Source organism: Ipomoea nil, unplaced genomic scaffold (assembly GCF_001879475.1).
Source record: "Ipomoea nil cultivar Tokyo-kokei standard unplaced genomic scaffold, Asagao_1.1 scaffold0925, whole genome shotgun sequence".
Lineage (NCBI taxonomy): Eukaryota > Viridiplantae > Streptophyta > Magnoliopsida > Solanales > Convolvulaceae > Ipomoea > Ipomoea nil.
The window spans coordinates 353,010-497,188 of record NW_017617353.1 but is presented as its reverse complement, the minus strand read 5'-3'; the positions used below and the strand labels follow the sequence as shown (position 1 = coordinate 497,188).

At 38.2% G+C, this 144,179-nt stretch overlaps 5 protein-coding genes and 1 long non-coding RNA gene across 10 annotated transcripts; 3 read left to right on the top strand and 3 right to left on the bottom strand.

Moving 5' to 3' along the window:
• Positions 1-4,265: 4,265 nt before the first annotated feature.
• LOC109179474 lies at positions 4,266-5,093 on the bottom strand. The gene has a single exon (XM_019328961.1). The coding sequence runs from the start codon at positions 5,091-5,093 to the stop codon at positions 4,266-4,268; it is 828 nt and encodes a 275-aa protein (XP_019184506.1).
• A 50,745-nt stretch (positions 5,094-55,838) lies between these two features.
• LOC109179485 (lipase-like PAD4) lies at positions 55,839-64,278 on the top strand. Its single transcript, XM_019328980.1, has 4 exons — positions 55,839-56,097; positions 56,208-56,535; positions 62,462-63,115; positions 63,391-64,278. Exons 1-4 carry the CDS (start codon positions 56,078-56,080, stop codon positions 64,177-64,179), a joined length of 1,791 nt encoding a protein of 596 aa, XP_019184525.1. The 5' UTR covers positions 55,839-56,077; the 3' UTR covers positions 64,180-64,278.
• Positions 64,279-64,946: 668 nt separating this feature from the next.
• Positions 64,947-67,346, bottom strand: LOC109179486 (amino-acid permease BAT1 homolog). Of its 2 annotated transcripts, XM_019328981.1 has the most exons (7): positions 67,113-67,345; positions 66,826-67,008; positions 66,579-66,698; positions 66,217-66,408; positions 65,828-66,133; positions 65,557-65,739; positions 64,947-65,478 (listed from the first exon to the last, which is right to left on the bottom strand). In XM_019328981.1, exons 1-7 carry the CDS (start codon positions 67,185-67,187, stop codon positions 64,993-64,995), a joined length of 1,545 nt encoding a protein of 514 aa, XP_019184526.1. In that variant the 5' UTR covers positions 67,188-67,345; the 3' UTR covers positions 64,947-64,992. The 2 variants fall into 2 exon arrangements, with proteins under 2 accessions (XP_019184526.1, XP_019184527.1); XM_019328982.1 differs by lacking the exon at positions 66,826-67,008 and having other exon boundaries at positions 67,113-67,346.
• Positions 67,347-100,511: 33,165 nt separating this feature from the next.
• LOC109179490 (NAC domain-containing protein 2-like) lies at positions 100,512-102,960 on the top strand. The gene is made up of 3 exons (XM_019328992.1): positions 100,512-101,116; positions 101,210-101,484; positions 102,483-102,960. The coding sequence occupies exons 1-3, from the start codon at positions 100,927-100,929 to the stop codon at positions 102,843-102,845; spliced, it is 828 nt and encodes a 275-aa protein (XP_019184537.1). The 5' UTR covers positions 100,512-100,926; the 3' UTR covers positions 102,846-102,960.
• A 122-nt stretch (positions 102,961-103,082) lies between these two features.
• On the bottom strand, positions 103,083-106,816 carry LOC109179489 (aspartic proteinase Asp1-like). Of its 4 annotated transcripts, none has more exons than XM_019328989.1 (10): positions 106,333-106,816; positions 105,877-105,994; positions 105,568-105,788; positions 105,143-105,364; positions 104,891-105,029; positions 104,607-104,807; positions 104,453-104,525; positions 104,267-104,372; positions 103,791-103,966; positions 103,083-103,203 (listed from the first exon to the last, which is right to left on the bottom strand). In XM_019328989.1, the coding sequence occupies exons 1-9, from the start codon at positions 106,515-106,517 to the stop codon at positions 103,927-103,929; spliced, it is 1,305 nt and encodes a 434-aa protein (XP_019184534.1). In that variant the 5' UTR covers positions 106,518-106,816; the 3' UTR covers positions 103,083-103,203; positions 103,791-103,926. The 4 variants fall into 4 exon arrangements, with proteins under 4 accessions (XP_019184534.1, XP_019184533.1, XP_019184536.1 ...); XM_019328988.1 differs by having other exon boundaries at positions 103,083-103,200; XM_019328991.1 differs by lacking the exons at positions 103,083-103,203; positions 103,791-103,966 and adding an exon at positions 104,073-104,213 and having other exon boundaries at positions 104,247-104,372; positions 106,333-106,813.
• Positions 105,377-123,019, top strand: LOC109179491. The gene is made up of 3 exons (XR_002053909.1): positions 105,377-105,391; positions 107,406-107,407; positions 122,915-123,019. It is a non-coding gene; the product is annotated as an uncharacterized LOC109179491 (long non-coding RNA).
• The last annotated feature ends 21,160 nt before the right edge of the window (positions 123,020-144,179 follow it).

Here is a 144,179-nt window from a genome sequence, read left to right as displayed (position 1 = left end):
CTCTGGCTTTTTCTTGGAAATGACTAAGGGTCTGGGCCCTTGTTTCCTTTGTCTTTTCTCGACGAGTCCCTCAGTCGAGGCGACTCCTCTGGCTTTTTCTTGGAAACGACTAAGGGTCTGGGCCCTTGTTTCCTTTCTCTTTTCTTGACGCTACTACTAGGAGGCAAAGGATGATAGTGCTTTTATTCGAGGTTTAAACTCCGAGTGAGTACATAGGCTGACCTTTTTAAGGATTCGACCTTACTGATAGAATTTCTTTAAGTGGATTACATTCCAGATCCGGTCGACGAGCTTCCCTTCCAGCGTCTCCAGCTTATATGTGCTGGCCTGAACCACTGCGGCAATGCGATAAGGTCCTTCTCACCTTCCATAGGCTGGCTTGCCTGCCGGTCTCGTAGCACGAGGTCGCCGACCTGAAAGGTCCGCGGGCGAATCCTCCGATCCCGATATCTTTTTATGGCCTGTTGATATTCCACCATTCGAGCATATGCGGCCTCTCTCCGTTCCTCCAAGAAGTTTTTCTCAATCCTGAGGCTTTCTTCGTTCCCTTCATCCGAATAGTTGCGAACTCGGTGGGTGGGCTCAACGACTTCTATTGGAACTTTTGCTTCAAAGCCATACGCTAGGGAAAACGGGTTTTCGCCAGTCGCCCATCTTTGTGTGGTACGATAGGCCCACAATACTCGGTCGAGCTCGTCCGCCCAATTTCCTCCGACGTCTTCTAGCTTCTTCCGAATTCCGTCTATAATCGTTCAATTCACGTTCTCGACTTGCCCGTTAGCTTGAGGATAGGCGATGGACACCTTGGTGTGATGTATATTATGTCGTCGACAGAAGTCGGCGAAGGGCTGGTAGTCGAACTGTCGGCCGTTGTCGCTAACTATATGCTCAGGTAGTCCAAAGCTACAGATCACCTTCTTCCACAGGAAACGTCGACACTGGTATTCGGTAATGGTGGCCAACGGTTCGGCCTCGACCCATTTAGTGAAATAGTCGATGGCTACGACACAGAATTTTAATCGTCCGGGGACGACTGGCAGTGGGCCCAGCAAGTCGATTCCCCATTTTGCGAACGGGATGGCCGTGGTGACTGGCGTGTAGAAAGTGGCGGGCCGAGTATCTTTTCGAGCGAATGCCTGGCAAACCACACACTTGGTTATCCATTCGATGCAGTCTCTCATCATAGTGGGCCAATAGTATCTTTGGACGACTAACTTCCGGGCGAGAGTGTGGGCACCTTGATGGGCAGCACAGATCCCGCGGTGGGCCTCGTCCATTATCTTCTCCGCCTCGGGCCTGAGTAGACATCTAAGAAGGGGGCCTCAGAACGACCGTTTGTATAATTGTCCGTCGACGGTCTCAAATGACGGGGCTTTGCGGCGGATCCTTGCGGCGGCTCTCGGATCTTATGGTAATTCCCCCTTTTCTTTGTATCGCCGGATGTCTTCGATTCAGAACATCTCAGGATTCTTCTCCAGATCCCATTCCTTAACCGCCACCTGCTGTACTTCTAAGGTCGTTTCTTCTATGCTGGGTCGAACTAGCTCTTCGTTTTGGCAGATCCTGACGAGATGGTCCGGAACACCTTCTAGGGCGATTTTGGATAATATGTCGGCTTCTGTATTATCCGCTCGTTAAATATACTCCATCTCGTACGTTTCGAATCCTTTTAGCAATTTCGGCGCTTTTCCTTTGTACTGGGCCATCCGAGCGTTTTTAGCTTCGCACGTCCCGGATATCTGACCGACTACTAGTCGAGAGTCGGTCTTGATCCGCAGGCGTCTTATGCCCAGTGTCTCGGCGAGTCGTAGGCCACCTAGCACGACTTCATACTCGGCCTCGTTGTTAGTCGTTGGGAACAGGTAACTTAAGGCGTAGTAAAGTCAGAATCCCTCCGGTGTAATTAACATGACTCCGCCGCCGCAATGTTGGCGACTAGCTGCTCCGTCTGCAAGCATCTCCCACCATTCGCTCAGACTATCTTCCGAGGTATCCCCTTCGTCACCTTCCCTGGCGGTGCACTCGACCAGAAATTCGGCTAAGGCATGTCCCTTAATCGATGGGCGGGGCTGGTACTCGATTTCGTACTGAGTTAACTCTACGGCCCATTTCACAAGTCGGCCCGATGACATAGGATTGCGCAATACGCTTCCTAGGGGTTGATTAGTCAACACCCGAACGGTATGGGCTTGAAAGTAAGGTGCCAACTTGCGCACGGTGATTACCAGGGCATAGACGATCTTTTCTAGGGGCGTGTACCGTGCCTCGGCGGTTTTCAGAGAGCGGGTCACATAATACACCGGGTGCTGGGCACGCTCCTCTTCTCGGACAAGTACTGAGCTCACCGCCCTAGTGGAGGCTGCCAAGTATAAGAATAACGGTTCTCAGACCTGAGGGGTGGATAGCACCGGCGGGGTAGAGAGATATTTCTTTAACTCTTCGAATGACTGCTGGTATTCGACCGTCCACACAAAGCCTTCTTTCTTTTTCATGGCTTCAAAGAACGGTACGGTCTTATCCGCCGCTTTACTCAGGAAGCGGCTGAGGGCAGCCAGTCGACCAGTCAACCATTGCAAATCCTTAACGGTGCTGGGAGGCTACATGTCTATGATGGCTTGCACTTTCTCTGGGTTAGGCTCGATGCCCCTCTTGGTCACCATATATCCTAAGAATTTTCCACCTTGCACTGCGAAGGCACACTTTTTTGGGTTAAGTCGGAGATTGTACTTAAGCATTACCCGGAAGCAATCGGCCAAATCCCCTGCATGGCAGGTTTCTTCTCGACTTTTAACCAGCATGTCGTCCACGTAGGCCGCCATGGATTTTCCCAATAGATCTTGGAACAGTCGGGAGACCATCCAGGTGTATGTAGCCCCTGCGTTTTTTAGCCCGAAGGGCATGACCCGGTAACAGTGCACTCCATCCGGCGTTAGAAACGCGGTCTTCTCCTCATCTGCTTGATTCATGAAGATCTAATGGTATCCTCGAAAAGCATCCATAAAACTCAGCAAGGCCGACCCCGCCGTCTCATCGACCAATTGATCGATCCGGGGTAAGGGAAACGGATCCTTCGGACAGGCCTTGTTGAGGTCAGTGTAATCCACGCACATTCGCCAGACCGGGGGTTTAGGTACAAGTACCACGTTCGCCAACCATTCTGGGTATTTGACTTCTCGGATATGTCTTGCGGCCAGCAGTGTGTTTACTTCTTTTTTCACAAATTCTCTCCTGTTGTTAGCCAAGTAACGTTTCTTCTGTATGACCGGCCAGTGGTCTGGATCTACGGCGAGTCGGTGAACAATGATAGACCGGTCGACTCCCGGCATATCCTCTGGCCCCCAAGCGAAGACCAACCGATTCTTTTGAAGTACTTTTATGATTTCCTCGCGTGTCTCCTCCAGGAGTCCGACGCCAATCCGAACCCGCCTTTCCGGCTGCCCGGGGTCGATCTCAATTTCTTCCAGCTCGGGGCGGGGTATCATTGCCTTCTTCAAAGGTCTTTCTGTGATCTCATGGACTTGCATTTCGCGCTTGCCCATGCCCCTGCATGCCTGCAGGTAGCAATCGCGGGCGACCCTCCTGTCGCAGCGTACCGTGCCTATCTCGCTTGGTGTGCGGAACTTTAAGCAGAGGTGCTCGATCGAGATCAATGCTCCCAGATCCTCTAGCCCCGGCCGTCCGAGTATGGCGTTATGTGAGCAGGTCAAATCGATCACAATGAACTTCATATCCAACTTCTGTACGTCGGGATAACTGCCGATTTCTACCGGTAGAGTGATGGATCCTTCTGCCTCCACCGAATCGCTCGTGAAGCTGGCGAGTGGTGTTTTGACCGGGTTCAATTGCTCTCAGCTTAGTCCCATCTTGGTGAAGGTTTCAAGGTATAGCACGTTGACACTACTCCGGTATCCACCAGGATCCGTCGGACGACCACCCCATTCACATCCATCGCGATGACTAGGGCGTCACGATGCGGCATCTCTCCTGTAGGCAGATCTTTGTCGGTGAACGTGATGGGCTCTCGGCAAATCTTCTTTGAACCTTCCTCTCGCCCGTACATTGTCCCTACATACAACTGTCGGGCCCAAGCTTTTCTAGTATTTGCCGAGTCGCCTCCTTCTGGTCCGCCGATTATTATGTTAATGACCGGCTTCTGTCGCCACTGGGCCTCGTCTTCCTCGGTCGCAGGCTGTTTGCCGCGACTATTTTCCACTGCTGCTGCATGGTCACCGTCCTCCCGGGCCGCTGACCTTCTCCCCCACTGGTTAGGAGGCGGGGTCCCTTGCTGGCTCTTCGTTCGCCACGCGCTCCTCAATTGGGGGAGGCGGAGGAGGTGCGGCTGCTTGTATCTCGTGCACCGGATGTTGAGGAGTCGGCCTATAGGGATGGATGACGGGCCTGTCGTAGGGGCGCCTGACTTCAGGTTGCCTAGGCGCTTCCGGGCGTCTTTCCTTAGTCTCTACGCGGGTTCTCTTTCCGCTGGCGGAACCTCCGACCTCGCGCTGTCGCTTGTGTTTCATTGCCTGCTCCGTGTTAGCTCTTTCATTGGCCATATGTATGGCTTCTGCGTAGGTGGCTGGTCGGTTGTCACGTAGGTCGCGATATAATTGCCCGGACCGTAAAGATTCGATGAAGAAGGTGAGGGCGGTCTGGTCCTCGACCTCCTCGATAGACTGGATTTCCTTTTTCCACCGGGCCAAGTAGGTTTTAAGGGATTCGCCCTCCTCTTGATGAACGTCCCCCAGATGGGTCAAATCCTTTTGTGGCTTGATGTTGGCCACGTAGTGACTCATGAAGCGATCGGCCAGCTCTTCAAAGTTGCGTATCGATCCCGGGGGCAGAGCTACCAACCATCTCTGCGCCGGTCGTTTTAGTGTCGGTAAAAAAGCGCGACACATGATAGGGTCCTGGACCCCTAGTACCTGCATCTTAGCCTGATAACTCAAAAGGTGCTCTCGCGGATCGCCGGATCCGTTAAAGGTGGCCTGTTCCGGGAACTTGAAGTCGCCGGGTACTTTGTAAGACATGATCTCGGAGAAAAAAGGCAAAGCTGTGAGCAACGTTCGCCCAGGGGATTTGGTCCTTCCTTCCATTTGCTCCTTCAGATTTCGCACCTCTCGGGCCAGTTGAGCCACATCCTCGTCATTTTGCTTGTGATTCCCGGTGGATTCCGTGCTTTCGCCGGCCTCTGATTCGGCCGGTTGGTCATTGTTACGTCTAGGCCGCTCGGACCGTCGCGCTCGAGTCCTAGTTCTTCTAGTATGAGCTCTTTCTCGGATAGCCTCTCGATTTTGTGGTCCCACCGGTACGCGACTGGGCTCTCTCTCTCCCAGTCGCTCTCTCGCGGATTGTCGCGCAGTATCCGGACCGAGCCTGGAGTAGACCGATCGTACTGGCACACTTTCCGCTCATCGATCTCCCTGCCTGCCTTTCCTGGATCTTTGGGGCGGTTGCTGATTGCGGGGCGGCGGTCGCGAGGCCGACCGTTCCCCCATTCCCCGATTTTCTGCGGCGATAGCCCGCCCGAGGGCTCGGATTTGTTCGGGAGTGAATGCCATCAGGGCTGTTGGCCGGTTCAAGGGTGCCGACTCATTCTCTTGGCTTTGGGCGTTTCGTTGATTCAATTTCTCTCTCAAGTCGATTTCGGGAGCATTATTGCGGTTATTCGCCTGGCTCCTTCCCTCCGACATGCTGCGAAGCTCTTATCTCTCTGCAATGTCTTTGCTTGTCTCGTGCACTCGCCTGCTCAGAAAAGCACGCGGCTCGTGGGTTCGATCCCCACGGACAGCGCCAGTGTTGGTTTTAGGATTTCTGGGCCCAGGGAGGTCCAACACAACCTTAGTTGGTGGATACACCTTTCAACAAAGCTGCTAAAAATAGAATAAAAATAAGTAGTTGTAGTGAACATGTTTCTTTATTCTCTTGGCATGGACTCGCCCCGTTTACAAGGGTGGAGGGGCCTTTATATAGTAGACTCATCCCTCCTCCGAGTTGATGTACATTGAAGACTGCTTTTAAGTCTAATTATACCTCGGGGCCGTTGGATGCCCGTTACCGGGTCGGCCAACGGCTCCTTGGGCTTCTCTAACGGTTCGCTTGGCCGAGCCCTTTGAATGTCGTAATGAATGCTTCCCAACGGCTCTAAGCCGAGTATCCTCCTTAGCCGGGGCCTGGGTCGACTCCTGGACTCGGCCCAGGCCTACACCGGGCCTTACCACTGACCCATACCCTCACTTTCTGGGCCGCTATCTACCCATTCTGGGCCTTCTTCCGTTCTGAGCGTCTTTTCTTGGGCCGGGGTCCTCACCCCATCAATTATAACAGTCGTATATATCTAATTTTTTTTTTTTAAAAAAATAACAAAATATATTAGAAGACGGTTAATTAAAAAATCGTCGTATATTAAGTCACGTAGTATACCATCTTATCTTACTCTATGTATAATATAGAGTTAATTCCGCCAGATGTCCCTCGTTTTTTGTGCCAATTTTAAATTTCGTTCTAGACTATTGTTTTTGACATTTAACATCCACACTATTATTTTTTGGACACTTTTAGTCCTTCTCATGACTTTCTCTATTTTTAATAAGGGCATTTTTGTCTCTTCATATATTTCTTTTGTTATTTTTAAGGTTTCAACCGGTTTAATTGGTTTAGGACTTTAGGTAACCGCTGATTTTTAGTAATCATATTTTTCAACCGGTTTTAGTAAAGTCCTAACCCAATTACACTGGTTGAAACCGGAAAAATTACAAAAGAAAATATGAAGAGACAAAAATGTCCTTACTAAAAATAGAAAAAATCATGAGAAGGACTAAAAGTGTCCAAAAAATAATAGTCTGGGATGTTAAATGAAAAAAAACGATAGTCTGGGATGTTAAATGAAAAAAACGATAGTCTGAGACTAAATTTGGAATTGCCACTGATAGATACCCCGATTAGCCGCCTGGACGGGAAGATCAAGTAAGGCAGCCGGGTCAAAGCATGGCTCAATAATTTGCGTAAAGGGGATCTTCGGGACCCTTCTCGGTCATCCTATAAGACGTTTGACGACAACAGTTGCTCATCCTTCGGCAATCGAAATCTCAGCAGCCGGAGAGTCCCCATGCGAGGCTCGGTTGGGCGACCAGCCTCAGTAGTCGGCGTGTCTCCGGTTGAATACCCCAGTGAATTTATGTGGACGACCAGGCTACGCGGGTGGTGTGTCCCCGACCAAGCACCGTCCTAAACCCAGGCTGAGACCAGGCTACGAAGGCGAAGTATCCTCGCCTGGGGGCGATGGCCCCCGAAGAGGCTTCATGGCAGCCAGGCATTCCTAACTGAGCGCGTACCCGGAAACTAACATCAGCGGATCCTACAGAAGCAGTCTCTGTTCATTTAAGTAGCTTCCTTAATTAGTCTAGACAGTTTATGTTAATAAGTAGATGGCTGCATCAGCCTTACGTCAGCCCTACCTGTCTCTAGGCTTGACCTTACGTCAACCCTACTTACCATATACGAGCCTCGAGCTCATATATAAATATCCCCCTGGGATCACCATGTATCGGATCAGCACTTTTAAGGGCGAACCTCTAGAGAAATGATATTGCATTATTCTCTCTCTCTTTTAGATACTTTATCTCTTGTTTTCATCATCTCGCAAGCACATCTTTCGTTAGTGTTGGCCTGCCGAACGGCCATCGAGGTTGTGAAAATCAACATTGGCATCATCCGTGGGGATCGATACAAAAGGTCCCGTTTCTAAGCCCTACTGATGGCACGTACAAGACGTAGCAATCACAACACCGGTCCCAACTGTAACAACCCAAAAATTTAATTTTCTAAATTCTGTTTTAAGAATTTCAAAATAGCCATTTTTTCAGTCTCACAAAATTTTTGCGATAAACACGATGTTTGAATAAATTATTTTGAGTGACTTTTAAATAAATTCAACACCGAAAACTATCTGTTTCTAAAAATCCTAAGTTTCTGGGTACATTACGTGCCAAGTTTTGAACTGAAAATTTATTTTGAGTGAAACCGGGAGAAATCTGAGAAGCCTAAATCAAGTGTTTATCTAGAAATCATTTTTAGGAAATTCATTTTTAACCCCAAACTATTTTAAATCTTGATTCTAGACCTTGGTTCATGAAGCATGGTGGACCACAAGCATACAAACACCTCGTATGATTCAACCTTTTAGCCAAGCTTTTACATTTCTACCCTCCACCAATCATTGTGTATCTTCCTAGGGTTTTGAACCCATATAAAAGGAATAGTAAGCCTTTGTTTTCTCCTGATTCCACTCTTGGCTTCCCCAAGCCTTGAGCTCTGCAAGAACAAAGGGAAATCACAGTAAGTTTCATAGCTCATCTTAGCATTTCATTTCTTCTAGCATTCCTTCCTAGCTTTCATCTTTGAGAACTTAGTCTTAAGGTTGTTGTATGGTTTGTTTGAGATGTTTAGGAGGTGAAGGATGGTGTAGCTAGCTTGGGAAGAAGGTGAAATCCCAACAAAAGGAGGAATATACAAAGGTATAACCCCATGGACTCCCATAAGTTTATTTTGGATTCTGTGAAGTCCATTTAGTGGTTGAAATGCTTAGAAATGCTAGATTTTGGTTGTGTTTGAGCTAGTAAGTGATCTATTGTTGATCTATGATGTGTTGTTGATGATTTGGGAGTGTTTGATTGCCTGAAATTGCATTACAGGTGAAGAAGAATCTCACTGGTGCACAAGACAGTGTGCACCAGATGAGATACGGGACGAGACAACGGCCCTAGGCAGGGACCGTTGGCAAGCCCCGTGGAGGAGCGGCCCTAGGGCACGGCTCAGGGCTAGAGCCGTGGCCCTAGGCCGCTGCTGGGCGGATCCAGGCAGCGGGGCTCCTCAAGCCTCGCCACAAGCCCCATTAGGCAATAACTGTGCAGTGGTCGGGCCCTTGTGACTCAGCTACATGTCGTTTCAGACAGGGACTCGCGGGCCTTGAGGCTCGGACACTCGGGATCTTCACGACGCACGAGTAGAATTTGATTTCATTGAATTTGGAGTAGAAATGAGTAAATTACAAAAGAATTTGTGATGTTTTAAGCTATAGAAGTTGTCTCGAACATTTACAGTGAATGAAAATGTAAAGTGTTTGGTCTTGGCTATTTGTTTGAGAAGCATGACAATTATATGATTGTTAGATTAAGAAGTATGATCAATATTTGATAAGTTATGCTAGAAAATCATGCCTAAATGTCTATTGTGACTTGATGAGACTTCCTGCCAAGTTTTAGAAAGATTGGAAGTGTACAGAGCATGGATTCTTGAATGCTAGATTACAGTAAATGAGATTATATTGAGTATTTTGAATTCAAGTGCATGTCCAATGTTTGCTAAGTGTTTGTTAAGAAGAATTGCTAAGTAATATGATTTAAGCATGACTTGGTGTTTGTTTGAGAATTCACAGTGAAATGAAAGTAAAGTATTTCTTATAGCAAAGTTCATATTTGAGCATATCATGTTTTTAAAGTGCATAAGGGGCCAGTGTGAGCCTAAGTATTATTTCAAAAACATATATCAACTTTGGAAAAATCATTATCTAGTTGCATTGAGAAGTTGCATGATATTTGATTTCCAATTTGTGAGAAAATAGAAGTTGTTGAGAAGTTATGTGCATAAGTTTGCATAAGTAAAGTTGTTGCATGAGTATGAAATGCATGAGTTATATCTATATGTATCTAGTGTGAGTAATCCGAGGTTTTGGAGGCCCGTTAGGACTATGTCATTTCGGAAGAAAAGAGAAAGAAAGAAAGTAAAGAAAGAAACGGACATTGCGATCCGATATGAAGTAACGATGTCGATTTTCCCGAGTTACTAGGTTGGAAACTGCCCGCCAGGCTTGGAATCCTGGTCAGGGGGTGTGCACACTGAGAGTTCGATACCTGATTCCATAGAGTTTGAGTAAATAACCAAGAGAGTGTTTCTGTGGGTGAGATGAGTATTAGACCGGCTAGATGCCGAGCCCAGATAGGTCCATTCACATTATGGTGAAGTTCCTACCTCGCCCACGAGTATAAGTAAAGAGAGAAAGCGAGTCATTGCGACTCTAAAGAAAGCGAGTCATTGCAACTCTAAAAAAAGCGAGTCAATGTGACTCTAGAGAAAGTAAAGAAAAGCGAGTCATTGTGATTCTAAGCAACCTCCGCTGAAAAAGTGTTCCTTGTTACCAAAGACAGAGTGTATATGTATATCTATCTATACTTATACTAAAGCATCATGTTCATCTAATTGCATGATTAAATGATTTGCACATGTTGCATGAAAGTAAGATACGAAGCATGACATATTATATTGTCTTTCATTCTTATATGATAGCATGAGATTACTTATTGAGTTTACGATCGCATGAGATTGCTTATTGATTATATGATAGCACGAGATTGCTTATTGGGTTTATGATAGCATGAGATTGCTTATTGATTATATGATAGATTGCTTATTGAGTTTATGATAGCATGAGATTGCTTATTGATTATATGATAGCACGAGATTACTTATTGAGTTATATGATAGCATGCGATTGCTTATTGAGTTTATGATAGCATGAGATTGTTTAATGATTATATGATAGCATGAGATTGCTTATTGAGTTATATGATAGCATGAGATTGCTTATTGAGTTTATGGTAGCATGAGATTGCATATTGATTATGTGATAGCATGAGATTGCTTATTGAGTTATATGTTAGCATGAGATTGCTTGTTAAAGTATATAAGTATATTATTAACCACCAGTTTGAGAATGTTTAGTGTGTATCGCCATGATAAGTTGAGTATGTAAAAGCATGAGCTTGTTGATGAGTCAATTGATTGTAGGAATTTGGGGAAAAATATTTTGGGTTGTCACACTTCCAGAGCACATTATTGTGTCTTTCAGTGCACATTGTTATAGATCTTATGTGGCGATTTTTTTTTTAAGGAGGAGTTGATCTATGGCTGAGATTCCACTAAAACCAACCATTCATTGTTTTCATTAAAAAAAAAAATTATCTTCTTTAGTATTGTGAGTTCAAGTCTCAGTCGAGGCGTTATTGGCTCTTCGTGCTTCAGTAGGTTGAGAAAGTAGTTATGAACATATACTACATTGTAATAGAGTCAGTAGGATTCACAAAAAAAAAAAAAAGAAAAAAAAAGGACAATACTCTAATGTTAGAACATTTAAAAAAAATCATCAATTGTGTTTCAAAAAAAATAAAAAATATCTGCACATGCGAATTTCAAAAAAAGAAATTAACTTTATACTTAAAACGCGTGTTATAAGTACATTCAACGCCTAAGTAAAAGGCGTTATAGTTAGTATCAGTACAGTACTGATACTAACTATAATGCCTTTTCCTTTGGCATTACATACTACTTTCTCCCACTAGACAATCAATTATTTATTTCGCGTATTCATCAAAAGATAGACATTGGTTCTAACTTCTTACTAATCTACACATTTCTTTTCATCATGAATATATTTGTACACTTTTTGAAGGTCTCATGCGTCAACCGACAACGTTAAAATATGAAATGTTATTTCACACATACAATAAACGAAAGGAAATTATTGTATGCAGTTATAGAGCATACATCACTAGATCAATATATTTGTTTTGCACCTCCATCATGGATAAAATATATGAAAATGCTAGGACAAAATGTGTCAGATCCAATGACTTTTCAAAATTTTCAAGATGCTGAGCGATACACCGATGACATCCTACAACACAGCCTACAAACACGTCTCCTTCCATCACGCAAGTCATTTGATATTTTAGCATTTTATATTTTGGGTATTATTTTTAATGTCTATGTATAACTATTTTTTTTCTATGTTGTAGCTTGCAATGATAAAAAAACATTTGTCGGATATTACTAGATGTACTATTGTATGATTTTTTTTATGTAATTTAATTTAGTTGTTTTTTCCCTCCCTCGATTCGAAGTATCAGCGATGGACAGCAGTGGGGAACCACAGGTCTGTTACGGGAGGGGCTATATGTGCACCATTTTGATAATTGAGGGGCAACATTTACATCACTCCCTCGAAGACATGCTAAGAGCCTGCATGATAGACTTCCAGGGAACATGGGAAGAACACCTAGGCCTTATCGAATTCTCTTACAATAATAGCTATCACGCAAGCATCCACATGGCTCCCTACGAAGCACTATATGGTCAAAAATGTAGGACACCCATATGTTGGGAAGACATGGTCAACCCAGTAACCTTGGGACCACAATACCTACAGGACAGCATAACTAAAGTCAAACGCATACAAGAGAGAATGAAGGCCGCCCAGGACCGCTAGAAATCCTACGCCAACCTGGGGAGAAAGCAGGCTGAATTCTCCACAGGATAGAAGGTCTGGCTAAAGATCTCACCCACTCGAGGGGTGATGAGGTTCGGAAAGAAGGGGAAACTCAGTCCCCGATTCATTGGCCCCTACGAAATCTTAGAAAAGGTCAGGAACCTGGCCTACCGCCTCGCCCTACCCGCCTCGCTGGAACGGGTGCACAACGTATTCCACATATCACAGCTAAAGAAATACGTGCACGATGCAAGTCACGTGTTACAACCCGAGGCCGTAAGCCTGGACGACACACTAACTTACAAAGAGAAACCCGTAAGGATCTTGGACACTAAGACAAGGGCCACTCGCCAACGAACCATGGAAATGGTAAAAATCCTCTGGTCCAACCACGGAACTGGAGAGGCAACATGGGAACTTAAAGACGCCATGAGGGAACGCTACCCCGAACTTTTCACAAAAGGTAACCGAGGCGAAACCGTAAGATAAGAGAGAAGATCGATCCAGCAAACCTAAGCTTCGCGGACGAAGCTTTCCGTTAAGGGGGGGGGGGGGGAGGGTTTAACACCCCGTGTTACGGCCTCTAACCCAAATTAATTATTTAATTACTTACCCTTAAAAGAGAATTAAATTCCCTTAATTAATTAGGAAGGGTCCACCATAAACCATGGACCCTTATCCCTAAACTAAACCCTTAGTCCTATAAGAAATAGAATTAGTAAACACATACCATTCAGACCCTAATTAGGACTCTTATATATATATATATATATATATATATATATATATATATATATATATATATATATATATATATATATATATATATATATATATATATATATATAAGGACATAGGAGGCACCTAGAATTCGCACCACAATAGCTTTCAGCACAAGAATTCCCAAGAATTCCCATAGGAGAAATCAAGAAGAGGAAATCTTAAATAAAGACCCTTTATAGCCAAAGATTCTAACTAAGGCTAAGAGGTAACCCATGTCTCAACAAAACCTATTTTCCTTGCTATAATCTTCTTCTTTGGCTCCTTATTCTATGCTTGTGTCTTGATAAATCTTTTATGATGATTATGATATGATCTTGATGTTGATGAGATGATCTTATGTGTTGATCTTGATAATCTTGATGATTATAAGAGGGTCTTGATAATTGTGTGTTGTTCTTGATAAATCTTGATGTTCTTGATTTTAAAGATAAAGATATGATTTTGTGATTTAAATATGATTAGAGCCCTAGGTTAAATCGTGAATTTCGTATTGTGATATTCTTGGTATATTTGGGTGGGATTTTGCATGATCGGGTGTTAATTATTTTTAGAAGTCATGTTAGGATGTATTTAAATGTGATTCTTGGTTTTGATCCGTTATTTGACTACGTGGTGTCGTCGTTTGTGTTTAAAGGTGTCTAAACATGGCTTCGGGTTCCACGAAAGATCCCGTGACCAAAGTATTGCAAAAGAGTCAGTGGGGGGTAGGGGAACCTGCCACCTACCCGTTGCCCCTAAGGGTGTCGCCGGCAGCGGGCAGCCGGCGGGCAGGCGACTCCCCGCCGGGCACCCGCTGCCCAGCATCTCGCCGTCGGTGGGCAGCCGGCGGATGGTCCTCCACCCGCCGGCCACCCGCTGGAAATTTCCAAGTGGGAAGGTGGTTTTTCCCGTTTGATGTTTCCCCGACCCTCGTGGTGTCCCAACGGACTCCGTTTATCATGCCTGAGTCTAGTTTTATGTTTCGGGTACCGTTCGTAGGATAAAAGAGTCTTGTGTATTGCATGCTAGTTGAATTGGTATCCCGTTGGCCTAGGTGAAAGAAGTATGAACCCCTTAGGAATATTCCTAGTATGTGAATGACCACGCATAAATTTATTATACGTTTTCTCCCCCTTCCCAATGTGCTCATGTGGGTTGCATGTGTTATGTGTGCATGATACCCCAATTTGGTTGCGATCAAATTGGATATACGGGCAGTTGGATGGGTTGAGAACCATACCAACTGTTAACCAGGCCGGTTGCGATCGGTCAGGTATATAAATATTATATAGGGCTGCGGTCCACCGTTTGGTTGCGATCACACGTTTTACATGAGCTGCGGTTCATAATCTGGTTGCGATCAGAAATACACTTTTGGGTTGTGGTCCACTGTTTGGTTGCGATCAAACATTATGATGAGCTGCGGTTCATCGGTCGGTTGCGATCGACCCCTTGTGCTGCGGTACAGGCAGGGTGCTTCGGGGCCATGCCAGAGCTATATGCACTGGCGCTTCGTGTATGGGCGCGTGAAGGGTCCTGCGGCACCACCAAAGTGTGTTTATGTGATTGAGATAATGATTGAATAATGATATGAATGACGTGAAATAATCTTGTGACCTTAGGATACATGCTAATATCTTTATATGCGTGATTATAACTGTTGAATGTGCTTGTCTCTACTTAGCTTGTTGAGTCTATTCTCGATTTTTAAAGCTAGAGTGTCCTAAGTATATATCTTCCGGCTTCAAAATGGTTTTCTTATATATATATATATATATATATATATATATATATATATATATATATATATATATATATATATATATATATATATATATATAAAATAATAATAATAATAATAATAATAATAATAATAATAATAATAATAATAATAATAATAATGCTCATATGTGGTCATGTTGTTAGGTGTGGTCGTGTGGTGAAATTTTAGAATACACCAATAGTGTTAACAACATGCACCAACAGTGTAAGAGAAACACACAAAACATAAGGCCACCACAAAAACACGCCTAGACAGGGCCAGACTAGAGTGTGACAAGGTATCAGTATCACCTGTAGCCCAAACTGGAGTGTGACCACCAGTGAGCATCTTGGCAACCAAATCCCAGTCAGAAATTTCTTCTTCTTCCACCGGCTTCAATCCATAGTACTGTCCGAACACATACCACTGTCCCCTAATGAAAATCTGCTGGCACCGCGTACCAGTAAGGTTCTCAATCTCTTCATTTAGATTGCAGTAGAACTCGTAGGTCAGCAGCTTTGAGAAAGGACAAATTGATGTTACAGTCTTCAGCAGGCCAACTTCACTCAACAGAGGCAAAATATCACAAACTGAATTCAATTGATCCTCATCAACTGATCTCTGGACTATTAGCTCTCGTCTCACCATTGTAGTCCACTTGCCTTGAGCAGTTGCAGAGACAAACTGTGGCTTGTAAATGGAGGCATCAAGACTGTCAGAAACAGTCTGCACATCAGGAGTGACACTCCTTCCTCTTGACCTTGTTGTAGCGTTCATCTTTCTGGTTGTTGTGGACGGAACAACTGTAGGAGTCTTATTCTTCACTAACGATCTCAGGGTTTTAAAGACATGCCTGACTGGTGGATCACTTCCAGCCTTCTCAGAATCAGCTGATATTCTTCTTTTCTCTGGTTGAGCAGATTCGATATTATCATCACCAGTTTCCACAGCAATTTTCTCTGAGACTCCTTTTCGTTTGGACTTTCGCTTTTCTCTGACAGGAGAATTTTTGGTAGGACTCGGAGAAACAGAGTTGCTTGTCTCAGATACACGAGCAGATGAAGATGCAAGAATCTTGGTGACCTCTCCGATTCTGAAGGTAGTGGAATCTGGATGTGCTGTCTCTTCCACTGTAAGGGACCCAATGGGATCAGAGGATTGGGCTTGTGGACCATAAACTTCAGCCAGAATTTTTTCATCATCACGAAGGTAATCCTGCAAAGTGATGAATATGATCAAGACTCTCAGCCAAGCTGGAGGATGTATAGACAGGAATGCCATCATTCGATTCAGTAGGACGAGGACTTAGAGATTGTTCAGCTATAATCTCAGCAGACAGCTTGTGTGGAACATCAACTGGGCAATCCTCAACAGAGGGCTTATCAACAGCAAATACAGGACTAACAGAAAGTGCCGACCGATAAACATCAACAGAATAAATAACCAGACTCAAATTATCAACCTTATCAGATTTTTGAACATTTTCCTTAGACTCAATCTCAAGAATAGTTTTTGCAGACTCATTTTTTTCAGTGGACAGCTGGGGTGGATCATCAGACATAGAAGGCTTAACAGACAGTAAAGTGTTTGCATTATCAGATTTTGCAACAGGTAGCGCAGACTTAACATCACCAGATAAAAACTCAGAAGGCTTATCAAGAGAAATTTCAATAGGAGTATCAGAAGTATTAGACCAGTTTTGTAGAATTTCAAGTCGATGTTTAGCTTCTTCCTAGGCTGCTTGAAGATAGAGAAGGTGTGCTTCTGCCCTTCGACGAGAAATTTCCTCTGATTCCAGAGCTCTTTGGGCAAAATATTTGAGGAATGCCCCGGCACGGTTTCCATCTTCTGGTTCGTCAATAGAGACAGGGGTAACATCATCACCTGCTTTTGAAGCCATCACCAAGAGATCGCTTGTATCATCATCCGACCAGTCCTCATAGAACTCAGGGTAGTCAGAAATCATCGTGACTATGATCTCATCGCGAATAGTAGAGCCAGGTTCAGTTTCTTCTTCATTGCGAGTTAGAGGAGAGTTTTGACATGCTTCTTAGCATTCTCTGGTGAGTGATTTTTGCTTCCCAATTTGATAATAATATTCCTCACTGCATCGGCCATATCTGTGAGATTTTGGGGAGAGAATGGAAAAACTCTAGGCGGAGAAAAAATAGAAGATTAACAGAGTGTAACACCCCGTGTTACGGCCCCTAAGACCAATTAATTACTTAATCTATAACCCATAAGAAAGAATAATTTATTATGATTAAGTTGGGAAAAAGGCCCACCATAGTCCGTGGACCCCCATCCCTAAAGCCCAATACCTAATCCTAGAAGGATTAAACCCCATAGCATATAAATAGAGAACTTAGAAGGCATTTAGAAGCCCCACACGCCTAGACGCCCCACCACCCCAGGAGAGCTCCAAGAATTCCCTTAGAAGAAATCAAGAAAGCAAGAAAGCTTAAAGAAAGATCCTTCATAGCCAAGGAATTAATTAAGGCTAAGAGGTAACCCATGTCTCAACAAAACCTATTTTCATAGCTACGATTTCCCCTTAGGGTTTCCCCCATATGATTGTAAATGGCGAATTACTATGATTATTGTTGATGTTGATTTAATGATTCCATGGGGAATCTTGATAATCTTGATATTGGGAGTTTCTTGATTATGATGTTCTTGATGATTAATTGGGATTCTTGATGATTATGTGTTGTTTTTGATGATTATGATGTTCTTGATGATTAATTGGTATCCTTGATGATTATGTGTTGTTCCTACCGAATCTTGCAATTAGAAGACGAATCGTATTCTTGTTGATATAAAAGTGATTAGAACCCTAGGTTGTACCGTATACTTTGATTCTTGGATTATCGGGTGGGAAATCGCATGTTTGGGTGTTGATTATGATTAGAAAAGCATGTTAGGTGATGTGCCGTTCGTCTATCGTATTTGATCCGTTAATTGTCTATGTGTTGTCGGTAATTACGTTGAAAAGTGTCTAGGCATGGTTTCGGGTTCCACAACGGTTCCCGGGGCGAAAAGTGATGAAAAGAGTCAGTGGGGGGTAGGTGGGGGTAGGGGACCCGCCACCTACCCGCGGCAATCTCAGGTAGCTCCGGCAGCGGGCAGCTGCCCGCCGGGCACCCGCTGCCCGGAACAGTGACAGCCGGCGGGCAGCCGGCGGGTGGACCCCCACCCACCGGCTACCCGCTGGAAATTACCCCACTTCGGTTCCCCGGCTCCCCCGTTTGATGTTTCCCCGATCCCCGTGGTGTCCCAACTGACCCCGTTTGTCGTGCCTATGTCTAGTTTGATGTTTCGGGTACCGTTCGTAGGTTTATGAGTCTGTTATATCGCATGCTAGATGAATTGGTATCCCGTTGACCTAGGTGAAGGAAGTATGAACCCCTTAGGACTATTCTTAGTATGTGATGGATCACGCATAGGTTTGTTATACGCTTTACCCCCTTCCCAATGTGTAACGTGGGTTGCATGTGCTTGCTATGTGTTATGTATGTGTGCTGCCCCAATTCGGTTGCGATCGGATTGGTTATCCTGAGCTGCGGTTCAGAAGCTGGCTGCGGTCAGATTGGTATTCCTGGCTGCGGTCAGATGACACTCTCTTGGGCTGCGGTCCACCGTTTGGTTGCGATCAGACGTTTCTATACGAGCTGCGGTTCGTCCTTTATCCTGGCTGCGGTCAGACGACACTCTCTCGGGCTGCGGTCCACTGTTTGGTTGCGATCAAACATTATGATGAGCTGCGGTTCATCGGTCGGTTGCGATCGACCTCCCCGTGTTGCGATACGGGGCATGGTGCTGCGGGGCTGTGTCAGAGCTATATGCGCTGACCCTCATGTATGGGCATGCGATCGGTCCCGTGGCGCCAACAATGTGCGTTATGTGTGTGATATGGACGAGTTGTGACTATGAGTGCCTTGGGATGTGACTATGGGTCTCATATTGGGGATTGTTCATGTTGGGTTATGATTACTGCTCATGCCTTGTCCTAATTGCCTTATCTATAATGAACTGCTTTTGACTGTTATAACTGTTGCTGTGTCTGGCATTACCTGCCGAGTCATCCCCGGTTTTAAAGCTAGAGTTCGTATGATATATCTTCATGCTCAAAATGGTTTTCGTATATCTATATATATATTGCTATATGTATTGTATTTCAACGCGTTGGAGTGGGTTACCGGCATCTCTCGCTGAACAGATATATTTGGCTTTCAGGCACAGAGGATTAGAGCACTGGAGCGCGCTAGAACTGGAGCGTAGAAGTAGTGTAGTTTCCCTTTCGGCCTGCGTGCCATGTTATGCATTTATATTTCGGAGGATAGTAGTTAGACGGCCTGTGCACCTGGGTTCTCTAGCCCAGGTGTGGCATAGCACCCCGTACACTTATGTTACGCTTTGGGATTTAATGAGATGTTACCTTTATTATATAAGTTTTAAATGTCTTGAAAATCTGGGGTGTTACAGTTGGTATCAGAGCCTAAGTTTGACCCTAGGATAAGACTCTTAAGAACGGACTTTAGGACACTAAGCTTGAACTCTAGGTACGTTGGAACATAGGATCCAGGAATCTTAGGACGCGCGGTGAGAATGTGAAACCTACACTTAACTTCCCCACACGTTACCCTTCCTCATTCTAAAACCCTTCCCCACTTATCACTTCATAAGAAGTACAGCAGACTCTAATCTAACACTCTTATAAACACTGACCAGAAAGACGATAACATGGCACCGAACAGAAGACAATCAAGGACTCCGGAACCCGCCACCGACGACCCCTTGACCCAAACCCTACAGCAACTAACACAAGTCGCGCAGGCGTTAAGCGACGCGGCCCTTCGCAACGCCAGGCCCCCACCGCCTCCGGTGAATGCAAACTCTGACGTCGCTCGACAAGTCTCGAATCACCGACCACCCACATTCTTCGGAGAGGAGGACCCCGCAGTCCTGGAGGAATGGATTCGGACTCTTGACAAGATTCTAGGGGTAGTAGAATGCCCAGAGGAGCGTCGTGTAGAAATAGCCTCGTTCTACTTCGGACACGAGGCCGACCTCTGGTGGATCCACGAAGGACCCACCCACCGACAAGAACCAGGGTTCAACTGGGAAAGCCTCAAGGCACGATTACGTGAACGGTTCTACCCAACCCACATAAAAGCATCCATGTATGAAGAGTTCCTTCATCTAAAGCAAGGGACGGCCACCGTCGTGGAGTACCATAAGCGAGGTAGAAAGATTCGTATCGGGCCTCAACTTCGAAGCCCGGAAGGCACTAGTAGTAAGTAGGCCCCGGACCCTCAACGAGGCTTACGTCAGTGCCGCGAACCTCTATCGGATCCAACTACTTCAACGCGGAGCTCAGGAACAAATGCGAAGAAGGAACACCGGAAGTGGGGCACCACCGGTGAAAAGAACAAGGAACGACATCGGCACGAGGTCAAACAACCCGACTAACCCAAGACCGCCCCCGGGAAGCAACGAAGCGAACCCAAGAAACTTTCCTTGCCCGAGATGCAACAAAAGTCACAGAGGCAAGGACTGCGCAGGCAACCCCTGGCGATGCTTCAACTGCGGGGAGGAAGGACACAAGGCCTTCCAATGCACTCGGCCCCAAAGACCGCGTCCCACCACCACAGGCCAACACGGGGGTACCGGTCACCAAGGGGGCTACGGCGCTCCCGGAAAAGTATTCGTCATGAGCCAAACGCAAGCCGACCTCGGAAACGAAGAAGACCTAGAAGGGGAAAACCCAATCCCTGAAGACGAGGACCATACGGACCCCGCCGAAGAAAATCCCGAAAGCGAATTCTGTCTAGGATAAGCCATCACCCCCTTGTAACCGCCCCTGTATCGTATAGACCACTTATTTAGTTTAATTACTTCGGGAGCATTATGTCTACTTAGCTTAGCTACTTAGAAAGTATTATGAATAAAGATTCATTTTCGTTCAAATTCCGATTCCACTACGAGAGTAAAACACAAGTTATGCCATCCACCCAACCCTTCCTCACTAAAAGACGAAACAAGGAAAAGGACAAAAATCACCTCATCAAGGAATGCCTAATGTCACCACTAGGGATTGAACCTTAAACCTCCCATTTATAAGTCCAAGTCCCAACTACCAAGCCATGAGTGTTTCTTGAAACCTCAAGGGGACACTCCCTTGTTAAACCCCTCTAAATCCCTAAAACCCACAAAATCCCCAAATCAAAAACTCTTCTTCTTCTTCTTCTTCTTCTTCTTCTTCTTCTTCTTCTTCTTCTTCTTCTCTCTCCCTCCCCACACCCTCTCCTCCTCCCTCTCGCATACCCCACTGCCCCACCACAGCAACCATCTTCCACCGACGCCGCCACCGCCCGGACGCACCCCGGCAGAGTCGCTGCCCTCGCCGCCGTCCAGACCAAGCCGCCGGAGACCACCCGCCATCCGCCCGGAGTCCGCCCAGCCGAGACCCGCTGCCGCCTCCACCCGAACGCCAATCCCACGCCACCTCCTCCTCATCGTAAACCCCGCCTCGCCGCCGCCTCCCTCGCAACCGGAAGACGCCGCCTCGTCGAGGACGCCCGCCGGAAAAACACGCCGGAGCGCTGCCCATCTCGCCGGAAAACCCACCGGAAAAGTACCACCTATCGCGATGCCAAAGAAACCCCTCGGAATCCGCACCCCGGAGTGGAACAATGCCGATTACAGCGTGATCGGAGGTAAAGCACTTGAACCGACCAATTCTCTCCGGAATTGGTTGATATGCTTAAACACCAAGGACTTTTAGATACGTATCTCACCATCAAAGGGGATACGTACCCCGAATTGGTGAAGGAGTTCTATCAACACCTTGTAGCCACCAAACGGGGTGACAAGGTAGAAATCACCACCAAAGTCCACGGCAAGGAAATTGTGCTTTCCGAAGGCCGTTTGGCCAAGCTCTTGAAATTGACCACCACGGGTGTGTCCAACTATGACCGGAAGGGGTGGATTGACACCCAAACTACGGGATACAAGGACTATCTCGGGTACTTACTCGGGAAAGAGGATGGGTTCACCTCGGCCACCCGACCAAACCGGAAATGGCTATCGGCGGAGCAAAAGATATTGGTTATGATTGTAACCGATAGCCTCTTGCCCACCAATAACAAGAGCAAGGATGTGGGAAGCTTGGAGTGCACCTTTGCGTATCTCCTAAAACACAAAACCAAGTTCAACCTGCCGGCACTCATGCTAAAGCATATGGAATTCTGTAAGACGAACAACCGGCTTAGCCTACCCTACGGGATGGTCCTAAGTTGGATCATGGAGAAAAAGGGGGTGGATCTAAGCCACACCGAGGTCAAAACCCCCAATGGTATGGTTTTCAATGCCCAAAACCTTCGCCGCAACGACATCTACTACACCGAGGGAGGACATTACCTCACCCTCGAAGAAATTTGCCAAAAACCCGAGGAAGAACGAAGAGAATTGGTTGACCGGTTGGACATCTCCAACAAGAAGCTCAAGCGAGCCATGCAAGATTGTGGGGGCTCGGAGGGAAATGAGGAGCAGGAGGAGGATGACGGGCCTAACCCGTCAGCGCAACCACAATCAAGAAGGGACCCGAGGGGTCAAAACGAGGACTCAGTCAATGAGCGCATTCTCGCACAGCTCAATCGGCAAAACCAAATCATGGAAGAAGGGTTCTCATCCTTGATCCGCACCACGCGCGCACTCGATCAGAGGGTGGCAGCAATCGAGGCCGCCTTGGGCACTCGTGGGGCGTCCAGTTCCAGCGCAGGAAACCGAGGTACACCCAGAACTTCTCTATCACAACACCACCAAAAGTACAGCCTACCCCGAACCAAGACAAACATAGGGCCACATTCCTACCCAGGAGGCCGAGCTACGAGATGTCTAGGGGTGAAAGGGTGGGCTATGACACCGGGCTTCGGGGACGAAGCCCCTTGTAAGGGGGGGGAGAGTGTAACACCCCGTGTTACGGCCCCTAAGACCAATTAATTACTTAATCTATAACCCATAAGAAAGAATAATTTATTATGATTAAGTTGGGAAAAAGGCCCACCATAGTCCGTGGACCCCCATCCCTAAAGCCCAATACCTAATCCTAGAAGGATTAAACCCCATAGCATATAAATAGAGAACTTAGAAGGCATTTAGAAGCCCCACACGCCTAGACGCCCCACCACCCCAGGAGAGCTCCAAGAATTCCCTTAGAAGAAATCAAGAAAGCAAGAAAGCTTAAAGAAAGATCCTTCATAGCCAAGGAATTAATTAAGGCTAAGAGGTAACCCATGTCTCAACAAAACCTATTTTCATAGCTACGATTTCCCCTTAGGGTTTCCCCCATATGATTGTAAATGGCGAATTACTATGATTATTGTTGATGTTGATTTAATGATTCCATGGGGAATCTTGATAATCTTGATATTGGGAGTTTCTTGATTATGATGTTCTTGATGATTAATTGGGATTCTTGATGATTATGTGTTGTTTTTGATGATTATGATGTTCTTGATGATTAATTGGTATCCTTGATGATTATGTGTTGTTCCTATCGAATCTTGCAATTAGAAGACGAATCGTATTCTTGTTGATATAAAAGTGATTAGAACCCTAGGTTGTACCGTATACTTTGATTCTTGGATTATCGGGTGGGAAATCGCATGTTTGGGTGTTGATTATGATTAGAAAAGCATGTTAGGTGATGTGCCGTTCGTCTATCGTATTTGATCCGTTAATTGTCTATGTGTTGTCGGTAATTACGTTGAAAAGTGTCTAGGCATGGTTTCGGGTTCCACAACGGTTCCCGGGGCGAAAAGTGATGAAAAGAGTCAGTGGGGGGTAGGTGGGGGTAGGGGACCCGCCACCTACCCGCGGCAATCTCAGGTAGCTCCGGCAGCGGGCAGCTGCCCGCCGGGCACCCGCTGCCCGGAACAGTGACAGCCGGCGGGCAGCCGGCGGGTGGACCCCCACCCACCGGCTACCCGCTGGAAATTACCCCACTTCGGTTCCCCGGCTCCCCCGTTTGATGTTTCCCCGATCCCCGTGGTGTCCCAACTGACCCCGTTTGTCGTGCCTATGTCTAGTTTGATGTTTCGGGTACCGTTCGTAGGTTTATGAGTCTGTTATATCGCATGCTAGATGAATTGGTATCCCGTTGACCTAGGTGAAGGAAGTATGAACCCCTTAGGACTATTCTTAGTATGTGATGGATCACGCATAGGTTTGTTATACGCTTTACCCCCTTCCCAATGTGTAACGTGGGTTGCATGTGCTTGCTATGTGTTATGTATGTGTGCTGCCCCAATTCGGTTGCGATCGGATTGGTTATCCTGAGCTGCGGTTCAGAAGCTGGCTGCGGTCAGATTGGTATTCCTGGCTGCGGTCAGATGACACTCTCTTGGGCTGCGGTCCACCGTTTGGTTGCGATCAGACGTTTCTATACGAGCTGCGGTTCGTCCTTTATCCTGGCTGCGGTCAGACGACACTCTCTCGGGCTGCGGTCCACTGTTTGGTTGCGATCAAACATTATGATGAGCTGCGGTTCATCGGTCGGTTGCGATCGACCTCCCCGTGTTGCGATACGGGGCATGGTGCTGCGGGGCTGTGTCAGAGCTATATGCGCTGACCCTCATGTATGGGCATGCGATCGGTCCCGTGGCGCCAACAATGTGCGTTATGTGTGTGATATGGACGAGTTGTGACTATGAGTGCCTTGGGATGTGACTATGGGTCTCATATTAGGGATTGTTTATGATGGGTTATGATTACTGCTCATGCCTTGTCTTAATTGCCTTATCTATAATGAACTGCTTTTGACTGTTATAACTGTTGCTGTGTCTGGCATTACCTGCCGAGTCATCCCCGGTTTTAAAGCTAGAGTTCGTAGGATATACCTTCATGCTCAAAATGGTTTTCGTATATCTATATATATATATTGCTATATGTATTGTATTTCAACGCGTTGGAGTGGGTTACCAGCATCTCTCGCTGAACAGATATATTTGGCTTTCAGGCGCAGAGGATTAGAGCACTGGAGCGCGCTAGAACTGGAGCGTAGAAGTAGTGTAGTTTCCCTTTCGGCCTGCGTGCCATGTTATGCATTTATATTTCGGAGGATAGTAGTTAGACGACCTGTGCACCTGGGTTCTCTAGCCCAGGTGTGGCATAGCACCCCGTACACTTATGTTACGCTTTGGGATTTAATGAGATGTTACCTTTATTATATAAGTTTTAAATGTCTTGAAAATCTGGGGTGTTACACAGAGAACAGAGTAGTGTTGAGGACTCTTCTTCCACTAATATCGATCAGATGAAATATATAATCCCAATGGTGATGAACACTATTCAATGCGGTTGTCAGAATGCATGCAGCTATGATGTGATAGACGCAACGGTATAGCTCCTTTTCAGGGATAAAACGGAAGATTTGAAATTTGAAAGATGCAGTTTAATTTTGGTATACTAGGTTAAGATATTTTCTTAACAACACAGAAGGGAGTTAAAGAAGGAAGTCAAAGATTGTAATTTTGACCCGAGATTGAGAAAATCATACACTCTCCTTCTGATTTACCTTTCTGCCTTAAGAATCAATCCTGCAGATCCCCAGAGCAGATATGAGAATCTCAAACTGATTTGCGTCTAGAGGCTTAGTCAGTATATCTGCCAATTGCTTATCTGTCTGAATATATTCCAACTCTATCTCTTTTGATTCGACCAAATCTCTGATATAGTGATGCCTTATATCAATATGTTTGGTCCTGGAGTGTTGAACTGGATTCTTGGAGATGTTTATTGCACTGATATTGTCACAGTAAAGTGTCATAATCTTTTGAGAGAGACCATAATCCAAGAGCATTTGCTTCATCCAAACTAGTTGAGTGCAACATCCACCAGCTGTTATGTATTCTGCCTCAACTGTACTTAGAGAGATTAATTATGTTTCTTGCTTAGCCATGATACTAAATTCTTACCAACAAAGAAGCATCCACCAGATGTACTTTTTCTGTCGTCAATATTTCCTGCCCAATCACCATCACAGTATGCAATCAGACTCAGTTCACTGTCCTTGGAATACCATATTCCATATTGAATTGTACCCTTGATATATTTCAAGATCCGTTTAGCAGCTATCAAGTGTGACTCTTTGGGAGCAGATTGATATCTTGCACACCGGAAATGGCTATCGGCGGAGCAAAAGATATTGGTTATGATTGTAACCGATAGCCTCTTGCCACCAATAACAAGAGCAAGGATGTGGGAAGCTTGGAGTGCACCTTTGCGTATCTCCTAAAACACAAAACCAAGTTCAACCTGCCGGCACTCATGCTAAAGCATATGGAATTCTGTAAGACGAACAACCGGCTTAGCCTACCCTACGGGATGGTCCTAAGTTGGATCATGAGAAAAAGGGGGTGGATCTAAGCCACACCGAGGTCAAAACCCCAATGGTATGGTTTTCAATGCCCAAAACCTTCGCCGCAACGACATCTACTACACCGAGGGAGGACATTACCTCACCCTCGAAGAAATTTGCCAAAAACCCGAGGAAGAACGAAGAGAATTGGTTGACCGGTTGGACATCTCCAACAAGAAGCTCAAGCGAGCCATGCAAGATTGTGGGGGCTCGGAGGGAAATGAGGAGCAGGAGGATGACGGGCCTAACCCCGTCAGCGCAACCACAATCAAGAAGGGACCCGAGGGGTCAAAACGAGGACTCAGTCAATGAGCGCATTCTCGCACAGCTCAATCGGCAAAACCAAATCATGGAAGAAGGGTTCTCATCCTTGATCCGCACCACGCGCGCACTCGATCAGAGGTGGCAGCAATCGAGGCCGCCTTGGGCACTCGTGGGCGTCCAGTTCCAGCGCAGGAAACCGAGGTACACCCAGAACTTCTCTATCACAACACCACCAAAAGTACAGCCTACCCCGAACCAAGACAAACATAGGCCACATTCCTACCCAGGAGGCCGAGCTACGAGATGTCTAGGGGTGAAAGGGTGGGCTATGACACCGGGCTTCGGGGACGAAGCCCCTTGTAAGGGGGGGAGAGTGTAACACCCCGTGTTACGGCCCCTAAGACCAATTAATTACTTAATCTATAACCCATAAGAAAGAATAATTTATTATGATTAAGTTGGGAAAAAGGCCCACCATAGTCCGTGGACCCCCATCCCTAAAGCCCAATACCTAATCCTAGAAGGATTAAACCCCATAGCATATAAATAGAGAACTTAGAAGGCATTTAGAAGCCCCACACGCCTAGACGCCCCACCACCCCAGGAGAGCTCCAAGAATTCCCTTAGAAGAAATCAAGAAAGCAAGAAAGCTTAAAGAAAGATCCTTCATAGCCAAGGAATTAATTAAGGCTAAGAGGTAACCCATGTCTCAACAAAACCTATTTTCATAGCTACGATTTCCCCTTAGGGTTTCCCCCATATGATTGTAAATGGCGAATTACTATGATTATTGTTGATGTTGATTTAATGATTCCATGGGGAATCTTGATAATCTTGATATTGGGAGTTTCTTGATTATGATGTTCTTGATGATTAATTGGGATTCTTGATGATTATGTGTTGTTTTTGATGATTATGATGTTCTTGATGATTAATTGGTATCCTTGATGATTATGTGTTGTTCCTATCGAATCTTGCAATTAGAAGACGAATCGTATTCTTGTTGATATAAAAGTGATTAGAACCCTAGGTTGTACCGTATACTTTGATTCTTGGATTATCGGGTGGGAAATCGCATGTTTGGGTGTTGATTATGATTAGAAAAGCATGTTAGGTGATGTGCCGTTCGTCTATCGTATTTGATCCGTTAATTGTCTATGTGTTGTCGGTAATTACGTTGAAAAGTGTCTAGGCATGGTTTCGGGTTCCACAACGGTTCCCGGGCGAAAAGTGATGAAAAGAGTCAGTGGGGGGTAGGTGGGGTAGGGGACCCGCCACCCTACCCGCGGCAATCTCAGGTAGCTCCGGCAGCGGGCAGCTGCCCGCCGGGCACCCGCTGCCCGGAACAGTGACAGCCGGCGGGCAGCCGGCGGGTGGACCCCCACCCACCGGCTACCCGCTGGAAATTACCCCACTTCGGTTCCCCGGCTCCCCCGTTTGATGTTTCCCCGATCCCCGTGGTGTCCCAACTGACCCCGTTTGTCGTGCCTATGTCTAGTTTGATGTTTCGGGTACCGTTCGTAGGTTTATGAGTCTGTTATATCGCATGCTAGATGAATTGGTATCCCGTTGACCTAGGTGAAGGAAGTATGAACCCCTTAGGACTATTCTTAGTATGTGATGGATCACGCATAGGTTTGTTATACGCTTTACCCCCTTCCCAATGTGTAACGTGGGTTGCATGTGCTTGCTATGTGTTATGTATGTGTGCTGCCCCAATTCGGTTGCGATCGGATTGGTTATCCTGAGCTGCGGTTCAGAAGCTGGCTGCGGTCAGATTGGTATTCCTGGCTGCGGTCAGATGACACTCTCTTGGGCTGCGTCCACCGTTTGGTTGCGATCAGACGTTTCTATACGAGCTGCGGTTCGTCCTTTATCCTGGCTGCGGTCAGACGACACTCTCTCGGGCTGCGGTCCACTGTTTGGTTGCGATCAAACATTATGATGAGCTGCGGTTCATCGGTCGGTTGCGATCGACCTCCCCGTGTTGCGATACGGGGCATGGTGCTGCGGGGCTGTGTCAGAGCTATATGCGCTGACCCTCATGTATGGGCATGCGATCGGTCCCGTGGCGCCAACAATGTGCGTTATGTGTGTGATATGGACGAGTTGTGACTATGAGTGCCTTGGGATGTGACTATGGGTCTCATATTTAGGGATTGTTTATGATGGGTTATGATTACTGCTCATGCCTTGTCTTAATTGCCTTATCTATAATGAACTGCTTTTGACTGTTATAACTGTTGCTGTGTCTGGCATTACCTGCCGAGTCATCCCCGGTTTTAAAGCTAGAGTTCGTAGGATATACCTTCATGCTCAAAATGGTTTTCGTATATCTATATATATATATTGCTATATGTATTGTATTTCAACGCGTTGGAGTGGGTTACCAGCATCTCTCGCTGAACAGATATATTTGGCTTTCAGGCGCAGAGGATTAGAGCACTGGAGCGCGCTAGAACTGGAGCGTAGAAGTAGTGTAGTTTCCCTTTCGGCCTGCGTGCCATGTTATGCATTTATATTTCGGAGGATAGTAGTTAGACGACCTGTGCACCTGGGTTCTCTAGCCCAGGTGTGGCATAGCACCCCGTACACTTATGTTACGCTTTGGGATTTAATGAGATGTTACCTTTATTATATAAGTTTTAAATGTCTTGAAAATCTGGGGTGTTACACAGAGAACAGAGTAGTGTTGAGGACTCTTCTTCCACTAATATCGATCAGATGAAATATATAATCCCAATGGTGATGAACACTATTCAATGCGGTTGTCAGAATGCATGCAGCTATGATGTGATAGACGCAACGGTATAGCTCCTTTTCAGGATAAAACGGAAGATTTGAAATTTGAAAGATGCAGTTTAATTTTGGTATACTAGGTTAAGATATTTTTCTTAACAACACAGAAGGGAGTTAAAGAAGGAAGTCAAAGATTGTAATTTTGACCCCGAGATTGAGAAAATCATACACTCTCCTTCTGATTTACCTTTCTGCCTTAAGAATCAATCCTGCAGATCCCCAGAGCAGATATGAGAATCTCAAACTGATTTGCGTCTAGAGGCTTAGTCAGTATATCTGCCAATTGCTTATCTGTCTGAATATATTCCAACTCTATCTCTTTTGATTCGACCAAATCTCTGATATAGTGATGCCTTATATCAATATGTTTGGTCCTGGAGTGTTGAACTGGATTCTTGGAGATGTTTATTGCACTGATATTGTCACAGTAAAGTGTCATAATCTTTTGAGAGAGACCATAATCCAAGAGCATTTGCTTCATCCAAACTAGTTGAGTGCAACATCCACCAGCTGTTATGTATTCTGGCCTCAACTGTACTTAGAGAGATTAATTATGTTTCTTGCTTAGCCATGATACTAAATTCTTACCAACAAAGAAGCATCCACCAGATGTACTTTTTCTGTCGTCAATATTTCCTGCCCAATCACCATCACAGTATGCAATCAGACTCAGTTCACTGTCCTTGGAATACCATATTCCATATTGAATTGTACCCTTGATATATTTCAAGATCCGTTTAGCAGCTATCAAGTGTGACTCTTTGGGAGCAGATTGATATCTTGCACACATTCCAACACTGAACATTATGTCTGGTCGACTGGCAGTTAGATAGAGCAAACTTCCAATTAGACTTCGATAGACTGTGGAATCTACTGAAGGACCAGTATCATCTTTAGATATCTTTGTGGAGGTTGAAATAGGAGTCCTGGGTGTCTTACATGATTCCATATCAAACTTCTTGACCAAATTCTTAGCATACTTTTCTTGTGAGATAAAGTATCCTTCAGAACTCTGTTTAACTTGAAGTCCTAGGAAGTAAGTCAGTTGACCAACCATGGACATTTCAAATTCTTCTTTCATGACTTTCACTAAGTCATCAGTATACTTCTGTAGAGTAGATCCAAAAACAATATCATCTACGGAGATCTGAGCAATAGTAACATCACTTCTAGTGGCTTTAACAAACAAAGTTTTGTCCACACTTCCTCGATCATACCCATGATGTAACAGATATTGTGTCAGACGTTCATACCATGCCCTTGGGGCCTGTTTGAGCCCATAGAGAGCTTTTTTGAGCTTGTAGACATGAGTTGGATGAAATGGATCTTCAAATCCTTTAGGTTGTGCCACATAAATATCTTCATGCAGATAACCATTCAAGAATGCTGTCTTAACATCCATCTGAAACAGTGTGAATCCCAGAATACATGCTACTGCTAGTAAGATTCTGATTGACTCCAGTCTTGCAACAGGAGCGAATGTTTCATCATAGTCAACTCCTTCTATTTGAGTATACCCTTGAGCAACTAAGCGAGCCTTGTTTCTTGCAATATTACCAGCTTCATCAGTTTTATTTTTGAAAATCCACTTTGTTCCGATTACGTTAACACTGTCAAGTCTTGGTACCAGATCCCATACATGATTTCATTCGAACTAATGTAGTTCCTCTTGCATGGCCTTAACCCATAAGTCATCCTGCAATGCTTCCTTCACATTTTTTGGCTCTAATTTTGAGGTGTAATAGGAAAAACCGGATATTTCTATCAGATTGCTTCTCATCCAGCTTCTGGTGTTCATTCCATCTGTTGGATCACCAATTATGTTGTCTGATGGATGATTTTTCTTAGTTCTGGTGGGCTTATTCTTTCCATCTCCATCAGAGAGTAATTTTTCCTGTTCAGGACTTTCTTTATCTTCTTCTGACAAGTCATGTGTGTCAATCAGTTTATTTGTGTCGGAGATCTTTGGCAGATTATTGATAAGAGTGTCTGACGTAGACTCAATCAGGAATGTTTCATCTGATTCTTCTGGATTGTCATCAATAACCACGTTTACTGATTCCATGACTGTTTGGGTTCTTTTGTTGTAGACCCTATAAGCTCGACTATTTGGTGAGTATCCAAGAAATACTCCCTCATCACTCTTAGGCTCAAACTTCCCTCTTTGTTCCCGGTCAATCAGAATATAGCATTTGGTTCCAAACACATGAAAGTACTTCAAATTTGGTTTCTTGCCTTTCCAAATCTCATATGGTGTCTGAGACATACTTGGTCTGGAGATAAATTTTATTGATTGTATGGCATGCAGTATGTACTGCTTCTGTCCAGAAACGTTGTGGTAGATGTGAAGCATGTAGCATAACTCTTGTCATTTCTTGCAAGGTTCGATTCTTCCTTTCCACGACTCTGTTCTGTTGTGCTGTTCTTGGAGCAGAGAATTCATGAGCTATTCCATTTTCTGAGCAGAATTCTGAATATAAGGCATTCTCAAACTCCTTTCCATGATCACTTCTCAACCTTTGGATTTTTACAATGGACTCGTTCCTTTCCTTTTGTACCCTTATGCACAAAGTTTTGAAAGCATTAAATGCCTCAGATTTTTCTATTAGAAAGTATACCCAACTGAACCGTGAAAAGTCGTCCACACATACAAAGATGTATTTCTTTCCTCCAATGCTCTCAGTCTGAGTTGGTCCCATAAGGTCTATATGAACCAGTTCTAGACATCTATCAGTAGTAATCATTTTTACAGCTTTGTGGGGTGCCCTGATTTGTTTTCCAATAGCACAAGCACCACACACTCATTCCTGTTCAACTTTAAGTTTAGGTATCCCTCGAACAGCATCTAGTTTGATTACTTTGTCCATATCTCTGAAATTTATGTGTCCAAAACGTCGATGCCAAAGTTTTGGTTCTTCTGCTTTTGACATAAAACAGGTAGCTTCACTTGTTATCACATAGCAATTGTCAGAGGAACGAGTTCCTTCCATCACCACTTGATCAGACTTATTGCGGACTCTACAACAATCTCGGTTGAAACACACATCCCAATTCTGATCACACAGCTGACTGATGCTAATGAGATTTGCCTTCAGGCCACTGACCAAGAGAACGTCATCCAGATGTGGCAGTCCTAGCACATTAAACTTACCTTTACCAACTATCCTTCTCTTTTGTCCATCCCCATACGTCACTGACCCACTGCTGGGTTGAACAGCCATGAGACACTTAGCATTCCCAGTCATATGCCTGGAATAACCACTGTCGAAGTACCATCTTGCTTCAGTCATAGAGGCGGTCAGCACAATTGTGGGATAGCAGATAACTTCTGATTTTCTGACCCAAAATTGCTTTGTGAAAGGAGTAATCAATTTATTATGATAGTTCTCCTTCCTCTGATCTCTATAAAAGAAATAACATTCAGGTCTGGTGTGTCCTTTTGTTATACAGTAGTGGCAAATGGGTACATACTGTCTGACTTTAATATACTGATTTTTAAACCTTGAGTGCTGAGACTGAAATTTGACTTTGCTAGGTTCAGACTCAGTAATCAAAGTGAACCTGTTTCCTTTATGATAAAACTGAGTTGATCTTGATGATTGGCCTTGTTCATGACGAAGAACGGTACCTTCTTTGACAAAAGCAGGAGCTGACATTGAGGACTGTCCTTGTTCAAATCCAAGTCCCTTTTTATCATTAGGATTTTGACCGGAATCCAGAATCCTGTCTAAGGTTGACGTGGTATCCATCATCTTGATAGTTTTCTTCAGATCCTCCAGTTCCTTTATCAATTTTCCCTCTCGAGATCTTATCTGAGTGATAAGGTCTTCTTTTGTAACTAATTCAGTGTTTAGTTCTTTCAGACGATCATCTCTGTGTTTCAGATCATCATTCAGATTATTGTTGATTTTCACTAGTTGTTCCCAACTGCCCACCAATTTAGAAAATTCCATCTCTAGCTAAGCATGTCTTTCTTCAAAATCATCTGATGATATGTAAGATTCACCATCATTTTCATCTTATTCTGAGTGACCCTCCGTTGCTATGAAGAAGGCGACAAAGTTACCCACATTTTCATCAGATGGGTCATCTGTTGCTTCCTCTTCATCATCACTTAGGGTAGACACATACATAGATTTTTTCCTTTTGAGATATGTTGCACATTCAGATTGTATGTGTTCAAACCCTTCACACTCTCGACATTGCACTAACCGATTTAAAGTTTAACTGTATCTGTAGATGCAGTCCTGAATTGACCTGTTCGTCCAGTCTGGGATTGACTGTTCTTTGTGAAAGAGGACGGTTCTGATTTCTGGTATGACGAGTTTCCACTTTTGCACTGAGTCCTGTTAGATTGCCCTTGACTTCTCCGATTGAGTCCTTTTAGTATTTTCTTGAAATTTTTGGTTAGCAAGGCTAGGGCTTCATCATCTATGTCATCAGTGTCAGATTCTCGATCAGCTTCTGCTACAAAAGCCACTGACTTGCCTTTTCTGCTGACTGCAGGGTCGTCATCAGCCAACACTTGAAGTTCATAAGTATGCAGATTACCCATAAGTTCTCCCACACTCTTCTTCTCCCATCCTGCGTTTTCCTGAATAGCAGTCACTTTCATTCGAAATTGTTTGGGCAGAGAGAGAATGATCTTCTTGACAACTCTTTCATCCGAAAAAGGTTCCCCCATGACTGATGCTCGATTCATCAAATTCTGAACACGACTGTGGAAGTTAGAGATAGTTTCTTCTTCACTTATTCTAAGAGCTTCGAATTCTGATAAAATCATCTTAAGCTTTGACTGTTTGACATCACTGGTACCCTCAAATCTTGTTTCAAGGATTTCCCATACACGTTTTGCCTCTTTTATCCTTGTAACCAAGGTAAACACTGATTCATATAGAGACCCTACAATTGAGTTCAGCGCTTTATTATTCAAATCAGAGGACGATATCTCATCTTCAGTCCATGTCTCCATTGGTTTGGCCTCAGCAGCTCCAGCAGCATTCAGAACTGTCGGAAGACTCCATCCAGTGAGGACAGTACGATACACTCTGGTGCCGTGTGCTTGAAGATAAATCTCCATTCTAGCCTTCCAGAAGGAATAATTGTGACTTTCCAATTCTGGTGGTTTCATATTTGCATCCATCCTGAATCAAAACAGACTACCAACCAGAATCCACAAGCAAACAGACAACCAAGTAAACAGCTTCTTAATGAGAGAAAGATGCAAAAGAATTTTTCCCGTAAGGATCAAGTCACTATGTAAACTTAAAAGCTCTGATACCACATGTAATTTTGCATTTCCTCAGTTTAAGACTATTAATAGAGATTATCAACTGATATACTGGACCGACTGACTCAAAGACTTAATTTGTCAGTCATCCAGTTAGAAAGCAGATTAGTTTAAAGCGGAAGACTAATGCAGAATATAAATCAACACATACGATGTTTACCCAGTTCGATACAGTGTGTATCTACATCTGGGGGACGATCATCGAGGCGTCCAATCCACTAAATCATAATCCAATGTACAAAGGTAGAGAAACAATAATCTCACCCAAGTGCCCCACACAAGGTATGTACCCAGTATACAAAGGTTTAGTGGATTGTTGAAGTCGGAGAGCCACGCATGCAGAAATCCAATGAAATCCCTTCGATTGGAGAGCTAACTCTGATTTCAGTCCGCTTCAATGACGTAGTCCCACATTGTTCCCGCAACTGAGTGATCTTCGCGTCCTTTCGTTTAAGCAATGTTAATTCTTCTCAAGTTCTTCATCATAATCACCAAGAACTTAATGTCTTGAGAAGAGACATGATAATCAAAGATGTGTGTTCCTGTATAGCATTGAGTGTTTTTGCTTTCAATCCACTCAACCCTAATTCTTGATCGAATGAGGATACTTATACTACCATGGTAAGAACACTCTCCAAAAATATCTTTGATTGTAGATGGTAGGACGTTTTGTGAAGAATGAAATCTTTAAGATTCGGTCCATACCTTCCACGCTGATCCGCTGATATTTTTTCCAAAACTGTCTACATAAACCGCGTTCAGTATTTTGGAAACATCTTCTTTTCTCAGATCTTTAGTGACAGTGCGTCTATGGTCAATACTGATCGATCAGTCTTCTAAAAGAGCAAACAGACACCAAGCTAAACCCTATCTTAATTTGCCATAATAATATTGCCAATTATATGTTGGGATTTTTGACAAGAAATAAAACACTAACAAATTCAAAACCCACCCATGCCCTATCTATCTTTGTCAATTCATTCACATATGGAAGAAATTCACATCCAGCGGGAGACAAATATAGAGAGGGGTGGGTTTTTAATTTTTTTTTTAATTTAAAATTATTAAAATAAATTAAAGAATAATATTTAAAATTAATTGCCTTAATAATTAAGATAATCATTAGTCATATCAATAGTACTAAAAGTATTACTTTGAATTTTTATAAATAATTTATAATATTTTTAAAGTGAAATAATTAAAAATAATATGTCCACATTACAAAAGATTTTATAGACTTAATAATTAACTATTAATTTTTATTGCCTAACAGAAATTGTCAATTATTAAACATTATTAAAAATAATTATTAAGTATTATTTTTATAATTAAGGTATAATATTATTAAATTGAAATTATTTAAAATATATAGATTCACAATAAGAAAAAACCTTATTAATTTCAAATATTAAAACTATATACTTATATTAAATGTTAAGTTATGAATAATTAAGTTTCAATAAGTTTAGTTATTCCCTAAGTTATATATGGTTAATAATGAATATAATTCCTATATTAGATTATGCTTATATACGGTTTACCCGTATTAACCATCCCTATATTAAATTAATATATAATTCTTTTAATATGGGTGAGCGTGACCCAAAGGACCAGATCCTTACTCTTGACACCGGTGACGTGCTTCAGTCGGCGGTCCTCCACAGAAGCGGTGACCTCGTGCATATTACATGTCAATTATAAAGTTGTAATATGATATTTTAACGGGCGATGGAAGAAGGGAATGAGAGAGTCACCTGCAAGGGAAAAGAGGGATGCAATGTAAAATGAAAACTTATAATTTTTTTAATCATCAACTCATTGTATTTATAGATGAAAAATATGAGAATTATAAATTTGTAAGATTTTTCAAATGGAAAGTGTATTTATTTATTTAAGGTATTTCCCTAATCAATTCATTATATTGATATTCCTAATCAATTCATTATATTAATATTCTTAATTAATCTTATTCCTAATTAATTCATAATATTGATCTTACTAAATTTCCATTTTACATTTACTTACCAAAATAAGTTTTATTAATTATTTGACCAATAAAATATGAAATATTTAATTAATTTGACTACAAAAGTTTGAGCGGAAAAATGAAATAGGAAGATTTTACTTTTATATATACTAGTATTTGCACCCGTGCGATGCACAGAATGGATTTGTTGTAATATACTAAGAATATATGAATCGATATATAATTATTTAAATTAGAACATCAAATATTATATAGTGCAATTAAAGATATGGTTCGGATTGATTATATATTTTGATGTTATCATTGCTTGAATTTGTGCAAATAATCGCTCAAATTAATAGCTAATGTCTAGATGTGCGCATGCGGTGCTATAACTTTGAAGATTTTATTTATCATTGTTTAGTATTTTCATAGATTAGGCAAATGTGCTCGTTCTATAACAACTCAGTTATAGAAATGAATTGCTATCCTTATTCATTTGTATGGAAGATATATTTTTTTGTCTAAATATTTAGCAATTTTTTCATTTAAAAAAAAAACTTAATATCACCGATTATATTTATACATTATTGAAACCTCTTTGTAGACTACATTGGTAGTGGCAACATAATCTTGTTCATCTTCGTCTAGAGCTAACACATTCAATCCATCCGGACGGGTTACTTGGGTGAAAATATATAATCGTAGAATATCACTCAATTAGTTATTCTTTTATATTTTCAGTCAATTAGTAATATCAGATTCATTTTCAGCCAATTATTCTTTTTTATTTTCAGTCAATTAGTCAATTAGAATATCAAATGCAGTGATATTTTTACCTAATTTTCGTTCCATTTTTAATTGATGATGTAGATATTATTATTGAAATATATTTCCGTTCCATTTTTTAATTTACCTTTACTATTGTTTAAAATATGCATTTACTATTGATAATCTAGAATATTATTATTGAAATATTTTCCTCCAGTTTTTAATTTCCATTCCATTTTTAATTAAAATGCAATGATCTGACCATTTAAGTTTTTTTTTTTTTAATTTTAGTCAATTATGGGTCATTTTTTATTTGCAATCAATTATTAATATTCATTTCCTTTTATATTTTCGGTCAATTAGTAATATTAGATTCATTGTCAGTTAATTATTCTTTTTTATTTTCAGTCAATTAGTTAATTAGAATATAGATGCAGTGGTATGTTTACCTAATTTCCGTTCCATTTTAATTTGATGATATAGAATATTATTAATGAAATATTTTCGTTCCATTTTTAATTTACCTTTACTATTTTTTAAAATATGCCTTTACTATTTGATGATGTAAAATATTACTATTGAAATATTTCCTTTCCATTTTTTATTTTCCTTTACTTCTCAAAAAAAAAAAAAAAAAAAAAAAAAAAAAAAAAAAAAGAGACTTTGGACTTCTCAATACTTGCCCACATTGATGAGTCGTTATGTTGTGCACACAGATGCAAAAACGACGTCGTTTTGACGTTGACTTAAAAAATATATATAAATTCAGAATTGCATAACTACACATCCATAATTTCATAACTATACATCCAGAATTGCATAATTATACATCCAAAATTGCATAACTACACATCCATAACTTCATTACTATACATCCAGGATTACATAACTACACATCCATAACTTCATAACTATAAATCCAGAATTGCATAACTTCATAACTATACATTCAGAATTGCATAACTACACATCCATACTTTCATAATTATAAATCCAGAATTGCATAACTATACATCCATAATTTCGTAACTATACATTCAAAAATTATGCACAACATAATGTTGTTGACGGGAATCGAAACTGAATTTTTTTTTTAAGTTGGACACGCGTTTTTAGTCAAAACGACGTCGTCTTTGCATCCGTGTGCACTACGGATGCATAGCATAATTTGCCCACATTGATGGGCAAGCAATTATGTTTGTAAGAGGAGCTCTCTCTTTTCAAACATCAAAAATATTATTTAATAACTTAAGCAATTTGCTTCAAACTGCTAAACAACACATATACATTTTGGGTTAATATTTCTCAAACCCCCTAATAAATTAAAAAAAAAATTTAAAAAAAAAACTAAAATAAGAAGCAACTAAGATAAGGTTTATTAAATAAGAGCCTTTTGATTCGTTGGGCTTCAATAGGTTGAGAAAGTTTATATGAATAGATATTACATGTAATAGGGTCAATCGAATAGTTATGTTGTAAAACCGTGTCCACCTTGCTAGGTGGACACAATTCTATGTTCATAATTACTGAACTATAAGTTCATAATTATAAAGCTATATATTCATAATTTTTGAACTTCATATTCACAATTATTAAATCTCTATATTCATAATTACATAACTATATGTTCATAATTATGTTCACAACAGTATGTTCATAATTATAGAACTATATATTCATAATTTTTGAACTATATATATTCATAATTATGAACAATTTTAAAACCATGTCTACCTTGCAAGGTGGACAGGATTCACAGCATAATTTGCCGGGTCAATGGCATTCAAAAAAAAAAAAAAAAAACATTTGGACTTCTCAATACTTGCCCACATGGATGGGCAAACAATTATGTTTGTAAGAGGAGCATTGCTCCTCTTATATAGAGGACCTCGAGCTCCTCTTTCCAAACATTTTCAATGTGGGATCAAAATGATCCAACATCATTTACAAAAGGGAGCCCGTGGCTCCCTTTTGTCTTCTTCTTTTTTTTTTTTTTTTAATTTTAATTTTATTTTGTATATCGTTTTGTTTGGATTATTATTATTATTATTATTATTATTATTATTATTATTATTATTATTATTGTTGTTATTGTTATTGTTATTGTTGTTATTGTTGTTGTTCTTATTATTGTTATTATTATTGTTATTATTATTGTTATTACTATTACTATTACTATTACTATTACTATTACTATTACTATTATTATTATTATAATAGAGGAGCTCAAGAGTTCTTTTTTGCAAACATTTTCAATGTGGGATCAAAATGATCCTACATCGTTTACAAAGGGGAGCCACCTTTGTCTTTTTCTTAATTTTTTTTTAAGAGTAAATACCCAAAATGGTCCCTCAACTATAGCTAAATTCACAAATTGGTCCTCGACTTTCGATTTCAACCAATTAAGTCCTTAACTTTGTAATTTCAACACGATTTGGTCCGCCATCTATTTGACCGTTTGTTGACCGTGATCGACGATCTCCAGAAGAACCTTCTGCTCTCGTCGGAGCACGTGGAGGCCTCCAGGATGATGTTGCACTGATTCAGAAACACGTCGTCTACTTCGCTCTGGTACGAACTCAACTACATTGAATCCAAAGGGAGGATGAAGAAAGGCAACCGGATTTGGTAGATTGCTTTCGGCAGTGGATTAAAATGTAACAGTGTGGTCTGGAAATGCAACCAGAACCTTAAAAAACCGATGATGGACCATGAAATTACATATATATCCTCAATAATCACAGTCAACAAACGGTCAAATAGACAGAGGACCAAATTGTGTTAAAATTACAAAGTTAAGGACTTAATTGGTTGAAATTAAAAGTCAAGGACCAATTTGTGAATTTAGCTATAGTCGAGGCACCATTTTGGGTATTTACTCTTTTTTTAATTTTAATTTTATTTTGTATATAATTTTGTTTGGGTTATTATTATTGTTGTTGTTGTTATTATTGTTATTGTTATTGTTTTTATTTTAATTTTATTTTATTATTATTACATTATTACATAGAAATTTTATTATACTTGAACAATAATATCATCAATTATGTTATAGAATATAATAACATACATAATATTACCAATTAATATATTTTATTTAATTTTCATTTGACATTTACTTACCAAATAAACTTTAGTACAAAAGTTTGGGCGGGAAAATGAAATAGGATGATTTTGTTTATATATATATATATATATATATATATATATATATATATATATATATATATATATATATATATAGATAGATAGATAGATTAATTATTACCCTAATACCTAATTTATAATTCTAACTTTAAAATTCTTATTATTATTATTAACATTAACATTTGATTTTTTTTTTTTGAAGGTCAACCAATGGGTTGTATTCATAGATAAGCTGAAATAGCATCAGGTGGGATAGTATCCCAATACATAGCTGTGTCATACTGGAAAGCTGTAGAAGCTAAACTATGTGCTAAATAATTCTGCGATCTAAGTATGAAATTAACATGACTATAATTAAAAGTAGATAAATAGTTCCTGCATCCATCAATTGCATAGCCAACATATGATCGTGTCAGCAGTTGTGGTGTGGTTAAGTAACTTTGTAGTATCTGGCAATCTGTAAAAAGCTCTATATTTTGCTCTCCACGCTCGCGTAGCCAAGATAGAGCCTCCTTAAAAGCATATGTCTCGGCCATTAGTGGGGAAAAACAATGTGGCAAGGGTGCGGTGTACGCCGAGGTAAACTGAACACCTGGTCCTATTATTACCACTCCTACCGTTGCTGTGTTGTCCGTATGATGATATCCAGCATCGACATAGCACTTGGACGTTGGTTGCGTTGGAGCGTGATTTAGTGTGGCATGGTGGACAGCATGGTTCACGGCTTCCTGGGCAGCAGTTAGCGCTGGTTGACGCGGGACTTGTCTCCCCTCTCGGCGCATGCACATGACGCCATGCTGAAAAATCGGCCTGGGCCGCGGCGAGCAATCGTCGTGGTCTGGGCAAACATGCTTCCCAAACCGCACCATTCCAAGCCCTCCATAAATGATAAATGATTGCAGCTGCGTAGGCAATACCATCAGAATCTAGAATATTTAACATTGCACTAAACCATTCATAAAAAATATTTCTCACAATATTTGTAGATGGAAGGTTAGATAGTGCCCAAATGGTCTTTGTATAATCACACAAAACCAATGCATGCATAATATCTTCATTTGCAACTCCACACATGGCACACACCGGATCAACCTCTACCCTTTTTAAGCAAGTTTTTGGTAGTAGGAAGAATATCACTCAAAGCTCTCCATAGTAAGGTTTTCCACTTGGGTGGAATTTTTTGCTTCCACAATGTGAGCCACTTCGTAAATCCCCCATTCTCAACATTATGATAATTCCCCAATATACACCTATATCCATGTTTAACCGTGTAGTTGCCCTTGGGGTCCCCATGCCAATTCCACATATCATCATAACTTGGGGAGACTGGTATTTTTAGAATCGTAATCACATCATTGAGTTCAAAAATATCAGTAAGCAAATCACGATCCCAAGTGCATGTGTCCTGGTCAATTAAATTGATTACCCTGGTATTACTCAGTTGGGGTGACATTTCTGTCTGGATCATAGGGTCGTCTTCGTCTTGCAACCATGGGTGTCCCCACACCGAGGTAGAATTTCCATTCCCAATCCGTCTTCTTACCCCACTGCAAATTAAACCTTTTGCCGCCAAAATACTCCGCCAACAGTGGCTTGGGTTGTTCCCGAGAACCGCATCAGTAAAAGGTTGCTTCGGATAATATCTAGCCTTATAAACTTTAGAAACCAAAGAATCTGTGTTGGTAAGTAATCTCCAAGCTTGTTTCTCCAAGAGTGCCACATTAAAAGCTCTTAGGTCCTTAAAACCAATCCACCGTATTTCTTTGGGATACATAACTTATCCCAGGCTTTCCAATGGATTCTCTGATCAGTCCATGAGCTCCACCGATATCTATTCATCAGCCGCTCAATAGCCGTACAAACAGTAATAGGTAATAAGAAAACACTCATTGAGAAAGTAGGCATAGCCTGAGCCACACTTTTCAATAAGACCTCCTTACCCGCCTGTGACAATAGCTTCTTGTTCCAAGACCCTATTCTCTGCCTGATCTTGTCTTCTATATAAGCAAATGTTGCTTTCTTATTTCTTCCAATAAAAGACGACAACCCAAGATATTTCCCATAGTTAGGAGCCTAGGTCACTCCCAATACTTGTGCCACATTTTCCTTGACCTCCTCCGTCGTATTCTTACTAAAACATATGCTGGACTTATGATAATTAACAGCCTGCCCAGACAGACTTTCATATACAGGCAGGCAACCTTTAATTTCATTTGCCTCCTGCACAGTTGCTTTAAAAAACAATAAGCTGTCATCAGCAAAGAAAAGATGGGAGATAGGTGGGGCACCCCTTGCCACTCTGCATCCATGTACTAAACCCCTACTTTGTGCTTGCTGTAATAACAAAGAGAGGCCTTCAGCACAAATAATAAACAGGTATGGAAATAATGGATCACCCTGCCGTAAGCCCCTAGTTGGTATTAGCGAATCACTACGTGACCCATTCACCAGAAAATTATAGGATAACAAAGAGAGGCCTTCAGCACAAATAATAAACAGGTATGGAGATAATGGATCACCCTGCCGTAAGCCCCTAGTTGGTATTAACGAATCACTACGTGACCCATTCACCGGAAAATTATAGGATACTGTCGTAATACACATCATAATAAGATCAATCCACTTATCATTAAATCCCAGGGTCACTATCATACCTTTCAGAAAAGGCCATTCCATCCGATCATAGGCTTTCGCCATATCCAGCTTTAAAGCACTCCAACCAACTGCTCCACACTGTTTCCTGTTCAAATAATGGCCTACCTCTGAGGCAATCAAGATATTATCCGTTATCAACCTGCCTGGTATAAATGCACTTTGGGACTCAGATATACTATCCATTAGGGGTTTCATTCTCTGAGTAATCATTTTGGCCATAATCCTATAAATTACATTACTCAGTGCAATCGGTCTTAAATCAGAGACCTGCTCAGGAATATCTTTCTTAGGAATTAATACGACATCGGTATTATTCTGACCAGGTGGCAACGAGCCTGTATTCAGACAGTTTACAATAAAAGCCGAGATATCACCCCCCACAATATCCCAGAAATTCTGATAAAAACCCGGGTTCATCCCATCTGGCCCTGGTGCCTTATCAGGATACATTTCAAAGAGAGCATCTTTCACCTCACCAACCTCAAAAGGCCGCACTAATAACTCATTCTGTGCCTGAGTTACCCGTGGAGTAACATTGCTATAAATCAGATCACCATTCATGGGATTACCAGTTGTAAAAATGTGCTTAAAATAATCCAGAACTACACCCGCCATATCATCCCCTTCCACCCATTCACCACGATTATCCATAATTTTAATTAAAGTATTTTTTTTCCTTCGGTTCGAGGCATACCTGTGGTAGAATTTCGTGTTGGCATCAGCATCCTTGAGCCAGTGCTGTTTGGCCCTCTGCTTCCAGTATACATCCTCCTGCAACTCCACACGGCATAGGTCCGTCTCCAGGCGGTTATACTCATCTAGGATGCGTGATCAGTACATCCCCTGAGTTGATCTTGTCTTTTCCGGAGCAGCTCAATCTTTTCCCCAAATTTATGGTAACGGTCCCCCCCCCCCCCCATCGGGTTAACCGGTTTCCACAGTGTGCAATACAACTTTGTGCGCCCCCACTCCTTCCTTCCTCCCATGACTCGGCAACTACAGCTCTACAACCCTCATCATAGAGCCATGCCATCTAAAAACAAAATCTTCACCCCCCCCCCCCCCACCTCTCCTGGTCCATAATGCCGAATTCCCATGAAAATAGCCGAATGATCTGATCTTCTTGTCAACAGATTTGTAACCGTGGCCCCATTAACAATATCCCTCCACTGGTTAGTAACTAGTACCTTATCAAGTCTCTCCTGAATCCATCCAGGAGTGCCTTTGCCCGTCTGCCATGTGAACCGATAACCACTCATTGGTAGTTGTGCCAAACCACACTGATCAATAGTCTCTCCAAATCCGCGTAAGAGACTATTCGGGTGTGGATTTCCTCCTTTTTTTCTCATACTGATACAAGAGATCATTAAAGTCGCCAATCACAACCCAGGGTAGCTCAGATCGTGTTGCCAACTGTTTCAATAAATCCCATGATTCAGTTCTCCGCGCTCGTTCTGGATAGCCATAGTAACAAGTCATCCTCCAATTTGGAAAACCACTTATACTAACCTCCACATCAATATGCGTCTTCGAGTAACCCAGTAAACTTGCAGTATTGTTCTTCCTCCAAAGTAATCCTAAACCATCACTACGGCCCGTATTATTAACATAAAAAAGGCCATCGTAACCAATCTTGACACGAACACATTCAGCATGTATTCGTCTCAACTTCGTTTCCATCAAAAATACAAAATAAGGCTTCTTTTTGGACACCATGTCCACAACTGCACGAACTGTCCGTGGATTGCCCAAGCCACGACAGTTCCAACTCAGAGTACTCATTGTTGTGGGCGGGTCTGGGAACCAGGGCCCGCCTGTAGCAAGTTTTTTGAACTGTCAGCCATGTTAACATCCGTACCAGTCAACTGTTCCCCCTACTCTCATTCCCATCATCCTGCCTGCGACGTTTAGCCAACGCCGTTACTCCCTCCTCCTCCTCAGTTTGGTGGTGTACCTGACCATTCATGCCCGGAGTTTCCGGCGCTTCACTCGTAGCCTCACGGCGGACCGGCGGGTCCTCAGATGTAAGTAACCAGGGTTCCCCGATTGGCCGTGGACCTCTTGCCTGACCAGCTCTCATCCATAAACCATAAGGATACTGCTCGGGCGTCAACGTCGAGTTCCTAGCCTTCAAGCAAAACTTTTCCGAATTCCCTAAAAGTCCACAGAAAAAAGCAGAAAGTATGCAACCTTTCATACTTGAAATTCACCCATCCCCATGACTTGTCCCGCCGAATTAATTTCATTCTTCTTTTCAGAGGTTTATCCACGGGCATACAAACCCTAATTCGGTAAAACACTTTGAGAGGCCCCTTGATCTATCTTTCATCCACCTTTAGGAACTTCCCCAAAAAGTTCCCCGTTTGTTCAAGCACCGGTACCGTATTATAACCAACCGGCAGGTTATACACCTGCACCCATAGCTCAACAGTATCAAGCACCATATCTTCCGGCAACTGACCATCCTTCACCTCTTTACATATCAGCGTACAATTCTCAAAGGACCACGGCCCCTCATCCAATACTCTCTGGACATCCGTTCTGTGATGGAACACGAACTGAAAAAGATTCGGTTGAAGCTCCGTGATATGCACACCACTAACCGGTTTCCATGCCGAGGCCATGACTTGTCGCATGTACTCAACCTTAATCAACCGCTGCGTCAAGAACTGCCCTACCAACATCCACGATTCTGCCACAGTCCCTGCCCCATCGTCGACCGCCGGCGCCTAAACACCGGCGTCCTCATCCTCTAGAACTATATCTGCCCATCTGTCCGACAAGCCTGCAATCGTAGCTTTGGTCGCTGCCATATCTGCACTCACGTCGCCCCTGCTGTGCGGCGTTGTTGCTGCGTGAATACCGTGAAGACGAAGAAAACCCTAATTCTGGGAAAAACGTAGAGAGAAACCCTTACGCGAGGGAAAAGAAAAATAAATAACTCATTTTTACATTAACATTTGATTAGTTTTATAAATTCCGTGTAATTTATATATGCAATATGCATAAATTCTAAATTTTCTAGTATAATAATATTCTTCTTCCCATATATATATATATATATATATATATATATATATATATATATATATATATTACATTCCACCAACATTTTATGTATTTCAACGTACGAGTCAGCCATACTAAAGCCAATTCTTACACCATGAACCAGGGTTTACAGTGTACTATAGACCCTGGTGCATGTGTATGTGGTTTATGTTGTAAATTTTTTTTGTCTTGTGTTATAAAATTCTGTACCTTAAGAGTATGAATTCTATACCTGAAACAAATTCGTAATTGTATCTTATGCTATGAGTTTATGTGTCTTGTGGTTTGAAATTTTGTGCCTATAAACACAAATTATATATGTAACTAAATCATATTTTAAAATAAGTAAATATATAACATGTATATGTCTTGTATTTTAATTTTTTTTTTTTTTTGTGATATGAAATTTTGTACCTTACAAGTATGAATTTTGTATTTCGTTTTTCAATTCAGTGTCTATAATATTATGTTAATTTTGTAGACCCTAATCCATGATAAATTGCCGAGAACCACTTTAATTAATAATTATTGTATGTGCACCCGGCAATCCAGCCACTAGCCAGCTGGTCAATTGACTCAAGTCAAGACCAATTGTCTTGGTCAACGAGGCATATACTGCAATTCTGCAAATCACGCCATGCACCATTTCACCGCATATACTATGGATGATTAAAGACCACACAAACGAATACAAAGGTGATATTATATTCTGCTACTAAATTTATTATGAATAATGCTTTTTTTTTTTCTGATAAATCATAACTTGGTTACGTTGCAATTAAATTCTTCATTTTTATTTGAGTGTTTATAAATTGTCTGCTTTCGTTATGAGTTAAAAATAAATAAATTTACTTACTGATCAAATTGAGAAAAATCCAATTACCTCAATTTGGTTTCTTCTTGAGAAATAGATTTCTCGCCTCACCCATTTGGGCACTCGCTCGAATCGGAACTTTTATGCGTTGGTAAGCTTTCGACTCAATCTAATAGTCGGGCGCCAATAAAAGAGAAAGTTTTTACACGGGCTCATCATCTGATGCAGAACCGATGCGAGAGGGAGAAGCAGGGATTGATAGCTTTCAAGAACCAATGGAAAGAGTTGTTCCCTGCATTCGTTCCTTTCCAAAAAGAGTGGATGAGTTTGGGTTGGCATAAAAGATTTGATTGAATGAACGGCACCTTGGTTGTTTGAAAACAAATCCAATGTTGGGCCAAACCTTGCCAGCCGGTAATAGCCAAAGGCAAAGAAGGGGGAGATAGGAAAGAGGAGATTCAGGATAGTCACTCCACTCCGTAGATAATGCACACAAATTCTTCTTTCATTTGAAATTCTTTTCGGGTCGGAAACGCGGGCTGCTAGTGGGGCTGGGAGAAGGGCTTCTTCCGCTTTACAACCGGAATAAGGAACCTTAGAATTAAACTACCTGTCGATGAAAAAATGGGATTTGAGAGGACCACCAGCTAGCGGATCAGAACCGATGAGAGAGAGAGAGAGAGAGAGAGAGAGAGAGAGAGAGAGAGAGAGAGGCGATAAAGTGCAACCATGTTGTTAGGTGTGGTCATATGGTCAATTACATGCCATTAGATTAGATAGATCCAATGAATCACATTAATCAAGATTCTTCCAGTATTTTCGCGCACATTCTCTTACCCAGCGAACTGCAAGGGTAAACTCGTCATAGGGCACCAGAATAAGGGAAATCACATTGTTGTGTGTTTTATTTGTGTAATTGGTGCATTATTAGCCTTACTCTGGTGTATTTGTAGATTTTCATTAGTGTCAAGTTCAGGTGCGGCAACGCCTTCCCGTGTGGTCAGTGCGGTCGCACCAATTGTTATACAAATATACACCATCCATGTTATGAAATGCCAGCAAAAAACATACACAAATTAGGTACGCATCACCAAAAACGCGCTATTAGATATGAATAAATACACCATACAGTGTTCGGGAATACACTATTGGTGTGTTTCACAGTGGTTTGTTTTATTACACTATTGGTGCATGTTGTCAACACTATTGGTGTATTCTGGAACCCGGCCGCTATAAATGGCCACTGTAATTACCATAACACCCCCACTTACCAAAACGCGTGAAAATCCTCAAATCCTCAGAATTAGCCACTGCCGTTAGATTAAACTGATTCAACGACACAGATACGACCACACCGCCATACCTAATGACATGACCTCATATGAGCGCTCTTATATATATATATATATATATATATATATATATATATATATATATATATATATATATATATATTGGTTCCTGTGAGCTCATGTCTTCCCGTGCGGTCAGTGCGGCATACACCATTAGGTATGTATAAATGCATCATACAGTGTTTGAAAATACACCAGAATGAAATGCCAAAAATACACCACACAAAAAAAATACACCGCACATAATGGTATATTTACGAACACTGTGTGGTGCATTTATGCATACCTAATGGTGTATGCCGCATTGATCACAGGGGAAGACCTGACCTAACAGGAACCTGACCCTATATATATATATATATATATATATATATATATATATATATATATATATATATATATATATATATATATATATATCTACTATACTAATAAGAGCCCAAGAGAGTTAGGCCTATAATGGGTAGAAAAAATGGCGGTCAAATTTTTTAATCAAATGAATGGCTCAGATTGATTAGATTTTAATTTTTTCTTAAGATTTACTAATTTATCCTTAATGAATATGATTATCCGTTAACTTTTTCGTTAAATATTATCTTTTCCGTTAATTTCTGTTAGTTCACCGTTAACTTATTCATTGATTTCAATAAGAAAGGTCTTAAGTTCGAAGTTCGAACCCCATCCCAATCAAAGTTGGCATATTTAGTACTCTATTTTACTTTTATTAAATAAAATAATAATTTAGTAGTTACAACAAAAAATAATACATATGCATTTCGATCTTTAATATAGAATTATGTATCTACAATGTTTTTATTCAAAAAAATTATTCATTATCAATAAATTAAATAAGAGAAATAATTTCATTAGTTATATTGTCTTTATTTTTCTCCAATATAAAAATTCTTTACATTCAAATTCATCAATTGATTATATGCACTACATTGTCCCTACAATGTCTTTATTAAAAAAAAATATTCATTATCAATAAATTAATTAAGAGAAATAATTTTATTATATTATATTGTATTTATTTTCTCCAATGTAAAAATCCTTTACATTCAAATTCATCAATTGATTATATTTACTACATTGTCTATTATCTTTTTTGTGCACTATTTTTTTTAATTAAATATCAAAGTTATAATACAAAATAATGTTATATATTTATTTACCAAGTATTTTATTAATACCATGAAAAAATTAAGAAAAACATAATTAATAATCATATTAACTACTTGAGGAATTTGTTGACAAAGAGAGTATTCAAATCACACAACAAATTGAAGTGAGAACTATCTCGTAATGTCCTTGTTTGACAATCAGTAGTTAGCGGTTAGCGTTAGCATATTATATTAGCTGATTTGACCAGCGAATTATATCAACGGTTGGTAAAAAGATATTTGAAAAAATTAGCTTTTTAGATTAACATGTAAAATGACCTAAGGGTATACATATAATAATAATAATAATAATAATAATAATAATAATAATAATAATAATAATAATAATAATAATAATAATAATAATAATAATAATTGTTTTAAAAAATAAAAAAATAAAAAAAATATAATTAAGCCAATCATATTAACTACTTGAGAAATTTATTTACAAAAAGAGTATTCAAATTACACAACAAATTGAAGTGGAAAAACTACCTCGCAATGTCCTTGTTTGACAATCAATAATTAGCTCTTCAATATTAGTATATATTTAAAATTTTATGCCCTAATTTTTATTTGCTCTCCCTTATGTCCCATATTTGGTTTCAACCATACCTATACAATTATTTTATTGACAATTATAATCAATCTTGACTATCTTATCTTGCATTTGTAAATTTAGAATTACCTATTTAAATACGCAAATTCAACATTCAATTATTTATGCATGACCAATTCTAATATAATCCTACCTTGATATACTTTAAAGTACTTATTAAAAAAAACATTGGGCATTATCCCAATCACGCAATGCGCGTAAAAGACTAGTATATATATATTAGGATTAGGAAAATTAACAGGCTTAGTACATTATTCATAGGATAATATAATTAGAAAACTATAATATCACTAAAATAATATAATTATTAACATAATCTCAAGGAGTGTTGCTACCAAGATTTGATCCCACAACAATCAGAATCAGAATAATCAGAATAATAATAGTACAAGGTCTAATCCATCAAACTACAACAACAACAATTATGAAATTACTCACCATTTTTATTTACATATATGATCGCATACGTACATACATTAGGATAATATAATACTCATAAAATAATTCTCAAAATATTTTTTGGGTCAGATAAATATGATAAAATATTTTTAATAGTAGCATAATAAATTTTGAAGGTAGGAGATTCAAAATAATATTAACGAAAATATATATATATATATATATATATATATATATATATATTTTTTTTTTTTTTTTTTTTTTTTTTTTGTAACAAAAAAATGTTGATAAAATTTCCAGGTCTTACAATCTACCCCATAAAGTATGATTCGTTTCCAAAGTTCAAACCACTCCACAGGTAACACTGTGTACACAAGAATGACAAGATGCAACTTAGAGGCTTAACAACAAGTAATACACAGGAATGGAACCTAAAGATTTTCCTACCACTTTCATACGAGTCCTTACTTAGGCTGTTAGGAATCAATTACCAAAGGAGTTAATTACCAAAATGTCTCTTGATTATAGTGAAATTACCAATTTGGTCTTCGACTATTTTTTTGACCAATTAAGTCCTCAACTTTAAAAATTTTAACCAATTTGGTCCTCCATTAGTTTTGTCGTTAGACTTCCGATAACTTGGACCAAATTGGTAATTTTTCTATAGTCAATGGACAATTTCAATAATTAACTTTAGGAGTGGGCAATTCGGTTCGGTTTTCCCGAACTAAATCTTACCAAACATTAAAGTAATTAACCGTACCGAACGATTCGATTAAAAACTGATTGGAAATACTGTTTGATTTTATTTAAAATATAGTAATAATAATAATAATAATAATAATAATAATAATAATAATAATAATAAAAGGAAATAATGTTCGATTGAACGGTAAAGGAGGCATCAAGTGACTTGGATTTACTTTATTATTATTATTATTATTATTATTATTATTATTATTATTATTATATTTTAAATAAAATCAAACGGTATTTCCTTTCGGTTTTTAACCGAATCGTTCCGGTACGGTTAATTACTTCAATGTTCGGTATGGTTTAGTTCGGGAAAATCGAACCAAATTACCACCCTTAAAGTTAATTACTGAAATGGTCCATTGACTATAACAAAATTACCATTTGGTCCCAAATTAACGGAAGTCTAACGGCAAAACTAACGGAAGACCAAATTGGTTAAGATTTTTAAAGTTGAAGACTTAATTGGTCAAAAAAAAAAACAGTTGAGGACCAAATTGGTAATTTCACTATAGTCAAGGGACCATTTTAGTAATTAACTCTTACCAAAATAACCCAACTCTCACCGCTAGGTAAAATAAGCAAGCACATAAACAAATGAGTAGCAATTAAGTCCAAATAAAATCACCAAGTCCAAATATTTTCATCAAACATAAAGCACCACTTCAAAGTAGCAGCGATCAAAGAAGATAAGCATGAAACTAAGCATGCAATGACACACATCCTCACCGCGGTTTTCAAAAGTTTAAATTTCAAATGAATTTTATTTTCTATATCCCAAATTTTATAACCTAGGCTCTTATACCAACTTGTAATAGAGCATAACCAATTCTATTTCATATGTTCAAGACCTTGCAACTTAAGTTGTGATACTAACTTGTAACACCCCCAATTCCAAATCCAAAGAATAATTTTAAAAACTCAATTGTTTAACTGTAAAATCCTTTTAAGATTATGGATGCACAAAAACATGAAGGAAAATGGGTGTTATCACCATGTCTGGATAACCACCTATATCCAAACGCACATGCTAAAGTTAACAAAATAAAAACAACCCAACACTGGTACTAGTACAATAAGGAAAAAACAACAGTCTAAAATAACATATAAATTATCTAATGAAATAAAAACTCCAAAGCACTATACTAGAAGGGGGTGAATCGCTCTCATGCTGCATATGTTATGCAAGTTCACTTGTAACAGAATTTAGGAAGAGGAAAAGCAAGAAATACACAAAATTAACGAAATGCTAAGTAAGCTTTACTTCATCCCGTAAAACATTATTAAAATATATAGCTTGAAAAATCATATTTTCCTTTCAATAATTTAAAAATCTTTTAAGCACATAACTCCTATCTTTAAAGATTTATACTCCCTCGTGTGTATATACATACATACATACATACATACATACATACATATAAAGAGTGGAGATGCAAAGAAAGAGATCAGGAAAAATAATGGAATAGTGTAGAATATAAAGGGTGCAAAACTCTAGTGGCCCGTTTGGTTCACGGAATAGGCCGGGAATGGCATAGCATTCCCAGTAATAGGCCTATTCCGTTATTTGGTAACCATTTCTATTACCAGGAATAATATTCCTGGTAATAGCCTATTACCTCAAATAAGGTAATAGCTATTACTAGGGCCCCCCTGGTATTAGCATATTACTAAACGCTCAGGAATAGATTTTAAAATCTATTTCCTTTTTTACCCCTTTCTTTAACCTAATTTTATTATCCTATATATAAATTTATCCTATTTCACCACCGTCGTCGCCGCCACCACCACCATCGCCGCCGTCGCCACCACCACCATCGCCACAACCGTCGTCGCCTCACCACTGCCACTGCCACCACCACCACTACCACTGCCACCACCGCCGCCGCCGCCGCTGCCACCACCACCACCGCCACCAGAACCACCACCCAGTAGCACCACCACCACCACCACCGCCGCCCCCACCACCACTGCCACAACCATCATCGTCAACCGTCACCGTCACCACCACCACCGTCGCCCCCACCACTGCCACCGCCACCACCACCACTACCACACCAGCACCACCACTACCACCACCGCCACCGCCACCACCACCATCACCACCATCGCCACCACTATCGCCGCCGCCGCCACCACCACCACCACCGCCACAACCGTCGCCATCCCCACCACCACTGCCACAACCGTCATCGTCAACCGTCAACGTCACCACCACCACCGTCGCCCCCACCACTGCCACCGCCACCACCACCACCACCATCGCCACCATCGCCACCATCACATATTTTTATAAGGATATTTATGTCTTTTAAAGCATATTTCATTTCTATTCCTTAAATCAACCAAACACTGTAATATAATTCCTAAAGTCTATTCCTTCCGCGAACCAAACAATAGAATACAATTCCTATTCTATTCCTTGCCTATTCCATTCCTTATGGAATAGCATTCCTATTACCTCAAAATTCATTCCGTGAACCAAACGTGCTGTAGGTGAGAAGCCAATGATTGGTGGAGGTTAAAATGGTAACTTGGCTTGGCTTCTAGCATAGATCAGACAAAGATTTTGTAGAAAGTTAGTGGTTCACCTTGCATCATGGACCATAGTCTAAAAAGATGATTTTGAATATCTTGGGGTCAAAAATAGATTTTTCTAAAAATAGTTTATAGTTAAAACACTTGATTCAGGTTTTCACGGGTTCCTTTCCGATTTCACTCAGATTGACTTTTTGGGTCAAAACTTGGTACATAAATGTACCCAAAACATAGGAATTTTCGAAATGAAATATTCTCGGTGTCGAATTTATTTAAAAACTTGATTTAAAATATTTAATTCAAACACCATTTTCGAAATAAGAAAAACAATTTTGAAAGGGTGAAAATAGCTATTTTGGAATTATAAAATAGAATTTAGGAAAATTAGTTTTGGGTTGTCACACTGTACCCCTGCCGTCGTATTGGCAACCGCATTGCTTCTCGCCCACATCAAACAGGTAACAATACACTTCAATGCATCGCCAAAATTTGTGTTACATATTACCACACACATTAATTACTCCTTTTTAAACATTAAACCGAATACGTGTGAAGGCAAATCAGCTCTGCCCCCAGCATATTCAGTTTATGTACAAAGATGTCGTTCTTTATATACTGATTTCTTCATACCTAGATGAATGAGAAACAATATACAATCATAATATTTTAATTCAACTTCTATCATTTAACAAGAGTAAATACCCAAAATGGTCCCTCGACTATAGCTAAATTCACAAATTGATCATCGACTTTCAATTTCAACCAATTAAGTCCTTAACTTTGTAATTTTGACACGATTTGGTCATCCATCTATTTGACCATTTGTTGATCGTGATCGACGATCGCCAGAAGAACCTTCAGCTCTCGTCGGAGCACTTGGAGGCCTCCAAGATGACGTTGCACTGGTTCGGAAACACGTCGTCTTCTTCGCTCTGGTACGAACTCAACTACATTGAATCCAAAGGGAGGATGAAGAAAGGCGACAAGATTTGGTAGATTGCTTTCGACACTGGATTCAAATGTAACAGTGCGGTCTGGAAATGCAACCAGAACCTTAAAAAACCGACGATGGACCATGAAATTACATATATATCCTCAAAAATTACAGTCAACAAACGGTCAAATAGACAGAGGACCAAATTGTGTTAAAATTACAAAGTTAAGGACTTAATTTGTTGAAATTGAAAGTCGAGGACCAATTTGTGAATTTAGCTATAGTCGAGGGACCATTTTGGGTATTTACTCATTTAACAACTATTTACTTATTAATTTTCTTATTACGTTTCTCTAGAATGCTAGATTGTCTATATTCTTCAGAGATTCAAACGCGTTCTCTGATACGCTGAAAATACTCGTTGGATCTTGAAAGCTAGAGCTCTACTTTGACCCAACTTTTTTCACAGAACAATATGAGGAAATAGCAACGCATTTTAAAATTAATGCAACGGATGATGTTGTTTTATTAAGTATGGATCGGAGGACATTGTATTACTCATAGTTATTGGTCAATGTCATGTTGAAAATATTTATATTTGGTCGATTAAATATTCCATTCATAACAGTATGTATGGTGAACTTAACGCTTTAAATATATGACAATAATGTACACAAATTTTTGTATTTATCTTATTGTAATCTAAATTATAATTTTGTTACATTTTTGTTGTTTTCTATTTATTGTTTATGAAAACAAATAATAAACATATTCATTAACTATACATAATTATTAGTAATCATCACTTTTATTATTAATTTCATAAGGTAAAGTTCCTTTTCCCTTGTTTGTATCCCAATTGAAAATCTCCAGATCCCAAGTTAAATTCCCTCTCGGACAATGATTGGGTACCGAGTGAGGTTAACTTTCCGGGAAACTGTAGGTTTGAAAAGAGAGAATTTTAGAATGTTAAGGACAATTATTTTAAGTAAAGTTGTAGTAGATCCTTGCCATGGATCAACCTTCATACGGACCGCGTATGAAAAGAGACAAATTGAGGAATTAGTGCGTGGGGGGGGGAGAGTCTCCACCAACACGGCAACACGCATGATGAGCGTGTAGTTAACCTTTACCATCGGACTTCCTAAATAATAACAGTACAGAATTCATCCCCAAGCACTGCCAAATTTTCACAATTAAATATTCTTATTATACACTTTTTTCTTCAATTCTTCCTCTCTATTTCTACTGAAACAGGGAGTTTAGAGAGAGAAAGAGAGTGGGTAGAGTTTAAGGATCAATGGAAAGGGAAGCTTCAATGTAAGTTCACCTTTAATTTTCCAACCCAATCTTGACTATTCTTTGAATCTTCAAAAGATATTATTGCTAAAATGGAATCAATTTTTTCTGTTTGATTGAGGGCTGTGCAGGTTTGAGCCTAGTGAGATGTTGTCGTCGTTTCTGGCCTCAACTCCTCTGCTGATGGAGTCGTGGCGGTTCTCCTGCCAGGCCGCGCCCGGTACGACCAGTTTCGTCGCCGACCATATCGGCGACGCCACGTCGTACGTTGCCTTCTCTGGTCTCGGAATCTCTCCGGGAATAATAGGCCGTAGCTGCGGGAATTTGGCGCCACTGGAAACGGTTTCGAACGGAATATTCTCCGGACTGCGGCGCGATCAGGCAGACCCTCCCATGGTTCATGCCGGATTCCTGCACCTCTTTTTATCCGTCTACAACGACCCAAACTTCCAAAGCCAGGTCAATTTTTTTTTTTTTTTTTTTCGTTTCACTGCTTCATTTATATTTTATTGTTATAAGGTTCAAATTAGCCACCAAACGTAACTTGAAAACGTAATTAGGCCATTAAACGAAAAAAAAAAAAAGTACAATTAAGTTACTGAACACTCTAAATGTATATAATTTTACTTGATAGTAGGTTAACTGCTTACGTGAGAGTTAGCATTTTTAATAATTTTAATAATAAATTTTAAAAAAGATAAAGTAAAACAAAACAAAAAAACTACGGGTTGGCCGTCGTTGCCAACTCAACTGTCACGTAAGTAAGTAACCTGCTAAAATTGATGGTAACTTGTTATCTGGTGAAATTGCATACATTTGGAGTGTTCAGTGGAATTGCACGTTTTTGGAGTGTTTAGTGACTTAATTGCACTTTTTTCGTTTAGTGACCTAATTGCATTTTCAGATTATGTTCAGTGGTCAATTTCAACCTTATTCCTATTTTATTCTGTCGACTTTCTAAAAGCTTTTCATTCATTTTGGTTAAAAATAATAATTACACATAAAACTTCATAGCACGCTATCGACGGAATTAATCGATAATTAAATGTTTTTAAGTTTAAAAATGTTAACCGATTCAGATATTTACCAAATTAATTCAGTTAACGAGTAACTGAAATTATTTTGATTAATTTTTCATAATCCTTCGAGGCTTTGAGCCTGGATATTATGTAATGTTGGTACTTGGATTTAATTTTATTTGTGACCAAAGATGGAATTGCCACCCCTAGTTAAATTAATCATTATTACATGGACTATGGTCTACATAACTGTATGGACTATAAATAAAAAGTACATTTTAAATATACTAAAAGTACATTATTTGAGTACTAAAAATATATATTATTTTATATACTGTCAAATAATATATATTCAGTACACAAATAATATACTTTAGTATATTAAACATGTACCTTATAGTCATGGTCCATACAGTTATGTGGACGAAACAACAATTTGCCTAGTTTCCACTCTACTATTGGAACAAGCAGTTGATAAAACTAAAACTTTAGTTGCAGTCTATTGAAAGCAGAAATTCTTTAGTGGTTTTCATTATTTAAATTAATTGGATTGAGATTTTTCATCCATCGTACTCAAACAAAAAAAAAAAAAAAACAAAAAAAAAACAAAAAAAAAAAACAAAAAAAAAAAAAAGATTTTTCATCTATCCATTATTTTCAATAATTTATTTCTAATTCTTGAATAGACATAGGCCCTGTTTGGTAATGGTTGTTAGTCAATAGCTATTAGTTGATTAGGTTAATTAGAGAGTATATCTAGTTGATAACATTAGTTGATTGTATAAAGATGTTTGGTAAATTAGCTGATAGCTATTTGGTATAATTTTTTCTTTAAAAAGTTGCTTTGAACAGATTTTTGAATTTTATCATTTTGGAGTTACAAAAAGCTAATTAACCAAACACTTATTTTGATTTTTTAATTAAGTCAAACAATTAATAGTGGTCAAATAAATCAAAATTGGCCTAACTATTTTACAAAACATGATCATAATCAAAGAATCTATCCAACTCACTGTGTTTCACTTTATATAGTATTATTTTCTCTTAATATTTTTACTCTGGTGAGTATCTAATGTATTGTATCATATAACGTAGTAGTTTGGAGAAACGAACTATGAATGCAACTGTAAGGCTAAAGATTCAAGAACACCATATCAAAAATTTTAATTCTGTGGATGCAATCTGGATCGAATTAGAATTAGTCTCCCATAATGATACCACAAACGAGAACTAATTACCATATGAAGAGAGAGAACCACCTTTCAAATAAAAATTTATATAACTTTAAGGTCCAAACCTATATCCAGAGCAAATTATCGATCACTAATAATAAATGTTTATTTAATATTTTGAATATTGAGTGTTCACTTTTAGGTTTCAAATCAAATGAAGATTTAGTATATTAAAAATGAACATTTATGTCAGTAGTCTACCTTGCAATATGGACAATGGTGCATAGTAAAATGATTGTATAACCATGATTAAAGTTTGTGCATAAAATTGTTGCATATTGGGGATGTTTGGTAAATAGTTAGTTGATTAGGTTAATGAGTTTGATTAGTTGACAGTATTAGCTTATTGTAGAAAGATGTTTGCTAAATTAGTTGTTAGCTAACATGCAAAATGACTTTCTCAAAAAGTTGATTGAACAACTAATAGTGGTCAAATAAGCTAAAATTGACTGATAAGCTAACTATGTTACTAAATATAGCCATTATTTCATGTGGATTTAAAATTTTAAATACTTGTTAGCATTTAAAAAAAAAAAAAAAAAAACTTTTTCACTCGGAGATGCACATCATGCAATGTGAAGTATTAAGGTTTCAAGTACACGACCAATTGATAAGGATTCATGATTCATCAACTCATTTGAATAATGGATATCCTAATAAAAAATGATTTAAAGTGGATTGGCACATGAAATTAAATCCTTAATAAAATTATAGAATTTTTGGCATAATTTATAAATATATTATTTGGACAGATTTATTCAAATTAACCATAATATTTAATAAGCCTTGGGATCCTAAAAGACTACAAATAAATTATACTAGAGGACCCAACATTTTTTTTGAGTTCTACTATATGTACTCTCAAATTATACTTCTTCACTTTTATTTCATGATATGACAAACAAGGATTGAATATTTTTATCGCAAATTATGTCGTGGAAATGTGTTCACCATGCTTGGTGAACACGATCCCAAACGGTATCGTTTTTATCGAAAAAAAAAATAGTTAATGTGTTGTTAACGGCGTTTTGCATTCTATGTTTAAATTATGAATTTACATTTATTAAATTATGAATTTTCTGTTATAAGATTATGAATTTACAGTTATGTAATTATAAATTTTCTGTACATTCATAATTTCATAACAGAAAATTCATAATCTCATAAAATTAAAGAAAAACATTTATTAAATTATGAATTTTCTGTTATGAGATTATGAATTTACAGTTATGTAATTATGAATTTTCTGTACATTCATAATCTCATAACAGAAAATTCATAATTTCATAACTGCACATTCATACATCCATGCCTGCACATTCATAATTTATGAGTGTTGAAAAAACTTGCGCGAAGAGAAAGTGAAATCGCAAAATGTGAATATGAATAAGAAAAGTCGCGCTGTTAATTAAAAAAAAAAAAAGATTGGTGGAAGATAACGATGCCCGTAGGCACTGTTACCGTTTGGGACCGTGTTTACCATGGATGGTGAACACGGTTCTATGGCATAATGATTGTATTTTTATCATGTGGGTCAAAGAAGTGTCTACATCAAGAATTTATGAGAGGGGTAGAAGTTGGGTGTAAAAAATTGTAGTATTTTTTTTAAATTTTTATTCCACTCCTTAATTAAACCTTGGGGTCATAAAGATTCCTATATTTTTTCTTTAATTTGATTTTATTAGGACCGGGTCCACCATAAATCGGATACAGAAATATAGAACGGGGTAGGCAAAGAATAACTTTATTACTCAGAGCACGACCACACATGTGAATTGCGATAACTCACACGCCCCATCCATTAAAATTATGTGGTTTGCCGTGGACAAGTCCGCGCAATAGATTATGATAACTCACACGTCCCATCTGCCAAAAACCATGCGGCTCAATAAAAAGACAAAAAGCCAGCAACAGCCACATAAATTGTAGCTAGGTGACGCTAACAAAATTATCAAACAGGATAACAATCCTTGCGTGGGGTCTCAAAAAAATGAAATTCAAGCTAGTACACCTAAGGCATGGCATCCAATATGTGGTTGAGGGATTTTTTTTTTTTTTTTTTTTCTCGTTTTTTCTCTTTCGACTTTTAACAAATCATAATTAAGAAGTATAAGAATGAAGTACAACTTGTTGGAATATCTATTATTTTAAGGTACCAATCATTTACTAAACAAAAGTTATATGTAAAAATTTGTGTGGGACTGTCTTACAGATCCTTTATAAGTAAAGGACACTTTATTCTTGATCAGTACAATATTACATTTCTATTTTGAGTCGACCTATCTCACGAATAAGGATTCATGAGACAGCCTCAAAGGAGAGTCACTCAAACTTATAACTTATGGGTCATACATGTACGTGTGAGACCGTCTCATGGATCCTTATCCCTGAAACGGGACGGGTCGGGCTAATATGCAAATGTACTACTTATACTACCAAATGTAATACTATACAATCGTTATACCGTGCACCAGGGCGCATATAGCAATGTGCGCCCCGCGCCCCCCAAAACGACGTCGTTTTTGTATTTTGTTATAAAATTATTCGTTTTCAGGTATAAAATTCTGTACATTCGAAACAGGGGATTTTTATCTTTTTAAAAAAGATTATGTGTTTTTAGGTACAAAATTGTGTTTTCTATTATATAATTCTGTACATTCGAAACATGGAAATTTTCAGTTATAAAAATTATTGTTTTCAGGTATAAAATTCTGTGTTTTCTATTATACAATTCTGTACATTCGAAGCATGAATTTATTATTATTATTTTTTAATTAAAAACACTCAAAAAGGTCAAAACGACGTCATTTTGGGCCAGGTCGCACAATGCACTGTGCGCCATGGTGCATGGTATAATTTGCCAATACTATATCAGGAATAAAATATTTGTTACTAAGGGAAAACATAATATTTTTGAGAACAAATGTAATACTTTTATATTTTGATGTAAAAGTATTACTTTTTTCATTAAAAAAGTGTTATATTTCCCCTTATAAGTAATGTTACACTTATAAAGGAAAATGTAATACATACTTTTACATTAAAATATAAAAGTATTACATTTGACCTCAAAAGTATTACATTTTCTCATATAAGTAATAAACATTTTATTCTTGATTTAGTATTACATTTAATAATATAAGTATTACATTTCATATTTATCTGACCCGTCTCACGAATCTCAAACAAATTTTTACTATAACTTATTTGTAACTAAAAATATGTTATAAGTTTTAAAATAAGTTAAATCAAATAGAGTCAAGTCTTCAACAATCTCTAACGGAGGGTGTGAAACGTGGATGGTCTAAAAATGATTTAGATTTTTTCTTTCTTTCCCTAATGTGCCAAAAGAATTCTAAAAAATAAGTGACTATACTAGTAAGTCATTAGTGGGTTGCAATCACTAGTCAAAAGAGGACATTTTTTAAACCAAATTTTCAACTATTTGCCGTATCTAGCATGCTTTATTCACGTGCAGCACAGTTTTAATCAAAATTAAGAAGCATAATCATAAAAATAATAATAATATAAGGTCGAAATCTCAAATCAATTAAAATATATATTCTTGCATACCATAATATAATATAATATAATATAATATAATATAATATAATATAATATAATATTTTTTGAATAATAATATAATATAATATAATATGATGTGAACACCTAAATTCCAAACAAACAAAAAAAGATTTAAAAAATTAAAATTGTGCCTAACTAGAAAGAGACTTTAAAAGAAATTACGTCAGTATAAAGAATAAGATATGTATAATAAATTAAAGCCACAATGTACGACAAAAATGTTTTGGTGTGAATCAATTTTACCAGTTATTATCCAAGGAAGAAAAACAAACAATGTTAGTTGGGTTGATAAGGATGTTTCATTTTAATTAATTGTTACGGGTCTTTGTGAATTTGCATCTGTAAGAATAATTTTTTTTAATGACATTAAATTTGATTCTTGTTGTCAATTCAAGCAATCTTTCTTGATTTGTGATTTGTTAATTTATATAATATAATTTTATGGTCCATTATTATTATTATTATGCATGCTAAAGTATGGTATATATAATGAATGGTAAGCTGTGGATATATTGGATGATATATGTTTTGGTGTTTTGGTTTTATCAGATGATGGAAATTATGAATAAAAGCAAATGCATAGTGTTCACAGGACACTCAGTAGGAGGAGCAATAGCCTCTCTGGCAACCCTTTGGCTTCTATCCTATCTGCACACCATTTCTTCCTCTCCCAATAAATTATCAGTTCTGTGCATCACATTTGGCTCCCCAATGCTGGGAACCCATTCCCTTTGCCAATCCATTCTTCAAGAAAGATGGGGTGGGAATTTCTGCCATGTCGTTTCGCAGCACGATATTGTGCCAACCCTCTTCTTTGCTCCCTCACTCCCTGATTCTCTCCCCCACTTATCTGATGAATATAAAGTTGAAGTATTCAAAGCGGTTTTGGTGAGTCTTGAAAAGCTATCAAAAGGGCATCAATGTGAGAGTGTGTATAGGCCATTTGGGAGCTATTTTTTCTGCAGCTCCATGGGAGCCATCTGTGTAGACAATGGCACAGCCATTGTCAAGCTACTTTACTTGATGCTGAGCAAAAGCTCGCCCGCTTCTAGCTTTGAAGACCATTCCAAGTACAAGGATTATATTGATAAGATCAATTGGCAATTCTTGGAGAGAGGAAACTCTTTGGAAGAAAATTTATCTGAGTCTAGCTTTGAAGCCGGGATCATGTTGGCATTGCAGTCATCTGGAATATCTTCTCATGTAAAAACGATGCTATATATATATATTTTTTGACAGTTTAGCTTAGTTTAATCACTGCTGGAAATTATGGAATTTCCGACCACCTGAAAGTGATCTTAAATCAAGTCGAAAGCAAAAAGTGGTCAGACATAGCTAACAAAGGTTTTTCCAGATATCAAAAGTGGTCGGAACAAGACTTTCAATTTGATTTAAGATCACTTTCAGGTGGTCGGAAATTCCATATATAATTTCCAGCAGTGAATTTACATATTTAATCATCTCTGGTCTGCTTGCAGGAACCTAATTCTGGGGAGGCGAAAGAGTGTTTGAAGATGGCAAAGAAACTGGGGCGTACAAGGAACCTAAACAGTGCAAACCTGGCCATAGGTTTATCCAAAATCAATCCTCTAAGAGCACAAATTGAGTGGTATAAGCAATTGTGTGAGGATTCTGATGATCAGCTGGGGTACTATGATGCCTTCAAGCTCCGCGGTGCCTCTAGAAAGGACTTCAAAGTGAATATGAACAGAATAAAGTTAGGCCAGTTCTGGGATTCTTTGATTGAGAAGCTGGAAACAAACCAACTGCCACATGATTTTAACAACAGGGAGAAATGGGTTAACGGTTCTCATTTCTACAAGCTCCTCGTCGAGCCATTGGAAATCGCAGAGTATTACAAAACCGAGATGCACCTCAAGAAAGGGCATTACCTGGAGAATGGCAGGGAGAGGAGGTTCAAGATTTTCGACAAGTGGTGGAATGACAAGAAGGGTGAGCCTGGGAGAAACACTACTACATCTACAAGAAGCAAGTTTGCAAGTGCCACACAAGATTCGTGCTTCTGGGCTCGGGTAGAGGAAGCTAGAGACAGGCTGAATAAGGTTAGAAGCGAGGCTGATTTAAGCAGACGGTGCATGCTCCTGGATAACATTGACAATTTTGATAAGTATGCAATGAGGATTATCAATGAGAAGGAGGTGTCTAAAGATGTTTTAGCTAGAAACTCAAGCTACAGTTTGTTTGTACGCGAGTGGAGAGAACTCAAATCGCAGCTGCAGCTATTACTTCCTCAATATCTTTCATAGATGTATTGTTATGATTCTAAGAAATTAAACACTGAGGTTCTGTTGCCTGAATAAGTAGGAAAGACTAACATGCCACAGAAGTAGCAGTGATGTATTATTATATTGTTGTGAACATCAATCAATAATATATATATGTAATAGATTATTTTCAAATACAAACCCCCCCTTAAAATACAAACTGTGTGTATGTAAGTATGTTAATGTGTGCACGAGCTAATCCTAGATATTGTTGGCAGTGCGCCCTGCGTGTATGTATGTTAATGTGTGCACGAGCTAATCCTAGATATTGTTGGCAGTGCGCCCTGCGTGTATGTAAGTATGTTAATGTGTGCACGAGCTTTGATGGATGATTGTGATTTTTCCTGCTACGCGCTGTGTGCATGTAAGTATTTTAATGTGTGCACGAGCTTTGATGGATGGTTGTGATTTTTCTTCCTCGCACTGTGTGCATGTAAATATGTTAATATGTGCACGAGCTAATCCTAGATATTGTTGGCAGTGCGCCCTGCGTGTATGTAAGTATGTTAATGTGTGCACGAGCTTTGATGGATGATTGTGATTTTTCCTGCTACGCGCTGTGTGCATGTAAGTATTTTAATGTGTGCACGAGCTTTGATGGATGGTTGTGATTTTTCTTCCTCGCACTGTGTGCATGTAAATATGTTAATGTGTGCACGAGCTAATCCCAGAAATTGTTGACAATGCACACTCTGTGCATGTAAGTATGTAAATGTGTGCACGATATTCAAATACAAACCCCCTTAAAATGAATGCAACCCTATATATAATCCTTCCAACATGTAAATATGTAAATTAAACTTTGGCAACATCAATGTTTCTTACAGGTCCCTTGAACCATTTTCTTGCATCCACAACCCACCAAAGCAAGACCAAACCCAAGCCTATTCCCAGAGCAACTGGAGCATAGTTGAAAGTGTCCCAGGCAATTGGATAGGCTGTTGGCAGAAGGAAGACACAGCAGGTGTAGCAAATCCACAGAAAGGCTACCAAGCAGACAGGCCTTCTTGCCTTCCCCAAATAAAATGGCCCCGGCTTAAAATCCTCCTCGGCCATCACAATGCGGGCGAAGATTGGAACTGCATAGCCCCCGACCCATCCTATTGTACAGATGGATGTTATGGCAGTGAAAACTATACTCCCTTGCAGTATGGGGAGTCCAAGAAGAATGCATATAGCTGCACACAGCCACACTGCGTTTGCAGGAACTTTGCGTTTGGAGTGCACTTTTTGCCAGATGGATGAGAAAGGGATTCCTTGATCTCGCGATAGGGCATAAACCTGAAGATCAGATCGAATTAAAAGATAAATATACTTTAGTTGTGCTGCTAAAACATAAAGTTGACAGGGGAAACCTACAACTCTGGCTGCACTAGTCGTTATTGAGAGCCCACCAAAGAAGAATGAACCCCATATGATAAAGAGTAAAAGAATTGCTCCAGTAGAATTGTGGTATCTCCCGTGGAACGCATCGTACAGAATTTGAGCTGGTACAAATACTCCTGCAGTTTCATTTGATCTATCATACAAGTAACTCGGATCCTGCACCACACAAACCACAATCCAATTCACCAATAATCTAATTTAATCGGAATGATGAGAACAGACTCATCAATCAAATGATACATGCCTGGATGCTGAAAGTTAGAGCCAATATATACGCCCATCCGAAAACTGAGATTATCCCTATGCTACAAAGAATGGCAATAGGACCATTTCTATCTGCACCTTTTGTTTCTTCAGTGAGATGTGCAGCAGCATCATATCCATATAACGAATACTGACTAACCAGAAAGGCGAGTACAGTTGCATAAACTTTGCTGGAGACCCCAGTAGACTCCGATCCCAATTCAAATGCAGTGAACACATATGAAGCTGACTGTGTGGTTGGTGCCACAAGAGGAAGCATAATAACAATAACCAATCCCCCACAAACCTGTCAAATTAAATTGAATTATCTACTTACTATTGAGTCTGAAAACTACGTACACAAGTCGTTAGAAATGTAATTATATATACCTGCCACCATATGGAGATGATATCAATAAAAGCAATAACTTCTAGTGCAAATGTATTAAGAAATGCCCATATAAGTGTAAGAGCAATGTAAATGCACAAGAATAGCCAACGCGGAGCCAAGTATCCTCCATCTTTATTTGTCCCAGTACATAAAAGAATTATGCTTTGCAATGTCTGTGTTCCTGCATAAGCCTAAAAAGCAACCAAAACAGAAAAAGGCATTATATTCAGCATAAACCTTCACATTTAATTGGGAATTATATTGAAGCATGTGTTCAATCTCAACTATCAACTAAAAGCCTAAGCTGATAGTTGGATTGCACATTAATGGTTATATGCTCAACAAAGGGAAGTGTACGTACCTGTGTTCCTATCCCAGCTACTAGCCCTATTGTCTCAAGCCAAGCGCAGCACCACGACGCAAATGGACCCCATTTCTGGCCTGCTAAATGTGCAGCCCAGAAGTAAAGAGAACCTGTTGTCTGTTTTTGGAGGGAGATGGAGTTAACAGAAATGAAGAAATTAAAGTATGATGTGCAGACCAGAAGCATGCTAGCTATCTGAGCTGCAGGGTAAATTAAATAAAAGAAAAGATTGCACTATATGTACCGGAAAAGAGGAGCAAATTTCAGCCATTGCGATTCCGACAAAGCATGTGAAGAATGAAACCACAAGCCAGCCCCAAACAAGAGCTGCAGGCCCTGCGTACATCAAACTGGAACCGTACAATGGAGTGATCCCAGTGAAGAGAGTCATAGTTGAAAATGATATAGCCAGCGTTTTGAACAAAGTCTGCAGCGAAGGGGCCGAATCCAATATTAATTACGTTAATCATATCGCCTCAAAAAAAAAAGAAAAAAAAGAGGGGGGAATTGAAGCTTATTAAGTACGTTTACCATTTCTCTTCTAAGTTCTTGCTTGTAGCCCAGTTCATTGAGCCGCTTCTCTCCTGAATCCGCAGCCATTTCCATTCGTTCTGTTCGCTTCAGCTCCAGAGAGAATTCAACAAGAGATGAACTACTGAAATGAAAGAAAAACAAAAGTGGGGTGCTCAGCTCGATTCCCCGTTACGTTAGGTTGCTTTTGAGAACTGGTAAACGCTCTGATTCTTTTAGTCAAGAGTTGAAAATTAAGTAGGAACAGGCCGGCAAGTGGTGTGGGAAGACTTTGAAATTATTGCCACTTGCTGCATCATGTGTGAACGTAACTTTCATTATATTTTTCACTCAATATCACAAGTAGATTTTTTTTTTTCAAGGTCCAGTCCACATGAGATGATGCAACACGCAAATAGTTTAGCACATCCAAAAAAAAAAAAAAAAGTGAAGGAGTAGAAACTCATTCTTTGATCTGCTTTTAAGATCGATTGATTACACGGGAAATGGAGATGGAGAGCGGAGACAATTCTAACTTTGCATGCTGCACCTCAACTCCATACACACTGCACACAGTTATTTTTGCCTGAATTGGCAGTTCTCAACTGTAGTGTGTTGACTTCCATTATTCATGCTGATTCATTGCATTCAATTTTATTATTCTTTTTTATTTTTTTTTTTACTTTTTTAATGCTACTGACTTTATTACATTGTAGTATCTGTTCACAACCTAATGAAGCACAAAGAGTCAATAACGCATTCACTGAAGTTCGATCCCATGACCTCCCACATATAAAAAAAAAAATCACTACATGCCATCTGAGCACAAACATTAAACTTAATGTAAATATAATATGCAAAAACATGTGCAAGTATTGTTTTTCATATAAAATTTTTATTTTAATTTTATCTCGTCAAATCATCATTGAACTTAAAGTAAATATAATATGCAAAAACTTGTGTGAGACCGTCCCACGTATTATTATTCGTGTGATTAAGATTAAATGTACTCCGTAATACTTATACTAGCAAATGTAATACTAAATTATGAATAAAAAGTTATCACTTATATGGAAAAGATAAAAGGGTCAAATAGGCCCCTAAACTTTACCCCAAAGGTCAATCAGGCCCCTAAACTTTTAAAAAGTTCAATTAAACACTCAAACATGTCAAATCGGGTCAATGAAGCCCAAAAACCGGTAAATGACATGTTATAACAGGTCATTTCAATTCCAGCGATGGATTCCGGCCACCGACGACATTTTCCGGCCACCAGCGACATTTTCCGGTGACCGGCGACATTTTCCGGCCGTCCGGTCGTCTTCGACATTTTCAGTAGGTAGGCGCCCGTCTGCCGCCTTCTCCAGTGGAGAAGATGACCAGATCTGGTCGTCTTCTCCAATGGTGAAACCAATCGATATGAAGCAATGGTCTCCAATATGTGTGGTCCATCATTTATTCCGTTTACTACGGAAAATGAACATGATGAAGAGCCACATACTAGTGCAAAGAACTTCTACGATTTGTAAAATGCTGCCAAACAACCTTTGTCATCGAGCTGTGTTGAAGAAACAGAATTGTCATATATACTCATGATGATGAATATCAAGACAACGTTTAACATACCACAACAAGCAATGGATCAGATATTTGAGTATAATAACTGTATCATGGGCCTTGACAATCGAGTTCCCTTTAAGTATTATGATTCAAAGAAATTGCTTACAAAACTTGGTCTTGGTTATGAGAAGATTGATCGTTGTGTGAACAGTTGTATGTTGTACTATAAGTCCAATATCAATGACAAACACTGTAAGTTCTGTGGGGAGCCTAGGTTTAAACCACAACCATCTGGAAAATAAGTGCCACAAAAGAGGATGCATTACTTGCCTCTCAACCCTAGATTGCAGCGTTTGTATGCTTCACCCAGTTCTGCTTCACACATGCGATGGCATTATGAAAATCGTCGCGAGAATGGTATTATATGTCATCCTTCAGATGGTGAAGCATGGAAACACTTTGATAGTAAACACCCTGATTTCGCATCAGAACCTCGAAATGTCAGACTGGGTTTGTGTGCTGATGGGTTTTCTCCTTTTGGTTCTAATGCAAAACCATATTCTTGTTGGCCAGTTATGGTTGTTCCGTATAATCTTCCACCTTCAATGTGCATGACTACACCATACATATTTTTAACATGTATTATCCTTGGGAAGCATAACCCAAAAACCAACATTGATGTACTTGCATCCTTTAATTGATGAGTTTCAATTGTTATGGGAAACAGGTGTGTTAACTTATGACGTGTCACTCAAACAGAATTTTATGATGCGTGCTGCATTGATGTGGACTATCAATGGTTTCCCTGCATATGGTATGTTATCCGGATGGCAGACATCAGGGAAACTAGCATGTCCATATTGTCTTCAACACTCTAAATCCTTTTATTTGAAGAATGGTCATAAAACATGTTGGTTTGATTGTCATCGCCAATTTCTTCCTATGAGTCACTCATGGAGAAAAATCAAGATGCTTTTGTAAAACGACGGGTAGAAAAATCAATACCGCCACAATTTTTGACAGGTGATGAGTTGTTTAATAGTGTGAAAAAATTTCCAAAGATTACCAATGGCCCAATTGGTCACAATGATGGGTTTGGACAGTCACCCAATTGGAAGAAAAAAAAGTATATTTTGGGATTTGCCTTATTGGAAGGATAACTTGCTCCGTCACAATCTAGATGTGATGCATATAGAGAAGAATGTGTTTGACAATATATTTCACACAATTATGGATGTCATAGGCACACCAAAAAATAAAGACGCACCCACTGCACGACTAGATATGAAAGATGTGTGTAATAGGTCAAAACTAGAGTTGGTGGAACAGAATGGATGTTTTATTATGCCCAAAGCAAGTTACACTTTGCAGAAAAATAATCAGTTGGCTGTTTATGATTGGTTACAGGCTTTGAAACTTCCTGATGGGTTTTCTTCTAATTTAGATACGTGTGTTGATTCTACATCATCTAAATTAATTGAGATGAAAAGTCATGACTGTCATATTTTTATGCAATTTTTGTTGCCAATTGCCTTCATGTTTTTACCAAGTTGTCATTGGAAGCCTTTAGCCGAGTTAAGTGTATTCTTTCGTAATCTTTGCTCAACATCCCTCTGGCTAGACAAAATATGTGAAATGGAAGATTCCATTGTTCTTACCTTGTGTAAGTTAGAACGTATTTTCCCTCCAGCAATGTTTGATTGCATGGAACACTTGCCTATTCATCTTCCATGCGAAGCACGCTTAGGTGGGCCGGTACAGTATCGTTGGATGTATCCATTTATAAGATTCCTTAATCACTTGAAGGCCAAAATGAAGAATAAGAGATATGTTGAGGGGTCAATTGTAGATGCATATATACTTGAGGAAACAACACATTTTGCATCATTTTATTTTGATGATCATGTGCAAAGCATAATGACAAAAATAGGTCGAAATCTAAATGATGGCAGAATTGACCCAAATGTGCCTATTACTTTGTCAATTTTTAATCGCCTAGGCCGACCAATGGGGGCTCGAAAGACAAGATATCTAAGTGCAGAAGAACACTTCATAGCTCATCAATGTCTTACTAAATTGTGAGGAGGTTCAAACTATTTTAAGGTATGTTGCATCTTTGCGACTGAATTTCTTTTACTATTTTTCCCTTTAACTTCTGGAAAGTCACATTTAGGTAATGCTATTTCTGATTGTTGCTTCCAGCACTTTGAATATTATATGTTGTTTGGGCAGTGTGATCTTTTTTTTTCTTTTTTTTTTTCTAGATTATTTGTTGAAGCTTTTAACATGATGGCTGGTTCTTTTTTCTTGAGACTCATTTTAGCAGCAGCTGAATAGCAGTAGTTGTATATTTGTATGCTGGATTCATGAACATGCCCTTCTTAGTTCTGAATTTGATATTCTAGATACTGGTGAATTCCAACACCTAGATTGTGATTCTGCTTCTTAGTTCTTACCTTCTTGATCATGTAAAGATAATGGTTTCTGGAAATTGTGTTTTTTTAGTGGACACAAGGGCACCAGGGCTGGGGTTTAGGATGATCATGTGAACCCTTGAATAGAATCTCTGTTAATTGTCCATAAGGAGTGCATTTAAATAACTTTTTGACTTTCACAGTTGGTATACTTACACTTGTAATAGCTTTGCAAGATATACCCATCATCTGATGATCTTTTCTATCAAAGTAAGCTCTTTGGTTCAGGTCATGACACTACATTTCACCAGTAGTAGCTGATGATCAATAATAATCAGTTTGAATACTGATTTTGTTTCACAATAATAATCAGTTTGAAGCAGATTTTTTTTCTAGATTATTTGTTGAAGCTTTTAATATCATTGTCTGGTTGTAGGATGTATGAGAGAGGTTTACGTCATTATAATCCTAATGTAACTGACGAGCAAGTTGATCATGAAGTTGAAAGAAATTTTGCAAAATGGTTTAAAGATTACGTAAGAATTTATATTAATTTCCATTCTTTATAGTATTCTTTATAGAGAGGTTTATGTCATTATAGTATACTATTACTTACTTGTTTACTAACATTAGGTGTACAATCCATTGAATAATGTGCATAACCAATGTCTGATTGATTTGGAAAATGGTCCTTTAATGGAGGTTAGCATGTACACTGGTATGTCGTTAACGGTTTCAAGTTTCAAACCAAAGTGCAATGTTTTAGAAATTCAATTTCGAACTATGGGGTGTCAATTAAGGGAACAAGTTTGGCACAACTTGAATCATACTTTTTTGGCACATTACAAGAGGTCGTTGAGGTTGAGTACCCTAATATTCCAATTAAAAAGGTTGTCTTATTTAAGTGTGAGTGGTTTGACCCAACACCTAATATTGGGGTACGATTCAATTCTGATCATGGTATCACTGAGGTGCAATGCAATAGAAGGTATAACAAGTTTGATCCTTTTATCATTGCATAAAGTGCATCTCAGGTGTGTTACATTCCATACCCACGAGGTATAAAGGAGAAAGTAAATTGATTGGTGGTATTGAATGTGCGTCCTAGAGGAACTATTGACAAAGCTTATAGTAATAGTGAAACTTATCAGCAAGATGACATGTCTTTGAAGAGATATGGTGAAGTTTCAACTCAAGAAGAAGTGACAAACTTAGTACACGAACCGTTACAAATAGATGAAGTGCAATTACCCCTGGTTAGACAAGAACGGTTGGAAGAAGATAGTGAAGGGTTTCAAGAAGAATATAGTGAAAAAGAGAATGAGCAATTTGAGGATAAAGAGGAAGGGTTTAAAGAAGAATATAGTGAAGAAGAGAATGAGCAATTTGAGGATGAAGATGGTGGATATTCTGATGATGAAAAAAGTAGTGAATAATAATAATTAATGTGTAAGCGCGTAAATAAATAAAATAGAATAATAATAATAATTATTATTATTTAATATTAAAAAAAAAAAAGGCATGTTGGCTACGACTATATAAGGGAAGATATTAATTTTGACATTATGAGAAATGAATCCTCTTCGCATCTGAAGTTAAATCCTCTTCGCATCCCTAAATTCTCTTGGCGGAGTTGCTGTTAAATCCTCTCCGCATCTCAAGCCAAAGCTACAGATCAGAGTCATCGCCATCCTCAACTGAGTCGCACCTCAACCGAGTCATCAACGGAGTCATTTCAAGCTAAAGCTACGGAGTCCCACATCTTCATCCGCATCTCAACCAAAAGGTAATTGCATTTCAAATTTTCAATGCTATATATTAAGTGTACTAAATTTAGTCTCTGTTTAGGGTTTCTGAGTAGATATTAAGAAATATACATTTTTGTTTTTCTATTTTTTTATACAGAGTCTAGACTCTAGATCCATAATTTTCATAGCCTAAGGAAGAAGAGAAATCTAAATTTCATATACTTTAAGCTTTGTAAGCATGGTGAATCTAAATTTTCATAGGGTTTCTGAGTAGATGCACTGGGATAGTGCTTCTGTAAGCTTTCTTATATCTTCCCATGTGTGAGCTGCACTTAGTGTTATCCTTAACCTACAAGTCACAATCTCAAGGTTTTGTTATATTGCAGTGCAGCGCCTACTAATTATTCACTTGAATTCTCATCAACATTTACCAGCTGCATGATATATTGGTGCATTATTCTCATCAAATAAACTATTTTAGTTGTCTCAACCTTGGAGTAACTTTTAAGTTGATCATGATAAGTAGCATCTACTTGGAAACAATGATTTCTAGTAATAGTTTGACTTAATGTTATGATCATAATGCAGTCTCTGTTAAATAAGTAGCTATGCTGATTCTCTATTAGACATCTACAGTTGTCAGGAGTTCATATTGTTTGGAATCTAGACCTCAAGACTTGAGGTTGCATCTAGTACAATGGCAAAACATGGAAAATTTTCAGTTGATGCTAAGGCTCGTACTAAAACAAAACATATGAGAAGAAGAAAGAAGATATCTAAGGTATTATTGTCTCTTAGTTATTTGTTGTTTAAGTTATTGTGCATATTTAACCTTGTTATTAATGAATAGAGTTGGCAGTTAATTAACAGTACTCTTTTTATAATGAATGCAGGGGAGAAAATCTGAAGCTCAAGATTTGGAACATCAAGATTTTGAGGTATGTTTGTTTTGACATTTTAGTGGCATTGACATCTTTTTGCATTCCAAATAATCGTTAGTGGACTGAACTTTTCATTTTTGCTCAGTTTTAACTTTTAGCTATGCAAATTTGCATGAAGCATTGATCATCTGAAGAAGCTTGCTTTATGTGTGCATTCCCTTCTTTATGTAGGCTAAGCTTTTAACTTTTGCTTATGAATGTCTATCATTTGATTAAGCTATTTGGCACACACATAAATTGAAGTAAGCATTACACTAAACGTAGTTGCGGTTGGTAAACCCATCACCCATATGACTTGGAAAACAGTTGTAACACCCCCGATTTCCATACCAAATTAAACCTTAAACATGCAGATAATTCTAACCATAAAAGCATACACAGCGGAAGACTTAAGCATGAAATATATGGAAAACGTAGAGCGTTATGCCACGCTCACTCAACAGTGAACGCACAGGCATAAACATCTGCACCAAAATCCATTATCCCAAAATAAAGTCAGGGACAAAGGACTAAAGTCTAACATCGGCGCACAGGCCAAAACATAACAAAGTTTAAGGGGTCTAATCTAACAGTCTCTAGACCGCGCTCTCGTCTACTCAGCACCTGAAAGAAACACATAAAATATGGGACGACGTCCGGTCAGCGAATGATGCTGGTAACCCACCAATACATGTGAAATATCATAAGTAGATAGTTTATACATATACAAAATCATTTGCGAAAAGGGATATAGTATATATCAATTTCAAAAGCCGAGATAGAGATCAACACAAGACTCTATGCACTCACGGTAACGATAAGGGAGCACATCCCAAGACAACAAGAAGTAATAACGACTCACAAGAACGGCTCAAGGTATAATCTACCATCACACAGTAGATTAACACCCGACATGCATAACACAAGAGAATAAGGACTCAACCATTGGCAACTGATATGAACCTAGTCCAAGGTTCAAATAAAGATGGAGTATTGTCCCAAGAATGCTCTCAAAGTAAAGATAGAGATGGATCGAAATACCTTAAACCTCACGAGAAACCCTTTGTCTCGAATCCTCAAAGACTTGGAAGAATCCCATTATAGCTTCAAGTACCTCGATGATGCAATCTTCAATCAACTAGAGTCGGATCTAGTTTCCTTCGATTCAAAAACGAGTCCACGAACCTAAATCTAAGGTTGAAGAAAGGAAGATTGATTCGAGTCCACGAATCAATTTGCTAGTCGAGTCCATGACTAGCCACTAATTGAGTCCACAATTAGCCATAAGGTTTCTTACACAAGTGTAAAGAAAAACTTAAGAATTTTATTGAATTGAAGCCTGTTTCAAACTGATATGGATGTGCCCTATTTATAGGTATAGGGCAGCATTGTAATCTAAATACAATAGGAAAAAGAGTCCTAAACCTAATCTAGAAAACAAGTAAATAGAGTTTTATTTAGAAAAGGATTTAAGGAATCCTTTCTAAATACAACTAGTGTTTTCTCTTTTATGCCAAACAATTTAAATTAATGATGACCAAAAATAATAGGGCTGATTTGGGCCTAATTTAATCACCAAAATCAGCACTTAAACAATTATAAAAAGCCTTGAAATCTTCTTCATCTTTTGCAAATGGGCTTGACTTGGATTTCCACCATCTTTGAATATCACCAATGAAGAGTTGTCTTAATCGTTTGGACTTGGGCCTTGTGATTGGCCCAATTGGTACTCTTGATGGATCTTCATTATGTTGGGCCGCATCATCCTCACCTTCTTGAAAATGATTCGACCTCGAATCTTGTAAGCATTGTCTTCGATCCATGATATCACTTGAATTGGGCCACTATAATACTTTCCTCTATCGAATGGAATTATTATTGGGCCTTCTTGTTTCTTCCACCAATGATTCTTTAAGGATGTAGTTATGGGCCTTGTGATGAGCCCACTATAGACCCTTATTGGATTCCATGTGTACTGGTTCTTATTATTCTCCCCTTCTTGAAAAGGATTCGTCCTCGAATCCAAATATTCAATGAAAGACAAAGTAGGAAGCTCACTTTCTGTTTTATCACGCTCATGGAACTTTTTCTTGGGATGCTTGACACGAGTCGCTCCAATCATCATCCTACAATCAACAAGTAAGGCAATTAAGTCTAATGACACATCATGAAATTTAAACATTCTGGACGGTAATAATTCATCAAAATGAGACATATTAAATTTAGGCATCTTGTTTGAATTGTCAACAAGCACAAAATCTTTCCTCCTAGAGCTTAAGGGTAAACCAAACACAAAATCCATGGAAATATCAAGTAATGATTTAGATGCATTGTGGTGGTAAGCAGCACAATTATGAACATAAGATTCTACATCTTTTTTCTTCTTTGGCCAATGAAAATATCCATGCAAAACATCATCACTCTTTGGAAAACCATTGCTCAAATCCAAGCAAAAAAAGCCAATCCCATTGACTTTGAACGAAAACCCCTTGAGCAAGTAGTATTTCACATAAGAAGTTTTCAAATGTGCCTTTTAACTTCCTAGTGGTTCCTTATCTCTATCAAATAAAGTTTTAGTAAAATCAAAATTAAGGAATCTTGGATGTATGGAGGCAAACAAATTATTAACACATCTAGCAAGTAGCTCATTAATAGAAACATGACAAACAAATCTAGAGAATTTTAATGCATGCTTTTGAAATAAAAATGAGTAAATAGTTACTCCCCTTCTTTTCTCTCGCTTACTATCCTTTTTTGTTACCAAGCGAGGCTGCACTTTGATAGCTATGACTGGTTCTTTGCACTGTACCACTGATAGCGATTCCTTTGTTTGGCTACGAACTAAGTTAGAGGACTGGAGTGGTGACTCCAATTCTAAACGTGGAGGTTCCAGTTTGCTCTCTTTGATTTCTTCTTTCTTCAAGGCTGGTTTGAGAGCTTGCTTCGATCTCTGTTGAATTTCTTCTACTTGTTTTGGAAGTAGAGGCTTAAGCACATGTATAAATCTATTATAGGTGACATTGCATGTGTTGTTGAGTGCATTATAATAAAAATGTCTATCATGTTGCCATGACCTTCCAAGTGAAACATGTGCAGTACGCATTGGCACAATATCACATAGAACCTCATCATAATACTTGCCAATACAAAAAGGAATAAAAGCTTGTTTAGTCACTCTCACATCCCCTGAATCAATAAGATTATACGGTTGGGGGTGATTGATAAGAGGTAACTTAAGGTAGTCCACCATGGCTGTACTAGCTAAATTCATACATCGATCCGAATTGATAACGATAATGCATCCCTTTCCATGAATGTTTCCCCTAGTATAGAGTGGCGGTTGCACTTGCTTAGGGTGTTGCTCTAGATTAGTCATTCGAGTGCTTAAACCTTTCATGGCAAAGGCTAGAGCATCTATTTTCTGCTCTAACCTCCTACGTGTGTTTGGAACCTCTTCAGTCATCTGTAGATGAGAAACAAAATCTAAAAACAAGAAGATATGTGAGTATTCATGTTAGTGAAACCAAAAAGTTGGCTCGCTCCCTCACTATTCTCAGCTCGCAGGTAAGAGGTGGACTATATAGCTATGGGGGTGCACTACACACTCTTACAAACACACATTCCACTCGTGTATCGCTCAAGGTGGCAGATACTCTCACAAGCCTTTTTCCAAAAAGGAAAATTCTAGTCCGGTACTCAAGTTGATATGGATTCAACCTCAAAGTTTAAGAAAACGTACCTTGGAAGACTTCACAAGACTTTGAGAGTAAGGGTGTATCGCGAGATAGGTAATAAAATTGAGAGCAAGAAGCAAAGAAAAAGGACAATACGAGCAAAGAAACTAAATAAGATTTGAAAGAAAAAGGAAACCAAAGAAGGAAGTATGGCAGAAAGATGTGCAAGACCAATATCAAAAGATAGAGACCAATTAGGAATCTATCAATAACTCCTTCCAACCTTATACTTTTCCCCTTCCTTGTCCCTCCAAAATTCTCCTACCAGCCAAATTCTTTACGCAACCTTATTCATCTTCTTTATTGCTTTCTCTTTTTTCTTTTTTTTTTTCTTTCAACTTTCTTGATTTTTTTTTTGATTTTTTTGATAAATAACCTCCAAATAATTACTGCATATATCACCAAAAATTTCGGACCAAGTGGTTCCACACAAGCACTTCAAAACAGAATCAAGAATTTCAAGAATCACCCAGAAAAACAAAAACGCTGCCCTTATTTTGAAGATCAATATCTCAATGACCGTAAGGAAGTAGCAAGTGTATAATATATCAATAGAACGCCCCAGAAGAGATCTATAACATATCAAAATTTCAGATAAATCTAACCAGTAAATCCTAACCAGTAAATCTCGAGATATAGGTCATTCTTTGAAACTGGTCATAGAACGCAGAAATCTGGACAGGGTGTGATTGCGCGTAAATGCGCTATGGATATAGGTAAGGGTGAGATGGGGGTTGTTTTCTTGACTGAATTTGGGGTAATATGGTGCTTAGGAGGTGTGAGGTATCGTTGATATTGGATGAGAAAAAGGGAAAACTCTTTCGGTATTGTTTTTCAAGAAACTGGAGAACATGTATCAAGATTCAAGAACACAAACAAGAATGCAAAGGAAATTTTTTTTTTAGGGTTTTTTTAAGGAATAAGACACGAATAAAAGTAGTATGTAAGATAAGAACGAGATAAACCTAGAGAAACAAAGAAACCAAATTTCTAATGATAATGAGATAAACCTAGGCTCTGATACCAAATTGATATGAACCTAGTCCAAGGTTCAAATAAAGATGGAGTATTGTCCCAAGAATGCTCTCAAAGTAAAGATAGAGATGGATCGAAATACCTTAAACCTCACGAGAAACCCTTTGTCTCGAATCCTCAAAGACTTGGAAGAATCCCATTATAGCTTCAAGTACCCAGATGATGCAATCTTCAATCAACTAGAGTCGGATCTAGTTTCCTTCGATTCAAGAACGAGTCCACGAACCTAAATCTAAGGTTGAAGAAAGGAAGATTGATTCGAGTCCACGAATCAATTTGCTAGTCGAGTCCACGACTAGCCACTAATTGAGTCCACAATTAGCCATAAGGTTTCTTACACAAGTGTAAAGAAAAACTTAAGAATTTTATTGAATTGAAGTCTGTTTCAAACTGATATGGATGTGCCCTATTTATAGGTATAGGGCAGCATTGTAATCTAAATACAATAGGAAAAAGAGTCCTAAACCTAATCTAGAAAACAAGTAAATAGAGTTTTATTTAGAAAAGGATTTAAGGAATCCTTTCTAAATACAACTAGTGTTTTCTCTTTTATGCCAAACAATTTAAATTAATGATGACCAAAAATAATAGGGCTGATTTGGGTCTAATTTAATCACCAAAATCAGCACTTAAACAATTATAAAAAGCCTTGAAATCTTCTTCATCTTTTGCAAATGGGCTTGACTTGGATTTCCACCATCTTTGAATATCACCAATGAAGAGTTGTCTTAATCGTTTGGACTTGGGCCTTGTGATTGGCCCAATTGGTACTCTTGATGGATCTTCATTATGTTGGGCCGCATCATCCACATTGCCTTTGCGACTACACACGTCACAAATAGAGAATCACACACAACGGCTACACAAGCCTTCGTGATATCACCCATCATGAATTGATATGCCTTCCTTGTGCCCGATTCCAACCTTGTGGCTACCCCCAACCTTATGTCTAGTTCCAACCATTACCTCCAAGACCCTTGTACATCCAAGTCCAACCTTTTCCCTCCTGGGACCTTCGTCCCCCACCAACAACCACCAAGACCACCGATTCATAGTACACGAAGGTACTGATCACACACACGGCAACACATGCCACCCAAGAAATACGTGAACCTTACACAAAGGTCACAAACTCCATAATCGCGTCATGGCCACCACGAGGACCACTGCCGTACCTTGGTGACTAATGTCCCATACCATTAATCGTGCAATCCAGGTATAGCCACACACACTACACCACAACAGGAATCAATCAACAGATCACAACGAAGATATGAAACCATACTCAATCAAAGAATGGATCACAGTCCAACAACAACGATGATTAACACAAGTAATCATCAACCAATAGGAAATGACAAACAACACACACGCTAGCGTTTAAATACCGAACTAGCATGCTTATCAAACGGGTAAACCAAACATAGTTTCGAAGAACACACAAGACCCATCACGGTTCAACGAATCACAATGTTGAACACTTAGCACGATTCAAGACACCAAAACCTACATGGATTCCTACCATATAGTTCTAGACATACGAAACATCAAGAAGACGCTCAAATAGTTCCACAAAAGAACATCGGGAAGTCAAAAGACCAAATACCGAGTCAAAAGAATCACGGGGAACAAATCCCCCAAAAACCACATAACGTTCCCCGCGGGTAGGGCCACGGGTGGACCACCACCCGTGGTTCCACCCGCGGGAACCCTCGTCCCACGAGTGTGTACCCCGTGGGTGGGGCTGCGGGTGGAGCTCTACCCGTCGTTCCGCCCGCGGGTACATACCTGCACAACAAATAATCCCTTCAGGGATTTTCAACACCAAGCTCAAATTCAAGTACAAAACATGTCAAATCTCACCCAATACAACAAAATGACTTGAATCAAAAGAATAGCCAAGCAATGGCATACATGAACCCTAAACACAAGCTCTAGATATGCATTTTCACAAGACAATGCATCAACACTCACATTTCATAGCAAAATCACATGTAGAATCCAATAAATCATCATATAGGTAAGCAAAATAGATTTTGTAGAGCATGGGTTACCTCTTGTAGAAAAAAACCTTCACTTAACACTTCACCAAGCTCCTAATAAGGCTCACCTTCCACACCCACTTCAAGAACACACCAAAAGATCATAAAGATTCTACCTTTAAGGAAAGACACCTTAGAAAACGCTAAAAACACAAGATAAACTTAGATCGTACCCTCTTAGATGCTCAAAGGTAGGCAAGGTGGAATCTTGAAGACAAACTTTGAGGATTTGGTAAAGCCCTAACTTAGCTTGGAAGAAAAGCTATCTAACTTTTAGAGAGAAGGAGGAGCTCAAGTTTGGAAAGTGTAAGGGGAAAGAATGAGGAGTGTCCTCTAGGTTAGCTTGCAATTATAACTTAGGGTGAAATGTCTTTATTACCCTTACTAAAATGAAGAGGTGTAAGGGAACAAGGGAACTACTCATAAAGCTTTAGGTATAACATTTGACTTTGGGTTGACTAGTCAATTACTAGTCCCCGACTATTAAAAATTTAGGAATTTAAGGAATTAAATTATCAATTGGATTAGGATTAATTACCCAATTAATTCCTTAATTGAATTTGGATTACGGGGTGTCACAACAGCTTTTGATAAACATTTTCCTTATGATTAAGCTACTTATTAATCTATCAGTCTATTACCCATTAGGTTAGATAACATTGTTCATCCAATGGGACTACTTGAACTATTCTACATGAGGATCAAAAGGTGATGCCATTTATTTATTTTGTTGCATGATGGAAACATTTAGCTTGGTCTGGTTTAATATTAACCTCTATTACCACAAGAAATTGTTAACATGGATTACGTGTCTCTATTGCAACTATTTGGAAATTATGCAACTGCATCTACTTCAAAAGAACAAAATGTTAAGGTAAGTTGGCTGTGGGAGCTTTAATAGAGGACTTAAATAAATAGTGGCTTTAAAGTTATTTTGGACTACTTTAGGAACATTAAAAGGGGAAAATTTGTCATTGCTATGAACCTTTGCTACTACAACGATCATCTTGCCTACTATTTGGTAAAAGATATGCTTTGTATCTATTTGCAATTATTATTGTGCACTTTAACTCCCTCAAGTAGATAATCATCAAGATTTACTAACAGGAGCCTTATTGTTGAAAGGAAGTATGCTAAGTTATCTCTGTTATGTTTTCACATCTGAGTTTCTAGTGACAGAATTTCAGTTCATTTTAAAATCGCAAAAGAAACTTCCTCTATAATTTAAATCATATTTCCCTGTAAAGTAGACTTTATTTTTAGAGGAAAATGCAGAATTAATTTCAACTGACTTTGTTTTATTTGTGAACATAATATGCCTGATGTCTCAGCATAACAATAAACGCAAGGGTAAAGGAATTGCTCTTCCACAATCTGGAGAACTGATATTGCAACCTCCATCAATGGCTATTTTAGAAGAAGATCATATGCAAATACGAATGATTCCTACGCCACCGAAAATTGTGCGACGAGAGTTACATGATACTGATTCAGAGCGTACAATATCAACTGGTCCAAGCACAAGTAATAGTCATATGGCAGGAGGACCATCAACGAGCAGTTCTGAACTAAGCAGTCGCAATAAGACCTTTATTCATCCTATCGGCAATACAACGTAAGTAGTTTTGAATGCTGGTGTTTTAGTACTTTCAAAATATCATTTGTTTTTATTTGTTTCTAAATTTGTAATGCATTTCAGATTCGAACCTAGTAGTGTGCACACAAATATTATGCCTTGCATTAAGCGGATATTCCCTGAGGCAGTTAAAACTTTTAAAACTGCTCCTCAACATCTTAACTTTGGTTTAATGAATTCAAGGTAAAGCATTATACATTTGGCATAATATTTGAAAAAAAAAAAGGGTTGCTAAAAGGCTATTTTTTTTGTTTTAGAAACGACATGAATGGGATCCTAATGACGAGGATACTATTCGGATGATATTTGAGAAAATGGCTGCTAAATTGCTTGCTGACGCGTTAAGTGATGTGCGCACAAGATTGGCATCAGGAAATGGAGTACCAGGATGGATATATGATCCTGTATTGGCCCAATACCATGTCATATGGAACAGCAATGAATTCAAGAAGATAAGTCAGAAACATAAGCGTAATAGGAACTCAGATTGTGGAGGAGTAGGTCTATCATTACACACTGCAGGTTCTATCCCTATCACCGAACATAGAAGAAGACTAGTAAGTTATATACAATCAATTAATACCTATTTTTGAATAGAAAGAAAATTTATATCGAATTTATATTAAGTATTATTTCTACTATTGTTGAATAGAAAGAAAAGCTTGGAAATGAACCTACTTATACAGAACTATTCAATGCTACGCACACACTTAAACGAGGAGGAGGATATGTATGCCAAAAAGCGCAGCAAGTAATTGTAAGATTCCCTATTCAATGTTGCTTTAATATAGAACTATTCAATGTTATTGTTTTAAATAATTACATATCTTAAATATCAATTATTAGTTGAATAAGAGAACTTTGCTATGAGTTTTTGTTTTGCTATGAGTCTAGAAAGATTTATTATTACAACAGTTCTAACACAAGCCAATTTAGACAGATAAATGTGAGTTTCTGTTTTACTATGAGTTTCTATTTGAGTATAGTTGCTTACCATTTAGTTCTGTGAGTTTCTGTTTTGCTATGAGTTGTTCCTAGGCTATACCTAGATATATATGTCAAAGAAATACCTTCCCAGGCTGAAATAACTGAAATAAGTAAGTGAAAGAGGATAAACGCGAGCATTCCTATACAATTCAGAGAGACCTGATGATGAAACGTGTGTTTTGATCAGTAGAATCATCCAAGAAATCCCCTGTGCTACTGAATCCCCAATAACCATTGCTGCTATTGTAGTATTTTGCAGAACCACCTTCAACTTCTGCATCCCCTACATATTTAACTTCCCGGTTTCCCTCATTGATAGGCACATCACTTCCACCAGAATTTACATGCAAGGAACAACCATCTACACTGTTTGAGTATAGTTGCTTACCATTTAGTTCTGAGCTTCTGTTTGAGTATAGTTGCTTACTATCTACACTGTATGCATAAATATTTGGCTTCAAATCAAGTTGCTTACCATTTAGTTTACAATAAATATTTGGCTTACCATCTATACTGTATACCATCTACACTGTTTGAGTATAGTTGCTTACCATTTAGTTCTGAGTTTCGATTCTTTTGAGTATAGTTGCTTACCATCTTACACTGTATGCATAAATATTTGGCTTCAAATCAAGTTGCTTACCATTTAGTTTACCATAAATATTTGGCTTACCATCTACACTGTATACCATCTACACTGTTTGAGTATAGTTGCTTACCATATATTTAGTTCTGAGTTTCTGTTTGAGCATAGTTGCTTACCAATTTAGGCTTTTTTTTCCTCAGGAAACAGTGACAGACTTGAAGCAAAAACAACCAGAAATGGCATAAACAACAGTGTGGTTAAAGGCCACTGGTGGCGTGAGGAAAGGGGGGTCCATTTCAGGATTTGGGTCGGATACCCAACATTACTTCCCAGAGGCTATGATACACCGGAAATCAAATATTGGGCCATCAACTTCACATGCATCTTGCGTGCCTAGTACCATTGGCGAGAGAAGGGAGTGTCAAGGCCACGCAGATTTAAGACATGCTGGGTGGCTGACCAGGAGAAGGACTAGCTTAGAAATTCACTTGCTAACGAGGCTCGAATTAAGCAATTAGAAGATCAGAATCAAGCAATGCATCAAAAGCAAAAGGATATGGAAGAGCAATACCGTAGTATATGTGAGACTGTCCAAAAAATGGAATCAGCATTTGCCAACTTTAGTGCACAGCTTAGTAGTCCTAACTTGGATGGTATTTACAGTAATGATGATACACAGCCCCCATCCGATCAGTCTGAGGATAATACACTATCCCCCCACTCTGATCAAGATTAGATAGTGTAGTATTTGAATGTTTTTAACATGTATTTTGGATGGTGAAACAATTGCTACAACCTTTTTTTTGAAAGCAAATTGCTACAACCTTATTAGCATGTTTAGCTAATATTTTGACAAATGTATTTTTGATGGTGAAACAATTGCTACACCTTGATTTAAATGATTGACTAATGTTTGATTTCCCTAAATTGTTAATTGTATTGTAGAATTTAATATTGTAGTGCTGAAATTTGAATTTCAATTGTAATAGGTCAAATTCATTTGATATTTGCAGAATTTTAAATTTTATTCTTTTTGTTAGTAAATCTTACCGACCACCCTAGTGGTCGGCTATACAAATTTTAATTTTTTCTTTGTAAATCTTACCGACCACCGGTGGATGGTAATTCTGACCAATTATCAACCACCAGTGATAGGAAATATGCTCCCCTTATCCGACAACCATTAGTTCCGACGTCCTAAAAAAGAAGCCGGTATTTTCGACCACTTTGACTAGTTGTCAGTAATAGCTAGGGCTTTTTTTCTGAATCCACAAAGTGGTCACTAAGTTTGTCGGAAACTACATTTCTGACCGAAAATGCCCCTTTTCCGACCACTTTTTGGTGGTCGGAAAAATGCAAATTTTTCCAGCAGTGAGATATAGATATAGATTTAAGAGTTTAGTAATTATGATTTAACTTTGGGGTTAGTTCTTTGCTGATTTAGTTTTTAATTAGATTTATATGTACTATGTAGTTTTACTAAGTTGCACTCTATATGCTACATAGTATAATAACAGGAAGGAATGGTGAGTGAGAATAGGATGAAAAATAACAAGTGAAGGGATACAATTGTGAGCAGTGATGTAAAACTCGGCCGCCTAGCCGCCTAGGCGCCCGCCTAGGCGCTAGGCGGCCACTTACCTTGGAGTTTTGGCCTATAGGCGGCCAAAACTCGGTCGGCCGCCTAGGCGGCCGCCTAGGCGGCCTGGGCGGCCGCTAGGCGGCCTAGGCGGTCAAACTCGGCCGAGTCGGTCAACTCGGCCAACTCGGCCGAGTCGACCGATTTCGTCCGATTTTGACCGTTTTTGACCAATTTTGACCGATTTTGTCTGATTTTGACTGATTTTGACCGATGTCGTCTTTCATTAATTATTGATTTTAATATTATTATGACATTATGACTTATAAATTATCATTATTTCATTTATTTAGATGTGTTATTTGAGTGAACGTTGAAAACAACCTCATTATAATTGTCGAACTACAAGTCTGTCACTATTTTTTTTAATTTTTTTGGTGCCCGCCTAGCCCCGCCTAGAATCCGCCTAGGCGCCGCCTAGACCGCCTAGGCGCTAGGCGCTGCCCGGCCGCCCGACTAGCGCCTAGCGCCTACTGCAACCTTGATTGTGAGATACTGAAGTCTGATAGTGTGAGAGAAATTGTTGTGCCCTTTTACATGAATGAACTGATATTCTTAAAATTTAATGCAATGGCGTCTTGGACAAGTCGACCCAATTGTCATAGTCAAACTTTTCAAAAGTGTTTTGTCAAGGCTGATATATAGATGTCACAAAGTCGCTAATCGCGGATATACATTGAAATGAGAATATCCAAATATGTCAAACTTTTTTGTTCTAATCCTATTTTTGTTCTGTACCGACTAACAAAATGAATACTAATTTTTAATATTTTTTTTCTCTCCACTGGAAGGGGAATACCCATGAAATTTACTTGTCGTTTAACACCCTTTTGAAGGATAGGAATTGACTTAAGTATTCCTCTCCAAGCAGTGGAACAGTTGCTCTTCGGATGCCAAGTTGAACAATCAGAAGATGAAATGTCATATTTGGCTTTAAAAAGTTTGGTCCAAAGACAATCCTCATCTTGGATGAGTTTCCAGCCAAGCTTAGCTAAGAAAGTTTGATTCATCAGTTGGATGTTACGGATGCCTAAGCCTCCATTCGTTTTACTTCGGGTGACGACATCCCACCTCACCAGGTGGCATTTTCTTTCTCCCTCTTTGCTGCCTCATAAGAAATCTCTGATCAGTCTTTCAATGGAAACAATCACTCCCAACAGCAATAGAGTTGTTTGCATGGTGAAATAAGGTATGGCGGATCGGATAGAACAGATTGCGCCAAGATTTGTCTTCCTGCAATAGATAATGTGCTCAATTTCCACCCCGTTAATCTTGTTTGTTGTCCATTCCATACAACCGCGAGTCTAGAAGTTGTCAAACATTCCATAATGTTTCTTCTCCATGTACTGCTAAACCCAATGTCTTGTAAAGTGTCTTCAATAAAACTCCAGGCTAATCGATCATAAGCTTTTTCAATATCAACTCTCATCAACATCCAACCTGTTTTTCCTTTCTTATTCTTCATAGAATTTAGTATCTCCTGGTAAATAAGGATGTTCTCCGTGATTTGCCTTCTTGGGATGAAACTTGTTTGGTAGTTGCCAACAAGTTTTCTAAAAATGTGTTTGAGCCGTAATGTCATGATCTTTGTTAATAATTTGAAAGACAAGTTACATAGGCCTATGGGGCGAAGCTGTTTGACAGGGTTAGTGATCTTGGGAATTAAAGTAATAAGTGTGTCATTGCATCCAGGTGGGAGATTGCCTTCCTAAAAAAAAAAAGTCTTCGCAAAGCTAGTTAAGCTATTTCCAGCTGTTTCTCATGATTTTTGGAAGAAATCAGCACTAAAATCGTCAGGACCTGGAGCCTTGCAGGGTGCCATTTCAAATAGAGCTCGCTTAACTTCTTCGAACTGAATTGGTCTGTTGATTTTCCTCCCGATCCGAGTCGCTAAGTAATGGAAATCTTCCATGTTGCAGTGAATGTACTATGCTGTTGTTTTCGGCAAATTATTGTATGGACCATGGTCCATACAACTTGTGTGTACCATGAATATAGGGTACATTTTTAATATATTAAAGGTACATTATTTGTGTACTGAATGTACATTATTTGATAGTATGTATAAAATAATGTACCCTCAAATAATGTACTTTTAATATACAAATAATGTACTTTTAGTGTATTAAAAATGTACTTTTTATTTATGGTCCACACAATTGTGTGGACCATGGTCCATGCAATAATGATTGGTTATTTTCAGCAGAGAAAAGATCTATTAAATAGTTGCGAACATGGTGTGACAACCCAAAATATTTTTCCTAAATTTCTATTTTATAAAGTTTAAAAATATAATTTCTACGTTTATTATTCCAAATTGCAATAGTTATGTTGTGCAACCGAATGTAACATGCGCATGGTGCATATGATGCAAAATGACGTCGTTTTGACTAAAAACGCGCGTCTCACTTAAAAAAAAAAAAAAAAAAAAAAATCAGGTTCGATTCTCAGCAATAGCATTATTGTGGATATATAGTTATGAATTTCTGGATATATAGTTATAAATTTGTGGATGTATAGTTATGAATTTATGGATATTTAGTTCATTCATTGTAGATATTTAGTTCATTCATTGTAGATATTTACTTCATTCATTCACTGTGGATATATAGTTATGAATTTCTGGATATATAGTTATGAATTTATGGATATTTAGTTCATTCATTGTGGATATTTAGTTTAATCATTGTGGATATTTAGTTCATTCATTGTGGATTTTTACTTCATTCATTCACTGTGGATATATAGTTATGAATTTGTGGATATATAGTTATGAATTTCTGGATATATAGTTATGAATTTCTGGATATATAAAAATGCTATTACCGGGAATCGAACCTGATTTTTTCTTTAAGTGGGACGCGCATTTTTTTTTAACCAAAACGGCGCCGTTTTACAACCGTATGCATAATTTGCCTCCAAATTGTTGACCCAAAAGTCTATCTTGAGAGAACCTAAAAAGTCATTTTTCAATTATGAAAGCCCAAATATTTTTCTCTAAATTCTAGAATTATTCTTTAGCCCAAATGAATTTTATTCTTTAAGTCTTTCCAATTTTGGAAACCCAAACATAATTATTCTATGATTTAATTCTTGAGTCCAATGATTATGTTAGAGCCCAAAATATTTCTAAGCCCAATATTTCCTTGTCCAATCTATATTTTATCTCTAGCCGAGCCCAATTACCACTTATAATCCAAACCCAATATACTCAGCCCAACCTACCATATAAAGTCTAACCCAAAACCATTTATCAAAACCCTGTCCCCTCTTTTTAGATATTTATAAACGGGTATGTATGTAATCAGTATATGTAAATAGATATATTTGTTTGTGCGTTGGAAAAGAAGCAAAGAAGCAGCAGCTTCAGCCTCCCTACTTTCTTAGCTCATCTCTCTCTTAGCACACCTCTCTCTCTCTGCTCGACATAATGGAGAGAAGAAGCAAAACCCTCCCTGTCTCTCTCGTCCTTCTCTCCAACCTTGAAGCGCCGGTGAGCAGCAGATCGGTTGGTCGGCGGCAAACCAGCGTGACGGTGACAGACAACTTCGAAGCAAAGATGTCCTTAGTAAAAATAAAAAAAGTCATTGAGAATGATTAAAAGTGTCTAAAAAATAATAGTTGGGATGTTAAATGGTAAAAATAATATTCAGAGACTAAATTTAGAATTGTCACAAAAAATAATGAATCTTTGGTAAAATTAATTATAAAATAAATTAAACTATAAGCTCTAAAATAAGTTAGACTAAACATAATATATAAGTAAAATTGACATTACTAGTTATCATTTGTAAAACTAATTCAGATTTCATACAAATTTACCAAGTTTGAAAAAAAAAATGTACTATAAAATTGGTTTATTATTTTTTACTCCACAAGTGATTATCCAACCAGAAACACAAATGTGAATATTGGACATAAATATTCACCTTTTTCCTAAACAATTAAATGTTCAATCGTTATACCCTACACCACGATGCGCGTAGCACTGTGCGCCGCGCGCCTCCCAAAACGACGTCGTTTTGGGATGCGCGGTAGGAAATTGCTGTGATTATGTATATTTGTTCACACAATTATGTATATTTGTTCATACAATTATGTATATTTGTTCATACAGTTATGTACATTTTTTATACAATTATGTACATTCTTTTTATACAATTATGTACATCCGAATCAGAAAATTTGTATGTATTATGTTAAGAGTTGATGTGTATTATGTTAAAAGTTTATGTTTATTATGTATTATGTTAGATTATGTGTATTATCTTTTAAAAAGAGTATGTATATTTTGTTATATAATTATGTACATTCATGTATACAATTATGTGTATTCTAGTATAACATTATGTACATTTTTGAACATGGGTTTTTTTTAAAGAAAAATTAACTGTCATACACTGAGGCGGAAAATTTCAAAAATAAAAATAAAAATTAAAACGACGTCATTTTGCATCTGGGTGCATAGTATAACGCGCGCCGTGGTGTACGATATAAATTGCCTTAAATGTTAGTACGTATGTTCAATTCACTTAGACCGCCTTGCATCCCCTCAAAAAAGCAACGTCACCCGACAGCAATTATTTTGCCCGTAGATTTGGGTTGAATATGATAATAACATACTTTATACTTTTATAGTCTCTTGATTTCTTTAATTATAATGCGTATGACCAATTTTACAATATCAAATAATAAAATTATTATCAATTATTATAAAAAGATAGTGATATTTTTATAAATAATATAATAATTTTAATTTTATTATTTATAAAAATATCATTGCTTCTTTTTTATTTATAATATTCTTAATTTGTAATGAATTTTAAAATTAAACTGAATGTGAAAAGTTTTAAATTTATATCAAAAATAAAAAATATTTAGTATTGATTGATATAGAAGACTCTAAAACACTTTCAATATTTATAATAATTACGGAGTAACATTTTTACTATTTAATGTTGTAACAATTTTTGTAATATTAAAAAAGTGAAATCAATGGGATGATACAATGTGCAGACAGACATGCTGCCGTATGAAAACAATGGCGGTTGCTTTTTTTTTTCATATTTTAATTCATTTGACCAATCGAAAATTCCAACAACAATGCTTTCATTTTCATGCTTAAGCGTGACAATCGCTATGGTAGCGGTGGGGTCATGTCGTGCATGGCCTTTTTGCACATGATGCACATAATTCATTAATCACATATTGATTAAAAAAATAAATATTTATGTCATGTGATAATTATATCTAAAATTTTAAATTTTAATAAAAAATTTATGATTATTGTATTTTATGATAATTATACCTAATTATAATATATAATTCAAAGAATAATTTCAATTTCTTGATTTAACCATTAATTGGTGACTATAATATTTGAACATGTTTTTATATTGTAATTTGCTTTTGAAATGTTTAATGTTGAACTTTTACTTGTATAAAATAGATATTTTCATGCATTATATTTTTTAAAAGTAATGTTATATTGTAATTAAAAAAATTTGTAGGCAAACTCAAGAAACTCATATTAGATTAGTTTTATTTTTTAGTTGAAATTATAATTGTTACAAAATATAAATTTATATTAATTTTTTAAATTGGTGTTTTAGTATAATTTATTTGCATAATTGGGTACAATTGTTGAATGCTTTGTGTTTTTTTTTACTAAATTTTAAAAGTTGAGATATAATTGTCATAAAATGTAAAAGTTTAGAGTTTTTATTTATTTATTTACCTACTAGTCTTTTTTATGCGCGATGCGCAAAAACATATGCCCAATATTTATATTTTTTGAAATAACTAACAAATTCCTACTAATTAAAATCTATATGAAATCAAATTTATTTATTATAATAATCAAATATATAATGTCTACAAATATTATTATCATTAAAGAATATAAGAAAATATATGGCGGATGCAAGTGCATTGTAACAACAATGGAAAAGATAACGAAAGTTATAACGGTAATGATATTTTTGTCAAAAAAATTATATAGTACAATTCTAAAAGTACAATGTACAAAATGATTAGCATTAAAAATATTGACATAAATGAGGGATATAACTTTGATTGAGACTTATTATGTTTTTATTTAGATAAGCCTTAATTAATTAAATGTGTGTGTGTAAGAGAGAGAGACAAGAATAAAGGATAAAGGTAAATTTAGAAAGGATTTCAAAGTATATATGAATGTAAGTATAATGAGTTATTACATTAAAAAAAAAAACACAAAATTAAATTTTAAAATAATTTATAAGTATTTAACAATAAATACAACATAAAATTATTATTATTATTATTATTATTATTATTATTAATTAGTTTTTAAAATTTATTATAACAAATTATATAAATACATTTTTTAAATATACTAACTCTATTACAATTTAATATTTATCATATATCTTTCTCAAGTTATTATATAAAATACATTTTTATTCACATCGAAACGCATTTATCATGGGATTTGTTTTTATAGTAACTGTATATACACGACAAAAGTAATGGAATATGAATCATTGAGGGTGGGTGGGTGGTCCAGGTAGGGAGTCACCTAGTAGCTTCGCTAATCGCAAGGAGGGCGGGCGCAGCCCATTCTTATTCATGGGGAAAAAACTGACGAACCACATTACTCCCTCCTAAACCTATATTTTCCATTGGGCCCCTTGATGTATTACAAAATTGCATCCAAGCCTCTACATTCATCGCTAGTTCCCAAACATCCCAATACTTTTTGAAAAAAGGACAAAATAAATTTCAATTTAAAATCCTTGGAATAAAATAAAAGATCTTCTCCTTTTTTACTTTATTTTTTTTTATAAAAAAAAAATATTATAGTGGTTGAAGAAAGTTCCTAGAAGTTGAGCACATGAAAATTTTCCATGAAAAAAATTGATAGTATTTTTAGATAGGAAATACATGTTTTGATAAAAATAATAAATGTGACGATTATTTCATAAATTTGAAACAGATAAGTAATTAGAATCGAGATTTTTTTTTAATCATCCTTCTTTTAAGCATTAGACACTTTGGTAAGGTGCTTTAAAGATTGAAACCCAAAAAAAAATTTAAACAAACTACTCCGTTGTTTTTTTAGTACTATTCCATATATAATAGAAGTAATTAATATTTTTTAAGAGTACACTTAACATTTTCTCTTTGTAATTCGTGGCGGAGGCAAGTGTATGCCTTGGGGGCCCCGGGCCTCCCCCTCCCCCAAAATTTTTTAATATTATATAGGAATAAGGGTTCAAATTGGCCACTGAACGTAACATGAAAATGTAATTAAGCCACTGAACGAAGAAAAAAAAAAGTGCAATTAGGCCACTGTACACTCCAAATGTATGCAATTTCACCTGATAGCAAGTTATCATCAGTTTTAGCAGGTTACCTGCTTACGTGGCAGCTGAGTTGGCATTTTTAATAATTTTTTAAATAAATTTTAATAATAATTTTTTAAAAAAATTAATTTTTTTAAAAAAAATTTGTAGTAAATTTTTTAATTTTTTTTGTAGTAAATTTTTTTTATATTTTTTAAAATTTTTAGTAAATTTTGTTATTCTTTTAAAATTTATTAAAAATTATTAAAAATGCCAACTCAGCTGCCACGTAAGCAAGTAACCTGATAAAATTGATGGTAACCTGCTATCTGGTGAAATTGCATATATTTGGAGTGTTCAGTGGGCTAATTGCACTTTTTAGAGTGTTCAGTGGTCTAATTGCACTTTTTTTTCGTTCAGTGGCCTAATTGCATTTTCAAATTACGTTCAGTGGCCTAATTGCATTTTCAGGTTACGTTCAGTGGCCAATTTGAGCCTTATTTAATATTAATTCTTTGTAAAAAATATTATATAGAATATTAAAATTTTATTGTTCCTTCCAAATATTTAGCCCCCCTCCCACTTAAATTAATCTTACAGTTATAGACTTCTTCATCTTCTTAACTTCTCAAGTTTTCTCCCATTTCAAATTATGTCTTCCCTATATTGTTGACTCACATTCACATTAAACCTCATTTAACCTACCTATTAGTTTTTCTCTCTAGAACCATACATATACGCGGGCATGCGGCATATGCGTTATAACAAGATAATTTGTTATTATTAAAATCTATGTATATTTTTCAAGTTAATTTTTATTTTTTTGTTTTTGTTTTCTTGTTTTTTTTTTTTATCTTTTTTGTTTCTAACTACTTGTTTGGTTAATTTTTGTTTCATATTCTATTGTTTATTTTAAATAGTTATTTTGTTTGATTATAAATAATATAATTGATATCACGATGCATTTGTTTGGTTAATTATGCATATTTGTGATTATGTGATAAATTTTATATTTAATTTAACATGCACAATAATGTAAAAATTATGTAGTATGTGTATTTGAGAAAACAATTGTTATTATGTTATGTTGTGAAGAAGGTAATTTTTAAGAAATAATCAATATTCTTTTAAAAGATGAATGACATTTTTTCAATCGTACAACGCAATGTGCATTGAAACACATATTACAAAATAATTTAATATAAATTCAATTATAATAATTGATTTATTCTAAACTTTATTAAATTTGTAATGTAATGATTATTTTGAAATATGTTAAACTGCATATCAATGTATTTGATTTAATACTTCAAGTCTTCAACTGTATTTGGCCCCCCCACTATTCAATCTTGACTCCGCCTCTATTTGTAATAAATTATGAAAATATATTTACAATTAATTGGACAAACCATGGCCAAATCAACATTACACGATGGGTCTTAATCATTTTATTATTCTAAACTAAAAATACATATATGAACACTCTAACACCATCAATCCGTTGAAAATTAATATTTAAATGTATAATCTTACTTACAATTTAGTCGTTTAGCTAATATACAACACATATGTTAATTTTATCAATATTTATCTTTATTTTATATGGAAGTAAATGAACTATAAAATAATTTGAATAAAATAAAGTAGCATATGTAATATAAAAAAAATAACTTATAAATTTGAATAAAATAAAGTAGCATATATAATTAAAAAAAAAAAAAAAAAACTTATATTATCTCGAAAGTAAAAAATTCTTCTACAGTACTGTTAAGTTTGAAGCAAACAACTTTAATTGGTTAATTAAGTAGTATTTTTATCTTGGCGGCTTGATTAAGAATAGGGCAAACCTGAATCAATTTTGAAGATGGTAATTGTGAACAACATAGAGGCATGGATAGATGGTTTATAGGTAGATCAGATCAGACATGTATTTTTAATGTAAAAATTGATCTAAAGAAAATGACTAATTAAATTAAAATTATTAGATCTTGACATGAAGTCGTACCAGTTAGGATAAAGACGAAGACAAGAGGAGCCCATTGACTTGTGTGTCTTTGTTTTCATTCGACTTGGTTCCAGATTAAATGAATCCAACAATGCTTCAATGGGAAATTGGGAACTGCAATCAACATTTAAAATATTCATAAATGTTAACATCTTCTTCACAACATATGTATGGGCCATATCAGGCGTGAACTGGTGCCCGAATGCGAAACTATAAGTCCAAAAATGCACCGTGCAAATTACTAAAGTGTAATTTAAAAATTTAGAAAATAGATTTTAAAAAATTTAAGAGTGTAGAGTATAATATTTAAAAATGCATTTCAAAATTCTAAAATGTGAGCATCGAAGTAAAATTCACAAACTCTAGCCGGGCGTTTGGTTAGAGTGAAGGAATTACGTGAGAAAGGAATTGTAATTCCATGGGAGATGAATTACTGGAAACAAAGTGGAAGTTTAAATTCTAATGTTTGGTTTACAGGAATAAAATTACTGAGAATATCAATTTCAATGTTTGATATACATGGAAATTGAATTGAAATGGAATAAGTAGTATAAAGTGCAAAATACTCATTGTTGTTGTCAGGCATCAATTTTAGGTTAAAAAATAGAGGGTAATTTTGTCTCATCAATATCTTTTTTTCTTCCTAAAATTCATGGAATTAAATCCCAAGGGGGGCATGAGATTTTAATTCCATAAAAATGAGAGAATTGTAATTCCGTGGAATTGCAATTCCTTCCAACCAAACTAAGAAATTTAGTGGCCTTTGGAATTAGGTGAAAATTAAGTGGGAATGGAATTTAAATTCCCTCCAACAAAACACTTGTAAGGGGCAGGCTCTGTTTGGCAGAGCTTATTTAGGAGCTTATAGTTTATTTTAAGCTACTAATAAGCTATAAGCTCTGTTTGGTAATGCTCCTAAAATAAGCTCCTAGCTTAAAATAAGAGCTTATTTTGGAACGCTACCTTAGGTAACGTTTCAAAATAAGCTCCTAGCTTCCTAACTTTTTTTTTTCCATCCTTATCCTTATTATTTTAAAGAAATGACATAATTTATCCTTCCGAATTAAAACTCTTTTTTCTTCTCCTTTATCCGCAACTTTCACCATAAATATTATTATTATTATTAGTATTATTATTTATTATTATTATTATTATTATTATTATTATTATTATTATTATTATTATTATTATTATTATTATTATTATTATTATTATTATTATTATTATGAGATTTGCAACAATATTGTTACATCATTATGAGATGCTAGATCATGATTATGCTAATAGATTTATTTTAAAATGTTAATTTTTTTTAAAGACAAAATGTTAAATTTTAATATGTAAACAAACTAATTTAAATTTTATGAAGATGTCATTTTTAGTCTTTTTTACATTTATCAGCTTATCAAAAAGCTAATTTTACCAAACACTTTCAATCATAACAGCTAGCTTAACAGCTCTTCTGTTTTCAGCTCCGAGCTTATAGCTTTTCAACTTTCAGCTCCTTTTCAGCTTTCAGCTTTCAGCTCCTAGCTTATAGCTTTTCAGCTAGGTTTGCCAAATAGAGCCTTAGTTCACGGAATGTTAGATTAGCTTAGAGAATGTAAGATGGCTGAGAATGTTAGATTATTAGGAATGTTAAATTCATGTGTTTGGTTTAAAATTAAGGAATGTTAAAAGTGTACTTTTATAATTTTTTAAGTTAATTTTTGAATTGCACTTTTAACTATCAATGAATACACTTTTGTACTTTTGCGAGTTTGCATGCTTGCACCTAGGTGCACATTCTCACCTGATCCATTATATATATATATATATATATATATATATATATATATATATATAGAGAGAGAGAGAGAGAGAGAGAGAGAATATTATATATATATATATATATATATATATATATATATATATATATATATATATATATATATATAGAGAGAGAGAGAGAGAGAGAGAGAATATTATTATTGTACTTTTAGTATCATAGAACATAAGGTGCTTTGTAGTTTGCGCATTGCAATTTTGTGAGTTCGCACCTAGACACACATTCTACTCACATTCTCATTCAATTTATTATATATTATACAAGGAGCTGGTTCTGGTGTGAAAAATGAGTTGAGATCTGAGCTGTAGATTAGTATTGATCGAATAGACTAAAGTTGAGGGGCACGTCTTTTAAACTATAATGCTAATTAGGGTTTTTTTTTTCCAATTTTCTATAATATCATCAATAACCGTTTTTGTTAGCCAACTTTGACGGTATCTTCTTTGCAGCCATGTTCCCTAATCTCCATTGTTAAATTGTTTATAATTCTTGAATGTTAATCTATTATTGTAAGGTGCAAAACTTTGAAACTTTGAGTTTATTAATTTGCACCATAAGGTGCATAACTTTGCACCTTAAGGTATACACCTTTAACTGTAAGGTGTAAAACTTTAGAACTTTATGGTTGCATAAATTTGCACCTTTAATTTGGGTGCATAAAGTTGGAAATTAATGTGTATAATTTTGTCTCTTAAGGAGCACACTTATAACCAGTAATGTGCATAACATTGAAATTTCAAGTTCATAAATTTGCACCTTTTTTTTTTTTTTTAAACCAACGAAAAACCACATGCATTAATAAACACCAGAATTGTTACATAGGGAACCGATACAAAACGAGGAATACAGTCAAAATACTCCATTCTATCCTCCCCTACACAATTTAGAGCTCTCTTGGCTAAATAATGAGACACCATAACACGTTGGCGACGGACATAGCGAAAGGTTACCATAGGCAACTGACATAAGAGCTCACGAATCTCGTCCACAATTAAGTCAAACAGTGAGATGTTGGCTCCCCCCGCCACCGCCGTCGTGACTAATTGAGCATTAGTTTCAAGGATTACCCTCTCCCATCCCCTATTCTTTATCCAACTAAGAGCCTCCCTTGCTCCCATTGCCTCAGCCTCCTTAACCATATACAGTCCCTGCTTAGCAAACATCACCACCCCCATAACCGACCCATCCCAGTCAAATATACTCCACCCAAAACCCATGCGCCTATTCATAGAGTCCATTGCAACATCTATTGTTATTCGAAGCACTCCAGGGTAATAATGAGCAACCTGTGCCTCTTGGGACTAGGCAAAACGGCGTTCGTAGACTCTCCTCCATATCCCTTATTCTTTCGCCAATTTTGGGCATACAACAACGCATAGCACACTATTGTTTGTGGGTCAGTTTCCTTCTCCTCCATAAATTTGCACCTTAAGGTGCATATATTAACCTTCTTCTCACATGTGAGTGATCAGAGATGGTTTGAAGATGCAAAGATAACAGGCAACAATGAAAAATATGACTTATGAAGACAATTGCGTAGTTTTGCTTTAGAGTTTTTTTCCTTTTGTACTTTTTACCCCTCAGTGCTCGAATTTAAACAAAATAAATTGTCGTTTAAAATTTCTAATCAATGTTTGAGATGCTTCGATGACCATTGGATGGACGTTTGAGATTCAATCCCAATTTTCACCTGGGAGAATAACCTCATCTGATCTCACACACACACACACGTATGCTTAAGTGAGAACAATGCTTATTGTAAAACGTATCACACGCACACGCACACACGCACGCACGCACGTACGCACGCACGTACGTACGTATGCTCAAGTGAGAATAATGCTTATTGTAAAACGTATAGAATAGTCTCACCCGCCCATCTAGGTTGATCAACGGCAATATATATATATATATATATATATATATAGAGAGAGAGAGAGAGAGAGAGAGAGAGAGAGAGAGAGAGCGATCATATGTGGTCATGTCATTAGGTGTGGTCATATCTGTGTCGTTTAATCAGTTTAATCTAACGGCAGTGGCTAATTCTGAGGATTTTCGCGCGTGGGGGTGTTATGGTAATTACAGTGGCCATTTATAGTGGTCGGGTTCCAGAATACACCAACAGTATTGACAACATGCACCAATAGTGTAATAAAACACACCATAGTGAAACACACCAATAGTGTATTCCCGAATACTGTATGGTGTATTTATTCATATCTAATGGCGCGTTTTTTGTGATGCGTACTTAATTTGTGTATGTTTTTTTTTGTGCATATCATAACATGGATTGTGTATATTTGTATAACAATTGGTGCGGCCGCACTGACTACACGAGAAGACGTTGCCGCACCTGAACTTGGCACCAATGGGAATCTACTAATACACCAGAGTAAGGTTAATAATGCACCAATTACACAAATAAAACACACAACAATGTGATTTTCCCTATTCCGGTGCCTTATGACGAGTTTACCATTGCAGTTCGCTGAGTAAGAAATATGCGCGAAAATACTGGAAGAATCTTGATTAATGTGATTCATTGGATCTATCTAATCTAATGTCATGTAATTGACCATATAACCACACCTAACAACATGGCCACATGTGATCACCCCTATATATATATATATATATATATATATATATATATGAAGGCAATATATATTAAAAACATTTCAAAGTTTACAATAATTATGAAAATAGGGTACCATATTTTTTTGGCTTTTATCTTTATTTTTTAACTATTGATCAATTCAGATGGATGTTGTTAATTAGTGAAATATGAACCCGTGGCCATGTTTTTAACCACAAATTTAGAGTTCAACCAACTAAGCTACTCAAATTATTAGTAATTTATACATAAATATAAATTTATATAACATTTAATGCTATATATGCATATATACATATATACATATAAAGGGGTGAGGTGGGGGGAGTGGGGGCAGCTGCCCCACTGCCCTCATACTAGCTTCGTCATTGCACATCAATGGTGGAATATTAACTCTTTAGGCTACAACAAATGAAGAAAGTATATTGAATAAATACTATATTGTAATACAGTTGATAGTACACAAAAAAATAAAATAAAATAATTCAATATAATCAAATGGCAATATCAATATGGCATGGTGCAGCTCACAGCTGTAATTAATATTTTCAATTGTCAAAGATTCATAATTAATTGTTAGTCTCCCACCATTATCTTAAACTGGCTAACGACGTACGATCGAGTTGCTTTAAAATTAATTATATATTTTTGTTAACTAAATATTTAAATTTATAATGAGATTATACATGATTGATGCTTAGCAAGTTGAATACTTTTTAATGAGTTAAAAAAATAGATATATACCAATTTGAATAATGTGTTTTGTTTCAATTAAAATTTTAAATTGATAGTGAAATTGTGTGTCTATTTAATATATCGAGGTAGGATCACATGAGAACAATGCTTTTAGTAAAAAATGTGAAATAATAACAATTGTTCATCTGAATTGATCAATAGTTAAAAAAATAAAGATCAAAAGAAAAAAATATGATACCATTTTCGTAATTATTGTAAACTTTGAAATGTTTTTAATATATATTGCCTTCATATTTTTTGTCATACATAATGCAAGACTATTTAGAAAAAGCCTATAATAAATAATAAAGTAAAATATAATAATAAAAATTACTAAAATAAAAATAATATAATCCGTATAAATTATTCATTTTATTTTAACAAACAAGACTAATATTTTTTAATTTGTATTATTTTATTGACTCTTAGCTTATTAGATTATATATATAATCATACCCTAATTCAATTCTTCAAAAACACAAAAGCCACGTGATTTTCCATCTTAGATATCTATGTTAAAAAATAGTCCGTATTATTTAGTCCGATGTGTGTGTTGGAAGTGACGGCAGACAAAATTAGTACACAGACGAGACGACCATTCGCCATTGGGCATAGCCAAAACCGTCGACTGGCTCACATGAGCGCTGCCCTGCCCTTTTCATGTTTTCAGAGCCGACTTTACGTCGGCCACCAAACCCATCCAAATTGGTGACGGCAGCCGTGACAAAACCACCTCCCGTGCGCGGGCTGTGTACGTGGTCTCCCCTCATTAGTCCGTCGCTGTTTCTACAACCCACTCTTCCTCACGGTCAATGGCGGCGGTCTGACCAACCCCACCACTCCCCAGAAAGCTCGTCTCGACTTTCCAGATTACGCACCGGTGAAATTTACCACGTGTGAAATTGCACTACTGCGCCTGCTCAATCTATCTCATTCTCTTCGCTCGTATAAATATACCCGCTTCCTCGCATCTTCCCCCATTTCTCTCCCGAGTTCCACTGAAGAAAAGAAGAAGAAGAAAGAAAAGATGAAGAGCACCGGCGGAATTCAGGATAGTAAGCAGTCACAGCTGGAGTTACCTCCCGGTTTCCGGTTCCATCCCACCGACGAGGAGCTGGTGGTGCACTATCTCTGCCGGAAATGCGCCGCCCAGTCTATCTCCGTTCCCATTATCGCCGATATTGATCTCTACAAGTTCGACCCCTGGCAGCTTCCCCGTACCCTACTGGCTACTACTATTCAATTTCAGTAATTAATTATTATTATTTTCAAATGTATTTACAGTTTGTGAATTTCAATTTTGAATGCAGAGAAGGCCTTGTACGGTGAAAAAGAGTGGTATTTCTTCACTCCTAGGGACAGGAAGTACCCGAACGGTACACGGCCGAACCGGGCGGCTGGGACCGGGTACTGGAAGGCAACCGGAGCTGATAAACCCGTCGGAAAGCCCAAACCGTTAGGGATAAAGAAGGCGCTGGTTTTCTACGCCGGGAAAGCCCCTACAGGAATCAAGACCAACTGGATTATGCACGAGTACCGCCTCGCCAACGTCGATCGTACCGCCGGCAAGAGAAACAATTTGAGGGTATATATATTCCTTTTTCTTTCCAACACTAATTACTAATTCTATAATGAAACAAATTTACTCTAGTTTATTAGTGAAAAGATTCAAATATTATGACATTTATATAAAATAAATCTTTGAAATCTGATGATTTCAAATGAAAATTCAAACTTCTATACAAAATTTTCAATTTTACTATACGCCTTAAAACTCCATCTAGTTGGATTCAATGCTTCATTAGTAGCTAATGAGAAGATATTGGTACTGTTTGGTAAAATAGTTAGCTTATAGGTCAATTTTGACTTATTTAATCACTATTAGCTGTTTGAGTGTTTGGTTAATTAACTTTTTTAATTCCAAAATGCTAAAATTCAAAAAGCTGTTCAAAATAACTTTTTCAATTAGTTTTTTTAGAAAAGAAATTATACCAAACAGCTATTAACAGAGCTAATTTACCAAACACCTTTTTACAATCAACTAATGTTATTAACTAGTTATACCCACTAATTAATCCAAGCTTAATTAACCCAATCCGCTAACAGCTAACAACCATTTACCAAACATGGCCAATAGATCTACTGTCAACTAATGGGCTAGTCAAAAAGATATATATAGATGTGAATTTGATTTTTGCCAACATGGGTCGAGCAAGTAGGGGTTTTTAGTGTGATTTACTACTAATGTATAGTTTGCAAGTTATTACACAAGAGTGAGACGAAAATATAGATCCAGTCAAATTCTCTTTGGCCAGTGGATAGCCAAACTAGATATTGATTTTTCAATATAACAATCTTTTTACAGGAGTTGTTCAAAATGGAGTTTGAGTTAGAGATAAAAAAAAAACACACACACACACATGCACAATAGAGCAAATATTAGGGCCGCATGGACTGCTCTGTCGGGTTTGGGATTCAACTTTTTGGAAAGAATAGAGCAAATATTAGTAGTTCATGTTTTATATGAGCTTTAATTTAAGTTTAAGAAATGGTGTTTTCTGATTACAAATGTTAATGTTACAGCTTGATGAGTGGGTACTATGTCGGATATACAACAAGAAAGGCAGTGTTGAGAAGTATTACCTGAATGAGAAAGAAGTGAATTTCCCAGAATTGGAAGATGAGAAGCCCAAAATCACTACTACTCGAGCTGCCCTGCCCCCTGTAAACAATCAGAACAACTCGAGCTGCTGCTCGGAACAAGTGCAGTCGTCTGGCTACACGGAGGTAGAAAGCGCCCCCAAATGGGACAATTTCATGGACATTGGCCTTCAAACCACCTTCCCTTTCCCCTCCTCCGATCACTACTTCAATGACTTCAATCCATTTCAACAAGACATGCTCTTCATGCACCAACCCCACAAATCCCCTTTCAATTTGTGTTAGTTAATACACATTATTCAATCCTGGGAACGCATAATACCATGTTCTTTGTAACTATGGTGAAACTAGGATAGATATTATCTGTAATATTCTTTTAGGTAACTTTATTTCTTTCATATATGTTGCACTATGTTATGTGCATGTAAAGAAAAATATAACTGTAAGAGAGACAGAGATTGTGTCAATGTTTAAAGTAGTTGATAAAAGCAAAACATTTGAGGCTACTTCCAGTTTAAGGGGTATCATAACCAAGTTTTGTGAAAATAATTCCATCTCAAAGTAATCACAGACCCTTCAGTTTAAGATCCTAACCCTTCCATCATCAGAACCGCTGGTTATTGTAAACATCCCAATATACCTGCTTCAATTAACCAAAACATGAAGCTAAGGTAAGTAACTCAAGGATACTTTAAACAGTATATACTTCATTTTCTATCTCATGGCTGATGCACAAAAATATTAATTTGAACCAAGATTTGTTTGAATCACTGGTTTAGGCTGATTTTTGACCTATCGGTAGACTTTTCCTCGCAAAAGTCCTAGACCAGTCTCGTCCCCTACGGACTTAATTTTATATTAACAAGCAAAAGGTTTGTTCTGACAAGCAGTAAGGCTACGTTGGAGATTCTCCCACAAGAGTGCTATGTACACACTACATAGATTAACTTATCTAAGGGGAAAGTCCTAACCTAGCTCCGTGCTTGGTAGAGAAATCTGTTCCCATGATTGAAATTCATCATACTTAGAGACCATAACATACATTATAAGACAGACACCCAAATGCAGTAAACAAAAATACAGATGCTAATACTCACCCCCCACCTCAAAATTAGAGATAAGTAAAACAAGGATTCATTCTTTATAACTGTTGAGATTAACAAGAACAAGAAAACAATAATAATGGCAGAAAGGTAAAGAAGACAAGATTTACGTGGTTCGGCAATGTACCTGATCCAAAGGATAGGGTTTCAAACTGATTGAGCAGACTATATATCCAGGAAAAGGTCAGTGAAAGAATAGTCCCCCTTGAATTGCCAGACAGACAGAAAGGCTTGGCGCCGAGTGTGCTGTGGAGGCATGAATGCTAAAGTTCTTGATGTGTAGGTTGATTCTGATAGAGAGGGCTATTGAAAAAAGGGTCAGTCTACCATTCATCAAAATTTCAAGAAAAAGGTATCGAATAGTAATAATTATTAATGGAGCACAACAAACATCATCAAAGGCATAACAAACATAAAACTTGCCACATCTTTTATACCTAAAATGGTATAGTTGGAATACCAAAACAGTTCATAGCTCTCTACAACATACTTTTAAATACAAAAGTCAACTTTGGGCTTAGATCATCTTTATTATATGAGTGAGTATATAGATAACGCTGCACTTGCTAGTTGACAAATAAGAAAGTGTAGTTCTCTATTTACATCTGAATATTGGATGATTTTGGTGGCTGATCACACTTGGCAGGAGTCCATCCAATTGATTTCTTCTCGTTGTCATAAATCACCATTTTATCTTGCATTGATATGTCTACACAACACAACACAACAAACAAATGTAAGGAAAATTTCTTTATACCATCATATCATATTACGTTGGTCCAATCTTACCTCCAATGATGTTAACATCGTGCAGACCTGCTTCTGAACCATTTAGAACCCCCAAACAGACATTACCCTTTGACTACACCAAAATACCATCACCAAATGAGTCATCAAAATACCATGAATCAGAACAAAATAAAGATAATTTTGAAGCACTTACTGAGATGATAAGATATGATTCTGGGGGGATCTCAAACTCAGATCTGCCCTTCCACCCCTTGGCAAAGCTCAGTGCGTAAGGTTTGAAATATTGCTTGACATCCTGTACACTTTTGAAAGCCTTCCTGCCCTTCCAGCACAGTGGGAGAGTATTGTCATCGTTTGCTTTTCTCAAGGGTTTGCCACTCAGTTCTTTCTCGACCTATAAGCACAAGTAAAATTAGGCAAGTAGTAGGAAATAAAATTTAGAGGTTGTCAAGGGTGAACTACAAATCTGCAACCCACCAAGGAAATAAAAGCTTGGTATGGTTCAAATTGCAGATAGCTATAAGAACTTCCACTGTCAAAGATTACAAGGAGATTCTTAATCCCTGTACTAATACCACCAAAATTTAGCTCTGCAGATCCTGGTGAGTAGTGCTTCCTGTCATGTACCATCATTAGACAAGTTTTGTATGAGAACTAAAGTCAGGCACAACCATATAAAATAAAGGAAGTGTGTATAGACATATCATGGCTGTATAAAAAGCACATTACTCGTAATCACGTGACATTGATGTCCAAACTACTTGTGAAGCATCATAAACTGCATCCCCAAAGAAGAGATATCCTCCTTGCCTACTCAAGCAATGCCCAACAACATTTTTTACCAGACCCTTTTTCTTGAGCTGTGACAGAATGCTGGTTGGTCCTTTCCCAAGTCCAAGTACTCCATCTAAAGGATGGTAAGACTGGCCAATTTCCTGATCATATCCACATCTGTAGCAATGGAAAAAATCCAAGTCAGTATATAATGTTGGATTTGTACTATCTTTCTTTTGTCAAATTAAATTCAGGATACTAAGTTCAATTTAAATTTAAGGATACAAAAGGAAACATGTCCCAACATCGAATTAAAAGTCGCTTCTAAAGACATGTAAAAGGCGGTTAATATAGAGCAACATAGTATGAAAAACACTGACCCAAGAGCTAGATGAGGAGCAATCTGAACTCCATTGGTGAGATTGAGGGAAAAGACGTCATTAAGTAGGATACCAAGGGATGAACCCCCATCTGCATACTGAACGTCATAATCACATTGTTCTAGAGTTTCGCATTTCTGATCACCCGAATGCAATGAGGCACAGAGAGGATCCTTACAACCCACAAGGTCATTATTGGGTTTGTAAGGGGGGTGAGGCGCCTGCAATTACACAATTACACAATTGGATTATACTATACAAACTATCAGCTCTTTAGAGTGAATGAAAAATCGTTACAAGAAAATTAACCTTTGTGCAACGGAGACAAGGAGCATCGCACTGAAGCCATGTAAGGTCACTGCCTGTGTCGGGATCAAGAAAATACGGCTTTGGAGGCTGCCCTATATTCACTTGAGCAAAATAAAAGCTGCAATACACATTTTAACCCCAATCAATTGAATGCACAAAATGTTTGATCAAATTTGCAACAATAGTCTTCTATGTATTCTGAAATCTGAAAAATAAGTGAAAATATAATCATGTGCTATATATAGATACTATCAATCCTTGAAAGAGTAAACTCTTGAAAGAGTCTTTCTGTATTATACAAGAACTGAGAATTTCTCGGATGAGTATAAACCCCAGTCTGTATCAATCTACTGGCAATCATTTTTCTTTAGCATCCATTCTCTCTAGCAGGCATAAATTTTGCTTCAGAGATAGACATGTGAAATGATGCATTCCAAAGATCAGAGAATAGCATACCCATTGGGATAAACATTGCCGTGCAGTTGTAGGATAATAGAAGAAGCGCGGGCGGGATTGACCGCCGACAGAGAAGAAAAGAGTCGTCCGGAATCGCTTATCGCCGATTTCCACCATTTCTCCGCCGCGGATGACACGATCAACACCCCAAAAATTATCAGAATTGCCAGTTTCATCCCCCTCATACCTCTGTCTTAGCAAACACCCAACACTTGAAGAAGAATCAATCAAGATTGGTTCTTCTTGAAATGCCCTTCCCCGCAGAACACGTCCGATTATCTTTCCTTCTTTTATCTGAAAAGTTGATTGGATTATTGGGAAAGGTCTCAAGATTTTCTTTGCTGATTCCCTCCATTAATAGGCGTCGACCTCGACGAAAGTCAAGATAGTGATTAGTGAGCATAAAGAAATTGGTACGACTATGACTATTTGGCGATTGGTTTTACAGTAGTAATTAACGGACTAGTAGAAAGCTAGGAAATTTCTACCCACTTTCTTCCGCGCTGTTGCTTTCTTTGTGGGAAATGTCATTTGTTTCAGTCGACAAGAACATGGTAAATCTTGTTGAGATACGTCACCCTTCAGTTTGGCAACCGTTATGCTATGAAATTGTGTACGCCTTGTCAACACGGCTCTATGTTCATAACTACTGAACTATATATTCATAATTATTGAATTTTATATTCACAATTACAAAATTTTATGTTCATAATTACTGAATTATATTTTTGTAATTATAAAATTATATATTCATAATTTTTGAACTTCATATTCACAATTATTGAATCTTTATATTCATAATTACAGAACTATATGTTCACAACTCTATATTCATAATTATAAAAGTATATATTCATAATTTTTTTAACTATATATTCATAATTATGAATAGTTTTAGAACCCTGTCCACCTTAAATATAGAGCAAGCATGGTTAGCACATTGTTTGGGAGAACTACGGCGTGATTAGAATAGTTGCTACTGATTTTGATTTCAACTAGTGTTTTATCAGTGTGATTTACGAAAGAAATTATGTTATTTATTAATTTAAATAAAAATTTAAAAATTATAAAAGATGTTAAGATATACAATAGAATAATATAGTTGGCCTATCATATATTTTGTCAAATATTTATTTTCATAGTGTATAAAATTAAAAATAAAATTAAAATTTGCATAGATAATATAGTCCCTAATCATGTACATATTTAGAAAAATTTAAAGACAAAATTTATATAATAAAATTGATTTATTCCTACCTTTATATCGTATATATTATAACTCCAACAATATGAATAATACTGACAGAGTAATGGTACTAGCACCGAACTCGGATCACCAATAGACATCTAACCCGACACCACATAGAATTCCAACCGGCAGAACTCCAACGGGTGGAAATATTATGACCATTCATTGCATTGAAGGGAGAGAATTAAAGCCCCGACGCCTCATTCATGACTCTTCATGTTATTGTCGTTAGCATATGCTCCCCAATTATGACTCTTCATATTGTTACCGTTAGGACCCAGCATAAATAGAACTCCCTCAACTAGCAAAGGGGGAGGTTCAATACTCTGTACTAGGACACACCATATTCTGTATTGAAACACTCATCAATACAACTATTGTTACTCACTTACACAAAATAATATTATCCGGTAACAAACCGTCATTGTTGTTTTCATTGAGAGCCTGAGTCCAACACTCAAGCAGGCGACGACACACACAACTCTTTCCCTCTTCCAACACCAAGCTTGAAAGAATGGCGTCCCGCAGCTCCCACGGTTCCCACAACGTGAACAACGGCAACGCCATAGGTGACCTCCGGGGCCAACTCACCAACAATGGTGGAGGGGACCTCCGAGAACAGCTCAACAACGGGAGACCAAGGGACCTCCAAGAACAGCTCAACAGCGGGAGACCCGGGGACCATTGAGACCAACTCAACAATAGAGGGGCGAACCAAGTCGTGAACCTCCAGGCGACCGCCGAAGCCATTCAGCAAGCGGCGACGGCGCTAAATCAGGCGGCGGCGGGATTGCAAGGCCAAGTGGCCCCGCCGCGACCTCAGGAAATAGAGGTAAAATCCTCGCAGAGGATAGATGCCCGGCAACGACAGGACACAACCCGTGCAGCGAGGGACGCAGGGCGTCATACCAGGACAGGGGGTCCAGAGGAGGGTACCCAAAGAAGTGGACCGGCCAGACGGCGACTAGAACCCTCCCACTCTACCCTTGAACGATTGGGACACAGGGCGCCCGCGCGGCAAAGATTAGGATCACGGGCCGAGGGGTCCTCTACTAGAGGCCCTCGCCGACACGAAAATAGAGAAGCAGAGAGATCACCAATAGAGAAGATGGGCGAGTCTCGTGAGCCGGCCCCATGCCAGCACGTTGATGAGTCGGCCCTACGTCGACACTCGGATGAACGTCACGTCGATGAGCTGGCTCCACGTCGACACTCGGATGAGCGATGCATCGATGAGCCGGCTCCGCGTCGACACTCGGATGGACGGCACGTCGATGATCCGGCTCCACCCCGACACTTGGGTGAGCGGCACGTCGATGAGCTAGCTCCACGGCGACACATGGATGAGCGGCAGTCGGCCCCGCGCCGGCACCCTGACGAATCGGCCCTAGTCAAGACGCTGTAAAGAAGAATCAAGGAGTTAGCAAGACGGGTGGAGGCACGGGAGCATTCGCTGGAACCCGAGGTACGGATGGCAGCACCATTCTCCCCAAGTATAATGGACGTACCTTTGCCGAGGGACTTTAGGCTGCCCGCCATCAAGGCGTACACGGGGGCTACTGACCCGCGTGTCCACATGACGAGATACAAGGCTGCTATGGTATTGATCGGGGCAGGGGACGCCGTCATGTGTCGAGCATTCTTGTCCACCCTGGATGGAGCGGCCCAAGACTGGTTCAACACCATCCCGGATGGGTCGATCCAAAACTTTGGGGAATTGTCCAAGAGCTTCGTGACATACTTCTCCGGTAGCATACATCGTAAGAAACCCTTCTCTCACCTCTGCGTAGTAAAGCAAGATAGAGGCGAGAGCCTCAAAGACTTCCTGAACAAATGGAAAAAGGAAGTCAATAATGTCTACGACTTCGACTCCAAGGCGGCGATCCCGATATTTATCCATGCCTTAAGATCAGGGTATTTCCACAAGCAGCTGAAGCTCATCAACCCCGCTCTTACGAAGATTTGATGAGGACAACCAACCGTTATGCAGAAGCAGAGGAGGTTGATAGGAAGAAGAAGGATGAAGAAGATGGTATAAAAGGTGGGAAGCCTGGGAAAGCTAGCTCGCCCAGCCAGGCACCATGCCCAAACCACTCGTCCGCAGGGAAAGACCGAGACCACGAGCGACCTCGCCTAGTCCCCCTACGTAATTTAACCGTGCTTACCCATCCTGTCAGTGTCATTTTGAAGCAAGCTGAGGAGATGGGAATAGTAGAATTCCCGTCGGAGTGCATGAAGGTCTCCCCAAAGGCAGACCAAACAAAGTATTGCAGGTTTCATAGGCAAGCCGGCCACGATACGGATGAGTGTCACGTTTTGAAGAGATAAATAGAGGAGCTCATTCAAAGGGGATACTTCACTCAGTTTGTGAAGCATCCAGGGCAACAACAACAGCATTGGCAACCCATGAACAAAAACATGTGGCGAAAGGGAGAGGGCCCTGAGCCATCCTCTCCTAACTCGAAGAGGGGGTATGAGCAAATCATGGAAGAAGGAGACAAGGAGCTAGAGGTGGAACCCGTGCAACGCAAAAAGCATGTTATTCGCTAAAACACGACAAGATCAATAATATAATTATTGATGTAACTATTGTTCATGGTATGCCCTGATCGATTGTGTTGAATAAGGAAAAAATTCCATGGAGCCCTTGTGTTAGTAAGGTAGGAGGCATGTCATCATTCACCATAACCGTGACAGGAAACAAACAAGGGAGGCCACGCACCTCGACCTCTACCACGGTCCTCGGCCATGGTAGCGGAGGCTGTGTATTAATTACCGCACTATACTCCCTAAGGGCCGGCACTGGATCCGGTCCAGCTAGCTACCGGACGGAAGGGCGTTTCTTGGTCAAACTCAAAGTTTGGTTACGAAAACGCTATCCCCAAAGGAATAGTACGACTTCTAACCTCGCTCACTACTCTACGGGAGAGCCGACCTTTGACCAAGCCTACCACATGTCGAAGTAAGCTACAAATCTCTACCATGGTCATCGGCAATGGTAGCAGAGGCGGTATTAATTACCGCACTCTACTCCTTAAGCGTCGGCACTAGATCCGGTCCAGCTAGCTACCCGACGGAAGGGCGTTTCTTGGTCAAACTCAAAGTTTGGTTACGGAAATGCTATCCCCTAAGGAATAGTACGAGGTCTAACCTCGCTCACTACTCTACGGGAGAGCCGACCTTTGGCCGAGCCTACGGCCTGTCGAAGTAAGCTACGAACAAACACAAAAAAAAAAGAAGAGGCCGAGGCACACTCCTCGGCCGACATCAGCTGAGGCGCTCGCCTCGGCCAGCGTTGGCCGAGGCCGGCCTCAGCCATCATCGGTCGAGGTGCACGCCTCGACCAACATCGCCTCGACCCACATCGGCCAACATTGGCAGAGGCGCACGCCTTGGCCGAGGCCCCGCACCTCGGCTAGCATATAAGAGGTCCCGTGCCTCGGCCAGCATCGGCCGAGGCGCACGCCTCAGCCAAAGTTGGCCGGGGCGCACGCCTCAGCCAACGTTGGCCGGGGCGCACGCCTCTGCCAGCATCGGCCGAGGCCCCGCGCCTCGGCCAGCATCAGCCGAGGCACCCGCCTCGACCAACATCGGCCGAGTCCCTGCGCCTCGACCATCATTGGCCGACATCGGCTGAGGCCCCGTGCTTCGGCCATCATTGGTTGAAGCCCCGCGCCTCAGCCAGCATCGGCCTAGGCGCCCGCCTCGGCCAACATCGGCCGAGGTGCCCGTCTTGGCCAACATCGGTCGAGGCCCCGCGCCTCGACCATCATAGACCATCATCGGCCTCGGCCCCGCGCCTCGGCCATCATCAGCCATCATCGGCTGAAGCTCGCCCAGGGGGATTTTGGTTAAAAAAAATAAAATAAAAAATGAGAATCTTTGATTCAGTTTTACTCCCAAGTCAACTCAAACACATCAGTAGACTCGGGAGTAGGGGGGCTGGTGACAGAGTAATGGTACTAGCACCCAACCCGGATCACCAACAGGCATCTAACCCGACACCACGTAGATTTCCAACCGGCAGAACTCCAACGAGTGGAAACATTATGGCCATTCATTGCGTTGAAGGGAGAGAATTAAAGCCTCGGCGCCTCATTCATGACTCTTCATGTTATTGCCGTTAGCATCTGCTCCCCAATTATGACTCTTCATGTTGTTACCTTTAGGACCTATCATAAATAGAACTCCCTCAGCTAGCAAAGAGGGAGGTTCAATATTCTGTACTAGGACACGCCATATTCTGTATTGAAACACTCAGCAATACAACTATTGTTACTCACTTACACAAAATAATATTATCCGGTAACATATTTACCGTCAAATACCTAAGAGAATTATATATATATATATACATATATATATATATATATATATATATATATATATATATATATATATATATAGGGTGAGGATAAGTGAGTACATATTCTTAGGTGAGGATGTGAGGATTAATCTAGACCACTAAATTAGAATAAAAGTATGGCTGAGATTAAAAGGAACAAATCACATGGATTAAAGAAACAAATACCTTTAAAATATTTAAAAATATAAATTTATGGGTAAATTAGAATCTGTGCATTACTATACAAAATATTTGTGCATTACTATACAAAGTATTGTGCATCGATAAGTCTAAAGTTGTGCATTCAAACACCACCTAAAAATCCTACAGTGGACATTTCAATGTCCTACGATGTACTGAAATATGTGCACTAATGCACAACTCACCAGCCCACGGTGCACAACTTACAACACTAGGTTGCACAACCAGCACACACGAATGCACAATCGTACTATCCAGTCATTTGTACATATACACGATCATCCAAATATAGACAATATTATATTCAAAAGAACGAGCGAAAAAAAATAAAAAATACCGATTACATTGCATGGGCGAACACTCAATCAATGGTGAAGAAATCGCTGCTCCAAATCGCGACGGTGGTGATCTAAAAAAATAGGAAACCAATTAAGGCAAGAATTAAACATGCGTTCACTTTTAAAAAAAATAGAAAAGACACTACTACCCAATTTTAACAAAAAAAATCAATCCATGTCATCTTAGGAAATCAAATCTGGGCCATCAAAATAAAAAAACAAACGCATAAGATTAGTCCTCACGTCCTCACCTAAGAATGCGTCCTCATTTGATCCTCAATATATATGGCTCCGGATCCCATGAGGTCACATAGTTATATGAGTTTATGAGATCTAATCATATTCATTAGATCAATTAATATTTAAGGGTGAGATTGAAAAAGATTTTGTATGCATTTTAGGTAGTAGTCTATGCATAAGGGTGAATAAGTAATTGTAATATAATAGATATTTATGGTTACAAATAAATTGGAATATATTCCATGATTAGCATCTGATTATGGGATTGGATTAATTATGAACGGTAATATATTAGTATTGATATTCTGATGATTCCTGGACGCAAGCATTCACCAAACAGTCTCAAGGAGCAGCGGTTGTTTCACATCAACGGCCACAGTGATGGTGCTACCGGACATAGGTATGTGCATCATTATTCGAACTATTATAGGCTTCTAGATTGGTGTGCCTATATTATGATGAGTCTGTGCATCGGGACACCGTAGTGCATTTCGAAGCGTGGGTGTCTAATGAGTGCATGAGGGTGGCGTTCATTGCACTTATTTTTACGAAGGGGGTTTTTGGTTTCCGAGTATTGATTTTTATTTTCTTGTTTGTGTTTTTGTATTCTACCGGCGTGGTGGTTTTGTTTGAGGTGTTGATTTGTTGATGGGGTGTTGTGCGAATCGGACGATGACGAGGTTATTTATTTATTTATTATTGTTGTATTTTTTTAATTTTTGTTTTTGCCCCGGATCGTAATTCGTTAGGGGGGTTGTGTGATATGTAATGAAGGAGTGTGCAAATGACCATTGTTGTTTTCAATAAGGTGGTGCTGAAAAAGTTATTTCTGATTGGTTTTGCTTTGTTAGCATTATTTGGGTGGAGTGTGTACATATGTTATTTGGAGATATCCAGTCGAACACATTTACGAATTAGAGCATATATGGTATGTGTTGAGTGTGGGATAGTTGTTTTGTTTGTGCAATGTTGTTTTAATTCCCCTGTATATCAATTTTTCATCATCACTATTGGTGTATAAGCTTTGGTTTTTTTTTTTTTTTTTTTTTTTTTTTTTTTTTTTTTTTTAAATGCTTCATCCTTTGCGAGGGACTTACTAAGCCAGGTGTAGTAAGTAACACGTTTATTGGACGTTATATTCACGGCCTGTGCATTCTAGGGTTTAAACATGTGCAAGTTGCGCGTTGGGTAAGTGCACAGCAGAAAATGAGCATGTGCAACGAATTAAAAACCCATACGCAGATTAATTATTTTGATGATAAAAAGATGACTTGTGGTTTACTGTGAATAGGTTAACGAAACATATGTTATAGGTGTGTGCAGTGCAGACGCCCCCGATGCAAACGAATCAGAAAAAGATTGCAGAATGGATATTAGTCCGGGTGGTACGAAATATTGGTATACAGAATGCGACCGTAGCCTGAGACCATATGAAGGTCAAATGTTTAATACACTGGAAGATGGAATCCAATTTTATACGAAGTATGCCGCAACAACCGGATTTGGTGTGCGTCGAAGTTCGGATAAAAAGAACAATTTCGGTATTGTTTTGAAAAAGGATGTAGTGTGTTTGCGGCAAGGGTTTAAGGAGACTAGGGGCAAAGAAACTTTGGTTGAAGGAGGATGTTCGGAGAAGAAGCGACGGTAGACTACTAATAGAGTTGGTTGCGGCGCTAGGATTGTAATGAAGATAGTTTACGACGGGAGATATAAGGTTCACAAATTTGAAGAAAGACATACACACTGTTTGTGCAAGGAAAGTCACAAACCATTTATGAAAGTCAATCGCAAATTGGAGATTGCACACCAAGAATTCATTACTAAGTGCGAAAAAGCAAACGTTGGTGCAAGCAAAAGTTTCGACATATATGCCGAGATGGTAGGTGGTCCGGAGAACGTGGGTGCGACGCAACAGGACTTTAAGAATTACAGGAGAGAGCTATTAGCGTACATGAAGTGGGGAGATGTGCAAATGGTTATATCAAACTATCTTGAGCAGAAAACATATTGTGCTGATATGTACTTCGAATACAAGGTGAACGCAAATGATCAATTAGCTCGTGTCTTCTGGGCGGATGGTATGGCAAGGAAAAACTACGGTGCGTTTGGCGACGTGGTATTCTTTGATGCAACGTACAAAACAAATAGGTACGAGAGAGTTAATTTAAATAGATGGGTGTGTAAATTAAAATTTGTGGCGAATGATGAGGTTATCTTTGGGTAACGACGTATACAGGAATTAAAGAGTATGATGTGCATGATAAGTAGGACTGTGCGTGTGTGTAAGTTAGTTCTTGACTCGCATGGTGCGTGTATCTTTGCGTAATTACGTATAATGTAATTAAAGGGCAGTCTCTGCATAGGTTGTATGTCTGTGCGTGTGTGTATATCATGTGCGAGCTTTACAGTAGGTCTGTGCATGTGTTATACTGTTTGCGCTTGAATTATTTTGCCAAATATGTGACGACCGTTTTATTGCTATATATTGGATTCAGGTACCACCTTGTGTTTGTCCCATTCATAGGAGTAGACAACCACAAAAGATGTGTGACGTTTGCAGCGACCCTGATTGATAAGGAGGACGTGGAGTCGTACAGTTGGGTATTAAAACACTTCAAGAACGCAATGGGGACTGCACCACCTTTATTAATAACCGATCAAGACCCAGCTATGAAAATTGCAATCGCAGATGTGTTTGGAGGTAGTCGACACCGTTACTGTATGTGGCACATGATATGCACATTTTACACTCATATTTTAGGTACATTTTTATAATAATTTTGCATTGGTTATTTAATATTATCTAATAATTAGTTCTTTTTATATATAATACAATATATAATATATAATATATATATATAATATATAATATATATAATACATACTAATTAATATATATATATATATATATATATATATATATATATATATATATATTAGAAATCAACAAATAAATTAAATAAATATAATATTTTAATTTGTTTGCTTTCCTAACAAAACATATGGTGCAGCAGCAAAAATAAAGTCAATGGGAGCTATTCCAAGGCATTATTACAAGGAGTTTCAACATATGACACAAAAGTAGGAAACAAGTGGTAGGAAATAGTTTAGGTTTAATTTTAGAATGCTATAAATAGTAGAAGTTTCTTATTGTAAAATGTTCATTCTTCCCCTCTCGAATATTCTTTAAGGTTGTTATCAATGTCCATTCGCGGCTAATTTCTTGTTTGGTTTAGTGAATTGAAGCCCCGGAGTTCATTACGCTGTAAGGTTATTTATTTATTTTTATTATATATTTTTTATGCATTTGAGTATTAAATATTCTTCTAAGTTATTTGAAATAATTGTGTCATTTAATTGCTAGGGAGGCCTACTAGTTATTTATTTGATATAATTATTTGCTATATTAGATAATGTTGTGCTACAAATTACTCTAATATTCAGTAGCAACTGGGTTAATTATTGACGGCTTAGTGATAATTGGACTCGGGTAGAATATTTTCCTAAATTAAATGCAACCGCTTGTGCTTGTGTTATTTAGTTTGTCGGTTTTCCTAGTTCCTATTGCTGCTATTAAATTAAATCTATAGCGCTTGTCTTAGGTTATTTAGTAGTTAGGGGTAATTAAACCGCGTGTGCTTTAGTTACCTACAACTAAGGAAAAACGGAAATGAAATAATTTCACGACAAATATTCAACTGCATATTAATTACTTTATAAATCAATGATCAGTGTTAAACTCCGGTGGTGGATCTTTACTGACCAAGGTTTCTTATTATAAGTGTTTTTCGATATATTATTTTTCACTGTTTATTCGTTCGATTAAATTTCTCGTTTATTTAATTTCTCTTTTATTTAATATTTATTCTCGATATATTCCAAACCCCCCATTATTTCCTTGAGCACAAAAGTTAAACTAGTTACTCCTCGTGGGATCGATCCTTACTCCCGCTACTACGTTTGTAAGGTTTTAATTTGGGAGCCTACGAGAGCTCACCAAATTTTGGTGCCGTTGCCAGGGAGATTTTCTAGCTTATTTTGTGTTTGTTTATTTATTTAATTATTTATTTTGTTATTTGTTTGTTTGTTTTTCTCGTTAATTTGTCCCAAAAAAAATATAATTTTCTTTACTTTCGTTACTTTTACATAATTGCTACACTATCTTTAACGGTTTATGCCATAACTCGATCTACTAACAAAGAAGTCTTGCCATACAATCCAGAAATTGAAAGAACTGTACGCAGGTGGAGGAAACAAGCTTTGAGGAAATTAGAGTTTAGTGATCTGGCTACCGATTCTGCCAACTCTGATTTAGAAGAGGAACCCATGACTCAAAATCGGACCTTAAAAGAGCTTGGAGCTCCAAATTTAGATCAACAACCATTATGCATCACTTTCCCTGCTCTGGATGCCAATGTGCAATTCGAACTAAAGTCTGGATTAATTCATCTTTTGCCTTCTTTTCATGGACTTGCAGGCGAAGATCCTCACAAACACTTAAAGGAACTCCATGTGGTGTGTTCAAGTATGAAACCCAATGGGGTTACTGAGGAACAAATCAAGTTGAGAGCCTTCCCCTTTTCGTTGAAAGATTCAGCGAAGGATTGGCTATATTATCTACCTTCTGGGAGCATCACCACATGGAATAACTTGAAAACAATGTTCCTTGAAAAATATTTCCCAGCTTCAAGGGCGGCCAACATTAGAAAGGAAATCTGTGGTATAAGGCAAAACAATGGAGAGTCATTGTATGAATATTGGGAGCGTTTCGAAAAGCTTTGTGCAAGCTGCCCACACCATCAAATTAGTGAGAAATTACTCATTCAGTACTTTTATGAAGGACTTTTTCCAATGGATAGAAGCATGATTGATGCTGCAAGCAGTGGTGCTTTAGTTGACAAGACACCAGACGCTGCAAGAACCCTAATTGCAAACATGGCCGCAAATTCTCAACAATTTGGCAATAGACTTGTCCAACCGTCTAAGCAAGTGAATGAGGTAAATATTTCTGCTCTTGAACAACAAATTACTGGTTTAACTACTCTTGTTCGTCAATTAGCAGTAGGCAATATGCAAACTGTAAAAGCATGTGGAATTTGCTCGGTAGTTGGACATCAAACTGATGCCTGCCCAACTCTTCAAGAAGAACCTATTGAACAAGTTAACATGGCTGGAGGTTTTACTGGACAACCTCAAGGTAAGTATGATCCGTTTTCCAATACATATAATCCTGGATGGAGGGATCACGCAAACTTTAGCTATGGGAACTCACAAGGGAACCAGTTTGTTCAGAATCGTTCCAACTTTCAACAGTATAGACAACAATTTCCTTCCAGCCAACAACCAGTCCAAAGCTCTAGCTCAGGTATGAATCTAGAAGATATTGTTAAATCTCTTGCTACTAACACTTTGCAGTTTCAACAAGAAACACAACTATTCCAACAAGAGACAAGCGCTAGTATTCAAGAAACAAAGGCTAGTATTCAAAACTTAGAAAGGCAAGTGGGCCAACTAGCAACTACGGTAAGTCGGTTGGAAGCACAGAGTTCTGGCAAATTACCCTCTCAAACGATCGTTAATCCTAAAGAGAATGTAAGTGCAATTACTGTGAGAAGTATGTCGCTGGAAAAGAACGTCGATATAAACAAGGGAGTATGTGCAGGTATCATTGTCAATAATAAAGAGACGTCCCAAGGTATGCTTTCTTATTTTTCTGATTATGAACCAGTACCCCCATTCCCTCAAGCTCTTTTAGAACCAATAAGAGGAAACTCAAATAATGATTTATATGAGACATTTCGTGAATGTGAGGCTAATAAACCATTTTTAGATTCTATGAAAAAGGTACCTCGCTATGCAAACTTTCTTAAAGAGTTATGCACTTTGAAAAAGAAACCAAATAAAGGAGTTGAAGAAGTGAAAGTGCAAGAGAATGTCTCTATGGCTAGTCAAGGCAATCTTCCTGAAAAGTGCAAAGACCCAGGTATGTTTACTATTCCGTGCATGATAAGTGGTGTTAAACTTGAAAATGCTATGTTAGATTTAGGAGCTTCTATTAATGTTATGCCATATCCTGTGTATGCTTCTTTAAATCTTGGACCCCTGAATAAATCTAGTATAGTAATTCAATTGGCTGATGGATCTACTACATATCCTAGGGGTGTGGTTGAGGATTTGCTTGTTGAAGTTAATAACTTGGTTTTTCCTGCTGATTTTTATGTACTGGATATGGAAAATGATAATAAAATTTCTCATATTTTGTTAGGAAGACCATTCTTAAAAACTAAAATCGATATTCATAGTGGTATGCTTACAATGGAGTCTAATGGTAAACTTGTGGCTTTCAATATATATGATACCATGAAATCTCCTAGTGATGATAATTTTGCAATTTTTGTTGATTCTTTGAATTTTGTTACATTTGATGAAATTGCTTCTAATGAAAATAAAGAAGAAAAAAATAATAAATCATCTTTGAGTCCTAATCTGCATGAAGGGGCTATTTTTTTGAATAATCATAATCATCGAAGGTACTCAAAAAGGCGATGGAAATTTAAAGAAATATCATAAGTCGAGCTAACGACGATAAACAAAGGCGCTGCTTGGGAGGCAACCTAAGGTGTGTTTGTTCCATTTTTATTTTATTTTATTTTATTTCCTTTTTCTGTGCATTTTTTTATTCAACATTGGGGACAATGTTGGTAATAAGTGTGGGGGAGGGATTTAGTTTTATTATTAGTTTGCTTATGTAAAAAAAAAAAATTATTATTATTATTTGTTTTCTTATTTCAAAATTTTCAAAAATATTTTACTAGTATTTTATACAAAATAAGTATTATTTTGAAAAATTGCTATATTTTCCTTTCCTGAAAAGCATAACATGATTGAATAAATAGTTTGGCAAATTGTGATTAGTTTGTTAGCAATTCCTGTTTGATATGTAGTAGTTATATTAAGTAAGCAATAAACCTGTGAGTGTTTTGAGCCACTGACTGACACTTCGGTCTTATTCTCTTTCTTTTGTGTGATTTCTTCCATAATTTTGTTTCTCTAGAACTTGCCTTGATTCTCTTTTAAAGCTAATTAGACCATTCATGATTCAAATGTGATTAAGGCCATTATTTGACTTTGAGCCTCACTAGCCAAATAACCGGTTTGTCCTATGATTTATTTCCCTTTGTTAACCACTTTGAGCTTTATGGCCATTCCTTTCTTTATTTTGGACCACATTACAAGCCTTTTATATCTAAAATAATGCCTTCACCCAGCTGAATAACTAGTGGAGCAAATTTTGGATTATTTTTGTAATCTACGTGAGGTTGGGAAGGATTAGTGTGGGGGAGATCACTTACTCTTATTAATATGATTGAGAGTGAGGTGAGTTGTATCTTCGTTGCCAATATGTCGTTGGTCTTCTATGGAAAAGAAAAGATGAAGCAGTTCTCGATTCAAAAAAAAAAAAAGGCATGAAAAATTGAAAAAATGAAAAGGGAAAAATGGAGAATATATGTTTGAAAAAGAAAAATATTGCTGAAATAAATGAGAAAGAATCAGCAATTGATTTTGAGTTGAAGTTACTTCTAAATAAATGAAGTAAAGGGAATTCTGGTAATACTGAGGAAACATTCTATACTTTTGAGAATGATAGGCATGTTGGAGCCTCAATGAGAAATGTTTTGAGTGAAAAAAAATTGAGGGTGTTAGATTAATTGTATTTATTTTGCTCCTCTACTTTGAAGGTTTTATTTAAACTACTTTCCTAAAATATTCCCTACCTTAACCCTAGCCCCATTACAACCTATGGAAAGTCCTTATGATTTGTGTCATGCATGACTCTTGTAGTGGTGATTGAGAAGATATGCAAGCCTATGGTAGAGCAATTTTATAGAAATGAACATGAGTGAAATCTATACCCATCAAACACTTGAGTGATGAGTGATATTCCTGTGAGAGCTTACTTGTTTAGTTCTCTCCTTTTTTGAACAGGGGTGCTAACTTATTAATTGCAGGGTGCTTCAGATTGTTGTTCATGATATGTTATGAGTTTTGGGAATTTCATCTTAATTTACTTCGCAAATAGTATTTTTTGCTTGAGGACAAGCAAATGTTTTAGTGTGGGGGATTTGATATGCACATTTTACACTCATATTTTAGGTACATTTTTATAATAATTTTGCATTGATTATTTAATATTATCTAATAATTAGTTCTTTTTATATATAATACAATATATAATATATAATATATAATATATATATATAATATAATATATATATATATATATATATATATATATATATAATACATACTAATTAATATATATATATATATATATATATATATATATATATATATATTAGAAATCAACAAATAAATTAAATAAATATAATATTTTAATTTGTTTGCTTTCCTAACAAAACATATGGTGCAGCAGCAAAAATAAAGTCAATGGGAGCTATTCCAAGGCATTATTACAAGGAGTTTCAACATATGACACAAAAGTAGGAAACAAGTGGTAGGAAATAGTTTAGGTTTAATTTTAGAATGCTATAAATAGTAGAAGTTTCTTATTGTAAAATGTTCATTCTTCCCCTCTCGAATATTCTTTAAGGTTGTTATCAATGTCCATTCGCGGCTAATTTCTTGTTTGGTTTAGTGAATTGAAGCCCCGGAGTTCATTACGCTGTAAGGTTATTTATTTATTTTTATTATATATTTTTTATGCATTTGAGTATTAAATATTCTTCTAAGTTATTTGAAATAATTGTGTCATTTAATTGCTAGGGAGGCCTACTAGTTATTTATTTGATATAATTATTTGCTATATTAGATAATGTTGTGCTACAAATTACTCTAATATTCAGTAGCAACTGGGTTAATTATTGACGGCTTAGTGATAATTGGACTCGGGTAGAATATTTTCCTAAATTAAATGCAACCGCTTGTGCTTGTGTTATTTAGTTTGTCGGTTTTCCTAGTTCCTATTGCTGCTATTAAATTAAATCTATAGCGCTTGTCTTAGGTTATTTAGTAGTTAGGGGTAATTAAACCGCGTGTGCTTTAGTTACCTACAACTAAGGAAAAACGGAAATGAAATAATTTCACGACAAATATTCAACTGCATATTAATTACTTTATAAATCAATGATCAGTGTTAAACTCCGGTGGTGGATCTTTACTGACCAAGGTTTCTTATTAGAGTATTTTCCACTTTTGGTCCTATGACTTTAGTGCCTCCGTCAATTTAGGTTCACAACTTTCGTTCCTGACATAAGTAGTGCTTGACTTTGATTTTTTTTCCACTTTTAGTCCTTCCGGTCATCTGAGTGACTACTTTTAATTGGAATAAATAAATTGTCATTTATATTTATATTTAAGAGGGTAAATAAGTCCTTTACCATCTCTTAAAAAATAAACAAAAGAAAAATAAAAATATAATTAAGCTATGTAATTATCCTCTTCTTCCCGTATCTTCTGATTCTTCTCCCTCTCTTAACGGACGGCTCTGGTTCATGTATTTTTGAATCCCTTGTCCACCATTGCAATAGACTTGAAATATACTTCCTCCAATCCTCGGAACGTATCCTTGGACTTCAACCTCTTCAGTTACGCTTCTCCTGGCGACAAAAACATCTCCTTGTTCTACGTTACATCCCGGTTTCATTGGTTTCCAACCTCTTGAACTGTAACTCGACCGGAAATAGGTTCTGGTCGCCCAATACAGGATTGCCCAATAATAATAACATCAAGTGCGGGTTTGAGATCTTTGTTACTATCACTCAAGAAGCTTTTGAGACTTTAAGTAATGCTTCTAGTATCATTCCAGTATTTTTGTATATATTGGAACGATATGGTGAGAGCTAAGGCGCATTGGAAATGGTGATCATGAAAATTGAAACAGTATCAAGAGAGCTCATCAAACCCTCTTCTTCTTCTTCTTCAAGACTCCATAAACTGTGTCTCCTTGATCAGATAGCCCCCCATGGCTATAATCCCAAAAATACATGAACTAGAGCCGCATGTGCGCTTACAGTAAGAGAGGGAGAAGATACGGGAAGAAGAGGATAATTACATAGCTTAATTTTATTTTTCTTTTTCTTTTGTTTATTTTTTAAGAAATGGTAAAGGACTTATTTACCCCTCTTAAATCTAAATATAAATAACAATTTATTTATTTCGATTAAAAGTAGTCACTCAGATGACCGGAAGGACTAAAAGTGGAAAAAAAATCAAAGTCAAGCACTACTTATGTCAGGAACGAAAGTTGTGAACCTAAATTGACGGAGGCACTAAAGTCAAAGGACCAAAAGTGGAAAAAACTCTTCTTATTATAAGTGTTTTTCGATATATTATTTTTCACTGTTTATTCGTTCGATTAAATTTCTCGTTTATTTAATTTCACTTTTATTTAATATTTATTCTCGATATATTCCAAACCCCCCATTATTTCCTTGAGCACAAAAGTTAAACTAGTTACTCCTCGTGGGATCGATCCTTACTCCCGCTACTACGTTTGTAAGGTTTTAATTTGGGAGCCTACGACAGCTCACCAGCACATAATGACTAAGGTTAGCGAGAAAGTGGGGGCTAACATGTCAAAGAATAATGAGTTCCACAGGGCATTGAATAGTGTTGTGTGGAACGAGAAATCAACGAGAACAGAATTCGAGATTGGGTGGAAAACAGTAATTGGGAAATACAACCTACATGAAAACCAATGGCTAACCCGTATGTACGAGGATCGTGCGTCATGGGTGCCCGCATTTTTCGATGATGTGTTCATGGGTGGGCTACTACGTACCACTCCCCGTTCAGAGGCGGAGAATAGGATTTTCCAAGGTAACATGAACAAGCACTTATGCCTGGTAGAATTTTTCACCCGTTTCGAGCGTGCGATGAGAAAACAATGAAAGAACAACCTATAAATAAGCGCAAGTTGCATGTACATACCCCAGATTTTCAGACACCACTACGCATTGAGCGATCAGCAACAACAGTGTACACCTTGACTATTTTTTATGAGATCCAAAAGGAAATAAGTGCAGGGTGTTTTAAATGTCGAGTTCGAGCATTCATGGAGGCAGAAGGGTTAAAGACATATGTGGTTGAGGATGAAAACGAGTAACGATACACAGTTATAGTGCAAGATGGGAGCAACATAGCATGCACATGCTGAATGTACGCAAGAGTTGGTCTCCTTTGTAGCCATGTTTTTGTCGTACTCAAAGATGAACGTATCGATGACATCCCCCCACAACATATCACACCCTGATGGACACGAGAAGCTGTCAAGCACTCCCCCACTAATAAGGACGCAGATAAACAGAATGGTAACAATACTTTGGCGCACGACAACAATGAGGAAGGACAACTAATGAATATATTTCATAGATGTTTGGGCAAGGCTAAAGGAAGACCCGAAAAAATGAAGGAGATGAGACTGTGCATGGAAGAGTTTGAAACAACATTCGGGGAGGACGAAGAACCTGAGGTGAATGAAAGTGGGAAGCGTGCAATAATGGAGTCGTATTGCGGTGTCGTAACCCCAAAGATGATAGAAGTGCATCCACCTCCCGTAGCAAAAACCAAAGGGTCTGGCAAACGAATGAAATCAGCAAGGGAGGCGGCAATGATGGAGCATTATAAGAAAAAGCGCACATGCAAAACATGTGGAGTGACCGATGGCCATAATAGCCGAAGCTGCCCACGAAAGTATTTAAACCATTAGTCCGTTATTAATTATTAAATAGAAGTACAAACATCTGAATAATGAGTGTTTTTTTAAGATTCTAAGGTGATTAAATGATATGGGCAGCTGATGTGTAAATATCCTGGTGATTGTGTGCATTGCGCGGTAAGAGTAATTAATTTCCTTTGGTTTGTGCATGATTTTGTGATACCATTCGCATTGATACTAGCATGGACTTCGGTGGTAAAAAACCCGAATTTAAAACAGAAGTTGAATAAAGTGTAATTAAAAATGAAAAGAATACACTCTCAGAAATCGAATAATAACGGAAATGGATCGTTTATAAATCTTTTGATTGTGCCTAACCAAGCGCGAGTAACCGTTATAGTTGTAGCATGAGCACCAATACGGACATGCACTAGCAGTGTTTAAAAAAGCAATATAAAAAATAAAACTAATAAACTACGTGAATTCGACAAAATAAGACAACAAAACGTTCGAATAGATTAGGAAAATACTTAGGTGTTAAAGTCTAAATGAGTAGCGAATTCAAAATTTTTTAAGTAGAGAGCTAGGAAACATTGTTAGTGATTGGAAGCGTGTGCAAGTGAATGTTATAGTCGGAGCATAGGCATTCGTATACCATGTACTCACAATAATACCAAATGCCATATTAAAAATGAAACAAATAAAGTTTTTGCAAACAGTAACAAGTGCAAATGGACCCTTTGAATTGAGTAAAAAGGAACGTGGATGTTTAATTGAACATGTTTTTTATTTTATAAGTGTGTGTTGGCCAGTGCGTGCGAGTTAATGTTAGATTCGTAGCAAACGTGGGGATTGATGTTAAATTTAAAATATAGAACGCATTTGTGAACATGTTAATGGAAAGTTTATAAATCTTTTGATTGTGCCTAACCAAGCGTGAGTAACCATTATAGTTGTAGCATGAGCACCAATACGGACATGCACTAGCAGTGTTTAAAAAAGCAATATAAAAAATAAAACTAATAAACTGCGTGAATTCGAAAAAAACTAGACAACGGAACGTTCGAATAGATTAGGAAAATACTTAGGTGTTAAAGGCTAAATGAGTAGCGAATTTAAAAAATTTTAAGTAGAGAGCTAGGGAACATTGTTAGTGTTTTGTAAGCTACGAACAAACACACACAAAAAAAAAGAAGAGGCCGAGTCAACACTCCTCGGCCGACATCAGCTGAGGCGCTCGCCCCGGCCAGCGTTGGCCGAGGCCGGCCTCAACCATCATCGGTCGAGGTGCACGCCTCGACCAACATCGCCTCGACCCACATCGGCCAACATCGGCAGAGGCGCACGCCTTGGCCGAGGCCCCGCACCTCGGCTAGCATATAAGAGGTCCCGCGCCTCGGCCAGCATCGACCGAGGCGCACGCCTCAGCCAACGTTGGCCGGGGCGCACGCCTCTGCCAGCATCGGCCGAGGCCCCGCGCCTCGACCAGCATCAGCCGAGGCACCCGCCTCGACCAACATCGGCCGAGTCCCCGTGCCTCGACCATCATTGGCCGACATCGGCTGAGGCCCCGTGCTTCGGCCATCATTGGTCGAAGCCCCGCGCCTCAGCCAGCATAGGCCTAGGCGCCCGCCTCGGCCAACATCGGCCGAGGCGCCCGTCTTGGCCAACATCGGTCGAGGCCCCGCGCCTCGACCATCATAGACCATCATCGGCCTCGGCCCCGCGCCTCGGCCATCATCAGCCATCATCGGCTGAAGCCCGCCCAGGGGGACTTTGGTTAAAAAAAATAAAATAAAAAATGAGAATCTTTGATTCAGCTTTACTCCCAAGTCAACTCAAACACATCAGTAGACTCGGGAGTAGGGGGGCTGGTGACAGAGTAATGGTACTAGCACCCAACCCGGATCACCAACAGGCATCTAACCCGACACCACGTAGAATTCCAACCGGCAGAACTCCAACGGGCGGAAACATTATGGCCATTCATTGCGTTGAAGGGAGAGAATTAAAGCCTCAGCGCCTCATTCATGACTCTTCATGTTATTGCCGTTAGCATCTGCTCCCCAATTATGACTCTTCATGTTGTTACCTTTAGGACCTAGCATAAATAGAACTCCCTCAGCTAGCAAAGAGGGAGGTTCAATATTCTGTACTAGGACACGCCATATTCTGTATTGAAACACTCAGCAATACAACTATTGTTACTCACTTACACAAAATAATATTATCCGGTAACATATTTACCGTCAAATACCTAAGAGAATTATATATATATATATATACATATATATATATATATATATATATATATATATATATATATAGGGTGAGGATAAGTGAGTACATATTCTTAGGTGAGGATGTGAGGATTAATCTAGACCATTAAATTAGAATAAAAGTATGGCTGAGATTAAAAGGAACAAATCACATGGATTAAGGAAACAAATACCTTTAAAATATTTAAAAATATAAATTTATGGGTAAATTAGAATCTGTGCATTACTATACAAAATATTTGTGCATTACTATACAAAGTATTGTGCATCGATAAGTCTAAAGTTGTGCATTCAAACACCACCTAAAAATCCTACAGTGGACATTTCAATGTCCTACGATGTACTGAAATATGTGCACTAATGCACAACTCACCAGCCCACGGTGCACAACTTACAACACTAGGTTGCCCAACCAGCACACACGAATGCACAATCGTACTATCCAGTCATTTGTACATATACACGATCATCCAAATATAGACAATATTATATTCAAAAGAACGAGCGAAAAAAATAAAAAATACCGATTACATTGCATGGGCGAACACTCAATCAATGGTGAAGAAATCGCTGCTCCAAATCGCGACGGTGGTGATCCAAAAAAATAGGAAACCAATTAAGGCAAGAATTAAACATGCGTTCACTTTTAAAAAAAATAGAAAAGACACTACTACCCAATTTTAACAAAAAAATCAATCCATGTCATCTTAGGAAATCAAATCTGGGCCATCAAAATAAAAAAACAAACGCATAAGATTAGTCCTCACGTCCTCACCTAAGAATGCGTCCTCATTTGATCCTCAATATATATATATATATATATATATATATATATATATATATATATATATATATATATATATAAATTTTAAATTTTGTATAAATAAATTTAGACTCTAATAGGACACATTTTGTTATATGATTGTATAATACATTTTATATGCACATAATATATGTTAATATGTATTCAAACAAATTCTATGATATAATTTCCCTAATTATAATTTATATTGCTAGATTTATAATTAAGATAATTATATTTAGAAATTAAAAAAATTAGTATTTTAATTTTGTCAGATTAATATAGTCCATTCCTAAATATTTATGAATATACATTTAATTAATTTTATAATTCCATTTCCTTAATTATATTTCGTATTTTATTAATTATAATTAAGAGATCAAGAATTGCATTTACAAATTAGAAGAATTTAATTTTTAAATTTGTATGAATTAATGTAGTCTTTAACTATATTATGTATGCCGTAAATTTTACTTGGATGATTGAATATAGAGGTTACTTTAATTTTTATGTATACTTTAATTTAGTGTATGTTCAATAGGAAAATTTTAATGTGGACCATGGTCCAAAACGGTGTCGTTTCTTTTAATGAAAAGAAACGACACTTTTTCCGCGTAATTAGTTCTGTTTGAATAACATATTCAGTTTCATTTTATATACATTATAGTTTCATTTCGGCACAATTAAAGTTTCATTTTGCTTCAACTATTGTTTCATTCGACATTATACATACAATAGCCTTATTACAGCGAGACATGTTATTAAATTTCATTTTATACACACTGTAGTCTTATTTTAGATGCGGTAGACGCTTAGAAAATGCTGGCCATGCTACCGCTATCCCCGCGGCCAATGGGCACATCGCCGCTGTTGATAGTGCTAGGCATCGGCCAGCTGGGAGCCTTGCCTCTATGGGAGACCTTCGAGAACAGCTTGGTTTCCATAATTCCGGTGAGAGGTCGATAGCACGTACCGAGGGTACTATCGCGCTGACTCATGAGACGCCAAGGGAGAATCCCCCACCGCCAGTCGCTTAGGTCACCTCGACCCTTGCAGAAGTACTCGCCCGTGCGTTTGATACGTTTGCACGAGAGGCGGGCTTGGTCACGAATGCTGCTCAACCTAGATGACAAACTTTAAGAAAAAGACTGAATGTCCCTTTCTTGATAATCTCTCCAATAAATAGTGATTGCTGTACATCTATTCTAGACAAGAATATATCTACACTTATTATGCTAATTATTGTTATTCTACATTAGGTAAGAATATATACACCTAATTATACAAATTATGACAAATATGATCAGCCATAATTATGCTAAATCTCAGCCACAATTAGCCAAATCTCAGCCACAATCACAGTCATCAATCAGCCACAATCAGCCTTTGATATCCCCCCTCAAATTGATGCTGAATGATCAGAAAGCATCAATTTGGTAACTAGAAAATGATGCCGTTGCCTTGAGAGGGCTTTAGTAAATACATCAGCAGTTTGTTGATCAGTGGTGATGTGAGGTAACGAAATGACATGCGCATCATATGCTTCACGAATAGAGTGACAATCCACCTCTATGTGCTTGGTGCGCTCGTGAAAAACTGGATTAGCTGTAATTTGGATAGCACTAGTATTATCTGCATGAAGTGGAGTAGGTCTCATTTGAGGAAACCCAATCTCGCCCAGTAGTCCCCGAAGCCAAACAATCTCAGAACATGCAGATGACATAACACGATACTCAGACTCAGTGGAGGATTTCGACACTCGATCTTGCTTCTTGCTTTTCCAAGATATAAGAGAATTACCGATAAACATGCACCAACATGTAACGAAACGTCGAGTATCTGAACAACCAGCCCAGTCAGCATCACTATATGCAACCAAGTACATAGGAGAATCCACAGGAAAGAAAAGACCCAGAGTAGAAGTGCCTTGCAAATAACGAATAATGCGACGAACAGCAGCCAAGTGAAGGTGTCGAGGGGCCTGCAAAAATTGACTAGCTTGCTGGACAGCAAAAGAAATGTCAGGCCGAGTAATAGTTAGATAATTCAAGCTACCCACCAAACGGCGATACAAGGAAGGATAAAAATCACCCTCATCACGATGATATTTAACATTCACTTCTAAAGGAGTATCAACTGATCGACCATCGTGAAGACCAGCCAACGCAATTATGTCTTGAATGTATTTATGTTGATGTAAAAATAAACCAGCTGCCGTAGAGTTTACTTCCAGGCCTAAAAAATAGCGTAAAGGACATAGGTCCTTCATATGAAAAGAGTTTTGAAGGCGCTGTTGAAGATTAGGAATCAATTCAGAGTCAGTCCCTGTAATAATGATATCATCAACATATACTAGGAGCAAAGCAATGTCGTTAGGAGTCTTGCAGAGAAATAAAGAAGAATCATATTGACTTTGGACAAAGGCAAAGCTAATAAGTGTGGATCGAAACATATCAAACCATGCACGCGGAGCCTATTTTAAACCATAGAGTGACTTTTTGAGCTTACAAACATCAGAAGAGGGTGTAGAAAATAACCCTGGCGGAGGAGTCATATAAGTTTCTTCCTTAAGATCCCCATGTAAAAATGCATTCTTAACATCCATCTGCCGTAATGACCAGCCCTTGGAAGCAGCAATGGCTAAAATGAGTCGCACTGTCGTCATTTTTGCCACCGGTACGAATGTCTCCTCATAATCAATTCCATATTTTTGTCGATTTCCAAGTGCCACCAACCTTGCCTTGTATCTGTCAAGTGACCCATCAGGTCTCAGCTTAATGGAATATATCCATTTACAACCAATGGGTTTACTACCAGTAGGACATGGAACAATATCCCAAGTATGAGTCTCCTGAAGAGCTTGAAGTTCTTCGTGCATAGCTTTCTCCCAACATACATGTTTAGTGGCTTGAGAATAAGAGGTAGGTACTGTAATATTCGCTACAATAGCAGAAAAACCATACCTATCAGGAGGATGACAATTACGAGTAGATCTGCGAAGAGCCACTGGGGGAGGTACTGGATCATGGGTGGGAAGTATTTGCAAGGAAGGGGTTTGTCGTCGCTGATACACAAAACCAGGTTTAAAACGCTCAATGGAAGGAGATATATCATCAAAGCTAGGAAGAAGAACACCATGTGAAGAGAGATCCTGCTGATGATGAAAATAGTACTCATGTTCAAAGAAAACCACATTTTTAAAAACACGCAGTCTATTAGTGGTAGCATCATAACACAAAAAACCTTTGTGTGTAGTGCTATAACCCATAAATGCACACCTTACTGATTGAGCTGAAAGCTTGTGACGTTCATGTAAAGGCAAGTGGACAAAGCAAACACATCCAAAAGTGTGTAACATATGATAATCAGGCTGCATACCAAAGATACGAAAGTAAGGAGAATCAAAATTCAATTGTTGAGAAGGTAGCCGATTAATCAGATAAACTGTCGTTGACAAAGCTTCCACCCAAAATCTAGGTGGAACTGAGGCCTCTAAAAGTAAAGTGCGAACCATATCCAGCAGGTGACGGTTTTTCCGTTTAGCCATCCCATTCTGTTGAGGGGTATTAGGGCAAGATCGTTGGGATATAATACCTTTTTGCTGTAAGAAAGTTTGAAAATCATGTGACATATACTCACCTCCATTTTCAGACAGTAGAACCTTGATGAGGTTGGAAAATTGAGTCTCAATATAAGCTAGGAAACTTTTGAGAACAGTGAAAACTTCAGCTTTGGTACGCAGAAAATATATCCATGTAAAACGACTATAGTCATCAATGAATTTCACAAAATATTTATACTGAGCATGGGAAGTGATAGGAGTAATACCCCAAACATCACTATGTATAATTTCAAAACAAGTATTAGCACGAGTCCCATATGTAGGAAAAGGTAACACTTTACTTTTTCCTAGTTTACAAACAGAGCAATCAAGACTACTAGAAGAGCACTGATTTTTGTTGCCAAGAAAACCATGTTTCATCAAATGAGATAATATCACATTATTTGGATGGTCCAATCGTTTGTGTCAAATATCAGCCTTATTTTCAATAACAATAGACGACAAAGACAAAGTTCTAGGTATAAATTGCAATGGAAATAATCTGCCCACTTTAGGCCCCCTCGCGATCACCTTCCCCGACCCCTGATCCTGCACAAGACAACCATGACGAGAGAAATTTACATTACAGTTATTACTTATTATCCACCAACTGCGTAGTGGAGATTAAACCAGTAGACAATCCCGGAGCGACAAATACATGACGAAAGGAAGGTCCAATATCACCAATGGCGGTAATTGGAAGATTACTCCCATTTGCAATCTGAATTTTTTGTTTACCAGTATACTTTCGAAGATTATGCAGCCAATCAGGTGATCCAGTCATATGATTTGATGCCCCAGAATCAACAAACCAAGGAGAAGAAACAATCTTACCTTGACCATGAAGTCCAAGAGTAGAGAATGCTGTGATGATCATCTGTTGGACCATTTCTGGAGTAGCAAAAGACGGATTTGTGCCAGAAATTATCGCTGGAGAACTGATATTGGTAGGGTCTGAGATAGCAACCTGAAAAGCTTGGCCTCGCCGATTTTCTGGGCGTGTAGGACATTGCTTGATAATGTGTCCATTCTATTTACAATAATTGCAGAATTTCTTACCACAATTGCGGGCAATATGCCCAAACTCCTTGCAACTATAGCACTGCATTTGTCCCTTCCCTCGGTCCTTCCCTTGAGCCGCATAAGCAACATTAACAACCTCAGAAGTCTCCTTGGATGAACCTAGAACAGCTTGTGTAGCCATTCTTTGTTCTTCACGCAATAATTCACCAAGGCATGTATCCAAGGAAGGGACAGGAGATCTATTCAGCAATCCACCCCGAGCAACTTCAAATTCTGGCCTCACTTTCATCAAAAACTGAGCACGTTGACTATCTTTATGAACCTCCTGAACGCTGGCTAAGGCCTCTTTAGGTACCTTTGAGTAAATAATACTAGAATATTCGGTCCATAGATTAATAAATCCAAAATAATACTGCTTAATAGAGAGATTACCTTGACTAAAGTTACTTATCTCAAGTTCGAGTTGAAATCGTCTTGCAGTGTTACCTTGATTATAGATGCGCTGCAAATAATCCCACATCTCCTTAGCTGTACCAAAGGAACGTAAATTGTTCACCATATGAGCTTCAATAGAACCTAAAATCCAAGAGATGATCCGAGCATCTTTTGCCTCCCATTGATCACGTTCTTGACCTTCTTTAGGAGCCGGATCAGATCCGTCAATGTGACACCAAAGCTCCTTCCCTTTTAGAAACATTCTGAACTGAAATTCCCATGCTGCATAGTTCTTTCCTGTAAATCTGATAGCCAAAGTCTCTGTAGGCATCCTTCTAAGAAAATTCTTTGCAGACATTCATCCAAAAAAAGGATAATCCCAAGACCAAAATTGTTGATCAAAAAATAATCAACCCAAAAAAACAGAACCCTCTAGAAGACAACAACACAGGAAAAAAAATACAGAAATTCGAAGATTTAGCTATGAAATTCAAAAAAAAAAAAAACTAGCTCTGATACCATGACAAACTTTGAGAAAAAGACTGAATGTCCCTTTCTTGATAATCTCTCCAATAAATAGTGATTGTTGTACATCTATTCTAGACAAGAATATATCTACACTTATTACGCTAATTATTGTTATTCTACATTAAGTAAGAATATATACACCTAATTATACAAATTATGACAAATATGATCAGCCATAATTCTGCCAAATCTCAGCCACAATCACATTCATCAATCAGCCACAATCAGCCAAATCTCAGCCACAATCACAGTCATCAATCAGCCACAATCAGCCATTGATACTAGACTCGTGTAGTCAGTCCGTCTAGAGAAGGAGGAGGGGGGAGGGGGGAGGGGCATGTCAACTCTTTGGCTTCGGAGTATTCAGTGTGCTCAAAAGGACATTCATTGGGTTATCATCGGCCTGCACGGTATGTACATTACGATTAGGGCTCGTAGCTCTCGTCGGGTCAACCCTGATCGATTGGGCGGTCGAGCCAAACACTGCTCACCCACCCATCTAGCTGGGTGAGGGGGGGTTAGGGAGCGATCTGACGTGGAGTCGTTGCGAGCAATCATTCAGAGGCGTATAGCCACCCGACGTAGACGGGAAACCACCACTGCGGACGGAGCGGTGAGCAGTGGAGAGTCACCAGTCAGGAAATGATAATCGCCACCCAGCATGGTTGACCTGGCAGCTGGAATCATAGACTTGCGGCAGAAGATTGAAGGAAAAGATAAACTAACCGCCAAAACTTTGTTGACCGCCTTCCTATTCTCGACGGAAGTCCTGGTTTACAAGGCCCCGACCACTTTCAAGTTGCTCGAACTTTCGACCTACGATAGATCTGGTGATCCACGCGATCATGTCATTAGCTTTCAGGCGTAGGTTTTCGGGGCTGAGACCCCTATGATATGCAGGGCATTCTTCCCTACTCTGGTTGGCCCTGCGCAGCGTTGGTTCTTGGCTTTGTCTTCGGGGTCAATAATTACCAACTTTGAGGAGTTAGTAAACCGGTTCTTGACACACTTTGCGGGAAGTATGAAGCCTAAGAAATATATCTTGAACTTGGCCAGAGTGCACCGGGACGAGGGAGAGAGCTTGCACAAGTACATAGTGCGCTGGCAGAAGGAAGCTCAAGTAGTCGAGGACCTGGATGACAAGACTGCCCTGGCCTCTTTCATTGAATCCTTGCACTGTAGGATGAGAATCCAAAGACCTACGCCCAAACCCTTCCACGAATTCCAAGTCCTTGGGGAAGACCACATTCTCTAGCCACTCAGTCACGAGGTATCTTGTGAGACCCCAAAATACACTTTTACCAAACTCCTATTATATTCTAATATTTGAAATCAAAATTCTATTTTTATAATATTTTTAAAAAAACCCTCTTATTCCAAGGATTTAATATAAAATATTTATGTAGTTATTTATGGTTTTAGAAACCCTACATAAGGGATATATTAATTTGCAATTTTTTTTTTTACCTAAAAGTCTATCTGAGAGGAACCTGTGAACCTGATAGATTTGTTTCTAACCCAAAAATGATTTTCAAATGGACCTACCCTAGCTTTATGATTTTTATGTTATATCTATTCCAAACTTGACCTAACTTTTGACCTAAAATTATAACCTGAGATTTTGAACTGTGAAATTCCCTTCTACCCCCTCCTAGTTGTGCAACTCCCTAAACCTAGGGTTTTGTGCCCCTATAAAAGGGGAACAACTCTATTGAAGACTCAATCCCTCCCATTTGCCTCTTCTCTTCACCTTCTCCTGCAAGGAAGAAGCCATCAAGGAAACTCAAGCTTTGTAAGATCATCATCATTCCTCCCTTAGCTAAGCTCTCATTTCTTTTACTCATCCCTTATCCTTCTTCTTCTACCTTCATTTCCTATGTTTATGTGTGTATGAATATTGTGTATATGTGTATGATATATGTGTTCTATGATCTTGTTTGGGGTATTAGGAGGTGAAGCAAGTGGGCATTGTTGAAGGAAGGAGGAGGGATTCAAGCTAGAAGGTTATGAAGCTTGAGGTATATAACCCATAGATACCCAAAATATATTTATTTACCCAAATCTCTGTGTATGTTTGTCATATAGCTATACATTAATGTTTGATGCTTGATATTGTTGAAATGTGCGGTGTTTTGATGTATATTTGATAAGGTTTGATGCTTTGTTATTGTGTCGATGACATTGAATCATGTTGAGGTGTTGGTGGTCTGAAAATGGTGTTTTATGTTGAAGGGATGAAAGTGACGGAGTGAGAGGAGGCTACTGCCTCCCCTCTGTCCATGAACACATAGGACTAGCCGCGAGCACGGGGTGCCTGCCGGCTAGCCCCCTGTACGTTGTGGTAGGTGACATGGCGGAACCTTGTGTTCCACCACTTGTTACCCTGGCTGCCGCAGGGCTTAGCAACTGGCCTCTTGGCCTTGCTGCCTAGTCCTGCAACCATAGGCCCTAGAAAAGGTAGCATTTTTGGCACTTATCACAGTTTCCACACTTTAATCTTGCTCCTCCTCGAGCAAGGTTTCAATTCAACTCAAGAAATGATAAGGGACAAAGATACTCTTGTGCAAATTCAATCAATCAAATGGTCAATCAAGAAAAGTGTGCGAGACAACGGAGGCGGTGAAATCCCTCATGCTATGAAACAAGTGTGTTAATCATGTGCCATACTTTGCAACTCAAGGGATATACAAAGGAGCAAAAACCCCTAGCAAAGGATAAAATTAAGCTCAATGGAACACACCCTCCACACGAATTCAAGCATACATAAATTTTGAATTTACCTCCTATTTTCCAAGGGCCTTCAAGCCGAGCCCACTAGTGGGAACGATGTGCACACCCTAACCAACGTCCAACCTTATACCGCCAAAGCCCATAAGCATAAAATAAAATGCGGGTATGGCATGGACCTCCCCCACCAATTGGCTTAGACGAGCACTCTTTTCTTCTCATCCCCCTAGAATCGTTACCGAGCGACTCGACTTCACATGGAGCTCCATGCTTTTTCGAATGTCGGTGCTATGGGTGCTCGGTTTCTAGCGGGGTGGCTCACTTCCACTCTCTCTTCTCATCTCCTAGGATAACGTCATTGGAACAACCGACTTCACGTAGAGCACTACGTTTTTTTAAAGACATACAGTGCAATGGATTTACCCCAAATCCTAGAAGATGGCTCACCTCGTTTCTTCTCTCAAGGAATGACCAATATTTTTTGTTTTTGCCTTTTTCTCTTTCTTCATTTCACACTTCAATCCCTCATGCCTCTTTCTCGGAATTTGGGATTTACTCTCAATTCTCACCAAAGGCACACATTTTTCCCCATGCCCTATCAAGATTTTGTTCATTTCCGAGCTTCGCTTACAATTATATTTCTAAAGTTGAGGGGTACACACTCCCACTTCGAGAGATCCTTGACTAAGGTCCAAGTAAAATAAGAGGTGAATAACATGCAAGCATACAAAAGATATAAACTTATTTGGCTCTATGCATTTTTCACTTAGTGTAAAGAGGTACCTTCCTAAGGATATTCCCCAAAATTAAACATCTTTGGCACATCACTAACACATTTCCAAGATAGTATGAACAATGACGCATTCTCCATCAGTTTCCTTTCAAATTACCTTTCAAATTCCAAAGAAGAAAGTTTCCTTTAATGTTGTCATATGCAATGACAATTAACAAGTGTCAATGGCAAACACTATCACACGTTGGCTTACTTTTAAATAAACTGGTTTTTGTTCATGGTCAATTGTACGTTGCTGCTTCTAGAGAGTGCAATCCAGACGGATTGAAAATTTTAATTTGTAGTGACTCAAACAATGTTAGTACATCAACTACTAACGTTGTTTACCATGAAGTGTTTAATAATGTGTAATTTTTTGTTATTTACATAATATATAGAATGACAATTAGTTTTTGTTAAACATTAAATTGTTATTCATATTTTTTTATTCGCCAGATACCTTTAACGTAATGGGCGTCTAATAAATAAATTCATTTTGATTAATTGAAATGCTACCAACAAATTTTCAATATTTAACCGTGCATCTCACGGGACAATACTAGTTATTGGTATTGCTAACTTCATCTTGGCTAACCACGGCGTTGTAATCTCCAGCTGAGAGCCAAGGCCCTTCAAACTCGAGATCACGTTGGTTCAATTCGGCGAATAATTTCTTCCTAAGGCAGCTATTTGGACTTCCATAAACTGTTGACAGAAACCAAGGGTCTTGGTTTGGTTCACAAACTTGAATAAATACAAACTGGGGATGGGTAAAGTGGATATTGACTCTGATTGAGTTCTTCCAAAATACCCAAATACCACCTGAAAAACCTACAGCTTCAATTCTAGCCCATTCATCAAAACCGCGAACATATCTTATCTACTTGATCTCTAGATACTTTGGGTCCCAACAAGCATAGCAACTAAGGTTTATACTCTTTAATGAAGAGTTTCAGGGTGCGGCAAAAAGGTCTAGATGTCGTCCTTTGGCAATTCCATATGATACAAATCATATCTAAATGCAAAAAAAAAAAAAAAAAAAAAAAGAAAAAAAAAACTGGTGTCATTGTGGTAGACCACAATTCTAGTTATAGGTCTGTCATCTGCTTGAACCACGAACCACCGTATGTTCAGACTCGATTACTGTCTTCCTCTAGTTATAGGTCTGTCATCTGCTTGAACCACGAACCACCGTATGTTCAGACTCGATTACCGTCTTCCTCGAGTAGCCACCTATAGCCTCTGCCCCTCCCACCCCCTCGTACTGTAGTTGGGTCAGAAAAGTAGCATCATTGAATTCAGTGATCTCCCTTCTGCTGGTCTGGCCCTCACCATTTTGGGGGAACTCAACTCTATTCTTTCCTTTGTTAGTGGGAGGTTGAGCCGCCGATTGCTCATTTTCCACCATCTGCTGCATTAATTCAAACTGTTGCTCCTGATATCCATCATAATTCCTAGTACATCAAAGGAAAAGATAGTTCTTGCCTCTACTTGCTAGCCAAACCATTGTTATCTGGGATACCCTTTTTATCATTCACTGGGCGGCGTTCCTCCCGGTTGACATTCCTTCTTGGTCTTGTCCTTTCTTTGTGAATTACTAAAATCCACGAGCCAAACTGGTCAACAAGCTCATGTTTCTTGGGTTCCACCTTCTGTACCAAAGGTACTTCACTTTGCTGTTCAAAGTTTATCATCTGGTCATCCGAGATTCCCAGTTATCTTCCTGTTGGAGGTCTTTTCTTGTTACTCCTGCATTGTGCTCACATTGATCCTGTCGATGACCATAAATCCCACATTTAAAGCAAACGAGATGTATCCCCTCATATTCTATGATCCTAACTCTCCGGCGAAGCTTGAACTTAGACAAGAGGGGTCTGGTGATGTCGACTTCCACGTAGAGTCTTGCGAATTTGCCTTTGGTTATCAGACTTGTGGTAGAATCTAGCTTGATAGCCCGTCCTATCTTTCTTCCAATCTTCATTAGGAATTCCTCCTCAAAATACTCGATAGGCAGGTTGGGGAAATGCACCCAAACTAGCAACTTCTCTGTTTTGTCCGTCGCTGGATCAAAATTCGGGTACCATTCTTTGGTGATCAAGTAATGGTCTAAGATGATCCAAGGGACTTCGAATTTGGCGAAGTCATAATCACGTTATCAATCGAATTTTACCAAGAAATAGTCTTGTCCCAGAGGAATTAGGTCCATGTGAGCTTCAGGTCACCACATTGCATGAAGACATCGGAGAACATATACATGACCAACCGTTCGACCAAGAACGCGGATAATGAGATATTGACGCCATGGCCTTCTAAGTCTGGACTTCTCTTCTTTAGTAACCCTTATCGTGGGGTAGTCTGCTTCATCTACCTCACCAGCTTGCATGTTGTCTTCTGAGACAGGTTCCTCCTCTGGAAGGCTTTTCGCTCTCCGATCAGTGAACTCTCCCCTCAGCGTCTGCTTGAAGTCTACCGGAGTTGCAGCCCCCAAATAGCGGCGTGAGGAAACCGGTGTCCTCGTTTAGTGGTGTTTCGTAGACGTACTACTTCTGCCATTGGTGAAGAGAGATCATATTTAAACTCCTTCAATCCTTCGTGCTCCATTCCAAGAGGTCTTAGCTGCTCCAATGAGCGATGCGAAGCTCCCGAATTTTGCATTTCTTGGAGCGTTCGTGAAGTTCAGTTATTCATAACTTTATTATATATAGGTAGCTCATTACTTTAACTCTCGGATTCTACATTTGAGGTATTTTGCTTTGGCTAAAAAAATTGGCGGTAAAAAAGAAAGGGTCTAAAATGTATTCACCTAATTTAATGGTGTATGTGAATATACGATATTTAATAACATTGAAGAAAAGAGTGTAAGATTTATTAATTAATTAATTTAATGATTTATGCTCACATAGTTGTGTATTAATTGGTATATCGTGCACTAGGGCGTACAATGCATTGTGCGTTTTGGCCTAAAATGACGTCGTTTTGGTTAAGTTGGTGGAGAGTTGACGCGACCGACACCGTTCCGTCCGTCAAATTCCGTTACAGGTTTTTTTTTTTTTAAACACTTGTGTTTATGTGTATTATGTTAAGAGTTTATGTGTATTATTAAGTGCAATCATAGAATAAGTGCGATACAATTCTTCAAAAGTTCGCAAGTTCGTACTTTGTTAAGTTCAGTTCACACTTAATTATAGACTTTATATATATATATATATATATATATATATATATATATATATATATATATATATATATATATATATGGTGAGGTTCTAGTGAGGCTATTGTGTTAGGTGAGGACTGTGGACAAATATGAACCATCAGATCATATCATCTAACGGTGGTAAATGCACAATGTGAGAAATTAAAAGATCAGTAAAACATACTAGTAACTGAATGAGTAATTATTAGGGGGTAAAAGGGTAATTGGCTAAATGTTTGTGCACAACTAAGAAGGAAAGGCCGAAGATTAAGGGTTTGGACGCGTAGGGTTTTAACCGCGGAAATCTAGGGAAGGTGTCGTTGCACAATGAACACAGTTGAAACAGGAAGCACGAACGGCGAGTAGGTGAAGTGGAAGGGGCGACAACAGGAACGGAAGCTATGGCGGACGGAACACCAAGAAGGAGTCACCGGCGTGCGTCGATTGAGGCAACTAGTAGAATGCATAAGCAAACCCTTTAACCTTCTTTTGTTATGATTTTTATTCCGATCAATTATGGGCACAACTGTGTTGCATGTTTGTGCGAATGCATGTTCGAACACTGGGCTTTACAGTGCTTTTATTTTTTGGGAAGAAGTAAAATTGCGGGAAACGGGGTGTTGAGTACCAATTTGATTGGACTCCGATGAACTGTTGCCGGTGGGTGACGAAGGCAAATTAAAGGTGGGAACTAGGGGTGGTTTTCGGGAACAATTTCTGTAGCCAGTGGTATTGTGAGTTTTTTCCGGTTGTTTATTATTATTATTTTTCCTGTTTTGGGTGTTTTGATAAAATTAATTTGCCAAACATGGGTGTGGATGTTGCCAATTTGGACGGACACCATTGGAGTGTCGCCGACAGTATGTACAATTTTTTTTCCAAATTCTTTGATTTTCTGTGCGTTATTCAGTATTTTGAGGGTGGGAAGTAGGGGGTTCATTAGGAGAAGAGAGTTGTTTGGTGAGAAGTGTTTTTTTGGCCAGGATTACTTGATGTGTTTAATAGAGAGGTTAAAAGTGGTTAAATGAGAGACAACATAAAAGGGGTGGAAGAAATGGTCTGTATTGAAATATTGATAACACCACTGTGACCTTGTGAGATTAAGAAAAATGCATAAGAAAAATGAAAAAAGAGGCCAAACAGTAGGTAATGGATAATGCATGTACAAATAGGAAAGGATATTGTGCAGAGTAGATAATTTAAAACTAGATATGCATAAATGTATGGTTGCACAATTTTGGAAAAAGTGTAATGGGGGACCACAAAATAGCATTTGGGGAAAGAAACTGTTAGGTTATTGTCAAATAGAAGTATTAATTGGAGTATTATATGGAATGAGTAGTTGAATTAAATAATGAATAAAAAAATACCAAACCAGAATTAAATTTGGTGTAAATGTTAATGTGAAAGCATGAGTATAATCTGTGTGCAAACGTATAGTAATGTCAGAAATGGAACCAGCTTTGTGTTTGAACAAGTGGCCTAAACATTTTGCAGGGAAGAAAGCCAAGAGCACAACAACCAAGCAACAGTTGTAAGAAACTTGGATCCCGACAATGACTTCATTAGCCCACCGGTGCAAGTACGGAGGCCACAAATGCAAGAAAATCGTGGAGGTAGTGAGTATGAGTTGCTCCCTGAAGAGGAGCAAAGCAAAGATTCCCCACTTTCAACACACGCGCAAGTGCTCGTTATCTGGTAGACCCAATTGAAATTAGCAAGGAAGAATAGTTTTGTTTGCTAATGTGCATTAATTTATTTTTGACCATAAAGGTGTAGTTATACTGTTACTGCCCGCGATTGCCTAACATTAGGTACACAAACATGCAACGGGCTACTGATTAAGGGTTAATAGAAACCCAAATTTGTGAATATGCAATATTTTAAAAACGAGAAACAGATATTCATTATTTACGATTAGTGCAACAACTCTGTGCTTGAATGTGCAAACAGTTGAAACCACCACAGCTGGAATGTGCAAATATGATGTTTACAGAAATGAAATTTATTCATTATTTAAAATTCGTGCAACGACTCTATGGTTGAATGTGCAAACAGTTGAAATCCCCACAGCTAGAATGTGCAAAGATGATGAATACAGAAATGCAAGTGTAAACGTAGTTGGTAGAGATATAAGATTGGGAAAAAGGGTAGAAACCCGTTAAAAAGTAGTGCACCTGAGAGTTAAGAAGCGGTGCAACTAAATAACGAATTAGATAGACGAAAGTCTGCAACCTACGTAATTATGTAAACACAATTTTAATTTAAGAGCCAAACGAACGAGGCTTATAAATTGACTGGCTTGTGCAACGTAACTCTGTATCTTGTTGCAAATGTAAGTAACTAGTATCATTTCGTGAAATAGCTAGACAGTAGTAGTATAAAAGTGACGAAGACGTCGAATGTGAAACAAGACCACAATTTATTTTGCAATGTTGAAATTTAACCACAACTCGAAAATAACATCTAAAATAATACTCAAAAACAAACTCCAAACATTTATTCAAACAAAAGGAAACGACAATAGTCACCACATGGGCAAAACTGTAAACAAAAAAAAATAAAAAATGAAAGTCTGAACCCAAACTCAAATAATAATTCAAATGCAAAAGCAATCTTAAATTTTCTCTTTGCGCATGGGGCAGGTACGACTATTATGGCCATACTCGTCACAGGTGTGATATTGTCGTTGACGACGTTTCGACTTCTCAACAACTAACTCCCTCGTACTTTTGAAAAGCTTGCTACAACCCTTGTTATTAGAGAGAGGAGGGGGACGAATATCAACATCACCAACAGCAGAAGTACCACAAAAGGACTCAAAAAGTTGTTTTTTAGAAATAGACGGGTTAGTGTTGGCAACATTTTCCGCAACGAACCCAGCATTCAAGTCTTTCAAAGCTCTAGTGACCGCCAGGACATGATCAACACTCATTGAAGCCATGTTGATGCACGAATAAACATTGTTTGCACATTGAAAACTCCTATACATGCACACTGCGTAAAAACCACCAAATGCTAAAAAAAAAACGATAATAATCTAAATAAAAACTAAAGCCAACACCCAACCACGAAACTAAATGTTTAAAAATAAAAACCAATATCAAACACAGTATACATATTCAAAAAAAAACGTAAATGAATACTAATAACCAACGAAATCGTTCAAAGCAACAACCCAGTAACAAAAATTTGCAAAAAGATCAAAACGACAAAATCAAAAGAAAAAAAATAAAGTTGACACACGAAAAATATTTTTACCCCAAAGAAAGAAACACACACCGTATATGTATATTAAAAACAATTACGCAGAGCAAAGAGAGAGCATAATAATACATGCATAAAAAAATAATAAAAATCAACAGTAGGTTACAACACAATCAACTTAACTAGTGCAGGCAAGTGAACCCCCAAACCCAAAACAACCCACACCCCCCTACAACGAAAATCTTAAAAAGAAATACATAACTACGCACAAATATCATAAACAACGATGCACAAAAAAAAATATTCAAACAAATCGACACCTACACCGGATAGTCAATAACACCCACACGCCAACGGATGAATAAAAAAAATAAAAAAGCATCAGTCCCAACGAAACCCAACAAAAACACAGCAAAATATCTAATACAGAAATACAAAAATATGCACAAAACACCAATTAACGAGGCATAATGAATAAATATTGGAGACAACAAAAATACACACCTGGAGCATCCATAGCCCCAACCGCGATAAAAACCCCAGAGATAGCGAAGAGACAGTACTGTCTGACTAAACACAAAACAACACAACTGAAACCAGTGAACTAGGCCAACAATATAAAGAGACACAGGAAATAACTCAGGGAATCAAAAAAATCTTAATTATCATATTAAAGCCAACTATAATCATGCAATCACCCAAAATAAAATAAACAACAAAAGGAATGAAAAAAATATAAAGAATAAAAACACCCGAACTAAAGTGACGGCACTAAATAAATAAAATCCTCCTAAAAATAAACTAAAAAACAATAGTTATAGATCTAACCAAAATCAAATGTAGAAAGATGACTTCATTTGATCCTCTACCTACCTACCTACCTACCTATATATATATATATATATATATATATATATATATATATATATATATATATATATATATATATATAGAGAGAGAGAGAGAGAGAGAGAGAGAGAGAGGGTTAGGATCATATGAGAACATGTGTTTAGGTGAGAACGTGAGAACATATCATGTGCATCCATCTAATATTTTTTAATGGTCTAGATTAGATTAAGTGTGTGCGAACGCGCATTAAATGTGTGCAAACATACTAACTCGCATTTGCACACATTTAATGCGCGTTCGCACACGCTTAATCTAATCTAGGCCATTAAAAAATATTAGATGGATGCACATGATGTGTTCTCACGTTCTCACCTAAGC

Excerpts from the sequence above, each read along its gene's own strand:
- LOC109179474 (XM_019328961.1), bottom strand. The coding sequence starts at position 5,093 with ATGGAAGGAAGGACCAAATCCCCTGGGCGAACGTTGCTCACAGCTTTG.
- LOC109179485 (XM_019328980.1), top strand. The coding sequence starts at position 56,078 with ATGGAAAGGGAAGCTTCAAT. Across the intron at positions 56,098-56,207 it reads ATGGAAAGGGAAGCTTCAAT|GTTTGAGCCTAGTGAGATGT; the intron begins GTAAGTTCACCT and ends AGGGCTGTGCAG. Across the intron at positions 56,536-62,461 it reads ACCCAAACTTCCAAAGCCAG|ATGATGGAAATTATGAATAA; the intron begins GTCAATTTTTTT and ends TGGTTTTATCAG.
- LOC109179486 (XM_019328981.1), bottom strand. The coding sequence starts at position 67,187 with ATGGAAATGGCTGCGGATTCAGGAGAGAAGCGGCTCAATGAACTGGGC. Across the intron at positions 66,409-66,578 it reads TAGCTGGGATAGGAACACAG|GCTTATGCAGGAACACAGAC; the intron begins GTACGTACACTT and ends GTTGCTTTTTAG. Across the intron at positions 65,479-65,556 it reads CGACTAGTGCAGCCAGAGTT|GTTTATGCCCTATCGCGAGA; the intron begins GTAGGTTTCCCC and ends TCTGATCTTCAG.
- LOC109179490 (XM_019328992.1), top strand. The coding sequence starts at position 100,927 with ATGAAGAGCACCGGCGGAATTCAGGATAGTAAGCAGTCACAGCTGGAG. Across the intron at positions 101,117-101,209 it reads CGACCCCTGGCAGCTTCCCC|AGAAGGCCTTGTACGGTGAA; the intron begins GTACCCTACTGG and ends TTTTGAATGCAG. Across the intron at positions 101,485-102,482 it reads GCAAGAGAAACAATTTGAGG|CTTGATGAGTGGGTACTATG; the intron begins GTATATATATTC and ends TTAATGTTACAG.
- LOC109179489 (XM_019328989.1), bottom strand. The coding sequence starts at position 106,517 with ATGAGGGGGATGAAACTGGCAATTCTGATAATTTTTGGGGTGTTGATC. Across the intron at positions 105,030-105,142 it reads TCAATGTCACGTGATTACGA|GAAGCACTACTCACCAGGAT; the intron begins GTAATGTGCTTT and ends GGTACATGACAG. Across the intron at positions 104,373-104,452 it reads CGATGTTAACATCATTGGAG|ACATATCAATGCAAGATAAA; the intron begins GTAAGATTGGAC and ends TGTGTTGTGTAG.